Raw genomic sequence first — 122,747 nt, 5'->3', positions numbered from 1 at the left:
TCTTCAAGTATTTTTTTTACGAACACTTTGACCATCACCCATAGTGCAAGTAGCCACCCCTCTGAAAAAATCACATAATTCTAGAAGGTCCTTCCACCAAAAAGATCCTTTGTCAGCTGCAACATGAGGAACCTCGTCATTACTGTAATAAGTCTTCCAGATCAGATTTACCCAAGGTATATTCTTTTTGTTGTAGAACTTGTCCAGATGCTTTAGAAGGAGAGCATTATTATGATTTCTTAGATTCAATACTCCCAAACCACCTTTGTTCCTAGGTCTGCAGATTTTCTTTAAAGCTACCAGAGTTTTTTTTTTCTTATCATTGACACCCGATCCTCTCTGTCCAAATTATTCACTACCCCGAGAGGAAGTTTCAGGGTACACACGGTGTAAGTGGGAAGGGCAGATAGAACAGCCTTGGTGAGTTCTACTTTACCAGAGAAGGCCAAAAAGGTTGAGGTTGCCGTCAGTCTTCTTTCCATCTTGTTTATTAATGGTGCAAAATCCACAATTCTTAGCTTAGTTATGCCTAGAGGGAGCCCAAGGTATGTGAAGGGTAAACTTCCAACTTGACAGCCCAGAACATTAGCTAGGTCTATTGCTTTCTCAGGAGCAGTGTTTAGGGGACAAGGCATGATTTATGGAAGTTAATCTTTAATCCTGTAGACTGTGTAAAATCCTCTAGGTTAGCTTTGAGGCTGAGCAACTCATTCTCTGAAGCCTTCATGATAAGGATAATATCGATTATAGATATGTTGCTTTGTATTTTAAAAAACAACCATATACTCGTTCCACAAAAAGGAAAAGAACAGTCATAAACTGATTAGAGGGTGCCATTCTCAGAGCTACCTGCTATTTGCGAAGCACTGAAAGTTCTTATTACTTGCTATAATTCTGGAAGCCCCTCTTAAAGGTTACACAATGCCAGAAGTGTCAAATTAGGAGACTAATGCAGTTACTAGTTACAATTTGTGCAGCTATACAATAATATACCTTGATGCATGCATATTTACTAATCAGAATGGTGTACCATTTCTGTAGGTTTCACCAAATAAACTTGACCCTAAAAGAAAATCACTATGTGTTGGACAAAGCTATGCTTCTTGCCTCTCTCTCTTCCTCTTCCTCCCCTACAATCCTTTTCCAAAACCAGTGCCTCCTCCATACCTGCTCCATTTGCTCCATTGGCAGTTGCTTTGTCTCTGGCAAGAAGAAGTATACGAAGAGTGTCATCACACACACCCATCCACCAAAGAGGAAGAATGTTCCAAACTTGAGATGGCATAACATTGCGAGGAAGGTCTGGCCAATCACAAATGTCACCAAGAAGATCACAGCAATGACAATACTCTGCCCGGCTGACCTGATCTCCAGTGGGCAAATCTCTGTCGGGACCAAGTAGGTTAGAGGTCCCCAAGACCATGCAAAGCCTGCAACGAACACACACATGATGATCAAGACTAGGTATGCATACTCCTTTTCCATTCCTCCGTGGTCCTTGAACTTTGCAGCTAGGACTGCCCCTACCATGATCTGTGACAAGATCATCTGAATGCCACCTACTAGGAAGAGCTTCCTACGACCAAACCTGTCAACGACAACCATTGCTACAATGTTAGCAACTGTTGCACAGATTCGTGTGACAACCGCTGACATGAGGGATGCGCTCTCCTTGAGCCCGATGGTTCGGAACATGACTGGCGCATAGAAGTTGATGACGTTGATTCCTGTGACCTGGTTAAAGAATGGAACCGAGAGTGCTATGACAAGCTGTGGCCTGTACTTCCTCTTGAATATCTTCCGGAGTGGATGTTGTATTGTCCTCGAGACATTGCTAGCAGAGACCAAATCATCAAGCTCTTTCTGGATTCTAGTTGTGCCACGTAGCCTCTGGAGCAGGATCTTTGCCTCATCAATGTTGCCATCACGTTGGATTATGAAGCTGGGTGTCTCAGGCAGGAATATTGCGCCCATGGTTAGGAATGCAGCTGGCACAGCTGCCAGGGAGAGAGAGATTCTCCAGCCCCATCCATCTGCAATTTTCTCAACTCCGACGTTGATGAGGTTTGCGATGAGGATGCCAATGCTTATGCAGAGCTCAAAGCCATTGTTGATGGCCCCACGGTACTGGGGTGGCGCCATTTCTGATAGGTACAGTGGAATAGACTGCAAAAGGATACATTGCCGTGTCAAGTTATTGTGTAGTATCGCTTTAATTAGTTTCCTAGTTCAATATTTATTTACTCCTGAACAAATTAATATGCTTTGAGGAGGCATGAATGTCCCTTGCAGATTATGAACCTGGAAAGCTCTGATGATATCAAGTGTCTGGGGGCATCTGCATGTTTTGTTTCTTTTTGCAAAAGCAGGTGTGAGCAATATATTTTGGTGAATCCTATATTAATTCTTCCTCTCTTTTTTTCTTCCTTTCTCCTGTGGATATTAATTCTCCACTTTAGCTGTGGGCATATGTAAGTTTAGTCTGATACTTTATTGCTGTCCGGTGTATTGTATCTGATCTTTGCTATAAATTAGGAGTAGTGGAGATATTTTGTTCAATTCAATTCTTCTATTTTATATAAGTACTTCATATATACGAAATCACTCAGGCCACAGGAAGAGTTGAACCTTGACTTAGTGGGCTGTGTTTTCAATGTTAGTGATGCCCATGAAAAGGACTGCCGCTCACTTGACTTTGGCTTGAGATTTTGAAGCATTTTCTTTCTATTTTATTCTTTTCTCCTCCTTCGGGTAATAAATTAAAGGAACCACATGAATATATGGGTAGGTCTGTGCCACTTGCCGATGTTGACAAGGACAGAAGAGACGAAGATGAGCAATTCGCATTGGTTGTGGCTAGCTAATTCACAAGGGATGAGGTACACGTACACCAGTTGAGAAATAAGGAATATGAATTCCACCCATCTAATTTCGAGTATGTATGCGACCTCTTAACTCCTCCGCATTGGTAAAGGAAATTGTTTTAGACAAGGTTTGGGTCAAACATTGGGAATATAAATCATCAATAACTTTTAAGTTGTTGAGTTTACAAATGTGAAAATTATATGAATAGATTTGTCTTGAAAAATACTTTCATAAAAGTTTATGTATATCACTTTTCTATAAATATTTTTTAGAAAAAATAAAAGGTCAAAGTTGTGTTTTGGAGACCGTGTCGCTGTCCTAAACGACTTCCTTTACCAATACGGAGGGAGTATAGCTAGTGTCAAAGTTTATTTGGTGTATTAATTAATGCTGATGTATGTCCCGTCTGGTCGGTGATGTATTATTTGTGTGTGTGTGTGTATCTATAAGTGTGTTTGTGTGTAATGTGTGTGCGTAATGATGAGCGAGAGAATGGAAATGAAAGATAATTGCATTGTGTTACCTGGTTGGTGAAGCCTAGTCCTATGCCGAGCAGGATCCTGTTGAGGAGGAGCATGTAGATGTTGACGGCTGCCCCGCCGAAGACGGAGCCGACGATGAAGACAGTGCCGCCGATGAGAATGGAGGCGCGGCGGCCGAACCTCCTTGTGACGGAGGAGGCGAAGAGCGTGGCGACGAGGCCGGCGACGTAGAGGGAGGAGGTGAAGACGGTGAGGAGCTCGCTGTCGAAACGGCAGTAGTTGCTGACGTTCTTGTCCCCTTTCATCTGGTGATACACGTCCGGGAAGAACTTGCTGAGGAAGGACTCCATGGAGGTAACCCCACCTGGCAGTTTGACACTGACTTGAGCAATAAATAAATAAAAATGGAAACGAAAATCACCTATTCGACTATCAGAGAGAGAGAGAGAGAGAGAGAGAGAGAGATTCATGCATCTACTGCTATGCATAAAGCAGGCATTGAACTGAATTCAGTGAACCGCATGAATTGGGTTCAGTTCATAATTTCCATGGATGAATCCACCCATCCATCCATCTCTGATTTTGGTTGTTGTGCGCTGTTGGTACGATACGACCAATATAATCACAATTAATTAATACTAAATGCATTGCTGCTGGACTGGATCTATCCATGTCTGAAGCTAGTGAGCCCTGCGTTATCCCTTTGCATCTCATCTCCCTCCCCTTGAACAGCACAGCAGAGACTGACAGACTCGTGCTTGCTTAGCTTGCAACCAAGGGATGGAAGAGAAGAGGGGGAGTGAAGGGCAGGCAGTGCAATGCAAGAGGGATGGAAGAAGCAAGCAACCTGAGATTCCGAGGTCATAGCCGAAGAGGATGCCGCCGCTGCCGGCCACGATGCAGGAGAGCACCACGAAGGACGTGACCCGGCCGCTGTAGCCGGCGCCGGCGGGGCCTTCCGCGAAGGCGCCTATGGCCATGCCGTCGGCGTCGGCAGCCGATCTCACTGCAATTCTGTGTCAGACTAGACAGTCAGTGTGTGTGTGTACCAAGATTCAAGAGGATGGATGGAAGTTGGAAGCTGGAAGGATGGATGGATGGATATGGTTTTTCTGAAGCAAGCAAGGGATCCGGGCTGTCTATTTATTGGCGACGCTGCCGTCTGATGGAAAATGGGCAATGCCAATGGTGTGAGACGGATGCCATGTTGGTGATATGCCAAGAGTCCATCATCACAATACGGTTTAAAAGCCAAGAAAATATTGATCTAAAAGGGATTAGGGTTACTAATGGTATATTATGTAGAAGCCCATTAGTACGCCCTATATATACGAGGGAGGGGCTAGGGGGCGAGACCCCTGTGAGCCGTGCCACCTCCTAGCCGCCGCCCCTCCCTCTCTCTCGGCCGCCGCCCATGCCGTGCGTGCGGTGCTAGCACACCGACGCCCGGCGTTTCATCCCCGTACGTGTGGACTCCGTGGAGGCGCTGCTGCGACTGCTGCGCTGATCGGCTGCTGGGATCAAGTACGAGGAGCTCGGTTCGTGGGACGTGATCGACTACTTCCTCTACATCGACGCGCGACTTCTTCCGCTGCGCTGCGCGTCTAGTGGTAACGATCTATAATCTTCTACTCGCAAGTATCTTGGGTATATGTGGTAGTGATGCTAGCGTAATCTACCCGTTTACCTACAGTGGTACCAGAGCCATCTTGCGTAGTTTTTGGTCTGGATCATTAACATATAGGTGATATGTTGTTGTAGTAGATTGGATCTATTACTTTTGCACGGTTTGATTAGATCAATTGGTCATAAGGGGTTAAAACTGGAGCGAGTTGATTGCGCGGCATGTGACAAAAGATTAGTTCGTGTTCTTTCTCTGTTATGCATACGACATGTCCCTACCGGCTGGAATCACCATCAGGGACTAACTGTGTGCATAGTCAGTAGATTGAACCAACAGATCGAGGTCATGTGTAGATACAGTCTTCTCAAGTGCAAAGTTTGCACGGTCAATGTGATTGACCTAGTGAAAATTGAGGCATTATGAATGGCTCGGATTTGAGGTGATGCGATCACTCTGATGAGATTTTCATAGGGATTCCATAGATGCGATCTGTGTAATTCCGTTGCTTTCTCGCTGTAGCGGCTTCCTAAGCGCTACTTTGGTAGAACACGTCGTACGCCTAACTTGTTTTTCCAGGGTGTGATGTGAATGGTATGGCCTCAATGTCATGTGATGATGTATGTGATAATTTGTGCGGCATGCGTGTCGCAAGTTAACACAACCGGATTGAGGTTGCACCATTATTGTATAACGACCTGCATGTCGATTTGTGATGTTTGAATTCTCATGTAATTATTTCACTAGCTATTAGATGTGGTAGCTTAGTATCTTTTCATGGAGGCTTCAATCATGATGGCGATGATGATAACCACAAGACAGAACGGATGGCAATGGAGGTCACCTTGGAGCCATGGCGATGGAGCCCATTGTGATGCAAGAGGCCATACTATTCACAATATAATATGATTATATACCTGTGATGTTTATTTTCCTGTCATACTATTCTTTCATGCTTTTACATATGGTGGATGCTTTAATCATGATAGAATAGCTTCCCTCAGAAAAGGTTGAGTTTTTATGCCTTTTACCAATAGCTGCACCTATAAATTTTGATCGTTGTGTGGTAGGTTTACCAAAGTAGAGTACCCTCAGCTATCACTTTTGTATAGGGTGGATGTCGGACATTCACAAGCATAGTATTGGTTTACTCAGCAAAGCTATCAAAACAGTTTTGGACTTTAAGGCATAGGGTTGGGGCCGGAGCTTTGGATGCCACCCAACAAACAAGAGCCGCATAGAGATGTGATTTAGCAATTTGTTGCTTACCTGTATCACTACTTTTCTAGCCGTGATTCTAAAGCTCACTAGGATTTTAGTGATTATGGATCTTGAACCACTATATGTCATTAGAGGGAAGATGACTTTGATATAGTAGGTTGTCTTTTGTTAAATCAGTTAATGAAAGTCTTTACATAAACTTAGTGCTGAAATCTTGCTTTACTTTAATGTTGTAGATCATGTCTGCCAGTAACAATTCCGCTTTCAATTTGCGTTCTGTTCTTGAGAAAGAAAAGTTGAATGGAACAAACTTTATTGATTGGTACGGCAACCTGAGAATTGTTCTCAGGCAAGAGAAAAAGGAGTATGATCTTGAGCAGCCATATCCTGATGATCTCCCTGACAATGCAACTGCTGCTGATCGCAGAGCTTATGAGAAGCACTGCAATGACTTACTTGATGTCAGCTGTCTGATGCTCACCACCATATCCCCTGATCTGCAGAAGCAGTATGAGCATGCGGATGCTCACACCATGATCGAGGGGCTGCGTGGGATGTTTCATAACCAAGCTAGAACTGAGAGGTTCAATATCTCAAAGTCCTTGTTTGCGTGCAAGCTGCCAGAAGGTAGCCCAGTCAGTTCTCATGTGATCAAAATGATTGGTTACATTGAGACTTTGGACAGACTTGGTTCTGAACTTCACCAAGACTTGGCTACTGATGTTATTCTCCAGTCGCTCCCGGCGAGCTATGAGCCTTTTATCATGAACTTTCAGATGAATGGCTTGGATAAAACATTGAGTGAGTTGCATGGGATGCTAAAGACAGCAGAGGAGAGCATTAAGAAGAATCCCAATCATGTGATGATGATTCAGAAGGGGAACAAAAAGAGGAAGCGTTGGACGCCTCCTAATCCCAAAGGTAAAGGCAAGGAAAAGAGTTCCAGTGGTGAGTCCTCGGGCTCTAAGCTAAAGCCAGCACCTAAGGCCAAATCCGGCCCTACTTCTGAGGATGAATGCTTCCACTGTCATGAAAAGGGACATTGGTCTAGGAACTGCAAGAAGTACTTGGAAGAAAAGAAGAAGAAGGGAAGTGAGACTTCCACTTCAGGTATAAATGTTATAGAAATTAATATTGCATTATCTTCCAGTGAATCATGGGTATTTGATACTGGATCGATGATTCACACTTGCAAATCATTGCAGGGTCTAAGTGAGACCAGAAGATTTGCAAGAGGCGAGTTGGATGTTCGTGTCGGCAATGGCGCAAAGGTTGCGGTGTTGGCGGTCGGCACCTACCACTTGTCTCTACCCTCCGGATTAGTTTTGGAATTAAATAATTGTTATTGCATTTCTGCTTTGAGCAAGAATATCATTTCTTCTTCATGTTTGGAAGAAGTTGATGATTTTAAGATTGTAATAGAGAACAAACGTTATTCTATTTTTTGCAATGGTATTTTTTATGCTCATTGTCCATTGGTGAATGGATTATATGTTCTTGATCTTGAGGATAAATATGTCTGTAACATTAATACTAAGAGGCTTAGACCAAATGATTTGAATCCCACTTTTATTTGGCATTGTCGCTTAGGTCATATAAATGAGAAGCGCATTGAACAACTCCATAAAGATGGATTGTTAAGCTCATTTGATTTTGAATCATTTGACACATGTGAGTCTTGTTTGCTTGGAAAGATGACCAAAGTGCCTTTCACTGGTCATAGTGAGAGGGCGAGTAACTTGTTGGGACTTGTACATACCGATGTATGTAGACCAATGAGCTCAACAGCCAGAGGTGGTTTTCAGTACTTCATTACTTTCACTGATGACTTTAGTAGATATGGCTATATCTACTTAATGAGGCACAAGTCTGAATCGTTTGAAAAGTTCAAAGAATTTCATAATGAAGTACAAAATCAATTAGGCAAGACAATTAAATTTCTGCGATCTGATCGTGGAGGAGAATATTTGAGCCTTGAATTTGGTGATCATTTGAAGCAATGTGGAATTATTCCGCAGCTAACTCCGCCCGGAACGCCTCAATGGAATGGGATATCCGAACAGAGGAACCGAACCTTGTTGGACATGGTTAGGTCCATGATGAGAAGCTGATCTTCCATTGTCATTTTGGAGTTATGCTCTTGAAACTGCTGTGTTCACACTGAATAGGGTTCCAAGTAAGTCTGTTGAGAAGAAACCATATGAGATATGGACTGGGAAGCGTCCCGGATTATCTTTTCTCAAAGTTTGGGGATGTAACACCCTAGGTGTCTGCACAGTAATTAAAAAGGTGTTTGCACAGTAATTGTGTATGTTTGCTATGCATCATGTGCTTGAATTATTTAAAAAGGATCTTTTTGTAATTATGAAAGGTTATATGTGTAATTATGATTTTATGCAAGGTCCTTTATATGGTTATTTATGAATATAGCTTTTGTGGAGGGTGTTTTTGTAAAATTTCAGTGCATTTAATGCATGGTAGCCAATTTTGCTTGTAAGTCTACATTTGAAGTGAAATTGCTTTGAAAAAGGCAAATTTCCTAGAATTCAAATTCCTTTCTATGTTTTTAATTTTAGCTCTTGTATCTTTGGTCAAATAAATTTTTGCACAACATCAAAGTTGTAGATCTTGAAAAGTTGAACAACTTTCATGTTGGGCACTTTTTCATTTGAGCCCTATTTTAAAAGTTATCGCTGGTTTACAGTTTAGTCCCTGGAATTTTTGGAAATTGCAAAATCGCCCTTATCCCCATCTCCCACCTCCCTGCTCTGCTTCTCGCCGCCGTCCACCGACAGCGTCGCCGCCGGCGCCTTCCCGGCCATTCCGGCCATTAATTCGGCGCGCGCTGGCACCCACGCGTCGCGGACGACCTCCTCCACCGCCCTCTAGCCTCGCGCTGGCCCTCTTCTTCCCGTGCCACGCGCCCCGCCGCTTCCAGAGCCGCCCAGGCGGCCGCCACCTCGCTGTCGCCGTGGACAGCCGCGGACAGCTCCCGCCGCACCCTTCTAGCGAGCGCCTGAGTGCTACAAGAACCCCAGGACTCGATTTCGTGCGTTCCTTTGCCCTCTCCTCGCTCTCACACCGCAGAACGCCGCCGCCACCCCGCTCGAAACCCCGGCGAGCTCACCCCCGCCGCGGAGCCGCCTCATCGCCGCTCCTCCGACCGCGCTAACCCCCTAGCGAGCTCCGCTGTGAGCCCGCGCAACTCCCAGGCCACTTCCCCTCGCCCAATCCTCACCGGAGCACCCTCGCCGTCGCTTGCCTCCGCCGCCGAGCCGCCCTGCTCCGTCGAGCCACCGCCTCCGAGCCCCTCCCCGCACCCCAAGACCACCCAGTGGTGCGTCTTGAACCTATGAAGCTCCCACACCCCTCTAACCTCGCCGCCGGTGAGCCCCTCACCGGGAAACGGCCGGTCAAACCCCGCCTCCCCTCTCTGACCCGGCTAGGGACGTCGGTGTTTGAATTTGAAAAACCCCAGGGGGTTATCTGCGTAGTCAGTGACACATATGAATAGTGCCTTAGGGACTTCTTTGCTATGATTTTCAGTGAACTTTGAAATTCAATATCAATTCATAGAAAATTCGTAAAATAGAAAATCTTAATGTTTTGGAATCCTCTTGAAGAGCTATATGCAGTAGAACCATAATATGTTAGGCTTTAGTTGCAAGTTTTTGCTGTAGAATTTAATTTGTGTTACTAGTGCTTAAATATTAGTTGTTTTCATCTTTTTCTTAACTACTGTATAAAGCCATGTCTTGCAGTGAAACTTTTATGATGGTTCACTCTTGTAACACTTGTTTTTCTATAAAAATTTCATGATCAGTTCTTTGGTGTAGCTATTTATTTGATTTAATCTTTGTTTAGTAGACTTTAATTATGGTAAATAGTTTATGTTCATAATAAATCATGAATTTATTTCTGCATTCTCTTTCTGAGTAGCTTAGTTTTTCCAGGAAGTTTGAGCCTCAGTTCATGACTAGAACAGGAGCTAAATTTGAATCTTGCCAAACTGATGTCTGTTTTGTTTATTTTCTCAGAATTAATTCTGTGTAGATAAAATCATGAAAAATTTACAGTAGCTATACCATACCTGTGTAGACCTACTGTTAAATTTGGAGCTCATTTTTTGTTTTAGTTTGACTAGTATAATTCAAACTTGTTCTAGGTGTTGTCTGAATGAATGAATTGTTGTGATTAAATGGCTACATGTCTTGGCATTATTTTTACAGGGTAGCTTAATATGTTCATGTTCTGTTTAGGGTAATTTTTGGTAAATTAATTACTGTTTGTACTTTGAGTTATATGTTTATTTGCAAACATGGAAGTAATTGCTATAGGAATCCATCCCCACTTGTTCATGAAGTTAGTCAACTTCTTTTGTGCTGTTGATCATGATGCCTTGTGTAGTTAAATTTGTTATTTAACTACTCTATAAACGATTGCCCATGTATGTTTTTAATGTTGTTCTTGCATTACATATAGACACGACTGCCTTATCGGACGGGACGTACGAGCTGATCCCTGAATCTGACGGAGGTGATCTCGAAGCTCAAGTAAACACTGCTGAACTAACTGAAGCCCCGGACCAAAGTTTGGAAGAGCCTAGAGCTGAAATAGTTAGCAACTACCGAGAAGGCAAGCCCCGGACATAACCTATATTTCAAATTATTATCATTTACGGTTGTCATTTGCTTATGCATTTACAGTTCTTAGGATTTGAATTGAAACCCTAGATGCATGATCCTAGGAACCTATGTACTGAATACTAGACTTGAGTTCGACTACTTGCTAAGCTTATAGGACCGGTAAAAGTCGAGTGATTGCCTGTCACTCGCGAGTTTTATAGGAATTGATTGTTTACCTTTCTGTTATCAATATAAGGACGACAGACGGGGTTGTGTTCGACATCATGACTTTATGTGAGACCCCGTCTGTATTGATGAACTTGCTAAGGTCGCGGTGTGTGGTAGTGCTGGTTAAGTTTTTGAAAGTACTAGCCACATGCCGTAAATATGGTACGCGGCAAGCCTAGTAGCCGATTGGACCGGGGAGTGGATATACCTTTCACTCTCTCAGTAGGGATAGGTTTTATTGTTATGTTGCACAACACCACGACTTCAAGGGACAAGGTTCGGCCTTGGAGCCCTGTAGTCGGGGAGAGTGACCCTATCCACAAGCCGGAAAGAAAGGTCAATGGTTGTTTGGGAATGACCCGACGGTGTTCCAGACGTGTGTACTAGGTTATCCTTGCAAGGTTGAATTTCGATTCAGAATCGTCCGCCTCTCACGATGAAATGAGACTGCTTGATCTCTTTGCCACACAGAGTAAGAAGAGCAACAATACTTTAATCAATCTTGATGTTTGCTTAGATTTCTACCATGATTGGATAGTAGTTGCTGACATAGAATGGTTAATCAACTAGAATCTTGAAAGCTAAAACTTGAAAGTAAGGACATACTCTTTATTGCTTTTCAGCAAAAGGAAAACCAGAGCCTCACAAAACCTTGCATAGTCTAGTTAAAGTGAGCTACTTATACCCGTTGGCGGTTAAGTCTTGCTGAGTATTAGAATACTCAGCCTTGCTGTTGAAACCCTTTTTCAGGTATGAGTTTTGAGGATCAGATCGCTAGCTTGACCTATCCTTGCTCGTTGCCTCCTGGCTGGTCCGTAGAGTGGGATACGTCTGCGATCGGCAATGACTATGACGAGTGATACCATGCTTGGGCTAGCCTGGTATCCTTTTTGCGACGTGTTGTAGCCGTCGTGTTTTATCTTCCACTGTTTAAACCCTGAAGCTTTACATTTATGGCTTGTATAACTGTTTTACTTAAGTTGGCTTTGTAAATAATGATTTGAACTAGTTTGTAATCACTACTGAACTTGCCTGTGTTGTAAAATTTGTGGTTGTAATATCTCTGGACTCGCCTTCGTGCGAGGTATGCTTGTTCGATCCGAGAATCGGTGGTTGTATCAGGACGTTACCCGACAGACCAAGAATTGTTCCGTTTGAAGTGCGTTTAAGCTAATGTTGCCTTTATGGTGATGGCCTGCGCACTTGAGCCGGGATAATTTAGGCGGTTCTGCCACAGGGGATGTGAGGCTTATGTCAAACGTTTGATGTCAGATAAGCTCACTCCAAAGTCAGACAAATGCTTATTTGTGGGGTATCCTAGGGAAACCAAAGGATATTATTTTTACAATAAGGCGGAAGGCTAAGTGTTTGTCGCTCGCAATGGTGTTTTCTTAGAAAAGGAGTTTCTCTCAAAAGGATTTAGTGGGAGCAAGGTGCAACTTGAAGAAATTCAGGAAACACCCGAAACTGTTTCAGCAACCACTGAACATCCACGGGATGTGCAAGATGTTGCACAACCCGTAGTTGAGGCACCAGCCCCACGAATGTCTATAAGGGTACGTCGCGCTACTGATAAGCTCAACCTCCTTATTACGGAGGAGCACCACGTATTATTGATGGAAAATGATGAGCCCTTGACCTACAAAGAAGCAATGATGGGACCCGACTCCGACAAATGGCTTGAAGCCATGGAATCCGAGTTAAAATCCATGCATGATAATCAAGTTTGGAACTTGGTTGATCAAATTGACAGTGTAAGACCTATCGACTGTAAGTGGATTTTTAAGAAAAAATTAGACATGGATGGAAATGTTCACATCTATAAGGCACGATTGGTGGCGAAAGGTTTCCAACAAATTCAAGGTGTTGACTATGAGGAAACCTTTTCGCCCGTCGCAATGCTAAAGTCTATTCGGATTCTCCTAGCAATTGCCGCATATTATGACTATGAGATATGGCAAATGGATGTCAAAACCGCTTTCCTTAATGGACATCTAAGTGAGGATGTGTATATGACACAGCCTAAAGGTTTTGTCGATCCTAAAAATGCTGGGAAAATATGTAAGCTTCAGAGGTCCATCAATGGATTGAAGCAAGCATCTCGGAGTTGGAATATTCATTTTGATGAAGTAGTCAAAGGGTTTGGCTTCATCAAGAATGAAGATGAGCCTTGTGTTTACAAAAAGGCTAGTGGGAGCGCACTTGTGTTTCTGGTCCTATATGTGGATGACATATTACTGATCGGAAATGATATTCCAATGCTTGAAGCCGTTAAAACCTCATTGAAAAAGAGTTTTTCGATGAAGGATTTAGCAGAGACGGCTTATATTCTGGGTATTAGGATCTATAGAGATAGATCAAAAAGGCTAATTGGATTAAGTCAAGACACGTACATTGACAAGATATTGAATCGGTTCAATATGCAAGATTCCAAGAAAGGTTTCTTGCCAATGTCACATGGCATTACTCTAAGCAAGAGTCAGTGTGCTATGACACCTGATGAGCAAAAGAGGACGAGTACGATTCCTTATGCTTCAGCCATAGGGTCGATCATGTATGCTATGCTTTGCACGCGCCCAGATGTTTCCTTTGCTCTAAGTGTTACGAGCAGGTATCAGTCAGATTTCGATGAAGCTCACTGAACAATTGTAAAGATTATCCTTAAGTACTTGAGAAGAACTAAGGATATGTTCCTAATATTTGGAGGCGAAGATGAGCTCCTTATAAAGGGTTACACCGATGTTAGTTTTCAAACAGACAAAGATGACTCCAAATCGCAATCCGGTTTTGTTTTCTGCCTCAATGGTGGGGCAGTGAGCTGGAAAAGTTCCAAGCAAGATACGGTGGCTGATTCGACGACAGAGGCCGAGTATATTGCAGCTTCCGAAGCTGCAAAAGAAGTTGTTTGGATCAGAAAGTTTGTTTCTGACTTGGGTGTTGTTCCTAGTGCATCCAGTCCAGTGGACCTCTATTGTGATAATAGTGGTGCCGTTGCACTAGCAAAGGAGCCTAGAACAACTAAAAAGTCCAGACATATACTGCGGAAGTATCATCTCATCCGTAACTTTGTTTAGAGAGGTGATGTGAAGGTTTGCAAGGTGCACACGGATTCAAACGTTGCTGATCTGTTGGCGAAGCCTCTCCCACAACCAAAGCATGAGGCGCACATGAGATCTATGGGTATTAGATACTTACATCAGTGATTCTAGTGTGCGTGGGAGATTTTTGTGTCATGAGTATGTTTATGTAATGATAAATAATTGTTATTTGTTCCATGGATGATTATTTTACATTGATTATCAAGTATGTGACTTGTTCGTGAAACTCTTTGTTGACAATGATATGATTCTAAATTATCCCTAGTTTATGTCATTGTGTGGGACAACAACGACGTTGAGACTAGCACATGCATTAATTGATGATCATGTTTCACGGATCATGGATATGGAGATATCGGATTAATGATGTGGACACATGTTGGTGAACATGGTGTTGGATTGACCCACTCCAAGACAATGTTGGGATTGTTATTTTGTATGTGCCATCAGTTGTTCTTGAGTGTTATACCTACTGGATCCTTAGACCTGAGATCGCCATTGTTTCTCACTGTGTGTAGTGGTGCATCTTGGGGCTGCTAAACGCTACTCCGTGACTGGGTAGTTACAAAAGTAACTTACAGGTGTGTCATGAAACATGGAATGTGATGTGAGCGGATCAAGATGGAATTTGCCCCTCCTAGATAACGGGAGAGATATCTCTGGGCCCCTCGAGATAGTTGGATTTGAAAGTGCATGGCCATGCCAAAGTGATTAAAGAGTTAATCATGATGACTAAAGGTTAGTTATGAATAGAATCCACTATTAGATCGAGAGAATGGTCGAGCTATCACAAAGGTGGCACGCACCTCGCTTTGAGCTTGACTGGTATCGTGTGGCAAAGGGATCGGTGTATGAGTATATCTAAGGTTCGGCCGATATGATCTTTATGTGTATTTGTGAGTCACTATGCCCTGCTAGGTGCCGCTATTGACTAGTGATTCGGAAATGATTTCTGATCACGACCACCTACACATGAACCTAACGGGTCATACACTTAAGGGGTTTGGAATGTTGGAAAGCTTGCCTGTATGATTGTCTCTAGTGCAAGTGGGAGATTGTTGGTGATATGCCAAAGAGCCCATCATCACAATACGGTTTAAAAGCCCAAGAGGATATTGATCCAAGAGGGATTAGGATTACTAATGGGCATATTATGTAGAAGCCCATTAGTACGCCCTATATATACGAGGGAGAGGCTAGGGGGGCGAGACCCCTGTGAGCCGTGTCACCTCCTAGCCGCCGCCCCTCCCTCTCTCTCGGCCGCCGCCCATGCCGTGCGTGCGGTGCGTGCACACCGACGCCCGGCGTTTCATCCCCGTACGTGTGGACTCCGTGGAGGCGCTGCTGCGACTGCTGCGCTGATCGGCTGCTGGGATCAAGTACGAGGAGCTCGGTTCGTGGGACGTGATCGACTACTTCCTCTACATCGACGCGCGACTTCTTCCGCTGCGCTGCGCGTCTAGTGGTAACGATCTATGATCTTCTACTCGCAAGTATCTTGGGTATATGCGGTAGTGATGCTAGCGTAGCCTACCCGTTTACCTACAGGCCAGAGCAGCTAGCTATTGGATAGGGACCACACACCCTCCCTAGTCCTTTTCCCCACTGCAAGCCCAACAAGCAATGGTGGCATGAAATCAATACTGCTTGCATGACTGTGCATATGTCCATCTCATTTTCACCACCCCATTGGCATTGATACAAAGTAAAAGTATTTGTGAGCTGGACAGGACAGACCATGCAGCTAAATAAAAAGCAAGCCACACAGAGAAAGGCCAACTTTGTTTGTTAAAAAGAAAAGCAAAAAAATTCTCTTTTACAAAGCAAGCAAAGCAGCAAATTCAGCAAAGAAAGAAAGCCACCAATGATCAGATGGATCCATCAAGTTCAAGCCAGATGTGTGCGTGCTAACCTTGCTTTAGCTTGCCGCTCCACATCTATATGTGTGCATCGATCATGCGCTAGAAGTGTCTGGGATGCATCATGCGTGCAGCTCCAAGCACATAGGTACATTTCAGAGACGCAGACACAAAGCACCGCATTATCACAATGACCTTTTTCCTGCTCCTACCAGTGGCTATATATTCAGAGGATTTCGTTTTCGTTTTCTTCGGTGCCATAGAGCAATCACATCACAAAAACTAAAGATGAAGAAGAAAAGCAGTTGCCATGCATGGGCGATCGGATATGGCTTTCCCACTCCCTCTCCATCTAGAAGGGAGGACACTTTGAGCTACCATACCAAAGATTCCACATCACGCCATGGATCATTCATTCTGGTCTCTTTTTTGCTTTATGCGCTCCCAGCCGTCATCGTCATGCATAGGCAATGATATATGATGTATTCACAGTTGAATGTGCTCCACTTATTACTACTTAACAAAAAACTACCAGTACGTTTTGTGTATTATTCCCTGAACTGCTGCTGGACGGAACAAGAACAAACAAGCCTAGGTCAGAATCATCATGCCTGCTAAGCCCGGAACAGAATGTCAGCTCCAATCCTGCTCAACCAACAAACCAGCTCTCCGACACCGGGGCATACTGTATGCCTGTGGTGCCACTTTTGGTCAGGACCTTGAAGCTGTCCGCGGTGAAGGCCCCTTGCTCATCACCAGGTTTCATAGACACCTTCCTCTCCAGGACAGAGTACGCACAGTACTCCACATCGTAGATCTCCAACCCCATCTCAAAATAGGAGATAGATGCTCCGACACCCTCACCTGCAACCAACAGGTTCCGTTGTAACATGGCCACAACAAGAGCATGATCAAAACTGGATATATATACACAGCTCGGATACTCACCGTGTGTTACTAAGAGTAGGTTTTCATGAGGATACTTGTCAGCAAGTGCCTTGATGACACTTGCATATCTGCTTCTTGCCTCCAAGATGGACTCTTCCCATTTTGGTACCTACAGGCCCAAAAATTGCTTTTGAAGGGTGCTGCCATTGAGCAATATGCTGGATGGATCCCACTACAAAATCAGTTACCCCCGGGTAGATTGGCTCTGCAGAATGGTCAATGGTTCCGGCCGGAAAGATGGCCTCAAGCTCTGGCAAGTCGGGAAACCACTTGCTGACGCCGGGAGCCACCTTGCCAACAATACCGCCCATTGCTTGAGTGTTCATCATCTCAGACAATCCATACTCAATAGACACCTGAAAGATGGGGAAAAGGCAGATTATTACCCTTGAAGATGTGTACAGGGCACCAGTTTCCTGATGGAGTTCGTGCTCTAGTATGTTGCGTGAGTGGTAGCCGCGGTAAGAAACTTTGTTTTTCATCATCCTCTTAATACAATGAAACACAGTTCCCCTGCGTTTTTCGAGAAAAAAAAAGTTTCCTGATGGAGTTGCAGCAGGCATCTCATTGCTGCGAGTGAGCAGGCAAATTCATACATGGGCATGAAATTTGTTTGGATAGGAAGCAGTAACAATGTTTTTTTCTTTTTGAAAGAAGAAGCAGTAACAAGGTGAGTCCTGATGAGATTTGCTTTTGTTCGTGGGATGCACAATGTACCGCGAGGAATCAGCGAGCAAACAGACCTACTACGTACCTTGAGGCGTGAGGTGTCGAGGGGCACATTGGCCGCGTCCTCGATGGCGAGCAGCGCGGCGTCGTCGGGAACGGCGCATAGCGCGGCGACTGCCCGCGCGGCGGTCTGCCGGCATCGCAGGAACGGGGAGACGAGGACCCGGTGGACGGCCCACCCGTCGGCGGCGGCCGCGGCCCTGATGCGCTTGCCGACGGTCCAGGCGCGGAGGAGGCCGGCGTCGGTGAGCGGCGGGTCCCAGGGGCGCGGCTTGTTGGCGGGCCAGATGGGCTCGGCCTGGTCGAGGCGATCGCCGTGGCGCATGACGACGACGCGCTGCATTTCCTCCCGCTGCGGCGGGATTCAGATTGCGGCGGCGGCGGCGGCGGCGGATGGGGTCGGGAGTCGTCGGGGGACGCTCACGCGCGGCAGCAACACACGAAACGCAACGAGGCCAGTAAATCTTTTTTTTTTTAACAACCGGCCCGTGCCCATTTCATGGATAAAGAAGGAGAAAATACAAGTAGATAGTCATGAAAGACTATACATACAGGAAAAAGAAAAAAAACACAGCCAAATGAAACTACAATAATAATAAGGCACGCGACGTCCACCAACAGACACTCTTAAAAAGCCGTCGCCGATCTCCTGCTGTGACCTCGTGTCAATGGAGAACCTAGAGAAGAAGACCGCACAGCACCAAAAGGCCACCGCCATGCGGGACCCATCGCCGAAGTACCGCTACAGAAACCACACTCCACCTGACAGGATGAAAACACCAGATCCGGATCTCTCACAGGCTGCCTCGCAGTCTCGCAAAGGCACAAACGCGCAGGGGCCTCGCCACATCCGCCGCTGGACACCACCTCACTCTCGTCGCCTCGAAGAAACACCGCTCGCGGGGGCCTCGCCACGTCCGCCACAGCATTTCACGTCACAGATCCGTTTCAGAAGTCGCCATCAGGATAGAGGCGGAGTTGCCCTGCTTCCTAGAGCTTCCAAAGAACAGCCATGCCCCAACCGAAGACCGACATCACCATGTTGCTCCACCCGCGCAAAAGACTCCTGCCGCCATGCCAACAAGCCAAGGTAGTCGCTTGTGCCGTCTTCCGACGATGAATCACACCGAAGTAGTCCAGCAGAGCTGAGCCACCCGCCGCAATTTGCTGCAACCCAAGTCATCGCACGATGTCGATGCCGCAAGCGCCGTCGCCTGATGTTGTCCCGCACCGCGCTGACAGCTGCCAAGCAACGCCAGCCGCCATGGTCCGCTGCCAGCAGCCACACCGACGAAGTGAGAAAACCCCTGACCGCCACCAGGGGTGCGGATGCCACCGCGCGAGCTTTGCAACCCCCATGAAGCTCGCCAACCTGCACAAGACCGTGCGACACCACCACCGAAGGGGCCTTCCATGAGCCGTCGTCACCGGGAATGCCAGAGCAGAGTTGGGTCTCAAGAGACGACGCCTCCAAGGAGGGGACGACGCCAGTGATGCTGCCGTCGCTCGTCCAAAGAACTGGACTGAGTTTTCACCCAGAGAACCCGTGCCGCAGGGAAGGAGATCCAAGATGACGCCCCCAATGGGGAAAACGACACCCTAAGACGCCGCCGTCAATGCTGCCAGCAATCCAGGCAAAGACTTTCGCCGAGAGCATCCCATCTGCACCATAGCATGTATCCCACCTAAAACTCCCAGGACCACGACCGTGGAAGACCTTCCGCGGGGGCGGCGCCTACAGACGTGCCTCCTCGCACCTCGCAGACCGCCTTCCTGCCGCCGCTGCCGCATGCGAGTCACCGAGGCCCTCAACGGCCACCGCCGTCTTCACACGCGTCGAAGAAGCCGGCCCTCGCCGCGAGCCGGAGGCGGGCATGAGCCTGGGAACTCCGGCACGCAGTTGGCCACCGCAGACTGCCTGGCCGCCGCTTCCCTGGCGCGTCACCGCAGGCCGCCGCCGTGGCCGCCCACCGCTACCCCGGCCCGTTGAAAGCCGCTGCAGGTCGCCCACGCCAGATCGCCACCGTCGGAAGACGTCATCACCACCGCGCCAGCCGCTGCCGCGTGTGGCGTCCACGCGGCCTCCGCCAGCGCCGCTCGGTGGAAGACCGCCGAGAAGGCAGCGCAACCCAGTCACCCACGCCCATCGCCAAAACGCGCCTCCACTCGCCGGGCAGACCCTCTCCCGTGCCAGCTCCTTCCAACACCCACCTATGGCCGCAGCGCACTGCCCAGGGCGAGGACCCGGCGCTAGAGCCGCCGCCGCAGATCCGCCACCATGGCCGCCGGATCCGGTCGCAGAGACACCGTATCCGGGCATGCCGGCCGCCAGCGCCGCGCATCCCAGACAGACCGCGAGCACCGACCGCGCCTCCCTGCACACGCCGCACTCCCTCTTGCGGCTTCCCTCGCAACTGCGCACAGCTGCTTGTCGCGCCGCGGAGCCAAGCACCCACACTGCGCCCCTCCAGATCCAACAAGTGGGCGACGGATCCGGCCAAGAGGCCACCGGATCCGGCCGAAGCATCGTTGGAGCCGGGCCATGCTGCCGTCGTCGAGCTCGCCGCCCACGCTGCCAAAGCCCGACCGCCGGCGAAGATGGCCCTGCCGCTGCCTTCCTCGAGGCTGCCGGACTTCCGGCGAACCTCTCTGGCAGCGGCAGGAGTGGGGTTGGAAGGGGGCCGGTCCGCCGGCGGCGCGCTGCAGGGAGCCGCCCGAGTCGCCCGTGGGGTGGCGACACGGGGGCTGAGGCAAGAGATAGGCCAGTAAATCTTATACACCTAATTTTTTATAGTTTGGTCTGTTTCATCTAAAGAATTGAATACAATTCTCATCAACTCTAACACACCCACTGTCGGTGTCCCGACCCGGGGGCCCGGATCCCAACTAGTGAATGCTGCGTGTTTTCTCGTCCCAGATGATGATGCAAGAGGCAATCACAGTAACGCACGGTTTATCCTGGTTCCGGCCGCGGGGCCGTACGTCCAGCAAAGGGGGTGTGCGAGGGCACTGTATTATCTTGCACCGGGAGTGCTTGTAGTAGGGGGTACAAGCGAGGCGAGAGAGGGAGAGAAACTCCCAAGTCTTAGCTAGGAGTGGAGTCGGTGGAGATGAGTGCTCAGTAGTCCTTGTGCGTCCTCTTGAGGAGAGAAGCCAGAGAGACCAAGCAGACTAGAGTCCAGACCAGGGAGATCAGCCAGCCCCCGCTAAAGGAAGCCCACCTCCTCCTTTTATAGGTATAAGGAGGGGTGGTGTACACGAGTGGGGCATGGAAGTCGTCGTTTTCCCTTGAATCGCGGGGTTACAGTGGTCGGATACTGTAGGAAGTACACTGTGGGAAGGCGGCGTGCGTCGCTGTTGTCCTGGATTTTGTCCTTCGTCCTGTAGTGTTCCGGCGGTAGTTATGGCGCGGGATGGCTCCGGACCACCTGGTCGGGGCGCAGGCGTGCACACTAGAAGGCCCGGGGGACACGTGGAGGTCCCGGGCCTCTGAGAGGAGGGGGGAGGTCCGGGATCCCACCCGTGTGTGATGCGCCGGACCCCTTCCCCAGTGGGAGGCGAGTCCGGGAGGTCGGCTGGAGCAGTACCGAGCCTGTCTTGTCCCGCGTCGCAGGTCCCAAGGCGCTGCCACAGCGCCCGGGATGGCGGTGTGGTGACCAGAGTCAGCGGATGGGACCCCGATCATATCTACTGTGGGAGTGGCGGCCTGACGCCGCCCGTCCTTTGAGCCGTGGTGGAGTGGCTGGCTTTGAATGCCTTCGTACGGCGAGCGGTTGGGCGGCGGAGCCGTTTGTCCTTTGTGCCGAAAGACGGCCTCGAGCGAGGCGGAGATGAGACACCGCTCGAGGGTAGATCCTCTACCCTCGAGCGAGGCGGAGGTGCGTTGCGTGATTGAGGGACCTTCGAGCGAGGCAGAGAATAAGTTACCCGCTCGAAGCTATATCCGCTACCCTCGAGCGAGGCGGAGATTGATCTTCTGCTCGAGGGTAGCTCCGCTACCCTCGAGCGAGGCGGAGATTGCCCAGCGGACCCGAGAGGGACACTCGAACGAGGCGGAGATTGTTCAGTGGGTTCGAGGGGAATGTGAATGGGCCGCACGCTGGGCTTCTTTGAGTCCTTTCCTTTCTTCCGGACGGGAAGCAGGCCGTGGGCCTTCGTGGGCCCAGTTGCTTTAACAGGTGTTTGTGTTTTTTAAAGCGATCTTAGTACCCCGATTAGGGTGTCCCTAATTGTGGTACTCGACAGTAGCCCCCGAGGCTTTGGTCGAGTCAAGGGATTCGACCAAAGGGTATTTCGGCGATTTCTCCCTTGACGTGATCGGTGACTGCCGTGCCCCCGCCAGGCGCGCCTGGGCGCCGGCCCGGCGGATGTGACAACTCGTCAGACGGGGTAGTGCGCCAGCGGGCAGGGTGCTCGAGGCGCGTGCCCTTTTGTTTGTTTGTTTGAAGGACGAAACATGTCCGCGTGCTGAGGGGGGGCAGGGCGACGGCGGCGCCCGCTGCTTGGCAGCTGGCGCTTTCATCACGCCATCCCGCACGCAGAACCTTGGCTCCCGCGTTCCTGGTCGCCTTGCGGCGCGCTGTTCGAGGGCAGCCGGCCAGAGCCGACGCCGCACCGCTTAGCGTCCAAGGGTTGAGCTCCACTTTATTTCGTTCGGTCGTGTCTCGGTGCGGTGACCGAGGGCATCCTTTATTGGTGGATTGCCGCGCCGTCACGGGTAACACAAGCCTCCGCTCTTCGCCAAGCTTGAAGCTTTGTGCCCGGCGCAGCTATAAATAGGGATCGTGAGGTTCCCTTTCTTCTCCATCCTCCCAGCTCTTTCTTCCAGCGTTGCCCAACTCTTGTAATGTTTCCTTTACCTTTTTGTGACCGGCCTCCAGATGGGGTGGCCTGGCTTTTTTAGGCTTTTGGCGCTAGAGGAATGCTTGCGAGCGGTTGGGGAAGACCGGAGTGGGCGTGCGCTCCATCCCTTAGGTTCAGTGGGATCAGCAGAAGAGCATTGGGCCTGTGGGATCCTGCTTCTGCGATGTCCCCTAGCCTGAAGGGGGGTGGAGACGCCTGACCATGGCGTTCGTGCCAGGTTGGGCGGCTGTTCTTTGCATCGTCCCCCCAGGCGACAAGGTTGCTCTCGGGGAGACGGTGCGGAGGGTGCTGTCCGCCAGCTCGACCCCCCGCATGGTCTTCGGTGGAGGAGACGCTAGAAGAAGGCTTGCGAGGAAAGCATCCCGCTGGACCCGTGTGGTCTGGGGGCTGGTCCTCGCATCCCTAGCAGCCTCGCTGTTGCGTCAGCTAGGGGCCCGGTGCCTTTCTTCGTCGCCCGCTCCTCCCCAAGACAGGGAAAATTGCCACGTAGGTGGCAACGTGTTTGTATCTTTCGATGGCTTCGCGCCGGTAACCGTTTGTAATCTTTATTCGCATTGAGCAATAAAGTCCCCTTTCTCCTCTGCGGGGAGGATTACCGAGGGTATAGGGGTGTACATAGAGTTACGACCCTCGAATATGTGTGAAGTCTCCTTCGCGGGGGCGCGTCAGCGCACCCGCGGGTGTAGCCCCCGAGGCCTTGGAGGAGCGTTTGTGCTCGTCCAAGGGCTACAAACGTTGTCCCACTGCGTAGCTTTACTGGGATGGACGTCCAGCGTCTTTTTCAGCCGGCATCGGCACTTTTTCAGCCGGCCTCGGCATTCTTAGTGCTGGTACAACGACTCGGCGTTCAGCTTAGCCATTAGGGGAGCGTATGTTAATAGCGGAGGGTTTGATTAGACACATGGAGCTTCACAATGGACGGTTGTCGACTTATTCGAGGGTGTGGTTTGTACCGTGGTGTGCGGGGAGCCCCCGAGCCCAGGCCCGTGTGAAGGCGTTCAGGGGAACCCTCGAATTCGATTACGACCCTCGTCGCCCTTCGGCAGGGAGGAGGGGTGAAGCGCACCATGCTACCCATGCCCGGGCTGCGAGCCATGGCTGCTTCTGTGAGCTATTAGCGGGTTGTTCAAGCGGACGTCCGTGCCCCGTTCGATAGGGGTCGGCTCGTGGTCCATGGACACGTCTCATAAAGCGCTCACGAGGGTTCGCTAGGCGGGGCTCGAACCCATTCGGTAGGGTTCGAGGGCCCGATGCTCTCCCTCGATGGGATCCCCCTTCTAGGCACCCTCGACTGGCCCTGAACACTGCGTAGGATGTCTCGAACTCCGCGTTCGAGGGTAGCTTGTACGGCACATCCCTGCAGTCCCTGACTCCGGTGATCTGGGGCGCCTGTCGATCCCCCTGAAGGGCCAGGCTTCGAACCCCTGATCAGTAAGGCCTCGAAATGCGATTCCTTCGAGGGTCAAGAGACCCCATGAAGGAATATTCCGTCATGATCTGAAAACGCGCAGAGTCGCGAGCCACGCGTGTGTGCGGGTCTTCCGCCGGTAGCGGGCGACGTGGCCCGATTTGTGCGGCACGGTGTGAGCGCGCCTTTTCAGGCGACAGCCTCGGGCAGACGAAGCGGCGTGGGAGGCGGCTGACGGATGGGATAGCGCAACAGTCGCGCCGCGCCCGCCGGTTACCGTGCCGCATTTATTGCGGCGTGCGCGCGTGGGGGACTCCGCAGTCGTGGGGCCCATCCGTCAGCGATAGCAAAATCTACCGCATTCAATGCGGTAGATTTAGGCCGTGGCTACGGATGCGCCCGACTAGGTGAATAAATGCGAAGAGAAAGTGGGTGTTTTGGGTTCACCTGGCCATTTGCCTTCATCCTGTTTTGCCTTCTCCGCCTTCGTCGCCTCCTGAACCCATAGCCAAGAGCGAGAAGGAGAAAGGAGAAAGAGAGAGAGAGAGAGAGACTTAGCCATTTCGGAGCCTTCCTTTTCGTACCCCCCTCGACTCTCGGAGATGTCGGACATCCAGGAGCCCTTGCCATGGGGGAAGTCCTCTGCCACTGAGGCGGTGCTAGAGCAGCTGGTCGCCGAGCGGCTGCTGCCGCGGAACCCGGACTTGGGGGCTCCGGCGTGGATTTCCCCGCACCCGGACGAGACCGAGCCGAAACCCCCGCAGGGCTACGTCGTAAGCTTCGTGCGCCTCCACGAACGGGGCTTCGGCGTCCCCGTCAGCAAGTTCATGAGGGCCCTGTGCGAGTACTATGGAGTGGAGCTGCACAACTTCAGCCCCAACTCCATCTCGCAGGCGGCGGTCTTCGTCGCCGTCTGCGAGGGGTACCTCGGCATCGACGTCCACTGGGATCTCTGGATCCACCTGTTCCGCGGCGAGCTCTTCGTCGAAAATGCGCGGAACCAGCCGAGGCGGTTCGTGCGCGCCGGTGGCCTGACGCTCCATGTCCGCCCGAACCGGAGGAACCTTTACATCACAAGCAAGATGACGACAAACAACTCCGGGTGGAGCCGAGGGTGGTTCTACCTTCGAAACTTCAGTGGCACGCTCCCGGCGTTTACCAACAAGGTTCTTCGGGAGCGTCCGGCGAAGTGGGACTGGGGGGTGTCGCCCCCGGCGCAACAAGCCAGGCTCGAGGGCCTCACCGATGCGCTGGCGCGTTTGGCGAGGAAGGGGTTGACAGCGGTGGCCGTCATCGCGAACTTTCACCGGCAGAGGGTGATCCCTCTCGTGGAGAGGGCCCTGCCGATTTACCAGCTCACCCCCGGGAGCAAGGTCGAGGGCTCGAGGACGTCGAGCAAGCTTCTCTCCCACACCAACGCCGCCCGGAGGGCGAAGTACGCGGTGGCGGATTTTCCCCAAGATCCCGCGGATCTTTGGAGGATCAAGATGCGCCCCGAGCCGGGGTATATTTCCCTGGTGAGTTTTGGCTTCGAACTCGTCGTGCATCGTGTAGTTCCCTTTTCCTGACCCCATCTCGGGTGTGTTGTATAGGGGTTGAGGTGCGGCATCTCGAGGCCCCCGGCCCCAGAACAGCGCCTGATCAATCGCCTCCACGCGGAGAAGATGAAGAGGCGGAAGGACGCGGCGGAGGCAAAGGCCGAGAGGAAGAGGAAAAGGAAGGCGGCGCACGACAAAGCGCGCCAGCTCGCTCGGGCGGAGGGGAAGCCGCAGCCCGCCACACCTGAGTCCTCCGAGGGGGGACGGGGAGGGCGCGAGCCCCCCACCGTTCTTCCTGTGGGATGAGGAAGAGGGAGCGACCGTGGCACGAGAGGAGCCAAGGGCCGCAGGGGGGTCGTTGGCGAACCTCTCCCTCGAGGGTGCGGCGCGGGGGTCATCCTCGCCGGCGGCCGGCGAGGAGTCGCCTGCGCCCCAAGTGCTGATCCGTGGCCACGAGGCCGCGGCGGGAGAGGAGTCGTCCTCGCTGGCAGCCTCGAGCCACCGGGCCGACACGAGGGGGGCGGCTTCGGGGCAGTCTTCGAGGGACAGCACGATGCCCCGAGGCCGAAAGACCGCCACGAGGAAGCGGAGTATGAGCGCTCGATCTGGGTAAGTATTTCGGATCTCGTTTTTGTCATGTATTTGGCGGATTTCTCGATCCTGCTCAACTCGCGTCTCTTGATTTCCAGCCCCGGGGCCGTTCCCAAGGATGCAGTGCGGCTTGCCCCGGCCAAGGCTCTCAAGACCGGGGCTCGTAGCACTCCGCACACGGCGCCGCAGCCCCCTCCTGCCGTGGATCTCGAGGCGGCGGCCGCTAGGCTACGGGAGGCCGTGGCCCGGGGAGCCCAGGCAGCGCAACAAGCCCGGGAGAAGAAGGGCGACGCCGGTCAGAACGACGTCAGCCACCGTGGCGCCGAGGCGGCTGCTCAAGCGGCCGACACCGAGGAGACCGGCCAGGGCGATGCCGGTGGCGCCGCCCAAGCGGTCATTGATGTTGAGGCCGGTCAGGGTGACGCAGACAGCGCCGCCCGACCGGACATGGAAGGAGAAACTGGCGGGGGCGCGCAGGAGCGCCCTGCCTGCCAAGCTGCGGAGGAGACCCTCGTCTTCGAGCCCCCGAGGGTCGAGGGCGAGGGCCTCGCAGAGGACATGGCGCAAGAGGCGCCAGAGATAGAAGGAGCCCCCATCTCGGAGCCCACCGAGGCCCGGGACGAGGGTACCGTCGCGATAGTGCCCGTGCCCACGGCGCAGGAGGGCGCAACGGCGGTGGTGGAGCTGCCAGACAGCAGCGAGGAGTACGGGGACTCGATGGATATCGACCCCGCTGCTGCGGCGAGCGCCGCCGTACATATTGCCGAGTTCGCGTCGGCCAGCGCGGGTGTGCTCGAAGCGGGGGCGTCGGAGGGGAGCCACCTCGGGGTTATCGTCCCGTCCGGTGTCCCCTCAGAGTTCCTTCGCAAGGAGCAGGAGGAGGAGGAGGCCTGGAACAAGCAGATGGGCGTTGGGCGCGAGATCTTGCAGGCCCTCGAACGCGCTTATCAGTTTCATCAGAACGCGGATTACCAGGTCAGCCAGGTAAATATTTCCCGCCGAAAATTGATCGGATTTGGTTTTAGTTTTTGCGTGTCTTCACCCACGCCGTCCCCCTTTGCAGCAGCTGAGGGAAATCTCGCACGAGAAGAGCGCCGAGATTAACCGGCTGTACTCCCAGATGAGCCAGCTCGGGCAACACAACGCCGAGCTGGTGCTCAAAAATATCGATGCCAACACAAAAATGGCCGATCTGGGGGCACGTCAGCAGGCGCTGGAGGAGGAACTGGCCCGGGTCACCGATGAGCGGAACGCCCAGAGGGCGGCAGCGGAGCAGAAGGCTCGGGAGGCCGAGGCCCAAGCCACCGAGCTGCAGCGCCTTCGGACAGCGCTCGAGGAAAGAGCTCGGGAGGCTGAGGCGCGGAGCGCCGAGCTGCAACGCCTCAGCGCCACTCTCGAGCAGCAGAAGGCCGAGCTCCTCCACAAAGAGGTGGCCATGGTTGCGCTCGCCGGGACCCTCCAGGAACAGGGTGTGGCCCTCGAAGAGAGGGAGGTGGCCCTCCAGAACATAGGGGCTAGCCTTAATGAAAAAGAAGCCTCCTTGTCCTCGCTCGAGGAGGCCGCCCGTTCCCAGAGGGAGGAGGTGCAGAAGAACATGTCGGGTGAGTACCTTTGATTTTCCGTCGATTCGTTTCTTTTCGTAGCTAATGTTGATTTCCTTTACTCAGAGCTGAGGCAAAAGGTGGCGGACGAGACCGCGGCGAAGGAAGCGGTCCACACCGCGCTCACGGTGGCACAGATGGAGTTTGCTGAGCTGGAGTAGACCGCCGTGAGTGTGTGTCAAGAGCTCGAGGGGGAAGGTGCCGTCTCGGGCAGTTCGGTGATCAGCCACCTGCGCGCGCTAGGCGGCCGGATTGCCGAACACGCCAAGAGTACCTTCCGCTTCGGTGTCCTGCGGGCCCTCGCCGTGGCCTCGACGCATTACCTCATGGATCTCTAGAAGGTGTCGTCGGGGTACGTCGTGCCCGATGATGCTGACGCGGACGCCGCATCGGCCATCATGGATGAAGCCGACGCGGTCGCGGAGGAGTTCGCCACCGTCCTCGCTGAGAAGCTCGAGGCGGACATCCCTCCCATCGCCGAATTCGACGCCCCTGAAGACCCGCAAGGGGGGGATGGTAGCCTGTAGGACAGTTGGGCCTCGAAGCCCATGTAAATAAATTAGTGTTTATGTCATAGTCGCACTTTGTTATCGCATCCTATGAGTATATGAGTATAAGAGATTTTATTTTCATAATTTGAATGCGTGACCCGTCGAGGCCTTGCGTGTTCGAGCCTGTTATTTCTTTACTTTATTTCCGTGTTCTTGTATGCGACTTGGACGAACGTCTGCGAGGGGGTTCGCGTTCATAAGCAACGTAGGCGTAGGGTGGTGAGGGGGGTGCCGTATCCCGGAGGCGTAGGCGGCCCCTCGACTCGGCCGGCCCCGTCCGTAGTTGCTTACGCCTCGCGCCGGTTTTTTCCAAGGATACGAGAAGCTTAGGGTCGAGACGGAAATATTTCGAAAAATATTGGCGACTTTTTTGGGGACGTTCGGGGTCCCCCCCCCCCGTAGTAGCCCCCGAGGGAGGCTCGGCTTTGCCGAGGGTAAAGCCGAGCATACCTCAGCGTCAGCACGCGTCCTAGCCCTCGAGGGCCCGGATGGTTTCCAAAAATAAACCAGTAAAGCGTACTTTATTATATCGGGGAATTGAAGATGCGAGTACAGGCAAATGTACAAAAAACTTGAAATTTCTAGGGATAGAAACGACGTAGCTGTTGTATATTTCAAGCATTGGTGAGGACTTCGCCTTTTTCGTTGGCCAGCTTGTACGTGCCGGGTTTGAGCACCTCGGCGATTATGTACGGTCCTTCCCATGGAGGTGAGAGCTTGTGGCGGCCCTTGTTGTCCTGTCGAAGCCTTAGCACCAAGTCCCCTTCGTTGAGGTCTCGGTGCCGGACCCTCTGCGCTTGATACCTTCGCAAAGACTGCTGGTAGCGCGCAGAGTGGAGGAGCGCCGTGTCTCGAGCCTCGTCCACTTGGTCCAGCGAGTCTTCGTGAACTCGCTGGTTTCGTTGTTCTTGATATGCCTTGAGCCTTGGCGATCCGTATTCCAAGTCGGTGGGGAGGATGGCCTCGGCGCCATAGACGAGGAAGAACGGAGAGAAACCCGTAGCTCTGCTTGGGGTCGTCCTCAGGCTCCAGATGACCGAGGGTAGCTCCGTGAGCCACCTCCGGCCAAACTTGTTCAGCTGGTTGAAGATTCTTGGCTTTAGTCCTTGGAGGATCATGCCGTTGGCACGCTCCACTTGCCCGTTCGTCTGTGGGTGTGCCACAGCCGACCAGTCCACACGTATGTGGAAGCTATCACAGAACGCCAAGAACTTCTTGCCTGTGAACTGGGTGCCGTTGTCGGTGATGATCGAGTTCGGGACCCCGAACCTGAAGACGATGTCAGTGAAGAATTGGACTGCTTGCTCGGATTTGATCTTGCCGATGGGTCGAGCCTCGATCCATTTGGAGAACTTGTCGACCGCTACCAGTAAGTGGGTGAAGCCCCCCGGCGCCTTCTTCAACGGACCGACAAGATCCAGCCCCCACACGGCAAACGGCCACGTGATGGGGATGGTCTGCAGAGCATGGGCCGGAAGATGTGTTTTTCGAGCATAGAACTGGCACCCCTCGCAGGTCCGCACAACGTCAGTGGCGTCGGCGACTGCGGTGGGCCAGTAAAAGCCTTGTCGAAACGCGTTACCCACGAGAGTGCGTGGCGCGGCGTGATGGCCGCAGACGCCGGCATGGATGTCGCGGATCAGCTCCTTGCCCTCGGGGATGGGGATGCATCGTTGCAGGACACCCGAGGGGCTACGCTTGTGTAGCTCATTGTCGATTAGGACGAAGGACTTGGCCCGCCTGGCGAGGCGTCGCGCCTGAGCGTGGTCCGAGGGTAAGATCCCTCGAACTATCCAGTCAAGGTACTGGACGCGCCAGTCTTGCGAAGTGGGGGCCTCGTCAACTTCCATTGCTTCGGCCTCGTCCGCGGAGGTGGTCCCGAGGTCAAAGTCCATGGGCTCGACCCCGTCCGCCGGGGGGTTCCCGCCGGAGGGCCCGGCGGACGAGGGGCTTGGCTCCGTCGGTTGATTGAACTCGACGGAGGGCTTGGAGATGTCGCGAGCGAAGATGTTCGGGGGGACGGTGGTCCGCCCCGAAGCTATCTTGGCCAGTTCGTCGGCGTCCTCGTTATACTTGCGCGGGACATGATTGAGCTCAAGGCCGTCGAACTTGTCCTCGAGGCGGCGTACTGCGTTGCAGTACGCCTCTATCTTCGGGTCGTGACAGCTAGACTCCTTCATGACTTGATCGACGACGAGTTGAGAGTCCCCGCGTATGTCGAGGCGCTTGATGCCAAGTTCGACGGCAATGCGGAGGCCCTCAAGGAGGGCCTCATACTCCGCCATGTTGTTCGAAGCAGGGAAATGCAAGCGGGTCACGTACCGCATGTGTTCTCCGAGGGGTGAGATGAAGAGGAGGCCGGCACCGGCGCCGGTTTTCATCACCGACCCGTCGAAGTACATAGTCCAGCATTCGCCCTGGATTTGCGATGGGGGTAGCTGAGTGTCCGTCCACTCAGCCACGAAGTCAGCCAAGATTTGGGACTTGATTGCCTTGCGAGGGGCGTAAGTGAGTGTTTCTCCCATCAGCTCCACAGACCATTTGTCAATTCTACCCTCGGCTTCCCGGTTGCGAGCTATCTCTCCCAAGGGGAAAGATGAGACCACGGTGACGGGATGAGCCTCGAAGTAGTGGCGCAGCTTGCGCCGAGCCAAAACCACTGCGTAGAGCAGCTTTTGAATCTGTGGATAGCGTGTCTTAGTTTCAGACAACACCTCGCTGATGTAATACACTGGTCGTTGGACGGGCAGAGCATGACCCTCCTCTTGCCTTTCGACCACGATCACCGCGCTGACCACTTGGGTCGTCGCGGCTACGTACAGATAGAGGGGCTCACCGTCCGTAGGCGGTGTGAGAATGGGAGCTCGAGTGAGCGATGCTTTCAGCCTTTCGAGGGCTTCTTGAGCTTCGGGGGTCCACGTGAAGCGCTCAGTTTTCCTTAAGAGTCGGTACAGGGGTAAGCCTTTCTCGCTGAGACGCGAGATAAAACGGCTAAGGGATGGCATCCCATGACCCTCTGTACCCCCTTCAAGTCTCGGATCGGTCCCATCCGAGTGATGGCCGAGACTTTGTCAGGGTTGGGTTCGAAGCCCCGCTGGGAGACAATGAAACCCAAGAGCATGCCTCGAGGCACCCCGAACACGCACTTCTCGAGGTTTAGTTTTACCCATTTGGCTCGTAGGCAATCGAATGCGATCCTGAGGTCAGCAACCAGGTCGTCCGCCTTCCTGGATTTCACAACGATATCGTCGGCATATGCTTCTACGCTGCGCCCGAGATGGTCTCTGAAAACGTGGAGCATACACCGTTGATAGGTGGCTCCGGTGTTTCTGAGGCCAAAGGGCATCGTAACGTAGCAGTACATGCCGAAAGGTGTGATAAAAGAAGTCGCGAGCTGGTCGGACTCTTTCATCTTGATTTGGTGGTGACCGGAGTAAGCATCAAGAAAGGACAAGAGCTCACATCCCGCAGTAGTGTCTACAATCTGATCGATTCGTGGCAAAGGAAAGGGAACCTTCGGACATGTCTTATTTAAACTAGTGTAGTCTACACACATCCTCCAGCTCCCACTCTTTTTCTTCACTAATACTAGATTAGCTAGCCACTCGAGATGGAATACCTCTTTGATGAATCCGGCCGCCAGAAGTTTCTGCAACTCCTCGCCGATCGCCCGGCGCTTGAGCTCGTCGAAGCGTCTTAGGCGCTGCTTCACCGGCTTGGAGTTGGGTCGGACATCAAGAGAGTGCTCGGCGACCTCCCTCGGTATGCCAGGCATGTCCGAGGGGCTCCACGCAAAGATATCTGCGTTGGCGCGGAGGAAATCGACGAGCACCACTCCCTATTTGTCGTCGAGGGTGGCGCTGATCTGCAACACCTTGTCGTCGGAGTGGCTTGGGTCGAGGGGTACTTTCTTGATACCCTCGGCGGGCTCGAAGCTCCCGGCGTGTCGGTGCGTGGAGTCTAAGGCCTCGCTCACCATGTTGTCGAGGGTGGCTGCGAGGGCCTCGTCCTCCGCTTGAGCTTTCGCGCGCTCAACGCACTCAATGTCGCACTCGTAGGCGTGCTCGAACGAAGAGCCAATGGTGATGATGCCCTTTGGACCCGGCATTTTGAGTTTGAGGTAGGTGTAGTTGGGGACGGCCATAAACTTGGCGTAGCAAGGACAACCAAGGATGGCATGATAGGACCCTCGAAATCCCACTACCTCGAAAGTGAGTACCTCCTTGCGGAAGTTGGCTGCTGTGCCGAAGCACACAAGCAGATCGATCTGGCCGAGGGGTTGGACTCGCTTTCCTGGCGCGACGCCGTGAAATGGTGACTTGCTGGGGCGAAGCTTGTCCAGTCCAATCCCCATGAGCTCCAAGGTGGGGGCGTACATGATGTTGAGGCTGCTGCCTCCGTCCATGAGCACCTTGGAGAAGCGGGTGTTGCCGATGATGGGGTCGACAACGAGCGGGTACCGTCCCGGATGCGGGACGTAGTCGGGGTGGTCCTCGCGGCCAAAGGCAATGGTATCCTTCGACCAGTCGAGGTAGGATGGCGTGGCTTTGGTGACGGAGAAGACCTCACGGCGCTCACGCTTGCGCTGCCGAGAAGTCATATTCGTCGTTGCTCCTCCAAAGATGAAGAAGGCGTTCTCCACTGAGGGGAACTCGTCATCTCCACCTTTGTCGCCCGCATCCTTCTTCTTGTCTTCGTCGCGATGTGCGACGCGGTTATAGTACTTTTTGAGCATTTCGCACTGCTCGAGGGTATGGTTGACCGGCCCCTTGTGATAAGGGCACGGTTTCTTAAGCATGTCGTCGAACTGGCCACCACCACCTCGATGGGGGCCTCGAGGACCTTTGCGGTCTGGGGCGGCAGCGAAGGCCTCCTCGGAGTCCTCCGCCCACCCCGACTCACGCTGGTTTGGTGGGACCGGCTTCTTTCCCTTCCTCCCCTGCTTCAAATTCTTGGCGGGGGCGTTGGGCTTGACGCTGCCGCCCTCCGCGGGCGCATCGTCCTTACGCTTGCTCGATTTGTCGTCGAAGATGGCACCAACAGCCTCCTCGCCGGCGGCGAAGTTGGTGGCAGCGTCGAACAGCTCGTTGGTGTTAACGGGTCGGCTTCTCGCGAGCTGATGCACCAGATTCCTGCACGTCGTACCCTCGAGGAAAGCGTTAATGACCTCGACGTGGGTGACGCTGGGGAGCTCGGTGCACTGCTTGGAGAAGCGCCGCACGTAGTCACGCAGGGACTCGCGGGGCTTTTGACGACACCCTTTGAGGTCCCAAGAGTTCCCAGGGCGCACATACGTGCCCTGGAAATTGCCCACGAAGATATGGACTAAATCGGCCCAGTTGTGGATCTGATCCGCAGGCAGGTGCTCGAGCCACGTTCGTGTGGCGTCCGCAAGATGAAGAGGAAGGTTGCGGATGATGACCGCGTCCTCCATCGCGCCGCCTAGCTGGCACGCTAGGCGGTAGTCGTTGAGCCAGACTGCAGGATCAGTCTCGCCCGAGTATTTGACGAGGGTGTTGGGTTGTCGGAAGCGCGGGGGAAAAAGCGCGGTTCGAATCTCCCGGCTGAACACCCGGGTGCCCGGAGGCTCCGGTGACTCTCCCCTGTCGTGCTCGGGGTCGAAGCGTCCACCCCGTCGAGGGGTGTACCTCCTACCATCGATGACGTTGCGGGCATCGCCGTTGCCGGCGTGCCCGCGAGTGTCGCGGATTCGCTCCCTTACGGGAACTCTCCCGTTGCGCTCGTGCACCGAGGGTGCCCTCGCACCGGGCACTACGGCTGCTTTGCCTTTCCCTGCTGGTGGTGTGTGCACAGAAACCTCGCGGTCCTGGTGCGCAGTTCCTCCAGGCCGCTCCGGGGCCCTCGAGCGCATTCGAGACGCAGAACTCTCGGCCTGCTGCACGGCAGCCTGCTCGATGAGCTCCTGTGCCTCGCGGCGCAAGTTGCGGCCTGAAGGCGTCGACGGCTCAGGCATAGCTTGAAGTAGATAGGCCGCAGCGACGAGTTTTTCGCCGGCCGTTTGCAGTTCCGAAGATTTGTCAACGTCGGCGTCGGCCAGGATGCGCTCCCGGGCAACACATCCCGCCGCCTGGGCATGTGTACCGCGCGCGGTACGCTGCTGCTCGAGTGCGGCGCGCAGCTCCTGGGTTTGTTGACGCTGCTCGTCAAGCTTGGCTTGAAGCTCTTTGAGCTGCGTCATCTGGGCTTGTCGCGCCGCCGAGCTTGACGAGGAGGGTGCTGCAGGCGGGTTAGCCGGTTGCTTTGCCCGCGCGTTCGCCCCGGTGTCCCCGTCGTTGCTTGGGGCGTTGTCGTTTTGCTCGTCCGCAAGGTCCACCATGAAGCACTCCCGGGAAGGATCGAAATCCCCCTCGCTGGAGTCTTCGGAGCAGGTGAGGCAGTAGGCCGTCGCCAGCTAGAACGAGCGAAGAGCGTCGGGGTCGTAGACCCCGGAGTAGTCCTCGGCCTCCTCGGCCGCGAAGTTGTTCATGAAGAAGTTGACGTCGTCGGCGATCGAGCTCGCCGTCTCGGGGTAGGATTCGTCGAGGGACGATGCAATGAGGTTGCGGATCGATAGAAGATGATGACCCGGCAGATCCTCATACTCGGTGAGGTTAGTGCTGATTGAAGAGGCGTAAGTGCGAGCGGCAATGTTGCGCATCCCGAAGGGGAAGGGCGAGGGCGAAGTCGAGCCCCCCTGGGAGGCATTAGCGCTGCTGCAGGTGACGGTGCCGGCACAGATGATGCCGAGGCACGTGGTGACGAAACGGTGGCCCCGTTCGCCTCGATGGTGGGTTGCGACACGCCAGCCTCGACCCACGTGGAGGAGTTGTGACGTGCCGTGCGACGACGCTCCGCGTGCGCTTGTCGCGAACGCTGACCCGAGCGCCTATCGCGCCGGGCTGGCGTAGTCGGAGCGATGGGGTTGCGTCTGGGCGAGGGGTTGCAGTGGGAGGCGAGTCCGGGAGGTCGGCGGGAGCAGTACCGAGCCTGTCTTGCCCCGCGTAACAGGTCCCAAGGCGCTGCCACAGCGTCCGGGATGGCGGTGTGGTGACCAGAGTCAGCGGATAGGACCCCGGTCATATCTACTGTGGGAGTGGCGGCCTGACGCCGCCCGTCCTTTGAGCCGTGGTGGAGTGGCAGGCTTTGAATGCCTTCGTACGGCGAGCGGTTGGGCAGCAGAGCCGTTTGTCCTTTGTGCCGAAAGACGGCCTCGAGCGAGGCGGAGATGAGACACCGCTCGAGGGTAGATCCGCTACCCTCGAGCGAGGCGGAGGTGCGTTGCGTGATTGAGGGACCTTCGAGCGAGGCAGAGAATAAGTTACCCGCTCGAAGCTATATCCGCTACCCTCGAGCGAGGCAGAGATTGATCTTCTGCTCGAGGGTAGTTCCGCTACCCTCGAGCGAAGCGGAGATTGCCCAGCGGACCCGAGAGGGACCCTTGAACGAGGCGGAGATTGTTCAGTGGGTTCGAGGGGAATGTGAATGGGCCGCACGCTGGGCTTCTTTGAGTCCTTTCCTTTCTTCCAGACGGGAAGCAGGCCGTGGGCCTTCGTGGGCCCAGTTGCTTTAACAGGTGTTTGTGTTTTTTAAAGCAATCTTAGTACCCCGATTAGGGTGTCCCTAATTGTGGTACTCGACAGTAGCCCCCGAGGCTTTGGTCGAGTCAAGGGATTCGACCAAAGGGTATTTCGGCGATTTCTCCCTTGACGTGATCGGAGACTGCCGTGCCCCCGCCAGGCGCGCCTGGGCGCCGGCCCGGCGGATGTGACAACTCGTCAGACGGGGTAGTGCGCTTGCGGGCAGGGTGCTCGAGGCGCGTGCCCTTTTGTTTGTTTGTTTGAAGGACGAAACGTGTCCGCGTGCTGAGGGGGGGCCAGGGCGACGGCGGCGCCCGCTGCTTGGCAGCTGGCGCTTTCATCACGCCGTCCCGCACGCAGAACCTTGGCTCCCGCGTTCCTGGTCGCCTTGCGGCGTGCGCTCCATCCCTTAGGTTCAGTGGGATCAGCAGAAGAGCATTGGGCCCGTGGGATCCTGCTTCTGCGATGTCCCCTAGCCTGAAGGGGGGTGGAGACGCCGGACCATGGCGTTCGTGCCAGGTTGGGCGGCTGTTCTTTGCATCGTCCCCCCAGGCGACAAGGTTGCTCTCGGGGAGACGGTGCGGAGGGTGCTGTCCGCCAGCTCGACCCCCCGCATGGTCTTCGGTGGAGGAGACGCTAGAAGAAGGCTTGCGAGGAAAGCATCCCGCTGGACCCGTGTGGTCTGGGGGCTGGTCCTCGCATCCCTAGCAGCCTCGCTGTTGCATCAGGTAGGGGCCCGATGCCTTTCTTCGTCGCCCGCTCCTCCCCAAGACAGGGAAAATTGCCACGTAGGTGGCAACATGTTTGTATCTTTCGATGGCTTCGCGCCGGTAACCGTTTGTAATCTTTATTCGCATTGAGCAATAAAGTCCCCTTTCTCCTCTGCGGGGAGGATTACTTTGCGACGAATCTAATGGTGTCAAATTTTTTCAAATATTCGTTCATTTAGTATACTTTGCGAGCATTTGAAGTTAAAAAACGTGCATATAAAAGTATACAAATACAATGTAAAAGTAGTACAAAAGAGGGTTGTAGGGTTCATTTAGACTAAAACATGTTATACAAACATTCATTTAGTATACTTTGCGGTCATTTAAATTTAAACTAAAAAAATTGAATTTGGCCAGTTAGCACTCAAACCGACCGGTTACCACTCAAACCGACTGGTAACCATCAAACCGGATCTGTAAACCGGTCAAACCGGTCGGCTAGCCGATAGGAACCGGTTAAACATGAGTTTTTGGTTTAGATTTTGAATTTAGCTGGTTTTTTTGGTAACCGGTCAAACCGATCTGATTTACCGCTACTGGTGGCCGGCGGTTTTGTCCCACCGGTCGGTAAAAAAAAACCCGCTACTCCTTCCTTTCCCATCTCGATCTTCTTCTCCCCAGATCGTCTTTCTCATCCCTGCTTCCCGCACCACTCCTCCGCCCCCGCGGCCCCCGTCGCCGCGCCACTCCTCCGCTCCAGCCTCCAGGCCCGCACCGCCGCCGCTGGGGACGAGGTCTCCTCGCTCCGCGCGCGCCGAGGGAGGCGCCCAATTTCCCTGCGACAGGAGGGGAGGGGCGTCGGCGTCCCCAAGGAACCCGCAGCTTCACGCGTCGCCGCCGTGGAAGGAGGCAAGTTTGCCCAGCGACGGGAGGGGGGAGCGGGAGCGCTCGCAGCTCACGCCCGTGCGCCTCCCCCACGCTGCACCTAATGCCGCCGCCCGCTTTCCCCTCTAGCCAGAAGGGGCAAGAAGGGGCTGCTGCTGCGCCCGCAGCGCCGGTGCGCTCGCAGCTCCGGTTGGCGATGGGGCTGGTCTGTACGCCGTCGCAAGGGTTGCTCGCGACCATGTCCCCGTCACCCACGCCCACGCCACTGTCGCCGCTGTCCCCGCGCCTGCGGGCAACAAGAGCAGCCACAGCACGCCCAAGCAGCGCGCGGAGGTCTGGAAGCCGCGGTCACACACACCCACGCCACTGTGTAACGTCTACAGCGAAGGCGGGAACGGCACAAGGCGCCATCGACGTGTGACCTGATTAGCTTTTATCATTTTCATTATTGTAACCTGTGGACCCGTGATGTCGGTGTCTGATGCTCGCGCTTATAGGCCGAGCGACTCTGTACCGGGGAGATGATTCATCTTCTTGAGAAACAAGTTGCTGGGACTCAGGGCTAGCCGCCCGTCCCCTCTACCCTCTCTGTGCCATTCTGGATCCTCTCATGCCATGGCGCTCGCCGGCGGCCACGGGTCGTGACAGTTGGTATCAGGTTCAGTCTCTCCTCGGCTGCTTTCGCCTCGTCGTTTCTATCGCCCCAATTCGGTCCGAGCCACCATTCCGGTGACCTCGACCAGCTCCGCCGCGAATTGGTCCGATTCCGGCGCCCACGCCCCGCCCACCGACTCCCAGTCAGCGGCGGCCACCGCAAATCGCCGGTTAGCCGTTCCGGCGCCGTCGACCACCAGTTTTCCACACTGCTTAGGTTGTAATGGGGCGATTTCCTCATCCGTGGTTGGTGCCTGCGACCTGGACGAGCAGGCCACGCGTTGAGAGGCTTCGTCGGCATCATCGGTGGTGACAATGACTCGGGTTTCGTGAACGGGCGCGACATCGAACATCTCGACGTACGCTCGGGGATTCCGGTGAGTGTTTGCTGCAACCCTTCGGCTTGTGCGACTCGATTTGGGCCTCGTGTGGTGTTCGAGGTTAAGTCAAACCGGATCGTAGTCCGCTTGCTTGAGGTGCAGACGCCACGGCTCCCCCTAAGCCCTCCGCTCAAACCCAGATCCTGTTGTCTGCCATGGAGGATCAGGCTACTCTGGATAAGGAACGTTGGGATAGTATCACTGAGAATTTCGATTTGCTTTTTGCTAAGGTAGAGGAAGTCGACCGTATGCAACACAAATTGGAAGCCAAAGTTGACATCTCTGCAACCGTGTTAGATCAGATGATTAAGGATCAGCAGACCCTGGCCAAGCAGCTGGAATCCACCGGCCAAGCTGTGGCACAATTAACCCACCATCAGATGCGTAATGAAGAGGAAATGCAGAGTAGCACTGCTTCGTCTGAAACTTCCACTGTGCCACCCTTCCGACCACGTCGTCCAGGCACTTCTCACACCGCATCGCAGAGTCAAAATCCCTTCGCATCTAGGCGTGAGCCCACGTTTGATCGATCTATTGCTAAAGGCTTTGCCCCCAAAATGAATTTTCCCCGTTTCAATGGCAAGAATCCACGCATCTGGAAGGACAAGTGTCAGGATTACTTCAAGCTCATGAATATACCTGAATCTATGTGGGCCACGACAGCATCCTTGCATATGGATGACAATGCTGAAAAGTGGCTTCAGGTGTACAAATTGAAGCATGGCTTGGGGACATGGAAGGACCTAATCAAGGCAGTAGAACAGAAATTTGGTGCTTATGATTATCAGCACGCTATTGATGAATTGCTTGAGCTCCAGCAGACTGGTACTGTTGATGAATATGTGTCTGAATTCGAAGCACTGCAATATCAGGTAGCTATGCATGACTTGGGGATGGCAGATACCTACTTTGTCTCACAGTTTATCAAGGGGCTCAAACCAGAAATCAGGTATCCAGTACAAGGACAAGTTCCTGGAACCATGGAAAAAACAGTCATGTTGGCCAAAATGCAGCAGACTATCCAAGAGAAGTATAGGAGTGCAGGACCCAAATCAGCTCATTCCACTCGTTATACAACTTCCACTACTCCCAAACCTGAGTACAAATCCACACCTGCCACACCTCAACTGTCCAAAGAGAGGCAACTCAGGGATTACTGCCGTGCCAACAACCTTTGTTTTTACTGCAGGGAGCCATATGATTCTTCCCATGCTGCCAAATGTACCAAGAGGCCTAAGACTCAGGTGAATGCTTTGGTTCTTAATGATCTGGATGTTACCCTCAATGATGAAGTGCTGAAGCAATTGGAAATAGAGGATGCCTTGACAGAGGAATTTTGCACATTATCTCTGAATGCCTTAGCCGGCACTGAACATGGTGAGGCCATGAATTTGAGATCCCTTGTGAAGAACAAAGTCTTTCTCTTATTAGTGGATAGTGGCAGCTCACACTCCTTTGTCAGCTCAGCTTTTCTCCAGAAGGTGGGAATTGTACCAGTCCCTGCGCCACCTAAGCAAGTAAGAGTGGCCAATGGAGACATCTTGATTTCTGACAAACGTGTACCAGGGTTAGAATGGTGGATTCAAGGCTATTCTTTTGTTACTCCTATGAGGGTTTTGGATATGCCTGCCTATGATGCTATTTTGGGATTTGATTGGCTTAGTGCAAACAGTCCTATTACTCACCATTGGGATAACAAGACTATGTCCTTTGAACACAAAGGATTGTCAATCACTTTGCAAGGTGTACAACCTATGGACCTTTCCCTGCAGGAATTACTAATAGATAGATTGCAGAAATGGTTGGTTGGCAATGATGTTTGGGCCTTGGCTGCAGTGACTGTTTGTCCACCAGACTCCCTTACTGAACATATACCTGAACCTGTCCAGGCCATATTGGCTGCTTATCAAGATGTGTTTGCTGAACCTAAGAGTCTTCCTCCAGAGAGACACTATGACCATGCTATTCCTATTTTGCCCAATGATGTTCCTGTCAACTCTAAACCATATAGGTATTCTCCTTTACACAAAGACGAAATTGAGAGGCAAGTTAAAGAGTTACTTGCTGCTGGCCTGATTACACCCAGTACTAGTCCATATGCATCCCCTGTGTTGTTAGTCCAAACAAAGGATGGTAGTTGGCGGTTTTGTGTAGACTATAGAAGGCTTAATGATATTACTATTAAGAATAGATTTTCTATGCCCCTAGTGGATGAAATTTTGGATGAGTTGGCTGGCACTTGTTATTTTTCCAAGCTTGATATGAGGTCTGGGTATCATCAAGTGAGGATGAAGAGGGGGGAGGAGCACAAGACTGCATTCAAAACCCACCATGGCCATTTTGAATTCAGGGTTATGCCTTTTGGCCTCACCAATGCTCCAGCCACATTTCAGTGTATCATGAATGACATACTAAGCCCATTTCTACGGAAGTTTGTGTTGGTATTCTTAGATGACATCTTGGTATACAGTCCTACACTAGAGGATCATGTGCTGCATCTCAAACAAGTACTGTCCAAGCTCAGAGAGCACCAGTTGTTTATGAAGAGGAGCAAATGTTCTTTTGCCCAACATTAGTTAGAGTACCTGGGGCACATTATTTCTGACAAAGGAGTTTCCACAGATCCTACCAAAACAGCTGCTATGCTCAGTTGGCCCACCCCTTCCAATGTCACTGAGTTGAGGGGTTTCCTGGGTTTAACAGGGTACTATAGAAAATTTGTGAAGCACTATGTCTTAATTGCTAAACCACTCACTCAGTTACTCAAGAAGAAGCAATTCTGCTGGTCTTCTGAAGCTCAACATGCTTTTGACAGTCTCAAGCATGCCATGTCCACTACTCCAGTGCTGACACTACCCGATTTCAATATCCCTTTTGTGGTGGAGACTGATGCATCTGAAGTAGGTGTTGGTGCAGTGCTTATGCAGAAAGATCAGCCAGTGGCTTTCCTCAGTAAAGCTCTAGGACCAGCTCATCAAAAACTATTTATCTATGAAAAGGAATTCTTAGCCTTAATTATGGCTGTTGAAAAATGGAGACCCTATCTTCAAAGGCAAGAATTTCTGATTCGTACAGATCATAAGAGTCTCTCCTACCTTTGTGAACAGAATCTCCATTCAGATATGCAAAGAAAGGCTATGACAAGGCTGATGGGATTGTAGTTTAAGGTGGTTTATCGAAAAGGAAAGGAGAATGTGGCAGTAGATGCATTGTCCAGAGTGGGTCACTTGTTATCATTACAAGCTGTTTCCGAAGCCCAGCATATTTGGGTACAGGAGGCCCTTAATTCTTATGCTACAGATCCCAAGGCACAAGCTCTTCTAACTCGACTGACCATTCATAGTCCTGATGAAGAGGGGTACAGTCTGGAACAAGGCCTGATTAAGTACAAATCCAAGGTCTGGATTGCCAGTAACTCAGCCTTGCAAACCAAGTTGATAGCAGCTTTGCATTCCACAGCCATTGGAGGCCATTCCGGGGGTCAGGCCACTTATCACCGTCTGAAGCAACTCTTCCACTGGAAAGGTATGAAAAGTCAAGTCATAGAATATGTCAAGCAATGTCAGATCTATCAACAGGCCAAGCATGAACTGATTCATCCTGCTGGTCTTTTACAACCCTTACCCATCCCTCAAGGGCATGGAGAGATTGGTCCATGGATTTCATTGAGGGTCTTCCTATGTCAGCTGGCAGCAACACTATCCTGGTGGTAGTAGACAGGTTTACTAAATATAGTCATTTTCTTCCTCTCAAGCATCCTTTCACAGCTCAGATTGTTGCTAGGGTCGTTCTGGACAATGTGGTTAAGCTCCATGGTTTCCCAAAAACGATAGTATCGGATCAGGATAAGATTTTCACCAGCACTTTCTGGCGTGCTTTGTTCTCCCTGGTGGACACTAAATTGCAGATGAGTTCGGCGTACCACCCTCAAACTGACGGCCAAACGGAGCGGGTCAATCAATGCTTGGAGATGTACTTGCGTTGTGCAGTCCGTGACATGCCTCAACAGTGGAGATCCTGGCTTTCTTTAGCTGAATTGTGGTACAATTCTACCTATCACTCTACCCTAGGGTGTTCACCTTTCAAGGCTCTTTATGGGTATGAGGCCGAGTTGGGTACTATGCTGCCTGTTCCTACTGATTCCTCATCACCAGCTGCTGAGTTCCTACACCAGCGGGAGACACAACTAGCTACTCTTAAAACTCACTTGGCTGCAGCTCAAAACCGGATGAAACTTCAGGCCGATCGGTCTCGCTCTGACCGGCATTTTCAGGTTGGAGAACGAGTGCTACTGATACTCCAACCATATGTGCAGCAGTCGGTGGTCAGTCATCCCTACCCCAAATTGGCGTATAAGTTCTTTGGTCCTTTTACAATTATTGAGAAGATTGGTGCTATAGCATATCGTCTTAACCTGCCTGCTCACAGTTTAATCCACCCGGTGTTCCATGTTTCACAGCTTAAACCTTTTACTCCTAATTTCGCTCCTGTATACACTGACTTACCTAAGTTAGTGGATCTCAGCATTCAGGACCTGCAGCCGGAACGTGTGCTGGATCGTCGCCTAGTCAAGAAGGGCAACCAGGCTGTGCCACAGGTTCTTGTCAAGTGGAGTCATATGCCCGAAGCTTCTGCTACTTGGGAAGATCTGTACGTCGTCAAGGCGTGTTTTCCTGATGCTGTTGCTTGGGGACAAGCAACTTCTTCGACCGGGGGAGGTGTAACGTCTACAGCGAAGGCGGGAACGGCACAAGGCGCCATCGACGTGTGACCTGATTAGCTTTTATCGTTTTCATTATTGTAACCTGTGGACTCGTGATGTCAGTGTCTGATGCTCGCGCTTATAGGCCGAGCGACTCTGTACCGGGGAGATGATTCATCTTCTTGAGAAACAAGTTGCTGGGACTCAGGGCTAGCCGCCCGTCCCCTCTACCCTCTCTGTGTCATTCTGGATCCTCTCACGCCACGGCACTCCCCGGCGGCCACGGGTCGTGACACACCGGCGCCGCTGAGGTGCTGACCCCCGCACCCGCAGGCAACAAGAGCGGCCACAGCGCGCGGAGGTCTGGAAGCCGTGGCCACTGCTGCACCGACGAAACGACGATCACTGTGCCGCACTTCGACCCGTCGAAGAGGGCGTCATGTCGCCCCTGCGCCTCGGAAGATACATCTCGATCAGCAGCAGCAGCAGCAGCAGCACGCAGCACGCCACTTGTACTCCCTAGCAGCACGCAGCGGACACAGCCTCATGTTCTCGTGAGTCCCGCATTCTTTCATCCTCTTGATGAACATTCTGAATGTCAATGCTTGGCTACTTGCTTGTTTCAGTTCTAATAGTTGCAATTTGATTTGTTTCAGTTTTAAGCACAGCGAAACGCTAGCCATATGATACATATGATTTTGTAGTGAGCTCCATTGATTTCCCTTGCTTATTTGGTTCTGCAGATTATACAACACTTTAACTGCGTCTTTCAGAAATCTACAAGCTGTGAATTATCATGGTTCTTAAAAGTCATATGTCCATACATTAAGAATAGTGATGAAAATTAATGCAGGGATGCAATTAACCTTATGATGAATGCATGGATGAGCAAGGACAAGTTATTATGAACTATGTGCCGTGTTGGCATCAGCCCTGTACATTTATTTATATATGCATGCAGTTAAGTAAATAGCATTCAGTTAAGATTTTTTAATTTATTCCTTCTAATCGATGTTCATGTGTTACCCATTGCTGAGGTAAGAATTTCAGTCATTGGATACGTTAATTGTGCTATACAGTGCAGAAAAGCATGATGGCAGTTTGAAAATTTTGAATGTCTGAATGTAAAGCCATATCGTCCATATTTCTGTAGCAGAAACGAACTATGCACAAACGTCTCAGAATCTGAAACAATTTCTTCGGCTCACTGCATATTAACTAACTGTCTATGCTTCTGCATTTTTTTTCTTTTTCAGGCTACAATGGCTGCCATCACATGCATTATCTAACTGGTTACTTTACAAAATATCATGATTAGTTTTACCTATGACCAAGTGCCTTTCTATATATCTTGCTCTTCCAGTTATGTTTGCTACTTTGTTTTAATTGCCCTGTATTGCTTTCAGACATTGAGGCGCAGGGCTTTGTTCAGATATACCTTACCTCCTCAGGTAATTGCAAAACAATTTGACAGATTTGCACACTCATGCTATCCTAAGGGAACATTTAAATTAAAGAATAAATATTGTGAGGACTCACTGTTCTTGAGAATTGAATATTATATATGTTCATAAGGTGAAAATCCATGAGATGGGGATGCATTCTATATATACTAGGGTTGGTTGTTTGCCTTTTCCTCACACTTAAATTCAGGCAACAAGTAGCAACAGATATGGTTATGGTAGCTTTGTTTCTGCATGTTAACCTGAATATTGTCGTGATTAAGTTGTGGCCCAATTTCGCATGTTCATCATATTATTGTTTTTAGGGTAAAATGACTGAATTTAGGGTGAGAGCTTTCTCGATATGAGATCATTCTCCTATTTTTAAATTTTATATCATGCCCTCTCTTTTTATCAGGCAAGCATAAGCATACAAGGAAACATTGAAGATATTTCTAGGACATTGTTCCAGAACAAGGAATGGAGATATGAAAGAGTACTAGCAAACCTGGTAATGAAGTTAGAGAATCCAAGCTCTTGAATCCTATTTTGTTGTTGTTCCAATAGATTCCAAAACCAGTTCTTGTTAGCAAATTTATAAGCCTTGTGCCAATATGACTTTAATTTTTGGGTAATGGAGAGGCTCGGTTTGTTTTGCAAATATGATAATCATTTCATTTTACTAACCAAAAATATGATGATTGCTTAACAAAATATATCAGTGACAATGCATGAAACATGAAGTCTACTTTTGAAGCAATAGATTTTACTGATTTGAGTACGTGATGTTCAGTTTACTAATGCTAGGATCATTTTTTTTTGTGCTAACGATCGTTAAAAAGTGAAATTTTCATTCAGATATGCAATGCTTTCTGAAACAGATCCAGGCTTGAGTTATCAAATCAAACACTAAAATGTTGATCTGTCAAATTAGTTAATACTTTGTTGTAATTTCTTCAGTGGATATTCAGAGCAGTCAAGGATTCTTGCTTAAACAAAAATTACATACTTTAAGCCGCCTCCAACGTTGTATATGTTTGTTGCTGAATTCCTTGTTCCCTTTTTGAATTGGATTGACACGTCTTCTTTCCAAAGTTTTAGACAGTTACAGACCACAAGATATTGTAGCAAGCAATTCAAACAAAGGCAAGATGTATAATAGATATAAGAGGGATGCATGTTTCCAAACATTTGCCTGTTTAAGGCTTATAAAGATCATGCAATATTTTTTGAGGTCGTGGCAAGGGTTTACAGAATTACAGGCTACGAGGGAATGCCATTTTAAATATACCATGTAAACTATATTATTTACCTTTTCTAAAGTAAGCAAGGTCTGCAAGACCTGGTTAGGTTTGATTGCCTGATGTCCATATATATGAAAAATATATGTTAGGATCAATATACTTTGCTAATCATTCTAATTTTGTCTCTCTGAAAATTGAATAAATTCTTGATTCATGACACTAAAGTTTGTCTGACTCTAATCAATATATGTTATAGTGCAGGATCTTTGGTTCAGAAGTGATAGTCTTGTTTGCAAAATGGTAAAGGAGCACGAACGGCAAGCGGCTACTGCTCTGTGTTCTTTATTATTGGGCAAGCAAGTGGCGAGGTATCCGAGGGCCATCTATGGATCCTCAACATTAATTAGATAATGGTATTTATGTCCAGATGAATGCATTAGTCCAATTTTATTAACAAAAAACTAGTTAGATTATCAAGAAGAAGTGTACAAGTCCTGCATATTTATAGATTGAACTTCTCAGCTTTTTAACACAGTTCTAAGAATCCAGTTGATTATAGTTGTTCACAAGCATGTATGATGGTATATTCTTGGAATTTTTTTTGGCAAAGGATGAGGAGGAAAATTTCTGAGAGAACTAGCTGGTCTGCTTGGTATTTGGTGAAGAATGAACTAAATAACATTAAATCAACTTTAATTAGTGCAATTAGTACAAATTGAAGTAATACATAAATAGAAATATGCAGATGCAAAACCCTGACCTCACAAAAAATCAAGAGCGATCCAAATTCATTTGAAAATACACGTGATCATGATAGAGCTACAAATTTCCAAATATTTATATTAGTTCTATCATGTGAGGTCCACAAAATCTACCTTTAATTTTTCTTAAATATTAACGAGTAGCCAAAATCTCATGCTATTTGTAAATATAATTATTTTTAAAATATGTGATATTTTTAAATATAATTTTCCTTTAAACACGTGCTTGTGGCACGTGCATCTCCACTAGTATTGTTAACAGATGAACCTTAGCTCATCTCTTATGTGAGGTGGACTAAGCCCCTCCGACCACAACTCGATCATATAAATCTCTACAAATTAAATTATGGACACCTATACATATCTGATATTTATAAAACTTTATCCGTAGAAACGCACGGATATAATTGCTAGTTAATAAAATACAAATAAATAAATACTCTAATGATATACCAAATATAAGTCCACATATATTTGTTTTGAGTCAATTGGACTACATAATATTATGGACTAACAACACAAGATTGATACTACTCCATCCGTTTTTATTTATATATACTTTTTGGTTTGGTCCGTTTCATGTTATTGATGGGTGAATCTTAGTCCATTCTGTATGCGAGGTGGACCAGCCCCCTCCGTCCGCAACTCAATCACGTAAATTCCTACAAATTAACGCACGGGCGCTTATAGGAATCGATATTTATACACCTTTATCCATAGCAACGGACAATATATTTGTTTTAAGTTCACATATACCGTACTACTCCCTCCATTTTTATTTTTATATATCATATTAGGTTTATTCTAAGTTAATTTTGGCTAACTTCGATCAAATCTATAGAAAAATAGAGCAACAACTATACTAATCTACGTATGTACGGTTATCATATATTTTCCATGATGGATTCAATAAAATAAATTTAGTATTGCAAATATTATTATTATTTTCTATTAATTTGGTTAAAATTAATTAAATTTAACTTAGAACAAATCTAATATGATATGTAAATAAAAACAGAAAGACTATATTCATTAAGTTTTTTAGCGTGCAACCCCTTTATGTTTTGATAATATATTTTTCTTATAGATGTTTGCTTGTTAAGGAAATTTATGCCTAATGGACAGAGTATATATATGAGGAAGTAGGTGCTAAACTCGTATAAGTGGTCTACATAAGTGGTCTAGCTGGCGTCTATATAAAACAGGGATGCCTTGGTCTGGTCAGGTCTTTCCATGTATTGAACGGATGCATGTCAAACTCTTGCGCTCACAAAAACAGTACCAGAAATGGGGGCAAGAGCAGAAACAGTAACTGTATCACCTTCTTACTAGTGAGCACCATCAACAAAGTGTCTCTTCTCATCATCCAATAACACAAGGACGACAAATTTATTCCTTCAGAGAAACAGACATGAACAGATGCAACATAAACAGCAAACCAGCATACATATCATAACCCTGTTCCCCCCAACCATGCTTCATTCGAGTTGAGGCCAATCCCTAGCCTAGCTATCCGTATCCGGGATGAGCACTATGGACCCAGAGGTCTTCCTGCCCTCCAGATCTGCATGGGCCCGTGCAGCTTCCGACAACGGATAGGTGTGGTTTACGCGAATGCGCAGCACCCCGTTAGCAACATTGGCAAACACCTCGCCCGCAGACTCCAGCAGCTCATCGCGGGTAGCAGTGTAATGCATCAGGCTAGGCCGAGTCAGGAACAGCGACTTGGAAGCCAGGTCGCTCATTGGAATCGGGTCAGGTTTGCCTGAGGACTGCCCAAATGACACAAGGAAGCCGCGGGACGCCAAGCACTCCACAGAAGCCTGCACCACACAGCAAGTCATTTTGGTATCTGTCACGGTGCCTAGAGTTGGGCATTAAAAGTTAAAATCGGAGAACCAGTGCTTCGTAGCACATTGTTGATGAGTTCAACACTCTAGTAACACTAGTGATTGGAAGAAAGAGCACTGCAATCACCTTGTATGTATCCTTTCCAACAGAATCATAGACCACGCTCACACCTTTTCCAGAAGTAATCTCCTTGACTCTTGCCACAACATCTTCCTTTGTGTAAATTATGACATGGTGGCATCCATCCTGGGTCGCCTGAGCCGCTTTCTCTTCATTGGAAACAGTCCCAATGACAGTGGCACCAAGTGCATATGCCCACTGACAAAGGAGTGAGCCAACTCCCCCAGCAGCAGCGTGCACCAGGACAGTGTGGCCACTCTCAACCTGCACATGGCAATCAGGTGGCTGGCTGGACAGGTAAGGTAACTAGCTGTTTTGCTGTGTCAATGTGGCGTAGTACCTTGAACACACGGCGAAGCAAGACATGGGCAGTCATGCCCTTGAGCATGACCGAAGCTGCTTGCTGGTGATCAACTGAAGGCGGCACGGGAACAGCGACGCTGGCTGGAAGGATCTGCTCCTGGGCATAGGATCCCATCGGGTTGCCAGCATAAGCAACAACATCCCCAACTTTTCTACCAGTGAGGCCAGGCCCAACTGCAGTGACAACGCCGACAGCTTCCATGCCTGGAGTATGTTGTTGGTTGATGAATTGAATTGAATTTTGCCAAGAGGAATTTTTTTCAGAAGAGAGGAATCGAATTGATTGGGGAACCTGCCTGGGGTGAAGGGCAGCGCGGGCGCGGCGTAGACCCCCTTCCGGAAATAGACATCGATGAAGTTAACGCCGATGGCGGTGGTCCTGATGCGGATCTCCCCTTCCTTGGGGTCCCCAAGCTCCACCTCCTCCCACCTCATCACCTCGGGGCCGCCGAGCTCATGTACCCTGATGGCTTTGGCCTTCACCATGATGCGGTCGCCGGAGCAGCGGAGGCGACAAGTGGAGGAAGGGGATGGACGGGAACGGGAGGGAGTGGTCACTGCAAGGGAAGGCAGCAGCAGGTGGGGCAGGAGGATGAGTGGCCGCCGCCGGGGGGAGCAAGAAGAGGAGGAAGAAACCCAACAAGTGGCGGTGCGGGTTGTCGTCATCGCCGACGTCTGCCTGCTTCTGATCCTTTTTTTATTCAAGCAAACCTGTATTAAGAATTAAGGAAGCATACAAATACACAACCGCATACAAATATGTCATACAGGAATACGGATGACAGCTGTCCTTCTCTACTAACAGAAAGGGCCCCTAACAAAACAGAAATTACAACCAGGTCCCTAGACCCTAACAGAAAGGGCCCCTAACAAAACAGAAATTACAACCAGGTCCCTAGACCCTTTCTCCCCCACCGTCGGACAACGCCGGCTCTCGCCGTCACCGCCGAACCCGAGCCCGACGAGAACCCATCGCACGAAGGCTTTGACGAACCGCAGAAGACGCTCACCGCCATGGACTGAGGGCAACGCCGAACAAGCGTCGGTCGGGGCCGCACCCCCGAGCTCCCTCAGCCATGGATCCAAGCTCGCCACCGACGACAACCGCCGCCAGGGGAAGCTCGAGCTCGATCCATCCTCCTTGCTACCGCAGCACCCACAGCCTCCTCCGCATCCTGAGAACACGAGGCCGACTGAAGCCGCCGCCACCGAGGGCGACACGCTGCCAGCAACCAACACCCAAGCAAAATCCACCTCGCCGATGTGCCGATGGCAACCATCAGCAAGAGGAACACAAGCCGCAGCGGATCCACCTCCATCATCTCCAACCGACAACAAAAGAAATCGATGGAAAGTGGCCCCCGGCAAAACCTAGCTCCATCGCTAGATGGCGACGAGCAGCATCTAGGTCTAGATATATAAGTATCTAACCTATTCACAACCGCACGGAAACTCCACAGTCCATCTCCCTCATCAACGACCGGCCAGCCGTCGAGGAAGAAGAAGACCAACGGAATCCCCGCCGGAGAACGGCGTCCGCCTCGAAGCCGCCCTCTTTTGCCTCGGGGCACTGTTGGGGGCGCTTCGAGAGGAAGGCAGAAGAAACTAGCTGTCCTTGCTTCTGATCCTATGTATGGGTCTGCCACAGCCACCACAGCCCAAGACATCTGATGGGCCACTTTGCAAAGTGAACGCCCAAGTACACATTTCTATAGATTCAAGTGCGGGCAAACTCTGCGCGCCGAGGAGGGCCGCGTCACCCCCAATTCTTTCTGTCAGTTCGATTCCCATTGCTCATCCCCGCTCGTCCCGTGCTTTATGGCCTCCATCGTTGACGCCTGTGCAAGTCGTCGCTTGGTACGCCTCCTTTGGGTAGCGCCGCTCCCGCCGGCCAGCCGGGCACGCGCGCCCGTTCTTTCGCACCAAGCGTCGTCCTCGCGTTCCTGTGCTTCCATGCATTCCCATGCTGTGCTCCTGTTGGGTCCGCGTCTCCCTTGTGTTCCACTGCTTTGGACAGCAGACGGCTGGTGCCAAAGTCTCCCGTTCCCACCTGTCCCCACTCAAATAGGGAAAAGGTTGTCGCATGTTTCTGTGTGTCCGTGAATTGCACAGGCTCCTCCTTCTTCCTCTTTTTACCTTACTTACCGTGCCTTCCCACCCTCACCCACTCATTCAAGGGTTAATTGGATTTATGCCATTACAATTTTGCAAGTTCAGAGTTATGCCATTATTATTCGTCTATTTCGAAATATGCCATTACTATTTCTCCTCTACCTGGCTCGTACCATTTTCTACGCTTCTGGCAACGTTGGCCCACCTACAGACTGTATTCTATGTGTTGAGCCGATTACATGGCTTTGGCTCAACTGATAAGGCCGAGCCGACCTTACGCAGCCTCGTCCATTCGCTAGCATACGCCAAGCACACGGCCGGCCGCCGCCCTTCGCGTCCGCCGCCGCCTCCACGCCTTCTTCTCCGGCAGTCATCCGCCATGAAGGAAGCTCTGACCTTCTCCACCATGCTCCATACGGCGTCGCTCAGCTTGCTCCTCTTCCGCAGGAAGACGCCGTTCATGGCATCGAATATGGAGGCGGTGCCCTGAGCCTCTTTGAACACGGCCGGGACGGCCGGCGATGGCGAGTCATCCACGACGTAGGTGTACACCTGCAGCATCCCCGGGAGCGTCTCCGCCGCCGCCTGGTCATCATTTAGAGCGGCGTCGGCAACGGTGTCCACAAAATCAAGCATCCTGAGGACACTCGCCTCCGCGAATCGCACGAGTGGGCTGCCTCCTGCTCGCGCTCCGCCACTTTCCCGGTGGTCAGCAGCAGGAAGTACCTGACACCGCCGCCGGAGGCCATCCACTTGATGCGTAGCTCCAGCCGCGTGATGCAAAGCATCTGCACCATGCACCATGGTCTTGAGAGCTTTGATCCAGCTCTCCATCAGATCGAGGAGGGGGGAGGGAGGCGCAGCCATCCTCCAGGTGCTGCCGCACGTGCCTCTGCTTGCTGCTGAGCGCGCCGCCGCTTGCCCGCCGGCCGAGGCTGCCTGCCTCGCGCGAGCCACGCGCACCTGCGCTGCGCGGCGCACGCTCTCCCCTGCGCGCTGTTGAACCGGACCGAGCTGCACATCCACAAAGCGAACAGAGAAGAACAGGGAACAAGCAAACAAAAAATGCCCAAGTTCAAGTCCAAAATACTCTGTCAAATCGCAACGGATCGAAGCGAAACTCGAGCCATAGGTCCGCACCTTCAAGGATTAACAGATCCAAAAAGAAGTTTGCGAAAAGATGCAGTATATCTCTCGAATCAAAAATCGCACCAAAAATACCCTGAAAATCGTAGAAAAAGAAAAACATCAAGAAGAAGAGGATGAACACGAAAAATGTCCAGCTCCGAGAACCAGCTCCCCACAAGGAGCTCCACGGGGCTAGTGACCGGGGCCGAGGCCTCCGCAGTGCGACGACGCCGAACGCTTGGACGAGGCCCTTCATGTAGCCGCCGTGGACCATCTACATCACGATGCCGCGGAGCTCCTCGACTCCATCGAGGCAACCGGAGAAGCACAGGCCGCCGTCGGAGGAGAAGGACATGGACACGAGCGAGCAGCAGGCTGGATTGGACGCCAAGCTAGCGCTTGACGACCAGCAGTAGGTGCGGAGGAGGTGGCTGCGGCGGCGGCGGCCGGCCAGCCGACCGTGTGCTTGGCGTATATGGACGAGGCTGCTAAGCTCGGCTTAGCGTTATCAGTTGAGCCAGAGCTGTGTAATCCTCTCAATACATAGAATACGGTCTGCAGGTGGACCCAACGTCGGGTTGAAGGGAAGTAGTAATGGCATGTTTCAAAATAGACGAATAGTCATGGCAGAACTCTGAACTTACAAAATTGTAAGGGAAAATTGGTCTCATACCATCGAAAGATCGCCATTTCCGCGAAATACCATTAAAAGACCTCCGTTCCATAAAATAGCATCGAAAGAATGCAACGTCACCTGAAAATAGCATTCTGTCACGTTCGGAGCAAACGCTGTCGCCTCCGTCAACCTCCTCCCCCTTCTCCTTTGCTGAGGCGACAGGCAAGCGTGCTGCTCCACCCCGACCCCGCCGCCTCGCCGTTTTGCGCCATCGAGCTTTTCACGGGCGGCGTCCTCCTCCCGCTCCCCATCCTGCCCCCGAAGCCCGCCGGGCCCTCGAGCCACACCCGCCGCCCTGCTCGTCAGCTGCCGCCCGGAGCCATGCCCGCCGGCTGCCCCTGCTTGTGTCGCCGACGTGCTCGCCTGCCCCTGCCGGTGCTCGCTGTGGCTAGGGCATCGGGCGCCGGGGCCCGGCCACGCCATGGGCCCGTCAGATCCTGCGCCAAGGCCGGCCGCCGCCGCATCCGACTGCCCCCGCGCTCGGGCTCGCCGAGGCCGGCGGGCGTCTGTAACATCCCAGTTTTCATCACGATTAAGTGAGAGTGTTGAAATATATAATGCAAACTCCTAGAAGGTTCTATAAAAATAAGAATAAACCATGACATAATTTTGTTCACCATGACAAGGTTCTAGAATGTTACACAAGAATCATAAGAAAACATGAAGCTTGGATATTTTCTTGTCATGGTAAAATTTAGAATTTTCTAGAAATAGATATTTGTAGGGAACTTAGATATTTGTAGGGAACTTACTAGAGTGTGACATGTCTCACTCATCCAAGAGGGTATGGGTGCCTATATAAGGAGGGTGCCACCCCTTGCCATGCCATACTACTCCACTCCATCCCACACACATCCAAGGGCATAGTAGAATTGAGCATAGGTAGAGTGTGCTAGGGTGTGTTTCTTTGTTGCTCCAATAAGGTAAGCGTCTTTATAAGTGTTAGTCTCCCGGTTAAGCTTAGCACTTAGTGTATAAGTTGTGATCCATCGAAGGTTGGCTCTGTCACCCGGGATCACAAAAGGGTCTGGGCTTCATCGAAGGTTGGCTCTGCCACCCGGAAGCCAGCTTCATCTGTTAGTAGGCTCTGCCTCCCGGAACCAAAAGGCGGCTCTGCCGTCAAAAGGACCCGGTACACTAAGTAATTAGAAGCTGACCGACTCTGAAGTGAGTTGGTGTAGATCCTCAACTTAGTAGGCCCACCTCAATTTCCAACAATCACTAAAATAAAACTTATATTGCAATTAAATTAGTAATGTAAAATAATACTAACGTTATATGAGGTATTACATAACTACTAGGCAAACCATTTTACACTCTTGCCTTGCGTTAGTACATTCGCTCCCTCCAGTAACCAGCATACGCATACTTGCACCCGCGACAAATATCATCTTGTCACTTTCCATAGAAGCCTCTTGAGTCACCGTACCACGCCATAACTCACAGTCAACCGATGGCAGCACCTACTCGCTATTACTCACGCCTCGATGGCAACGTACCACGCCATAATTCCCAGACAATCATGGCAGCGCCTACCTCCCTCGCCATAACTTCATCATTCCCTGGAAGCCATAGAGTACCCACACCATTAACCTTGAAATGACCCGTCATGGCAGCACTCGTTCCATTTCGTGGCAGCCGACGCACCCCCTCTGCCGTCCTCACCCGCTCGCGCACGCGCGACAGGCCGGCCCCACGACGGGACCGCGCACTACCGCCGGCACCACGCCGTGCCGCCCACCTCCGCGTCCCCACCTCGCCCACGCCGCTGCAGCGTCCTCGCCGGCTTTGCCGCCTCGACGCTCGCGCCTTTAGCGCTGCCACTGTTCGCGTTGACGACGAGCTGCCGCAGCCCACGCCGTCGCCCATCCCTGCGCGACGCCACTGCTGCTATCCTCGCTTATAAAAGGAGCGAGGCCGTGACGGGCCCCATCATCAGCCCAAGCACACCGAGCCGCTTCACTCCGCTAGCTGAACCACTCCTCACGAGCCCAGCTCACTCAGATGACAGGCAGCTCCCCGACCATTAACTCCACAACACTAATAAAGGCCCAAAACATCCACCAGGCCGTGAGCACTTAATCCAATTCATTCTATTATCGGAATTAAATACCAACCAATACTGTAAACTCAATATCTCCTTCATATCAACTCCTTTTCACGTAACTCTTTTTCCTAAACTCTCCTCAAATCATATACTATATATTCCTCCCATTTTCATCTCCATTTGAGCTTATTTTATAGCTTGCTTGTGTTTGTTTGCCGGTTGTGCCGTTTTCGCCCGTAGATCACAGAGTGACCGAGGAGGAGCCTGCCAAGGAGTACGAAGGCCAGTACCGCGAGCCGGAGCCAGAAGACCCGTACCACGAGCACGAAGCCGCCGTCGCCGACGCGTACGTAAGCGAAGGCAAGTTTCATCGACCCCTACGTGAGCGGTTGCATCCATGTGAGGACGTCTAGTTGTAGCCCTGGTTTAGGATCGATTACATATACCGAAACTTGAGTTATTGAGTGTGCTCATACATGCATATGAGTAGTTATGCATATCCAGAGTTGAGACTAGGATATGAAGGGTTTTGGCAGAGGCTAGGGCAGCTGGGTATGCTGGAGCCGGCGCTACCGTGGTGGTAGACTGGCAGGTGAGTGCTACAGTGGTGGTAGACTCGAGTTGACATGTTAAAGGATTGTTGCTGCCCCGGTAAACCATAAGGACCGAGTTGTTTTGACATCTCACCTAGCTTACTTTAGTACGACCACAGGTTTCGGTATGGGCCGGACTTAGCCTAATCCCATTGGTTAGCCTGACGGTCGCAGGGATGGTTTACGGGTATAGACCATTGGGGTCAGGGCCCGAGGATTTGTGCGGCCGGGCTGGGGCGAGACCACGGCTGGGTGTCAGCTATGTCGGTTGTCTATTCGGGCAGTCGAGCGTGTGGGTACAGTGTACGACCTCTGCACAGTGTATAATCCATTCGAATGGTCTGTGTCCACGGTATGGACAGGCTACGGTGTGGTCCTGATAACTAGTGAGCTACCTACTGTGGGTTGTGTCGGGAAGAGTTGCATACCATTAGTTGCATTGCTAATGCATTGTGCTTATTGTGCGTCGTGCATGTCATTCCCCCCCGTAGGGTGAGGTGGAACTTGCTGAGTACTTTTGTACTCACCCCTGTTGATTTTTCTCCAGAGGATCCTAACTTTGTGCCGGAAGACTACGAGTAGATCGTGTCCGCACCCAAGCTAATCGAGTGGATCCGTGATGGATGAAGAGCTAGTCCTCCATGCCGTCATGCTAGTCGTTATCCTATGGTTGATCTGTGTAGCTCTGTGTTGTCGCTTTATCCCTCGTGTACATGTTGAATAAAGCTCTGTATGACTCTGGACTCCACTTGATGTAACATGTATTATGCCGGAGACTTTATTCGGTAATTAATACATGGTTTAGCCTTGATCTTTGGGTCGGGGTGCTTCACCATCGCGCCCTCTAGTCCCCGTGCCCGGGCTCGTCGAGATGGGTAGTCCTCGCGCTCGGGCTCACCGAGGCCAGCCGCGCCCTACTGCCCTCGCGCCGGGGCTCGCCGAGGCCGGCGGCCGCAGCGTCTTTGCCAGGTAGCCCCGCACCGGTGCTCGCCACCCCTACGCCGTCGTGGGGGAAGCCAGGGAGGAGAAGGGAGGAGCTGGAGGAGGCAGCGGCGGCTCGGGCGCCACCTTCTTGCCCTGTTGCTAGGAGAGGAAAGGAGGGGATGATGGGGCAGCGAGGAGGAAGAAGGAGCTTGTGACGGATGAGTTAGCAGAACACGCGACGGAATTGTAGTTCGGGGTAATGTGGATTCTTTCGGTGCTATTTTACGGAACGGATGTCTTTTAATGGTATTTCGCGGAAATGGCGATCTTTGGATGTTATGAGACCAATTTTCCCAAATTGTAATGGCATGAAGCCCTCATTCCAGCGGTGTGCTGCTCTAGGCCCTCCATTGACGCCAGCGCTCCGTCCGTCCGTCCCTCCCTCCCTCTCCGCCGTGCTCGGTCGCCGCCTTCGTCGCCGGCCGTCGCACCCTCCGCCCAGTGCTTCCCTCCCCCACCGGCGAACTGCTCCTCCAGCTCCTTGAGGCGGAGTGCCGCGCAGGCCGGCCGGCCCCCTCCCCTGCGCGTGCGGCCGGCTTCCTCCACCCCTCCCCTGCCGCGGCAGCCGCGTCCTCTGCCGGCGGCCCGCGCGACACGGCGAAGGTCCGCGCGAGCGCGCGCGGCAGTCTTCCTCCTCCCATCCCCTGCTGCGGCAATCGCATCCTCTGACGGCGGCCCGCGCAACGCGGTGCAGCGGCGGCCCCTGCCGCGGCAGCCACGTCCTCTGCCGGCGGCCCGCGTGATGCGGCGAAGACACGTGCGAGCGCGCGCGGCAGTCTTCTTCCTCCCCTCCCCTGCCGCGGCAATCACGTCCTCTGACGGCGGCCCACGCAACGCGGTGCGGCGGCGGCCCGCGCGCGCGACGTGACGCGGCGGCGTCCTGCTCAAACGCGCGGCGGCGCCAACGTGCGGCGCGGCCGCCGAGCAAGCCGGCGTGCGGGGCGGCGACGAGCAGGCCATTGCGCAGGGCGGCGCGCGGCCAAGGCCATGGAGCAGGGCGACGAGCGGCCATGGCGTAGGGCGCCCCTTCGCCAGGCCGCGGCCGCGCCTTGCTACGCCTCCACCGCATCGCTCCGGAGGCTGGGGGCCATGGCGGGTCCCCGCGCGGGCCCGTGGCTGGCGCATGGTAGAGGCGGCCATGGCAGGTCTACTCCCGTCCGCCTCCCATCTCCCCTCCCCTCCTCCCACTGTCACGCAGCCTGTGTCCCCGTCTCGTCTCACAGGTTCCTCTCCTCTACTCGGCTGCTCTGCTTCTCGCCATGGCGTCCTCGACGGGGAGCTTGGACCGCGGGGGTTTTGCGTTCACGCCCCCGCCCTTCATCACCTCCTTCACCGAGCTCCTCTCCGGCTTCAGGGACATGCTCGGCACCGATCCCAAGCAGCAGGCTGCGGGCCGGGGCACTCTGGCGCGCCGCCCGAGAACTTATCAGCGACATTCGGCGACGGCGAGGCCGAGAACAGGTCGCAGCGGAGCGACGGCGGCGAGGCCGACGCCAAGTGCTGGTAATTGGCTGTGCCTTGATTAGCGTCAAATCACATCTAGCTAAGTGTATTCGACACCAGTATGTGCTTATTACTTACCCGATCTCGGCATTACAATTGTGCAGCCATAATGGAATTGTAATGCATTACTCTATTGGGAAAATTGGGTACATAGCATCGAAAGAAGACAGTTTCCGGAAAATACCATCGAAAGATCTCCGTCAAGAAAAATACCATCAAAAGACAGATTGTTCCCTTGATATAGCATTCTGTCACGCTGCGCTTTAACGTCGTCAACTGCACTCCCTCCTCCTTGCCGTCCTCACCATGCCTGTGCTGCGAAGGGACGCCATGGCGTACATGTGTGCGGACAGTGGCAATCTCATGGCCATCGCGCAGCAGGTGAAACAGCAGCAGCAGAGGCACCATCATCTGCCACCGCCGCCGATGCAGCTCCCCCACGCCAGGCGCCGCCGATGCCTCCGGCCCCGACGCCTCCGCACGGCTAGATCCCGGCTGCCGCACTGCCGTATAGGGGACCCGCCTTTCGCTGACTCCGACCTCGACCGCCTCATCTTCACCACACGGCAACCACCCATCCCAGGCCCCGCCCCGGCTGCGGCCCCCGTCGACGTGGCGGCCCAGCCCAAGGCTGCAACTCCGGCACCGCTTCCCCAGCCTGCCGCCGTGGCCGCACCGGCAGCATGTTCCTCCTCGAGCTCCCTGGACGGCGGACGCATCTAGCTCCTCCAGCCCCTTTGCACCACTCCTCACCCTCACAGCTGCGCTCGCTGCGGCGCTGCTCCCCGGCAACGCCCTCGCCGTGCAGCTGCTTGCCGTCGCCGCGCTGCTCAACACGGACGCCATCAATCGCACTGGCCCAAAAACCGCCGCATACTGGGACCTCGTCCGAGCGCTTCGGCATGACCTCCGGAGTCTCCTGCTCGCCACCGGCGGGTGTCTCCTCGTCCTCGGCGCCGTCGTGGCCGGGTCCACCATCAAGAACGCTGCAGTCGCCGCATTCCCCACCACCTCCGGCGGCGCTCGTAGGTCCACCCGGGCCTCTTCACCAAGGCCGTCCTCGCTGCATCCGGCACCGAGGTCGACCCATCGGCGTCCGCGGCAGGTACACCGCGCAGGTCCACCCGAGCCTCTTCACCACGGCCGTCCTTGTTGGGTCCGGCGCCAAGGTCGTCATCGGCGAGGTGGAGCGTGTGGTGGAGCGGGACGGCCGCGCCGCCGGCGTCGCGATGAAGGGGCGCGACGGCATGGTGGACGCCGACGTCGTGGTGCTCGCGCTTGGCCCGTGGTGCGCGGGCAGCTGGCGGCAGAGGCTGTGGGCGCGGCCGGCCCGCTGGTGGAGCGCGGGAGCAGCCGCGGAGTAGCCGCGGCGGCGCCGGAGGAGTTGGAGCCTGTAGCGAAAATGGCCTCTCGTGCCATATTTCAATATAATGTTTTGGCGATTGATGACACACACCACACTTGGACTAATATGATTGTTAAAGATGACCATTCAGGCTTTTAGGTTCAAGTGATGACAAAGAGAAGATAGGCGTAGCTAGGCCCAAAGGGCCGCCCCCTACTCTATGTTTAAACCTAAACGATTCGTCTCGCGATTTACAGACGAGTTTTGTAATTAATTTTGTGATTACTCTATGTTTAGTACTTCAAATATAGAAAGATCCTCTTTCAAAAACTTTACACCCTACAACTAAATAAGGCCTGAGAATCTTACATGCATGGAGTATTAAACCTAAACGAAATAAAAACTAATTGCATAGTTCGCTTGTAAATTACGAGACGAATCTAATGAACCTAATTAGATCATAATAAGACACTAAATTACTACAGTAATTACTACACTGATGGAGCACAACATTAAATTAAGACGTGCTGTATGCATCGACCTCAGCTTACTGAAGAACGCATACTTTAAAATAGTACTTGCAGCCTAAAGCCCTATGTAATATATGCAGACTAACGACTGTTCCTTTGCTGTGAGTTTAACATATAACCTCGCACTATAATCTTATTTTCCAATCCATTGTAACCACTTTTGAAGCACTAATTTTTATCGCGCGCATGGGCGCGCGCAAAACACTACTAGTGTATGGTACTAGTATGTGCTTTGCATCGGCTTGGTGCCAGTGCCGCGGAGGGACTGGAGTTACCTCGGTTTCCTGAAGAAAATACAAAAGAATTTATAAAAACGGCCACAGATGTTCTGTGTTCACCAAAACGACCGTTTAGTCCATTTAAACATTTTAAATATTTAAATTTTTAAATGTTGTTTAAACAATAAAAGATCACTCGTATCATTAGATCCTAAACGGTGAATTAAACGGTTGGACAGTCTAAATATGTTTAAACCGTTAAAATCCATCTAAATCATCCAAACAGAGTCGAGTTAAATGATCATTCATACCACACACCACACTCAGATGTTTAAAGGAAATTGTCGGTGTCCAGACCCGGCGGTCCGGCACCAACTAGTGATGATGCTGCGTGATCCCTCACCCTAGATGGTTGATGCAAGAGGTAACACAATAACGCACGGGTTTATCCTGGTTCCGGCTGCGGAGCCGTACGTCCAGCAAAGGGGTGTGCGAGTGCACTGTATTATCTTGCACCGGGGTGCTTGTAGTAGAGGGTACAAGCAAGGCGAGAGAGGGAGGGAAGCTCCCATGTCTCTGCTAGATGATTGATGCAAGTGCCAATATCGGAGGGAGTGAGCGAGTGCTCGGTGTAAAAGTGAGACGAGCGGAGTTGGCCTGAGCGTCTGAGCGGGATGAGAACGAAGGCGTTCACCTCCTCCTTTTATAGACACAAGGAGGGGTGAGGTACATGTACGGAGGGGTTAGAAGTCGTCGTCTTCTCCCCGAATCGGGGGTGCGCAGTGGATGTGTACTGTGGAAAGTACACTATGGTGCACTGGAGGGTAAGGCGCTGGGCGTGGCAGTTGTCCTGGACGACGTCCTTGGTCTTGCAGAGATCGCGCCGGCGTCCTCATGGCTCCTGTGAGCGTCGTGGCGGTCGCTGCGGAGAGTACCGTCCTCCAGGCATGGCGTGGCAGAGCGCCGAGGGTCCTCCAGGCGGGGGTCTTGCTCCGGTCAAGGCCCAGGCCGCGTTCGAGGGTTGCGCCCATGCCAATCGAGGGTTATGCAGTGGAGAAGGTACGCGGAGTAGGCAACACAGTGGTGGGAGCAGTGCCGGGCACGTCCGTACAGAGCGTCGCAGGTTCCCACAGTGTCGCTGCAGTGCCGGGGATGGCGGAGCAGTGACCGGAGTTGGCGGACGTGACTTCGGTCACAGCTGCTGCGTGCCATGGTGGTCTGACGCCGTCTGACCCGGGCCCTGCGGTGGAGTGGTTGGCATTTAATGCCTCCGTCCGTCGGGTGGGTGAACGGATGGGTCACTAGTTCCGTCTGCCGAGGGGTGGTCTCAAGCGAGGCGGAGTCGGTCCGCTCTCCCGAGAGTAGGTTCGCTACCCTCTAGCGAGGCGGAGAGGTGGTGTGTTGTCGAGGGTTTGGCGGGGGCCCTCGAGCGAGACGGAGATCGCTCCGCGGATTCGAGGGTGCCCCGGCTGGGCCATACCTCGGAGCTGGGCCGTGGGCCGAGCGCGAACTGGGCCTCTTTGGGTCCTGGAGAGGACTTTGGGTGTTGTTAAGAGAGTTGGAGCCATCAAGTAATTCTTTTTTCACTTCGGATAAGAGGAAGACTGTAGGCCTTGGTTTGTCGCGGTTGTACTGACAAGGTGGTAGGCACTATGGGCCTGATTGCCCAATTCGTGTTTTACGTTCTTGAGGGCGATTTAGTCCTTATATTAGGATGCCCCTAATTATGGTACCCAATAAAAATGAAACCCTTTCATTCATATTGCTTAGCTGCAGGTGGAAATCGTCCATGCACGCTTCCACCACTTGACAGTCAGCCATGGTGGTCTCTGTACCGACCACCAACCGATAAGCCATTCGACATTGCACATCACCACCTAGCCAACACAAAACATCCAAGAACCAGGGGCTCGGGCTACGGTTCTAAGGCATTCTAACAACCATACTGCATGAACCAGAGCCACCAGCAACTAACCTTGTAGTGTCATACAGTACAGTACAATGCTGCTTAGTTACAAGCAGCCTCAACATTTCTCTTTCACACTTGCGGTAACTAACGGAACAGCAGAGGTCTATACAGCACCAACAACACGCCATAAAACAGGTACACTTTGATTTTGTTACCACCACCTTTTTTTTTCTTCCTTTTTTTTTCTTCCTAATTGCTCCTGTACAGCTTATGCAGCACAACCTGTTGGTATCAAAACTTTCGAGTTTCAGCGGATGGCCATCTCAACCTTGCATGTGCTCCTCCCAGAAAAAATAAGTCTAGGCATATCTCAACCTGAAGAATTCCTTGTTACAGCCACCATGGCATACAGTACAACGGCAGCTGACAGCAGCTTTTTTGACGCAAAAACTCTCAGATTGATCTTCACCCTGTGTGATCTCATGAACTTCAGCAAAGCTCGCCCCACTAGCACTATCACTGAACATAGAGCAACAAGAGCAACTCTGGCAGCATCCTTCGGCCCGCCCACTGTGTTCAGATCATTGCGATCAAACCGAATGTAGGTAGCCCTAGCAGCAGCAGGGCTATCATTGGCATCACCACGGTCAAGCCCAAGGGCATCATTCAGCCAGTCAGAAAGGCGGATCAGAATCCTTGCAAGCCAGGCCACTTCGGTCTCTGAGATGGGCCTTTTCATCCACTCACCTCTGTACTTAACATCATCCCATGAACTCTTACCCAAACTGGGATGCTTAGGTGTGAATACTTCCCCACGCGCCTGTTGGTGTTGATAATGTAATTCCTCCAGTGAGGAAGTACTCTCATGAATTCTTCCAATCTGGCCCTGAAAGACCCTTTTCATCTTGGACTTGATAGAATCCAATGTCTGGAGAGCTTGCTGTGCATCACCTGACAGCCGTAGTATCTCTGACTCTGCTCGGATCAGAAGCAGCTTCATAAAATTGAAATTGTGTCAGTATTCAGCTCCACAAAAATGTAAAATAAACACATATACATTACGTATATAAGATTATGTATTCACAAGCAAGCAAAATTAAGGAGGGCTAATGTTTGGAGTTTTTGTTGGCCCAAATGGATCTGATTTCATTCACCAAGGCCCAAAGGGCAGTCTTACATATATAGAGGCCAAGACACCTCTTTAATCCAGACCTACCTAGATGGCCACAGGAGCCCAGAAAATCCTCCATGAGATCCCATCGATGGTCGATATCACCCGGGGAGGAGGGGGGGGGGGGGGGGGCTATACCTAGCCCATCTAGTAATATAGATAGATACATGGACGCACATGTGTGAAACGTGAAACTTATCTAACAGTTTTTTGGGGGTCTGTTTTGTTTAGTGCCCTTGCCTACCCGACCAAATATTGGCCATGTCCCCCAATGATTTGGCCACTGTTTGGTTCTGCTCCAAACTTTGGCCTGCCAAAAAAATTGGCTGTGACCCAAGCATCACAGTTCATTTGCTTGGCGTGGCAAAATTGAGCCCAGGAATTGACTTCGCTGCTTGGGCCTAACTCAAGTGACGTGGCAGTAGAAGATTGGTTGCAATTAATACATATTCTCTTTTTCTCATGCCTTTGAAACGAATACATCTCCCAAATCAAGTGCCATATTTGAGAACTGATTGAACCATTAAATTCATTGCCGTTCAATCTACAATTTAACACCCGTATATATAGGGACCACATGTCATACTCACAATTTTGGCTTGGTCATGAACCAAATGTTACTTCTGAGGTCCATTTTTGGCACTACCCTCGATTTGGCCAGGGCCAAATTTTGTTCCTGCTGCCAGATGTGGTTCACCATGCTGCAGAAATTTGGCCTACAAGTCCTGGCTCCAGACCTTGATGATGAATTTTTTGAGGATTGGTGGGCCAACGCAAGTGAAAGGGTGGCTGGTCAGGTTCAAAAGAGCTTGAACTCCATCATCATTTTGGGAGCCTGGAACTTGTGGAATCACCGCAATCGCTGTGTTTTTTATGGTGCTTCGCCCAGTATCACCAGCATCATTGCGACCACCCTTGAAGATCTGTTTCTGTGGTCTATGGCAGGGGCTAGAGGAGTTTCATACCTCCTCGCCCTGGTGCCTAGTGACACTGGTTGGCCCTGGTTTGGTCTTTCCTTTTTTTCTAGTTTAAGAGACAGTCGACTTGTTTGTACCTAGGGGGGTTACAGCCCCTTTGTATCTGTAACACCCGGGGGATAAAACCCCCACCCCTTTTCTTCTTCTTAATATAATGATGCGCAGTTCTGCGTGTTCGAGAAAAAAAATTTTGTTCGTGCTTGCTAGGTTACACAACCAAACAGCCCCCTTTTTGACATAAACAAGTGATGTTAAATAAACTATCAAAAGATTGAACTTCAGGTTCCTCAAGGTATATTACGCTAACCATAGCTCAGTAACTGATCCAACACCACACTTAAGTTAGACCATGATGGTTTGATCATTCAAGCTTTCACGAGTTCATTCCAAGTAACAAAATTTGCATATTTGAACAGAAGTTCCAGACGTACCAATTATATGACGTACTAAGCCAAAAATTGGAAGCAAGCTTGTCAAACAGATGAAACATGCTAATTATATGGCGTACCTGAAGAAGATTATAAGCACCGTTCTCATCATAACTGAAAAGCCTTAGATCAGAGTTCCAATGCTCATGCAAGAATGACCCATCTGCATCATTTTCTGACAAACCATCCTCCCAGTCCTGATAGAGATGTACAAGTCATATGAATAATTAGGGTGGCAGATCCATGGAATAGTCATTCTAATTAAGTAATTATCAACTTTTTAGCACCATTCAGATGGCAATTGACTAAATAATAATTCAGGCCCTACCTTTAGCTGTTCACGAATTGATGGCACATACTTCAAAACGTCATCTGCAACTAGTTTAGCATGATAAGCAGCATCCACTTTGTGCAGAAGGTCTAATAGCTCTGGAGTGGAACTCAAGACTTCTAATACCTGGATAACCCAAGCAGTCATGTATTGCACACACAGTGATTATAAAGATCATTGGAAATAGATGTCATCATTTATATAACTATCCACCCATTGTTTTACTTGACAAATGCATCTGGCAAGCATTTCATTTATAAAAAAAGACGTATTGTACATAGTTAAACTAAGCATATGGTGATGAATAACATCCCACCAAAGACCCAATAAATTCAAGAGTTCCAAGGCATGTTAGGCACAGCAAGACATCTTTATTACGAATTTATGCATAGAGTTGAATGAAAACTTGAGCGATGCATTTCACAGGTTGCATTGGCTTCAAATGGAAATGGGCACATCAGAAACTAGCAAATTAGAAAGTCCATAGATCACATATAAATTATCCTGCAGCACCAGCTAACACAAAGACTAACCACCCTGGGTGCTACAAATTGATAACTTTTCAATTCCAGTTTGTCCTCATACAACAAAATGTATCTTAAGGCATCCAGAAGATTAACGTTACTAGTAAATAGCCATCAAAATATATGATCTATACTTACAGTTTCGGCCTTTAGGGACAGTAAAGGAACCATGCACGTGTGAGAGGTGCATGTGTCTACCTCCCATGGACTCACCTTCTGCCTCATATACTTTGCTGGAGACATCCAACACTCCACAAGAGTGCACACATAGTACATTACAATGAGCTCATCATACTTCTTAATCATGAACTATTTCTATTGTTTCTGTGGTTGACTGGTTGTTAGTATTCAACTTAACAATCATCAGTAAGCAAGGCACCTAGGAAGCATCAGACACTAAGGAGGTTGCCATAGATATAATACAAGTAACAAAAGCAAAGCCCAGGACTAACCTTGTATACCATTAGGAGCACTGAGGCAACATCAGAATGGATAAACTTGTGTGCAAACCCCACGAAGTGCACAACCATTGAGCTATAGAACAAGTAATTGGAAAGAACATATGTCTTCCACGATGAATTGTATACCATGTTGCACTTTTGCAGCTCCTGGTCCTCCGGTGCTTGCTGCATGCCATACCCATCCAGCTCTTGTTGGGTAACCTTCCATGGCTCCATATATGCCAACCACACAGAGAAGGCTTGGGTTGCATTTTTTATCGCAGCACCAATGGGGCAGCATAGGAATGTTCTTAGTATGAAACGATACAGAGGCCTCTGAATCAACGGATTCCAAAAGCCAGCCTGGGTATCCAAGAGCCCATTCGACACTGGTATTCCTTGAGACGGCCTGGGTGCATCCACATTCTCTAATGCGTGGCCATCGCAGCAGTTGAGGTACATCACAAGCAGCTTCACTGCATCACCCAGGCCTGGTGACGGTGGCCGCTCACTCAACTCGGCACGAGCACGAGAAGGTAACCGCAGGCCCAGGGCATGGCAAGTCTGCACGGGCAGCGGCGAGAAGTCATCCCCGACAAGCCAGAACTGGACAAGAGTGTGAAGCAAGAACTCGGCCCGTGCAAATGACTCGACGCCATCGTTGGCTGTCCGGTGGAGCAGCGTGCCACCCCCGCCCACCCGACCAGGCAGTGTGCGTGTGGGCACGAACTCGCAGAGGTAGGCATAGAGCAGCTTGAGGTATATCGAGCTCTCGGGCTTCTGGCCAGGCTTGCGGATGGCGGTGGTGGCGAGGGTAGAGACCCAGCTCTCGAGGCGGGAGCGGGTCCTGAGGCCTGGATTGGAGGTGGACGCAGATGCGGCCGGGGATGCGGACGAGACGGGGTAGTAAGCGAACCAGAAGAGGTAGTACTCGAAGACGGAGAGGTGGAGGTCGGAGCCGACGCGGGGCGAGAGAAGAGGCGAGGCGGGGTGGGTGGAGGCCGGAGAGGCGAGCGCGTGGCGGAGCCAGTCGGGGAGGCGCTCGTTGGGGAAGACGAAGCGTATGAGGGCGAGGCGGTCCGCTGCGGCGGCGGCGGCGAGGAGCGGGCCGGAGGGGGCGAGGAGGGTGAGGAGGAGGTCGGGCAGCGCGGGGTCGGCGGCGGCGAGGTCGATGAAGGAGGCGGAGGAGGGGGAGGAGACGAAGAGGCGGTAGAGCAGGGAGGGGAAGGCGTCGGCGAAGAAGGCGCGCGGCTGGTCGGCGGCGTGGCGGGTGAGGTAGTCGAGCACTCGGGATGTGGCGGCGGCGGCGGCCGGGGGAGTGGCGGCGTCGAGGACGGCGGCGGCGAGGGAGGACGCGTCAGGTCCGGGGGGCATGGTGGCGGCGAGGTCTAGGGTTTTGGGATTCCGGGGAGCGATTTTTGAATTTCTTTCTTTCTTTCTTGCGATGAGTGAGTTTTCCGGCGGAAATGGCGCTCCGTTCCTCCCCCTTCGAATTCATCGCCGTGCAAGTCACAACGTAACTGGCGCTAAACGACAAGGAAAATCACTGTGTCGATTACGAAATGAACGGCTCTCAAAAGGTGGCAAGTTACCGGAACAGTCTCAGTGACTTTGCTTGAGCAAATCACTGAATCTCAATCCCCGTTCCTCCCCCTTCGAATTCATCGCCGTGCTGTCCGCCGCCCCTCGTGGAGGGGGAACCGGATTAGTTGACGTTGGGGTTGCTGACATTGGGTCACTGCCAGCGGGCCCCAGCGCTAGTGGGCCCCATATGCAGTGGCTCAAAGTCAGCCACCCCAACTGCAGCGGATCTCAATCCCGTGGAGGCCAGGGGACTGGCTCTCTGCCCGGTGGGGTCAGGGTCAGAGAGAGTGACTACTTTTGGGCCGGGTACGGGCACGGCCCATGGCTGGCTGATTCGCCTAAGCAGGCCGAAGCCCCTCGCCCCTGTCCCAACCCTCTTCCCCCTCCCCCCTCCCCCCCCTTCCCCATGGCGCCGACCTCCTACGAGCGCCGCCTACTAGCGGCCGCCGACGCGCAGGGCCAAGGAACCTGCCTCCCCGACCTTGGCGTCACGGCGGACCTCAAGCCGCACCAGCTCGATGGCGTTTCCTGGCTCATCCGCCGCTACCGCCTCGGCGTCAACGTCGTCCTCGGTACGTCCTCTAGAAATTAGAACCCCCCCTCAATATCCTTCCCAGCGCCAATCTCTCATTCGTTCCCTGCCTGCACCGTATCCCTCGCAGGTGATGAGGTGAGCTTTCGTCTGCCCTGCCGACGAGGTGTCCGGTCACGTGCTCGGTGTATATACTTTAATGTGCTTATTAATTAGATAGACCTTGTTCATGTGCCAAATGTTGGGCCTCCTACTCGGCCTAGATGATCCTCCTACATTTGGATAATGTGTTTCTTTTTTCCAACCATACTAGCTCATGTCACTGAATTTTATGGGTCTTCGACCATGGGCAGATGGGGCTTGGCAAGACCCTACAAGCAATTTCTCTACTGAGCCACCTCAAAATCCAGCGTATTGCACCCGGACCATTCCATGTGTACACATCTCCCTCATTTTCTTTTTTCATTCGTCTCCTTAAGAGCTTACCGCGCAGGCTACATGCATTTCTGATTCGGTAAGGTTAACCCCTGCAGTTGTGCTGTGTCCTAAATTCTGTCCTTCCTTGAGGCTCCTGCACTATGTTGGCGATAAGGTGCACCGTCGTGACCTTCGGAGAACCTTGTACCATCATGTGCACAAGGCTTCCACATCATCTCATTCTAACGTATGCTATTGTGTTACAGAATATTTTATTTTGGGTTTCATCCTCAATAGGTGTATGTGTATCCCATCAATATTTGTGACGTCTTTTTTCTTTCTTTCTTCTTCTTTTTTTTTGCATGAAACAGGAATTATCATTTGATGTGCTCTTGACAACATATGACATAGCCTTGATGGATCAAGACTTTCTTTCACAAATTCCCTGGCACTATGCAATTATTGATGAGGCTCAACATCTAAAAAATCCATCCAGTGTAAACAGTCATTTTATTTAGGTAGTTCTTCTTGTAATTCAGGGTTTGACTGGTCATTTCCTGGTAGTGCTGCTTTTGCCACCTAGCAGCTCTTGTACTACTGCACTATAAGCTACATAGGATGTACCTGCCTTCATTTCTGTGCATTATGGGAAGTTTTCAGTTTGATTCAATAGCAAGGAACCTCAGACTTTCAGTACTGTTAGGGAAAAAAACATCTTTACTTTCAAGTGGTGTATTGCCAGAGCATCCATAATGACAAAGGTAAACTTGACACTGCTAAGAACAACTAAAGAATAGTTATGACTTGATGGCGCCAAGTGGAAATATTCATGTTTCACTAGCAATTTCTGGACTAAGGTTCAGCTGTCAAGGTACAACCTGTGTTGAGCTTTTGAGGGCAAGCTACAACCATAAAACTGCTCAAAAATAAACTGCTTGGCATTCAGTTCTTTGCCGATTCCACAGCTAACAAATTATAATTTTTTTATATCCGTTCATCAGCATTTTTCTGAGTTTTATAGCTTAGTTGAGCTTAATGTCCAACGGAGGCCTCCTGAGGCGCCGGTGCATAGTGGGGTTCTAAAGTGGGTCGATAATATAAAGAGAGGTAGAGCCCGACCTAAACTAACTTGGGGGCTTGGGGTGAGTCGGTTAAGAGAGACCTTAAGGAGTGGAATATCTCCAAGGAATTAGTTATGGATAGGAGCGCTTGGAGACTAGCAATCAATGTGCCTGAACCTTGACCTTTGTTTCTGTTTCTGTTTACCCCTATTCCTTCTGTCTTGTGTCTTTTTGTGTTTCTCTTGTCCTTGTTTCTTTTGGGTTTCATCTCTAGCCTACCCCAACTTGCTTGGGACAAAAGGCTATGTTGTTGTTGTTGTATAGGTTAGTTGAGCTTGTAATCCAATTGTTAACTCTATATTTATTATGCGCCTATGGATTATTGTTAATACATGCACCTCCTGAGACATAAATATAAGTGTGCATGTGTCAAATGTTGTACCTTTTTTTCCTTTTCCTTTCAGTTACAATCAATTACAGTATACGTATATTTTGGAACAAACTTCCAAGTTCAACTCAGAAAGTTCTTTGCCAGGTACTGTATAATGTCCTTGAGCAATGTTTCATCATGCCAAGGCGTCTACTACTAACAGGCACTCCTATCCAGAACAACCTTTCTGAACTATGGGCTTTGATGCACTTTTGTTTGCCTTCAATATTTGGAAAGCTAGATGAGTTTCTTTTCACTTTCAAGGAAGCAGGGAACTCGTTAACAGGTATTACTTTCAAATTCTAGAGTGACATAGCATATGTCAATTGCCAGGTATCTTTTTGTTCTGAACAACAGTGCATTTGTGCACTCTTGCTATGATCACTATATGCTGGTTTTTTTTGTTATGCAGTCTATTCTATTGCTTAAATTTGTAGAGTTTTATTCATGCTTCATGTTGTATCGTATGTGTGTAGGTGAATTGCTGTTAGATGTTTAATGTTTTTACCCTTTGGTCTAGTCATTCTCTTAATAGAATGCATAAAACCAGAATGTCCCTTTTCTTACTTGGTTCATTGACAACCCTGTCCATGGCAATCAAAACTGTGCTTTTACAAATGTTTTAATCTGTTCTGGGACGATTTTTCCTACATCAATCGATTATCTTCACCATTTTTTCAATCATTCTTTCTTTCATGTTGGTTGTGTGTTTGTGCTTCTGAGATTTTTTCTTTTTTGGGCTCTGCATTGAAAGTGCTTCTTTTTGGATTTCAGAATCACTGATATCTTGTTTCTGAAACAGATGCCGAAGCTAATAAAGCAAACAGACAATTTGAGATTATTAAACACGTACTCAAAGCATTTATGCTACGCAGGACAAAAGCTTTACTGATCGAGAGTGGAGTTCTGGCGCTGCCTCCACTAACCGAGCTAACTGTGTCTGGTTCTTTGCTTCAAGAGAACATTTCCCCCTTTTGTTGCGCCCTTGTCCTCTTTTATTTTTAATCTGTTTTGTATTGTTTTTACAGGATGGTGCCACTGACAGTTACAAAAGAAGCTTTACATGTCAGTGTTGCGGAAAGAGCTGCAAACACTTCTTTCGTTTACTGGAGGATTGTCTCGCCACCAGTCTTTGCAGAACATTGTAATTGTTTTCCCATGTTGTTACGTCGTCTTGTGAACAAGTATCTTCTGCTTTGCAATAACTTAAATTAAGTATATTTTTTATTTCCTCAATATCACCTGTCCTACGCGAGTTCATTTTCGTTACCTCATTGGTGGTTTGCCACTTGAGTATTTACTAGTGTGCATGTAGCAAAAAGGAAAGTATTTAATTGAGTTGTGAGTCATTTGATACGTCATTGTTCCTACTCCTCTCTGAAGTTTCTTGACGTAGCAAAACATATAAGAGTTTTTATTTTCCAGAGCAAGTATTGGTATTTCTTTAGTTCATATCAGTGTTCCAGAGGTGGTAAAAAGCAACAGCTGAAATGACTTGATTAAATGAGAAACAATAGAGTACAGGATATTTCAGAAGATTGAGAAGGGACACAACTAACTGCGAGCTCCCTCCATCACAACAGCCTTTTAATTTGTTAACTTAAGCTTTTAAAGTTATACCATTTTAACTCTGTCTCACTTTTTAGAGATTATATGTTAGAAGTTTCTAGCAAATTTATTGTTTGTCTCTTGTTTTTTTTCTTCTCTAAACCCTCCACAGGTTATACAGCTGAGGAAAGCTTGCAGTCACCCATATCTGTTCAGTGGCATTGAACCTGAGCCTTATGTGGAAGGGGAGCATTTAGTTCAGGTTAGTCTGCTTCATTATGAATAAAATGCTAAGAGCCTATTTCCATTGTGTCGTACAGTGACTTAACTGAAAATGCAATTGGAGAACTGGGTAAATAGGAAACCCTTTTTTATCCTTTTCTTATTATTAAAAAAATGAACAGGAGCTGGTGAAACCTGGTTAACACTATAGACATTGTGTGGTGTCACCATGTCTCTTATATTTCCACATTTTTCTATTATAAAAAACTAGGAAATTCTAAGTTTCTTATGCAGCTCTTTATTCGTCCCCTTCATGGTCAATTGGTCATATAGTGCTTCTGTGGACAGTGGAAAATAAACTGTGGTCTAGAAGTCTTTCGAAATTTATTTTTAATAATGGCAGCAACACTGCGATCAATTACCACAGAAATAGTAGGTGTACAAGAATCTCAGGTGACAGCATGAGGACACATAACTAAGTAGGGCTACTTAAGCCAGCAGGCTCAAGGGAGGTAAACAGACTTTGGGGGAACTGAAGACATAGTTATTGAATTATTTTATATGGACACCTTTTTCAGGCTAGTGGGAAGCTCATTTTGCTGGATCTTATTCTGAAGAAGCTCCATGGACATCGTGTTTTGCTATTTGCTCAGATGACCCAAACACTGGACATTCTTCAGGTTTTCTTTTTCACAGTCATGTTAATACGATTAGTAACTTATTTCTTAATACTCATGCACACATGTTATTGTAATTTATATTTTGTATTATGATTTCAATAGGATTTCCTGGAGCTGCGCAATTACACTTATGAGCGCCTGGATGGTTCAGTACGTGCTGAGGAGCGGTTTGCAGCAATAAGAAATTTCAGCTCTCAATCCACCAAAGGCCTTATGGGAGATGATAATCAGATTGGAGCTTTTGTTTTCATGATATCAACTAGAGCAGGGGGTGTGGGGCTTAATCTCATTGGTGCTGATACTGTGAGTCTGATTGAACTTGATAACATTGCTAATCTTATGGTTTTGCCAACTAAATCTAGTAGCATTTATTTATTATAAATAAGAATAAAATGCACCTTAGGTCCCTAAACTTGTCCTGCTGTATCAGTTAGGTCCTCAAAGTCTCAAGATGCATATTTGGGTCCGCAAACTGTTTAAAGGGATCCATTCTGGGTCCCAAACGTGCCATGTGAGCTCCCAGCGCCGATGTGGCATGCCACTGCCACGTCACACCTTGTTGGCGAACATATGCAAAAAACACCCATGCATGGTCCCATCTTCTCCCATTTGCTCTTCCCTGCGTTTTCCTCCCTCCCCCTCTCTCTCCCTCTCCATCTCTCTCTCCTGCGCCATGGCCGGCCTAGGTGGCGGCCCCACAGGTGAGGACCCACCACCGGCGAGCGGGCGTCGTCCGATGGTGGTGCAGCGGCGGAGGCAGAGGAGGGGGAGCATGCCACCGCTAATGATGACCATACAACCTTTCTGATTATGTTATCCATGGTCATTGAGAATTCGAGATGATTGGTTGTAGGTTATCTTTTACGAACAAGATTGGAATCCTCAAGCTGACAAACAGGCCCTACAGCGCGCTCACCGTATGGGACAGTTAAATCATGTGCTGTCAATAAATTTGGTGTCCCAGCGTACAATTGAAGAGGTAAAGAGTATGGCTTACTAGTGGAACCCTAATGCTTTATTGATTAAGTTGCTTCTGAAGTTCTGAGTTTCTTATCCTTTTTAATTGACATCAGGTCATAATGCAAAGAGCCGAGAGAAAACTTAAGCTTAGCCACAATATTATTGGAGACGATGCTAGAACTGATTTGAAGGGTGGAGATCTGGGAAATGAAGCTAGTGACATGAGATCAATTATCTTTGGCTTGCACCTGTTCGATCCTGTTGATACAACCATAGAGACAATCAATGAGGACACAACTTCTGACACAATCAATGTGGAGAAACTGGCAAAGTTGAAAACAATGTCTGAAAAGGTTGTAATGATGCGTAGCCATGAACCTTCAGAAAAGGATGAACAATCATTTGAAATCAACCCAAATTTTGCTGATGGCCTTGGAACTGTAATTAGAAGGGCTTCTGATTCTATTAGTGTTGATCTTGGGCTTAATGAAGCTGCATACCTATCCTGGGTTAAGAAGTTCAAAGAGGCTTCGCATTCAATTGAAGATGCCACAGCTCAACATGGAAGGCAAAGAGCAGCGCCAGAAGAAAAGTTCCTGAAACGTGAAGTTAACAAGAAAAAAGTAGAAGAAAAGAGGTTTGTCAAATGGAAAACTTTGGGTACGCGGTGGCGGAGTTCCCCAACGACCCCGAGGATCTTTGGAGGATCAAGATGCACCCCGAGCCGGGGTACATTTCACTGGTGAGTTTCGTTTCCGAATTCGTTATGTCTTGTGCGGCCCCTTTCCTTGCCCCTGACTCTGTCTCGGTTGTATTTTGCAGGGGTTAAAGTGCCACCCCTCGAGGCCTCCGGTCCCGGAGGAACGCCAGATCAACCGCCTGCACGCAGGGAAGTTGAAGAGGCGGAAGGTCGTGGCGGAGGCGAAGGCCGAGAGGAAAAGGAAGAGGAAAGCGAAGCACGATAAGGCGTGCAAGATTGCACTCTCGGAGGGGAAGCCGCGGCCTGCCACGCCCGAGTCCACGGACGAGGAGGAGGAGGCCTCGGATGCCGAGGGCCACCTTCTGGGGGACGACGGGGCGGCGGCGGGCGCGAGCTCCCCGCCCACCTATCAGTGGGACGCCGACGAGGGGGCGTCGGCAGCGCCGGAAGAAATAAGGACCGCGGTGGAGTCGTCGGCGGATCCGTCCCTCGAGGGGGCGGAGCGGGAGTCGTCCCCTCTGGCGGCAGGCGAGGAGACGCCCGCGCCCCAGGTGCTGATTCGTGGCGAGGAGTCTGCGGCGGGCGCGGAGGCGCCCGTGCTGACAGCCTCGAGGCACCAGGCCGACCCGAGGGCGGCGCCCTCGGGACAGTCTTCGAGGGGCGGCGCGGTGCCGCGGGCCTGAAGAAGCGGTACGAGAAAGCGGAGCATGAGCGCTCGATCCGGGTAAGTGGACTTGGACTTTATTTCTGTTGTCTGTTTGGTCGATTTCTCGATCCCGTTGTCCTCAGCTTTTGTTTCTCGATTTCCAGCCCCGGGGCCGTTGCCAAGGATGCGGTCCAGCTCGCCCCGACTAAGGCCCTCAAGACCGGGGCACGCAGTATGCCGCACACGGCGCCGCAGTCCCTGCCTGCCGTGGACCTCGTGGCGGAGGCCGCGAAGCTGCGGGAGGCGATGGCCCGAGGGGCCCAGGCGGCCCAGCAAGCTCGAGCTCAGGAGGAGGAGGGCGACGTCGGCAAGAGCGGTGCTGAAGCAGCCGCTCAGGCTGACGACGTCGAGGAGACCGGCCGGGGCAGTGCGGATGGCGCCGCCCGGCCGGACATCGAAGTTGAGGTCGGTCAGGGCGACGCAGCCAGCGCCGCCCGACCGGTTACAGAAGGAGAAACTGGTGGGGGCGCGCAGGAGCGCCCCTCCGACCATGTGGAGGCGGAGACCCTCGTCCTCGAGCCCCCGAGGGCTGAGGTCGAGAGCGTCGCGGAGGAGACGGCGCTAGGGGCGCCGGGGGTGGGAGGAGCCCTCGTCTTGGAGCCCACCGAGGCCCGGGACGAGGGTATCGTTGCGGTGGTGCCAACGGTGCAAGGGAGCATGGTCTGCAGAACGTGCGCGGGGAGGTGCGTTTTTCGAGCGTAAAATTGGCAACCCTCTCAGGTCCGCACGACGTCGGTGGCGTCGGTGACCGCGGTGGGCCAGTAGAAATCTTGCCGAAACGCGTTACCCACGAGGGTACGTGGCGCGGCATGGTGGCCGCAGACGCCAGCGTGGATGTCGCGGATCAGCTCATTGCCTTCGGGGATGGGAATGCATCGCTGCAGGACTCCCGAGGGACTGCGCTTGTATAGCTCGCTGTCGATTAGAACGAAGGACTTGGCCCGCCTGGCGAGGCGCCGCGCCTGAGCGCGGTTCGAGGGTAGGACCCCTTGAATCATCCACTCAAGGTACTGGGCGCGCCAATCTTGCGAGGTGGGGGCCTCGTCGACTTCTATTGCTTCGGCCTCGTCCGCGGAGGTGGTCCTGAAGTCAATGTCCATGGGTTCTGCCTCGTCCGCCGGGGGGTTCCCGTCGGAGGGCCCGGCGGACGAGGGTCCCGGCTCCGCCGGATCCTTGAATTCGACGGAAGACTTGGTGATGTCGCGAGCGAAGATGTTCGGGGGGATGGTGGTCCGCCCGACGCAATCTTGGCTAGTTCGTCGGCATCCTCGTTGTACTTGCGCGGGACATGATTGAGTTCTAGGCCGTCGAACTTGTCTTCGAGGCGGCGCACTGCATTGCAATATGCCTCCATCTTCGGGTCGTGGCAGCTAGACTCTTTCATTACTTGGTCGATGACGAGTTGAGAGTCTCCGCGCACGTCGAGGCGTTTGATGCCGAGCTCGATGGCGATGCGGAGGCCACTGAGGAGGGCCTCGTACTCCGCCATATTGTTAGACGCAGGGAAATGCAAACATATCATGTACCGCATTATTCTCCGAGGGGTGAGATGAAGAGGAGGCCGGCACCAGCGCCGGTTTTCATCACCGACCCATCGAAGAACATGGTCCAACATTCGGCCTGGATTTGTGGTGGGGGTATCTGAGTGTCCGTCCACTCAACTACGAAGTCAGCCAAGATTTGGGACTTGATCGCTTTGCGGAGGGCGTAGGTGAGAGTTTCTCCCATCAGCTCCACAGACCATTTTGCAATTCTACCCTCGGCTTCCCGGTTGCGGACTATCTCTCCTAAGGGGAAATATGAGATCACGGTGACGGGTGACGGGATGAGCCTCGAAGTAGTGGCGCAGCTTGCGCCGAGCCAAAACCACTGCGTAGAGCAGCTTCTGAATCTGTGGATAGCGTGTCTTAGTTTCAGACAACACCTCACTGACGTAGTACACCGGCTGTTGGACGGACAGAGCATGGCGCTCCTCTTGTATTTCGACAACGACCACCGCGCTGACCACTTGGGTCGTCGCGGCTACGTACAGAAAGAGGGGCTCGCCGTCCGTGGGTGGTGTGAGAATGGGGGCGTGAGTGAGCGATGCCTTCAGCCTGTCGAGGGCTTCTTGGGCTTCGGGGGTCCACGTGAATCGCTCGGTTTTCCTCAAGAGTCGATACAGGGGTAAGCCTTTTTCGCCGAGACGCGAGATGAACCGGTTGAGGGACGCTAGGCATCCCATGACCTCTGTACCCCCTTTAGGTCTCGGATCGGTCCCATCCGAGTGATGGCCGAGACTTTGTCAGGGTTGGGTTCGATGCCCCGCTGGGAGACAATGAAACCCAAGAATGCCTCAGAGGCACCCCGAACACGCACTTCTCGCGGTTGAGTTTTACCCCTTTGGCCCGTAGGCAATCGAATGTGATTCTGAAATCGGCAACCAGGTCGTCCGCCTTCCTAGATTTTATAACGATATCGTCGACATATGCTTCTACGTTGCGCCCGAGATGGTCTCCGAAAACGTGGAGCATACACCGCTGATACGTAGCTCTGGCGTTTCTGAGGCCAAAGGGCATCGTGACGTAGAAGTACATGCCGAAAGGTGTGATAAAAGAAGTCGCGAGCTGGTTGGACTCTTTCATCTTGATTTGATGGTAACCGGAGTAAGCATCAAGAAAAATAAAAGTTCACACCCCGCAGTATAATCTACAATCTGATCAATTCGTGGCAAAGGAAAGGGAACCTTCGGACATGCTTTATTTAAGCTAGTGTAATCTACACACATCCTCCAGTTTCCACTCTTTTTTTCACTAATACAGGATTAGCTAGCCACTCGGGATGGAATACCTCCTTGATGAACCCGGCCGCCTGAAGTTTTTGCAACTCCTCGCCAATCGCCCGGCGCTTGAGCTCGTCGAAGCGTCGCAGGCGTTGCTTCATCGGCTTGGAGTTGGGTCGGATATCAAGGGAGTGCTCGGCGACCTCCCTCGGTATGCCAGGCATATCTGAGGGGCTCCACGCAAAAATGTCTGCGTTGGCGCGGAGAGAGTCGACGAGCACCACTTCCTATTTGCTGTCGAGGGTGGCGCTGATCTGTAACGCCTTGTTGTCGGGGTGGCTCGGGTCAAGGGGCACCTTCTTGATACCCTCGGCGGGCTCGAAGCTTCCCGCGTGTCGGTGCGTGGAGTCCAAGGCCTCGCTTGCCATTTTGTCGAGGTTGGCAGCGAGGGCCTCGTCCTCTGCTTGAGCCTCCGCGTGCTCAACGCACTCGACGTCGCACTCGTAGGCATGCTCGAACGAAGAGCCGACGGTGATGACGCCCTTCGGACCCGACATCTTCAGCTTGAGGTAGGTGTAGTTGGGGATGGCCATGAAATTGGCGTAGCAGGGACGCCCAAGGATGGCATGATAGGATCCCCGAAACCCCACCACCTCAAAGGTGAGTACTTCCTTGCGGAAGTTGGCTGCCGTGCCGAAGCAGACAGGCAGATCGATCCGGCCGATGGGTTGGACTCGCTTCCCCGGCGCAACGCCATGAAATGGCGACTTGCTGGGGCGAAGCTTGTTCAATCCAATCCCCATGAGCTCCAAGGTGTGGGCGTACATGATGTTTAGGCTGCTGCCTCCGTCCATGAACATCTTGGAGAAGCGGGTGTTGCCGATGATAGGGTCGACAACGAGTGGATATCGTCCCGGATGCGGGACGTAGTCAGGGTGATCCTCGCGGCCAAAGGAAATGGTGTCCTTCGACCAGTCGAGGTAGGATGGCGTGGCCTTGGTGATGGAGAAAACTTCCCGGCGCTCACGCTTGCGCTGCCGAGAGGTCATGTTCGTCGTTGGTCCTCCAAAGATGAAGAAGACGTTCTCCACTGGGGGGAACTCGTCATCTCCACCTTTGTCGCCAGCATCCTTCTTTTTATCCTCGTCGCGGTGCGCGACGCGGTTGTAGTACTTCTTGAGCATCTCACACTGCTCGAGGGTGTGATTGACCGAGCCCTTGTGGTACGGACACGGCTTCTTAAGCATGTCATCGAACAGGCCGCCACCGCCTCGAGGGGGGCCTCGAGGTCCTTTGCGGTCCGGGGCGGCAGCGAAGGCCTCCTCGGAGTCCTCTGCCTGCCCCGATCCGCGCTGGTTCGGTGGGACTGGCTTCTTTCCCTTCCTCCCCCCGCTTCTGTTTCTTGGCGGGGGTGTTGGGCTTGACGTTGCTGCCCTCCGCGGGCGCATCGTCCTTGCGCTTGCTCGGCTTATCGTCGAAGATGGCACCAACAGCCTCCTCGCCGGCGGCGTAGTTGGTGGCGGCATCGAACAACTCATTCGTGTTGGCGGGTCGGCTTCTCGCAAGCTCGTGCACCAGGTTCCTGCACGTCGTACCCTCGAGGAAGGCGTTGATGACCTCGACGTGGGTGACGCTAGGGAGCTCGGTGCATTGCTTGGAGAAGCGCCGCACGTAGTCGCGCAGGGACTCGTTGGGCTTCTGGCGACACCCTTTGAGGTCCCAAGAGTTCCCAGGGCGCACGTATGTGCCCTGGAAGTTGCCCACGAAGATCTTGACTAAGTCGGCCCAGTTGTGGATCTGGTCCGCGGGCAAGTGCTCGAGCCACGTTCGTGTGGCATTAGCGCGGTGAAGAGGGAGGTTGCGGATGATGACGGCGTCTTCCGTCGCACTGCCTAGTTGGCACGCTAGGCGGTAATCGTTGAGCCAGACCGCAGGATCGGTCTCGCCCGAGTACTTGACGAGGGTGGTGGGTTGTCGAAAGCGCGGGGGAAAAGAAGCAGTTCGAATCTCCCTGCTGAACACTCGGGTGCCCGGAGGCTCCGGTGACTCACCTCTGTCGTGCTCGGGATCGAAACGTCCACCCGGCGAGGGGTGTACTTCCTGCCGCCGACAATGTAGCGGGCGTCGCCGTCTTCGGCGTGCCCGCGTGAGTCGTGGAGCCGATCCCTCGCGGGAGGCCTTCCGATGCGGTCGTGCACCGAGGGTGCCTTCGCACCGGGCATCACGGCTGCCTTGCCCTTCGCTGCTGGTGGAGTGTGCACCGAAGCCTCGTGGTCCTGGTGCGCAGTCCCACCGGGCTGCTTCGGGGCTTTCAAGCGCATACGAGACGCAGAGCTCTCGGCTTGCTGCACGGCAGCTTGCTCGATGAGCGCCTGTGCCTCGCGGCGCAGGTTGCGGCCCGAAGGTGTTGATGGCTCGGGCATGACTTGGAGTAGGTATGCCGCAGCGATGAGTTTTTCACCGGCCGTTTTCAGTTCTGGAGGTTTGTCGACGTTGTCGTCGGCCAGAATGCGCTCCCGGGCAACGCGCACCGCCGCCTGGGCATGTGCACCACGCGCGGTGCGTTGCTGCTCGAGTGCGGTGCGCAGCTCCTGTGTCTGCCGGCGCTGCTCGTCGAGCTTAGCTTGAAGCTCTTTGAGCTGTGCCAGCTGGGCTTGCCGCGCCGCCGAGCTTGACGAAAAAGGAGCCGCAGGCGACACCACTGGTTGGTTCGCCTGTGCGTCCGCCCCGCCGTCCCCGTCGTCGCCCGGGGCGTTATCGTTTTGCTCGTCCGCAAGGTCGGCCATGAAACACTCCCAGGCAGGATCATAATCCCCCTCGCTGGAGTCCTCAGAGCAGGTGAGGCAATAGGCCGTCGTGAGCTGGAACGAGCGGAATGCGTCGGGGTCGCGGACCCCGGAGTAGTCCTCGGCCTCCTCGGCCGTGAAGTTGTTCATGAAGAAGTTGGCGTGCCGCGCGGCGCCGCTCCGCGCGTGCTTGTCGCGAACGGTGGCCCGAGCGCCTGTTGCGCTGGGCTGGTGAAGTCGGAGTGACGGGGTTGCGTCTGGGCGAGAGGAGCTGCATGAGGTAACCGTTGCCGGTTGCTCTGAACTCGAGACTCCCGAACCAGATCACGAATCCTGCTGGGAGCGGATCCGAGATGCCCAAGGGGTATGGGTTGGATCTGACCGCCATCCCTGGAGATCAAATGGGAACAAAAGAGAAAATGTCACGCAGCGTGCCCCTACCTGGCGTGCCAACTGTCGGCGTCCCGATCCGGGGGTTCGGATCCCAACTAGTAAATGCTGCGTGTTTTCTCGTCCCAGATGTTGATGCAAGAGTCAACACAGTAACGCACGGGTTTATCCTGATTCCGGCCACGAGGTCGTACGTCCAGCAAGAGGGTGTGCGAGGGCACTGTATTATCTTGCACCCGGAGTGCTTGTAGTAGGGGGTACAAGCGATGCGAGAGAGGGAGGGAGGCTCCCAAGTCTCTACTAGAAGAGGAGTCGGTTGTGGTGAGTGCTCAGTGGTGCTGAGAATGTAACGATGATCGCGAGTGTAGGTGACCGTGGTTGCTGATGTCCAGAACGCCCCCCCTAAAGGAAGCCCGCCTCCTCCTTTTATAGTTATATGGAGGGGCGGAGTACATGAGTAGGGGAACGTGAAAGTCGTCGTCTTCCCCCGAATTGCGGGGGTGCAATGGTCGAACACTGTAGAAAGTACACTGTGGGGTATGGCGTCGGGCTTGGCAGTCGTCCGTGGTTTTGCGGAGATTGCGGCGGCGTCCTGCCAACTCAAGCAGGCGGCGTGGTCGTCACTGTAGGTTGTTCAGTCTTTCAGATGTGGCGTTCCGTGGGGCCCTGCGTGCTCCAGCGGTGGCGGGGCACGCAGCGGTCCCGGATCATCCTGGATAAAGTGCTGGGGCGCGCACCAAGGAGGTCCGAGGGTTGCGTGGAGGTCCCGGACCCCTCGAGGGGGGAGGTCCGGGACTCCGGCTGCGTGTGCTGTGTATCCTTCTCGGAGGGGCACGTGGCGTCGCCGGACCCTTTCCCAAGCAGGAGGGTGGTCCGGGGCCATATGTGTGATGAGGTGGAGTCCGGTCGGCCGGAGTTGGCGGAATAGTACGAGAACAGTGCTGAGCGCGTCTCGTCCCGCGTCGCAGTTCTCACAGTGCTGCCACAGTGTCCGGGATGGCGGAGCAGTGACCGGAGTTGGCGGATGGGACTCCGGTCACTGCCACTGTGGGGAATGGCGGTCTGACGCCGTCTGTCCTGAGCACTGTGGAGGAGTGGTTGGCATTCAATGCCTCCGTACGACGGACGGTTGAGCGGCAGAGCCGTTTGTCCCTTGCGCCGAGGGGTGGCCTCGAGCGAGGCGGAGTTGAGCTACCTGCTCGAGGGGGTTCGCTGCCCTCGAGCGAGGCGGAGATGATTTGTCCGCTCGAGGGTAGATTCGCTACCCTCGAGCGAGGCGGAGATGCGGGGCGCAGTCGAGGGTCTCGATGGGAGCCCTCGAGCGAGGCAGAGATTGTTCCGCGGGCCTGAGAGGGGTGCGAATGGGCCGTATGTTGGGCTTCTTTGAGTCATTTACTTTCTTCCAGATTGGAAGGAGGCTGTGGGCTTTCGTGGGCCCAGTTGCCTTAACACGTGTTTGTGTTTTTCAGAGTGATTTTAGTATCACGATTAGGGTGTCCCTAATCGTGGTACCCGACACTTGTCAACCTAGCACACAAAGTTATCTGCATTTCCTCAAAGGGTTCTTTAAATGAACAAGCACAAAAGATGTAATCAGATATCTTGTTCAGAAACTCCTAAGAACCATCACATACAAGCAAATACAAAAGGATATCTATAAGAAACAATAGGATTACATATCACTATGAGGATAATATAATATTCATATTCTAGGAGAATAACATGAACTTGTAAGTTAATGGCTCAATAAGAGCAATCCTAATGAAAGGAACTTCATCATAATGTGTTTTGGAACCAAAAGACAAGAAAATTAGAAAAATAATTAGGTACTGACAGATACAACAGTTGCTGATACTCCTCATGTTCCTAATTAGTTACCAACCCCATTCCTAGTCCAAGGTGGGATTTGGGTTCTGTAATTGGACTATTCCTTTCTTCTTAATACAAAGATACGCAGCTCTCCTGCGTGTTCTAGAAAAAAAAATGAACATGAATGCAAAAATTAAATCCAGTCAGATTCAGGAATCAAAAAGATGAACCATCAGCACAGCCACAGTAAAAAGCAAACAAGACAATAAAATTCAAACTTGAAGGCATCTTTGCCATGGCACGGATAGTGACTCGTCACTACCACAATACCAAGTCAATGCCCACGCCCAGGACCAAATCTTTTTGGTCGTCCTCCGCTTGTGGCTGCAGGCCTGCAGATCTTCCTCCTCAATACCTACAAGAGCTGGTGTGAGGTGAGGAGAAACCCTAGCAGGCAAGGTGATTCTGGCGGAAGCAAAGGTGCTTTAGTCCCCAAGCAGAGGCGGATGTCTTGGCTCGCGAAGGAGGCGCAGCAGATGTGACGACGCAGGGCGGCAGGGGGCGGGGGGGGGGGGGGGGGGTGGATCCACGACAGCGGCAGGGATCTCATTCGTGGCGGACTTGGGGGAGGAGATGCGGGCGGAGGTGGACTAACCTGCGAAGGCGCGGGTGCTGGCATCATGGTGGCGGTCTCGTACGGAGAAATGGTAGCGGAGAGGGAGGTCGCATGGGAGGAGGCGGTGGCGGTCTCGCCCATGCGTCGCGACTCGCGAGCCAAGATATCGCGGCGTCGGGACTCGAGAGCCGAGGGACGGGGAAGCGCTCCCGGCCTCATGCCTCGCGGATTTCTTCCCCGTGGAAAACGCAGGGATGCGGGCTGCAATTCCACGTCTCGCAGGCTACCAAATGTCGCAATAAATTTGCCCGGGGGAGCTTGTCCCGCGGATTTCTCTCCCGGGGAAATCACGGGGAACCCGGCGGGATTTGGGGCTTCCAAACTAGCCCTAAAGGGGATGGAAACTGTGCATGATTTGTCCAGCCCTACATCAGGCTTAGTATAGTGTGGATTTTGGCTGCAGGGTGTTACTGTTACTCCCTATCCATTCATATGCAATAGAAACTTTTTGCATGTCGGCGTGTAGTGTCAAAAGGCCCATCAAACGCTATGGCTGGCTGCATCAAATTCTCCAACTTATGTTTACTAAATCTACAAAATGTCGCCCTCAATTATTTTGTAGATTTATTTTTCAGAATGATCTGCCCTATATGTCTTCATTTCATTTGTATCCCTACTGCAGAAGCCAACTGCACCCAGAGTTTGGATGCACCTTTATGGGTGGCACTAGCTATCGTTCAGTCTTACAATCCGAGACGTAAAGTTCCAAGAAGTGAAATCTCCATGCCGGATTTGGAGCTCTGTTTATCAAAAGCAGCCTTCTCAGCTGCTCAGCATTCTGGTAGTGTTCCCTTTTGATTCCTTGATATCAAATTGTTTAGAAATCTAGATCATATTTTTGTACTATCCAAACACCATCCCAACTCTTCGCCAATTTATGCCAGTTGTCAATATGCTTATTAGATTCAAGTAATATGTACACGCTACACATCCAGTTTGACCTAAATGCCCGTAACCATAGGCGTAGTTTCTTTAAATTTTAAATCATCAAAACATGTTTGTATAACTGCTATAATCACTTCCACTCCTTTGAAGCTATTTCCCTTTTTTCCTTTTGCATTGAACCCAATATGATTTATCTCTTTAGCTACTATCAGGCTCAGTTGTTCATTTCCATTTTTTTTTGTCTGAAGCAATTATCCACATGCCCCGAATTGGTTACCAAGGTGGCTCCCAACGATCAGAATGGTATACCATAGAACGCCTGCTCAGGAAATACTCATCTCTCCATGGAATCGACATTTTCGTGTATGTGATGCCACTTCAGTTTTTCTTTTTGAGTTATCTGTTGATGTACTTGCTGCTAATGAATAACTGGTACCGTTTTCCTTTAACAGGTACTACTTTCAGCGTTCATCCAGGCAACAGACAGATTCTATCTAGCTCAGCTGACGCTTCTGCTGGAAGAAACCCAAGCTAGGTGTAGGGAGACTAGGGATGTTTCTGTAACCCACTAGAAGAATCAGGGAATATTAGCTAGCCGCAAATCTTATCTTTGCCCCTTTTCAATAGTTTAGTAACTTATGAATAGATAAGCCAAATGAATTATGCTTTAGGGTGTTTGCCTCCTTTAGCTAAGACCTATTATATAAGGAAAACAGTTTGCATGCTCTGCCCCCTTTGTTTCTTTGGCATTTTTATTCCTTGTGAAATATTACCGGATTAGATGTGGAGTCAAGCTGCAACATGTGAGTTTGTTTCTTTATTAATTGATGAAGAATTTGAAAAGGTGATCTCTGTGAACTCAATATTCAAGTAAACTCTCTCTGCGTACCTTTTTCTTTTCTGCAAATTTGATCAGTGGGCCATCTGTTTTAGGCATGACAAGATTATCTCAATGGACCCCGAGAACAAGATAAGGAGGTACTTGGTTCGCATTCAGCTTGACTGAAGCTCAGCAGAACATAGGATGATGGGTGGCTCAATGGGTGGTAGGAATATCGGTCTTTATTTCAGTAGAATTTTTACATGACAACTCGATGAGCACACATGCGCATGTATGAACTCTCACATCCAGAATGAAAAAAACCGTGCAGATCAGACGGAGTTCTTGATGGCGGAGCTGTAACCGTCCTGGTCATCGTAGAACGTGGACCACAGCATGACTCCACCGTACTTGGAGGAGCTCTTGAGCGCCGGAAGCACCTGCGACTTGAGGCTCTCCACTGGTATGAAGCCGCTTCCTGCAGCATCTGGTGCAGCCCTCAATGTCGAAGTCGACGCCGTCGAGCACGGCATCGCCAAGGGGCCTCTTGTTGGAGTGGCCGCCCAGGAAGTTGTTCCAGATGTACTGGGCGAGCTGGAAGGCGTCCTGCTGGGAGTTGAGGGAGTAGCCTCCTGCGCAGCCGCCGATGGAGAGCATGACCTTGACACCCTTGGACTGGCAGAAGGTGATGTCGGTGGTGAGGTTGGTGCAGGCGTTGGAGTAGGCTATATAACCCCGATACTTCAACATGACCCCATATCACGTATCCGATACTCCGATACACCTTTGTGCCTTTAACTTTTGCAGAAATTTGACATATCCACATATCCGTATCCTTCCGATACCGATATGCATATCCGTATCCGTGCTGCATAGGGAGTAGGCGTCGCAGTGGCCGAGCTGCGGGGTCGTCTGCCCAGAGCCGAAGCTGCAGAGGAAGGCGATGTTGACAAAGGCGTAGTTGCCGGTGGCGCAGGTCTGGGCCAGGGTGCCCTCGTGGCCGTTCTGGCCCCCAGTAGATGGCAATGCTGCCGCGGCCATGGCTCTTGCAATTGGTAGGGGATGATGCGAGCAAGACGACCATCAAGAGGCAGGCAAGTTTTACTTTGGAGCTGGGGCCGTAAGTTGCCATGGCTCGTTCTTTCTTACTACAGCTTGGTGGAGGGGATTGGGATCGATCGATGCTGCTGCCACCCCAACGTCTGGTCCTCTGGTTGGTTATATAGTCAGAGAGACAGCAGAGAGAGTGGTGCACTGCAGACATGGATGGAAACGTGCCTTGGGGGCCGGTAATAAAGCTTATTTTGTTATTACTAGTATAGTAGTAGTAATATATATAGGCACACCCTCGACTGTACGCCAACGCAGTTTGGGCATCGTCTGTTTCCTTTCCTTCTTGCTACCACCACGGTACGTCGCTGCTTGGTTTCCGTTCCCTCTCTCATGATGATGTTTATTATTAATTAATATATAACTGGATTTATATGCGTGCATTGCTACAGGTGACAAAAAAATAATTCACTCGGAAAAAAAAGAGCTAGTAAGTCTTATTCAGCTCTTTATTTCTATTTCTCTCACTTTCACACAAATGACGGGGAAATGTTACATAAAGTAAACTAATCTCTCCACCATTTTTTGATGATAGTAGTACAATACAAACTTGTACAGAACGGCGAGCAGGTGATAGGAGGAGGCCTGCAATGCAAGCAGGCCCAGCAGAGGCCCATAGGAAAGGAGGAGGCCCAGAGGCATTCCTTCCTTGTCTTCTCAGTCGGAACAAAGGCAGGCAGGCAGGCAGGCAGATCCCTTCCTGATCTGACTGGCTTGCGTTCGCTCTCCCTCGATCTCGGCCATGGCGGAGGACGCCACCAGCAGCCACCCCTCTCGCTACGTCAAGCTCGCCAAGGACCAGGACGCCCCCGCCGAGGACATCCTCCCCGGCGAGCTCAACCAGCCAGTCCACGTCCCCCAGGTCCGCCCGTTCACGATTTCTTCTTCCTCCGATCTGAATCTGATCCCCCTCTCCATCTCCATCCCTCGACCAGCTCGAAGGCCGGAGGTGCAGCGAGTGCGGCCAGGTCCTGCCCGAGAGCTACGAGCCGCCCGCCGACGAGCCCTGGACTACCGGAATCTTCGGATGCACCGACGACCCCGAAACCTGTAATAATAATTTATTAGTTATCTCATCTCTTGCATTGCATTGCATTGCATTGCACTGCAGATTCCAGTCCCAGCACCGTTACACAAAATTTGCACAGTTATCATCATGTGTTGTCTATTGTGTCGATACTTGGCGGCATTCCTTGGATGATGAATGGATCAAAAGTGGGTCCGTAGATTCGTTGATTGATTGACTCATCACTGGTGCATGACTTGTTGCTTCAAGCTCAAGGGGAGGAACCACTTTCTTGTCTCGCCCCTTGCCCTCCATTTCATTACATGTGGGAAATTCTGCTCAGTTTAGTAGCACCAGGCACGCATCATTGGACATTCCTGTTTGCAAAATATTTACAACTGTCAGTCCGAAATATCTGGTTCCTACATTCATCTTTATAACTTGCTTCTTGACTTGTTGGTGTTGACCTTCTCAGCTCATATGCATATTACTTTTGATGGATGCAGTCTCATAGAGTCTATGACTAGAGAAGCATTATCTAGTTCCCGTGCTTCTTTTCAATTCCTTTATATATCTTCTTTCAGGAAGCTTTACCTAGGTTAAACTTCTCTTCCTTTGCCACTCTACTTATTCTTCACTGGACATTTTCTCTGTCTGTCAGTCCGTGTGAAAATACACCATCAATTGAGTGCTCGTATTTGGATAACTGAGCAGTCAAAGGTCAACATATGATTTGTGGCTTTGCCCTTCAGTTCTCTCTACTCCCATGTATATTGGGTGCTATGTCCGGAATGCCTGTTTGAAGGGAAGGTAGCTGGTGAAGCAGTATTTAACTGTAAAATTGTCTGCTTTATTGTGACACTAGGCCGAACTGGACTGTTTTGTCCTTGCGTGCTGTTTGGACGCAACGTGGAGGCACTTAGAGAGGACATCCCCTGGACAACTCCTTGCGTCTGCCATGCTGTGTTTGTTGAAGGAGGGATCACGCTGGCAATTCTGACAGCAATATTTCATGGTGTGGATCCAAGGACATCGTTTCTGATCGGAGAAGGTTTGGTGTTTAGTTGGTGGTTATGTGCTACCTATACTGGCATTTTCCGTCAAGAACTTCAGAGGAAATACCATCTCAAGGTGCAATTTGTTTGCTGCTTCCTTTGTTAAGTTGTGCACATCACATGTTGCACCTGGTCTCTTGTAGTACTTGAATGTCTACTGGTCGTGCACTCCTATAAGATACTACTACTTGGCTGACGATTGTTCTGTTCGTTCCAGAACTCTCCGTGTGACCCATGCATGGTCCACTGCTGCTTGCACTGGTGTGCAAACTGCCAGGAGCATCGCGAGAGGCGGGGTCGGCTTGCAGATAACAGCGCGGTGCCCATGACAGTTGTGAACCCACCTCCAGTACAAGAGATGAGCATGTCAGAGAACCGTGGTCCTGTGGCCGCCCCGGAGAATGGAGCAGCCAATACCGAGCATGGAGCAACAAAGAGCGAGCATGATGACGTTGAGGTCATTCCTCTATAGAAATGCTAGGACGGGTAGCGTGAAACTGATCCGAGTGAGCATATGCTAAATCCATGGTTAATGAACGTGAAGGATGTTGATGATAACAGAGGAGTCTGATCCAGCTATCGGTGTCGTATTCTCTTTGATGTATACTGGACGGGCTAGTTTTACACTTGTTTTACTTTGAGAACCTGCTCATAGTATAGGTTAATCCAAGAACTAGCTGCCTGTGCTGCTCGTGCGTAAGTTTTACTACTTGGAACATCCTAGCATTTTTTTAACAGGAAAAGCATGTGTATCCTCTACTTGTCTGGATCGTCGCAACTTATAGTGCTGGTTCTGGTTGGTTTTTGTCACAACTGGGTGAGCTGGTCGCTGAGCGTGAGCCCTTTAGCTGCCCCACATCCCGGCCGGCAGCTCTCACCGCAGCGACATCCTCCACAACCCACCGCCGCCTTTGATCTTGCCCTTCCTGATCTTCTCCTCGCTCCCACCGTCGGCCCGCTTGCCCGACCGTCCTTCGTCCCGGGTTGGCGGCTCTAACTGCTGTGCCGCCCATTCACAACCTGTGCGGTATTTTGAAAAAAATACCGCGCAGGTTGTGAAGATGTATGTATAGGGGTGATTGGAAGTTGGTTTGAAAAAAAAAATCTTCAAGAAGATGTATGTATAGGGGGTGATTGGAAGGGTGACCAAGCCCCTAGTGTAACGCCCCGATATTTTGCTGGGGTCACCAAGGCCAAATTGGCCACGGCACCGCCGAACGACGCGCGCGTTCCGCGTGTCCCGCGTTGCCGCCGTGCCACCCCTTCCTTCTGCTGCTGCTCGCCCACTGCCATCATTTCCTCCTCCCTCTGCTCGCGAGCGCTCCATGTGCATGCCATGGCTGTTGGTCAGCCCGGTTTCTGCCAGCGCACGCCGCGGGCCGCCTCGCGCGCCGTCCACGACCCACCACGCCAGCGCCGTCGCACGCTACCCGTACCTGTACGCCGGCCGAGCCTGCCTGCGCCATAGCGGCGTCGCCGCCCGTCATGGCCGTGGCCGCCCATCCACGCCAAGCCGCCGCTCGAGCTCGCCCTGCCCTCCACCAACCCCCAAATCCGTTTGATCTCGTCCCAACGAAGCTCCCGGGCCCGGCCATCACCTCCACGCCTCGCCGGAACGCCGCCACAGCGGTACAGCACGGCCGCCGCCCGCCGCCCGCCGTCGAGCCGCCGCCACAGACCACCTCCTCGCGCTCCAAGGCCACCTACAGGTCCGCGTCGATCTCCTCTCGCTCCTCCACCCCTCCTTCGCCGCCAGCAAGCCCTCCCATGGCCGGAATCGCCGTTTTCCTTTCTCCCCTGCTTCAAAATCGCGACCAGGGATCCCACGCAACAATAGACACAAGTGCAGGGGTCTTTTTGCGAAGACTGTGACTCATATGAATAGTGCCACGAAGGACCTTTTTGAAAAACTGGCTGAAACTTCAAAAATTCATAGTAAATAGTAGAAAAATCATAAAATAGTAATTTAAGATGTTTTGGAATCCTTGTGAGTAGATATATGCAGTGGAACCATAATATGATGGGTGTTAGTTTAAAATATTTGCTGTAAAAATAGATTTATGTGTGTTAAGGTTTTAATGCTAGTGTTGCTTCTCTTTTTCATAACTGCAGTTATAGTGCTCTAAATGATATCAAATTTTTATGGTAGGCTATTCTTGTGATGTATGCGTTGTGGTAAAAATTTGAAGTTCATTGAGGGCAGTATGACCGAGTTTTTGATTTAACTTGTTGAATGCTAAGTAAATAGTTTATAAATAATATAAATGTGTAAAAATGGAAAATATGATTCCACTGCCCTTGTATGATGTTATTTTGGCCTAAAAAAAATATAATATGGCCATGTGTTTACAGAAAATATGAAGTTTTACATTTAACTTGCTCTCACACGATTAAGTGCAATAAAGATTTGTCTGTTTTATAATCAATAAAATATAAAACCTGAGCATGTGTAATCTGTGCAGTAGACTATTAGGAGTATTGGTGATCTACTGTGATTTTGGTAGAATTTATTGTGCACTTTACATGTATGATCATATATATATATATGCCTGTCTTATTATCTAAATAAATTAAAAAAGGCTTTAGATAAATTAATTTGGGGTTGAATGCTATGTGTTTCTGGTGATCATAAGTCATGTATGACATGTTAGATGTTTCTCATGCAACTCTTTGTTTAAGCTTGATATTATTTGCATGTTTGCTAAAGCTAGCTCATGGCCTTTATGTTTATTGATGCTCAGTGGTGACCTTGTGTCTGTCTTGCTTGCTCTTTTTGATGCATTGTCTATTGTACCTCTGTGCATTCATATATATGCATTATTGCACCTTATTTAGGTACGATAGATGAACCACGTGAAGGACGTGATATTGGAACCGAACACGAAGACGATGTTTGGTGGACATATCCAGAAGAGGCAAAGAACCAGGAGTACCTTCTTGGACCGGAATACTCGCCAAGCGAGTGTCATTATGATACCTATATATGTATTTATTACTTGTGCATTATGTTTCAGGAGTTGAGTGGAACCCTAGTTGCATGATCCCTAGGTTTTCCTGAGTTATACTAGCATGTATAGGACGATAGAAATGCTATGCTTAATAGTTCTCGATAGAAGTCGAGTGCCTTCTTGCACTCGCGAGATATAGGATATTTAGAAGTCGAGTGATTTCCTGTCACTCGCGAGCTATAGGGAAAAAGTCGAGTAATTTCCTGTTACTCGCGAGATTTATAGTTATCTTTATATTTCAGTATATGAGATATGGAATACAATATGGAATGATTGGAAATTTGAGACCGGACGGGGGAATGATGATGAGATATAGGTATGGCAACAGGACAGGGTTCTGGTGTCTTAGCCTCGTCTGTGTCGATTGAGGACCGTACCGATGTTGGCCCTGCTGATCATGTTTGAATTGTACTAACTGTATGCCGGGAGTAGGAGGTAGTCGAAACCGGTAAGCCTAGTACTACCTCGTTTCGAAAGTACAGAACTTCATCACCACCCCTTAGGGCGAGTCGGGTAGTCGTGGAGAATTGTGATGCATATGTTTACTTTTGGTGGTCTCTCGTTGAGCCCGGCTGACTATATGTAGGTGGGGCGGTTCTGTAGTTCGAGGCGGGAAGGGGAAGGGTTGGTCTGTATGGTCTGACGGGACTAATACGTGCCGTGTTGGTTAGGTCCACCTTGCAAGGTTAAATCAGATCGATTCGCCGTCAGTCGCTCTCGGACATGAGCACCTCGATCTCCGAGTCACATCGTAGTAAGAACATGGAAGGGAATGAAATGATCTATATGGTTGTGCCTAATCAATTGTTTTTCCACACTGATTGGTGTAGAAATGCAAACTGTAGAAAATATGTACTTATTCCTAATTTTGAGCTAAAATATTGAAAGTAAGGACTCATTCTCAATTGCTTTTCCGCAAAACAACCCACAACCAGAAAGCCGTGCATGTCTAGATAGTGGGCTTGGTATACCCATAGTCGGGTAAGTCTTGCTGAGTATTAGTATACTCAGGGTTTGTTGTTTACCCTGTTTCAGGTATAGAAGCTAACCAGGATTCGCATCAGTGGGCTCGATGTGACGTCCTCACGTGTTCATAGTTATCGTTTTGTTTTATTGGTTCTCAATCAAATTTCTTACTCTCAGGTCATATTCTCTTCCGCTGCTGTCATTTATTTTATGTAAATTCTAAATTTAAAACTGTTTTGTAAATATTTATGTTATTATCTATTTTTGTGAAATTATATTATGCTGGTACCGTCTGTGCTCGCCGTCGCGCGAGACTTCTGGTGTGTTTCGATCGGTTTGTGGGTTGGAAAACAGACTGTCAGGTTACACTTAATTAAGCTAATGCGTCTGATGTGTTCAAATGATGATCATTACGCTTAATTAAACCGTTTAACTTGGCGGTTCTGTCACACCTAGCCAGCCTCCGCGGTGCACTCTACCCATGTTTAGTTGCCTATAGAGGCCTCTAAGCCTGAGGCTAGTGTAAAGGCACCCCTCCGGCCTGCATTACTGGAAACGCCAATTCTGTGCGTCTCCAGCTAGTGCAGCCTTCATGGTGCTCTGGCGGGCAGAGTTTTGTGGGCCTAGACAATTCTTCTCACAGTCGGTACTCACTCGCCATGGATGGAGCGCTTCCCGCTGCCGGAGGATCTCACCCGTGCAGCAGGCTCGGCACGACCGCCGGCGCTCCTTGCAGCCGGTGGAGCTCATCCTCGGTCAGCGGCTCTTGCTCGCGCGGCCGGCGAAGCTCGGCCATGCGACCGGTGAGCGGCAACATCGTGGACTAGAACCTCGAGTCCGCGACCGGCAGCGCTGGCCGCGGGGCGTTGGTGTTCATGTAGGCGAGGATGTCGTTGAGGGAGGCGAGCCGCACGGCGAGCTCGGCGCCCTGGGTGTGGAGGATGGCATTCTCGGCGTCGACGGCAAGGAGGCCCTACGTGGTGAGGCCGAACGCGGTGGCGACTGGCGCGTTCTCGCAGCGCAGATGCGTAGCCTACGCGGTGAGGTTGTCCAGGTGGCGCTGCTTGCGCATCCACGAGCGGCGTGCGGTTGGGGAGCATCCGCTTGGTGCGACGCTGCTCCTCCGTGCCCGTGGCGGCGGAGAGGGCAGCGGTCGCCGCGGAGAGTGAGCCTGAGCTGCCGCTCCCGCTCGAGGATGCCATTGGTGCTTCCTTCTGTACAAGAACTGCCTTGCAAGAATAGAGCCGAGTAGCTCCTTGCTCCTTGATTTCTTCTTGTCTTACTTAGAGCAAAGCTAATGAGCGCGTCTGCGAGCGGGCGTCTGGCGTGGTGAACTGGCGCAAAGAGGTGACAGATTCCGCTGCAATTAATGCATAACGGTGAAACGAGCCAGTAACAACTGTGGTAGCCCATCTGGATTGGTCTTCACCGGCTTTGAACGGGCGTGTAGCGAGACGCTCGTCTGTCTTTCTCTTCATTTCACTTGCTTCAATATAGGATTTCGCTCGCATCTCGCTCGTTATTATACTTGCTCTTAGTAGTTAGTACACACTACTAGCAGAGAAATATAATTTCCTCTTTTTGCTGGCCCTCGATTTCCTACTAGAAATACGCATGGCGTTGCCGGTGTGGCCAGTGTGTGGGTTGCTTCCGGTTGACATGGCCTCTTTTTCCCATCTCCTATGGTTAAGCGAGGTAATTATAGGCCCATCGATGAGGGTGTGCAAGGTGGACATTCGCACAGGCACCCAAATAGGTGGGGCCCTCAAAGCCAACAATAAGCATAGGCTGTATGTCCGCCCGACTGCCCATTAGCCACTCAGGCATTTTGAAGTTAGGCATTTTGAAGATCAGGCACCCAAATAGGTTTATGCAGATTTTGCGACATCGCTTGTGTAATATCTCTCACTCTGCATCGAGGACGAGCATATAGTTTTAGTTAAGAGCTGAAATGACTTGGTTTACGTTTAAGATTGCGAGCAAAGATTAGATTTGATCACTGGTGACACCAAAATAATCAAAGTAATGGTATTAACTACAAAGGCACACAATTCTTTGTTACTTAGATTACATAAAATGGAATACCGGTCGAAAGTATGACCTTGATCATGTTATTTATGTTAAGCAGAACATGTTTCCATCAAAATGTAAAAATTATTAAGAACCCATCAATAGATTATAAGACCTGAAAGCAGAACTATGATTAAGTATAGATAACTACTCTTTCAGGCTTATCATTTAATAAGCATTAAAAAATTCAGACTCCTCCTTCATTGACATACTGAACTGCATTTGATTCAGTTAAATAGAGGGACTAATATTCGAAATATAGTTGACAGACTGCTGCCTGTTTGATCGACGCATCGCAGAAGCGTGGCGCTCGCCCCTGCCCCTTTTCATCTTCTACCTTGAGGCAGGGGAGGGGGTGCTGCAGCCAGCGAGCTCGGGGTGGGGGGAGGGGGGCGGGAAGGGGTGGTAGGTGGGCGGAGAGGCCGTCGACGAGGTCGCCGGTGGCTGGGGTGTTGGAGGGCGGCGGCGGCCTTAGTATTCGGGGTTGCTGGGGGGTGGGGCGGCTCCATGGCCACCGGCCATAGAGAAGGGGGTCGGGGGGAGGGGGCGACTGTTGGGATAAGGACAATGCCAAATGCACGACTTAATCCCTTAACTTGTGATGACCATTGAGGAGAACATCTACCAACAGATATGCAGTGGAAGAATAAGAATCACATGCACAATAGACACAGTAATTTACGTGGGAAAACCTCCTCAATGTGAGGAGTAAAAACCCACGGGACCATTCGGTCCACTCCAAGCTTCCACTATAATCAACAAATGGTCACAAGGAGTCTTCTCTAGGACCTCTAGAGGATTACACCAGCAGCAACATGTTGGGATCTCTGCTTTGTAGATGCCCAGACAGGGAGCATGAACAGTAAGAAAGGTTGTAATGAAAGTAAGTGTCGAACTCTCCAATAATGATCAGAAAATTCAACCTTTTACACTGTGAAGAGAGGGGGCTATTTATACCCCTAGCCCTCGGCCTGGTCTTCCTAAATTGCCCCCTCCTAACTCATTTACAGCTCACTCTTAGCCGGTTCCTGGGTAAAATTACAATGTGAGAGGTTTACAAATCCGACCTTCTCACGTATTCGGGAGGTGTACAAATCCGACCTTCTCACATATTCACGTTTTACTCACATGTCTACAACCGACGAAGGTTACAACAACCTTCGGGTACCTCCGGGAGTTTGAGCCATGAAGGTTCCATCATCGAGCAATCAGTCGTCATCTTCGCTCCCGGTGGTGATCTCTTCTCCCGAAGGTCCTGGCCTTCGAGTTTATGCTTCCGGGTAGCCGAATGTCACCTTCGTCTCCCGAAGGTGGTCGCCGAAGGTCTTGCTCTTAGACTTTTTGCTTCCGAGCGGCGGTTTGTTTCCTTCGCCTACCGAAGGTGACCACCGAAGGTCTTGGTCTTTAAGCTTGCGCTTTTGAGTGACCCTTCGTCACCTTCGGGTACGCTTACCCTCCTCTCGTTGGAGCCCTGCAAAAGAGTTAGGGGGCATTTCCGAGGGTGGGAGCTTGACCCGGAGGTCCAATCCCCAACACAACACATTCACCATGATACACTTGGCATCAACAATAACAACAACCACAACTATCTAGCAAGAGGTATGACCACTGTCAACAGAGAAGTCACAGATTATGTCCCCTTCGATAATCAGTTCATATCTCACAAACCACAGCTCCCCTGTGCACAAATTTTAGTAGGAAAGTAGATCTACGAGTCCTCTGACTACTGACCAAATTTCAGCTCAATCGGACACCGTTTGACCACCCAAACAAATCATCTACCGAAACTGCTCTGTTCTGAAACTGCAGTCGCCCGAACTGACAAAACCCCTATCAAATCTGATGCTCTGCTCAACCGATCCTCAAACCCACTAACCAGATCGAAGTACTCTAAGTGTAGAATGAGCTCACCAAGTTTGGCGCAAATCCAAGCACGTTTGAGCCTCCAATCACTGACTTGAAGCAGATCAGTTCACAGCCACCAAATCTGGATAGATTTGCTTCTCATTCTACTTCCTCTCTTCTCTCTAGTTGTGTTGTGTGTGTTCTACTCACCCACTCACCAAAAGTGACGGCCATCACCTGGTAAAGATGTGGGTAGTGATTCTTTGCTTGCCACTAACTCCCACTAAGGAGCAATCTCAACTATTGATCCAAGCACTATCAATGGTGCACAAGCACTTGGGCAAGTGGCTGTCTTCATGTTTTTGCTGGGCTCCAAATCATCCTCATGTGGAGGGATAACCCAACAAAACTCCCCCTCCCGACATCATGGAGGATCTCACTGCCTTCCAGCAGCCATGCCAGCAAGCTGGTAGCAAACATTGAGCTACTCCTTCATTACCACCTTAGTCAACATATCAGCCCCATTGTCATTGGTGTGGACTTTCTCAAGCTGCATTTGCTTAGAATTCAACACATCTCGAATCCAATGATAACGCACATCAATATGCTTTGACCTAGAGTGAAAACTTGCATTCTTACTCAAGTGAATGGCACTTTGGTTGTCATAAAACAGCACATACTTGTCTTGCTCAAACCCAAGTTCATTGACAAACTTTTTCATCCATAATAGCTCTTTGCTTGCCTCTGTCGCTGCAATAAATTCAGCTTCTGTTGTAGACAATGCAACACATTTTGCAACTTGCTTTGCCATGACACAGCTCCCCCTGCATAGGTAATCAAATACCCTGAAGTAGACTTCCTGCTATCAACATCCCCGGCCATGTCTGCATCTGTGTATGCAACTAACACAGGCTCACTACTCCCAAAACAAAGTTTCATATTAGTGCTGCCTCGGAGGTACCTCAAAATTCACTTCACGGCATCCCAATGTGGTCTTCCTGGATTTGATATAAATCTGCTCACAGTACTAACAGCATGAGCAATGTCTGGCCTTGTACACACCATAGCATACATTAGACTTCCAACTGCTAATGCATAAGGAACATGCTGCATTTCCTTCTTCTCATCAATAGAAGGGCACTGCTTGGTGCTTAACTTGAAATGAGCTGCAAGTGGACAGCTCACAGCTTTTGCATTGTCCATCTTGAACTTGCCAAGTACTTTCTCAATATACTTCTCCTGAGACAAGTACAACTTGTTGGAACTTCTGTCTCTCTCAATTCTCATCCCGAGAATTTGCTTTGCTGGCCCCAAGTCTTTCATGGCAAAAGACTTGCTCAACTGTTTCTTCAGCGCTGCAATCTTTGAGACATTCTTGCCAACAATCAAGATATCATCAATATAGAGCAACAAGATGATAAAATTATCACCTGAGAACCTCTGGAAGTATACACAATGGTTTGAGCTACTTCTCTTGTAGCCTCGCTCCCCCATAACTGAGTCAAATTTCAAATACCATTGTCTTGGTGCTTGTTTCAGGCTATAGAGACTCTTCTTCAGTTTGCACACATAGTCTTCTTTGCCTTTCACAAGAAACCCCTCAGACTACTCCATGTAAATCTCTTCCTCCAAATCACCATGAAGGAAGGCTGTCTTCACATCCATTTGCTCAACCTCCAAGTTGAGCCTAGCTACCAAGCCAAGGATCACTCTGATTGATGTCATTTTCACCACCGGAGAAAAGATTTCATCAAAATCAACACCTTTCTTTTGGCTGAATCCTTTCACAACAAGTCTGGCCTTGTACCTTGGATGTGGCATGTGCTCTTCTTGCTTGATTCTTAGACCCACTTGTTTTACAAAGCCTTCTTGCCCTTGGGCAACTTCGCCAACTCATATGTATGATTCTTATGCAAGAAATCCATTTCTTCTTGCATAGCTTTCATCCACTCCTTTCTATGCTCATCTCCCATTGCATCTGCAAAACACTCAGGTTCTGAACCATCAGATAGTAACACCACATACTGATCTGAGGGATACCTAGTGGAAGGAACTCGATCTCTGCTGGATCTTCTGAGTGGAACTGTTGGTGGATCTTCTGGTACTGGTGGATGCTGATCCGGATCATCAATTTCAGCATCAAACTCATGCTGCTGGGGACCAGTTTCATCACCTGTACCATGCACATCATCTTCAGCTTGCTGAGGAACTGGAGCTGCAGGAACTGGGTTTAAATCAACCAATGGTTCTTGCTGAGGAACCTACCTTTGTCTTCACAATATCCTCAATTGTTTGATCTTCAACAAACACAACATCACGGCTTCTCACAACCTTCTTTGCAATTGGATCAAATAGTTTGTATCTAAACTCATCCAATCCATAGCTAAAGAAGATACACTGTCGTGTCTTAGCATCAAGTTTCAACATTTCATCTTGAGGAATATGAATAGGCCTTGCACCCGAACACTTTCAAGTGATCATAAGAGACATCCTTGTTATACCAAACCCTGTTAGGAACATCTCTCTGCAAAGGATAGGACGGTGAGAGATTAATAAGATAAACTGCAGTCATCAAAGCCTCACCCCAATAGCTCTTAGGTAGCTTTGCATGTGACAGCATACACCTCACTCTCTTCACAATTGTCCTATTCATCCTCTCAATAATACCATGTAACTGTGGTGTCTTTGGAGGGATGAATTGGTGCCTAATCCCTTGCTCTTTGCAATATGCATCAAATGGTCCAATATGCTCTCCTCCATTATCAGTGCGAATGCACTTGATCTTCTTCTCAGTTTCTCTCTCAACTGAGGCTTCGAATTGCTTGAACACACCTAGCACTTGATCTTTGGACTTCGAGGGAAAAGCCCAAACTTTCCTGGAGAAATCATCAATAAAAGTGACAAAGTATCTGAATGCACCACCAATTGATCTTACTGACATTTTGCAAACATCTGAATGCACCAAGTCCAGTAACTCTGGCTTCTTGTGAGGAGGTAGACCCTTGAAAGCAACCCTGTGCTGCTTCCCAACTAGACAATCTGCATATTTGTTCAAATATACACCTTTCATCCCTTTCAATAGATTTTTCTTCGCTAGCACGGTCATCCCCTTTGTTGGGGGAGCCACCTTCGGGTTTGGTGCGAAGACCACGAAGCGAAGGCTATGAAGCGAAGTGATTTCGACGAAGGACCCAGAGCAGCAATGCGGCGACCGACCCCTGCCCTGCACGACGGCGAAGGGTAGACCGCGAAGGGGCGAGGACGAAGGGTAACTGAGCGGAGGAAGGGCGACGAACTCGTCCGGCGAAGGCCAGGCTTGAAGTCCCGATTGAAGGCATCCAGCGGCGAAGTACCTGGAGCAAGGCTGAGGCCCACATGTCGGGCCAGCTGAAATCCATTAGGTGTTTGTAAACTTGATGTTACCTAAAAGCCCACAGAATATTCTGTATTTGTAGTAGTTAGAGGGCATTGTGGGAACTTTAGCAAGTGGGTAGGTGAGCCGTTGGGCTATAAATACCCCTCCTATAACTATACAGAGGATTATGGAATACGTAGCAATTAGACTGTTGCTTTGATTTTCGTGCTGACATTTTGGTCTGATTATTTTTCCTAGGCTTCGCCCTTATTGAATCGATCTGTTGTGACTCTCCTTCAGTCTGAAGAGAGTCCTACACCAACAGTTTTGGCGCCCACCCGCGGTTCGTCCTCGACACGACCACATGGCAGCAAAGAAGAAACCAAACCCCAACGCTTCGACCGAAGCCCCTCTTTTGACAAACAACACCCTCGTCCTAACAAACAACAACAACAACAACGAAGGCCATGCCGAAGACATCGAGGTCGAAGACCTTGCTGACGGGGACCTCGAGGTCGATCTCCACGACCTCGGCATCTCCACCGAAGACATACGAGCCATGAAGAGGATTGACGAACGTCTCTCCGAGCGTCTCCGTCAAGTGCAGCAGCAAGAGCGAAGGGGAAGGGGCAAGAGCTCACAGCCAAAGAGCTAGAATAGCAACTCGATAAGTTAAAGGAAGAAGAACTTCGCTGCAAGGCAATGCGGCAGGCCATTCGAGATCGTCTGGTAATGATGACCCAGGTCCGTGCAACAGGTGCCTTAGCCACATAGGCTCCGCCAACAACCCGTTCTCACTGAAGATGAATAGTACTTGGACGAAGAGGAAGGCGAGTACGTGATGCCACATCAGCTTCGACCGCAACAGCTTCGCCCACAACAAGGCCTCGCCACGCCTCTCTCCGTAGAGTTCGAAGAGCTCCCGTGGCCTCCACGCTTCAACCCCACCATTCTCCCGCAGTTCGATGGGGACTCCGACCCAAAAGATTTCCTCCTCAAGTACGAAGCGGCCATCGAAGCATCCGGAGGCAGCGCAGCATGCAAAGTAAAAGGGTTTATCCTCTAGCTAAAGGGCCTCGCTCAACATTGGTACTCCAACCTCCCAGGCGGCCACATCCACATCTGGGACCAGCTACGAAGAGAACTCGCCGCCGCCTTCAGAGTGCCGAATCCTGAAGACGTCAACTCATGTGACTATCACAGCCTGAAGCAAGAAGGATCCACACTGCAAGAATACTTGCACCATCTCGTCAGGCTTCGCGCAAGGGCACCAGATGAAGCGGAGAAGACCATCATCGACGCCGCAATCGCAGGCTTAAGTCTCGGCCCGTGCGAAGAGTACCTTGAGCACCGCAGGCCGAAGATCCTGAACAGGCTCTTCGAGATCATGCAAGAATATTGCATCTCAGACAAAGGAAAGCGACAAAGAATCGAAGAGATGAACGAGAAGAGATCGCACAATCGCGACCGACCGAAGTCACATCAGGCTGAACAAGCGAAGACCCCGAAGGCCGTGAACACGGTCTCCAGTGACAAAGCCCGTGACTCCCGACCTCAGAACAACAGAGGAGGGAGGAGTGACTGAAACAATTCCAATCGGGGTCGAAGGGAAAACTCCGGCCGAAGGCAAAAAGTACCCTACTGCTGCATTCATGGCAGAGATAAAGGCCATTGAACGAGTGAGTGCCCCCTCATCAAGGAAAAGAAAGAAAAATTGGACCGAGCTGCAAAGACCGAACCACCACCGAAGCCCGTCAACTATACCCACAACAACCAGCCGCGAGGCCCGCCACCACAAATTCAGTGGCAGCCTTTGCAACAACCCCACTAGACTTCGGCATATCCCACCCTTTCACCATCCTTCCCAACCTTCCACTACAAACCCACATACACCCTACCAGCCCTTCCAGCACCATTGGCTCCCCAACTCCCACAAATCCAGACCCCTTCGGTGCCACATCACGTGTGGCACCCACAACCCCAGCCACAAGCATCCAACTACCTCCCTCTACCGCCAAAGCTAGAACCTGGTACAATCCTAGAGAGATCCAATGATCCGGTCGGAGGCACGGTGAATGTCATCAATGCCATCTCCGGCGGATCGAATGAGCCAGTACACGAGACGAAGCGTCAGAGGAAAGAATACCTCCGCACCGTTTCGCATGTCTGCGAAGGCAAGCATTTCCGCACTCCCTGGTCCCACGTCCCAATTACCTTCTCCAAAGCTGACCTCAAGCTTCAACACTACCCACATAATGACCCCCTTGTTATCCGTGCAAACATTGGCAGAAATTCTGTACACTTCGCGGGAAATGACGTTGGTCGGATCCTCGTTGACAATGGCAGCTCCGCAGATGTTCTCACTTGGCAATGCTTCGTCAAGATGGGCTTGACAGAAAAAAAAACCTACACAAGTCTCAGTACCCACTTATTGGCTTCGGGGGCAAAAGAATCGAAGCCCTCGGAAAGATAGAGCTGAACGTGACCTTTGACGAAGGCAATACCTAGAGAACAGAGCTCATAATCTTTGATGTAGTAGACATTGCCTACCCCATACAATGCCATCTTCGGCCGCAACAATATCATCAAGTTCGCAGCAGTCATCAACCAAGCTTACTTGTGCATGAAAATCCCGACAGCCGGAGGAGTCATCACGATCCTCGGCAACTAAGAAGAAGCAAGAAGATGCGAAGACAATGCAGCATGCGCCATGAAAAATGTGCATGCAATAGAAGCCGTTAACAATGAAGAGGAAGAAGAGGAAGCGAAGCCACTCAGTCCTGAGCGGCATGACAAAGAAGGGGTTACGCCGGTGGAGTAGACCAAAATAGTTTTGCTCTGCGAAGATGTCCCTGATCGCACAGTAACAATAGGTAGAGGCCTAGAACAAGCTGAAGAGACCAGGTTGATTCAGTTCTTGAGGAACAATCAGGACGTCTTCGCATGGTCATCTTCGGACCTGCGAGGAGTCAGTCGGGAAGTCATGGAGCATGAGCTGAGGGTGGATCCGAAGGTTAAGCCGCGTAAGTAGCGTCTTCGCACAATGTCCGAAGACTGCAAGAAAGCCACACAAAGCAAAGTCCAGAAATTACTCGATGCGGATGTAATCCATGAAGTGCAGTACCCAGAATGGCTGGCCAATGTAGTTATGGTTCCAAAGAAGAACGGAAATTGGAGAATGTGCTTTGACTTCACCACCCTCAACAAGTTCTGCCCAAAGGATGAGTTTCCATTGCCTCGCATCGACACCTTGGTAGATGCGGCGGCAGGGTCGGAGATGCTAAGCATGTTAGATTGCTTTTCCGGCTACCATCAAATCTTCATGAAGAAGTCAGATGAGAAGACCAGTTTTACCACTCATTTCAGCACTTACTGCTATGTAAGAATGCCTGAGGGGCTTCGCAACGCAGGTTGCACATTCAACAGAACCATCGCAGCAGTGCTTGACACGCAGCTGGACAGAAACATTTCTGCATACGTCGAAGATGTCATCGTGCGAAGCAAAAAATGTGAAGACCACATTTCAGACCTTCGGGAGACCTTCGCCAACCTTCATAAACACGGGCTCAAACTGAACCCAGAAAAGTGTGTCTTCGGGGTTAGAAGGGGAAAGCTTTTAGGATGCATGATCATAGAGAGGGGCATCGAGGCAAATTCAATAAAGATCAAAGCCATCAGAAGAATGCGACCACCTTCGACCAAGAAGGAGGTAGAGAAGTTGACAGGTCGTCTGGCTTCGCTAAACAGATTCATCTCGCGGTCCGCAGAAAAATCACTCCCTTTCTTCAAGGTGCTAAAGGGCACATAAAATTTTAAGTAGGGTACTGAGCAAGACAAAGCCTTCGAAGTTCTGAAGAAGTACTTGGAAAACCTCGCAGTAATGACAAGTCCTTCACCTGGAGCAGAGCTCCTGTTATACATCACAACTTCAAGCTCCGCAGTGAGTGCGGCATTAGTTGAAGAGAGAATAGTCGAAGGCTCCTTGAAATAGTTACCAATCTACTTCGTATCCGAAGCTCTAAACGGATCGAAGTTGCTCTACTCTGGAATGGAGAAGATGGCCAATGTAGTGGTAATGGCAGCCAGGAAGCTTCGCCATTATTTCCAGAGTTTCAAGATCAAGATCCCAACATCTTTTCTCCTTCGGGACATGTTTGAGAATAGAGAGGCCTCAGGAAGAATCGGAAAATGGGCAACGCTGTTGGCATCGCACACCATTGATTTTGTCCCACGAAGTGCAATAAAGTCACAAGTCATGGCAGATTTCGTTGCTGACTGGACACCGTCAACACCTTCGCAGAGCCCTCCGGTCATTGAAGCAATCTGGCAGCTAGAATGTGACGGAGCCTATTGCCAGAACGGCTCAGGCATTTCGGCAATCCTCACAACACCTTCAGGGACTCAACTTAAGTATGCAGCAGGGCTGGATTTTCCAGGATACACGAACAATGTTGCTGAATATGAAGGTATGCTCCTAGGCCTTCGCAAGGCACGAGCACTTGGGGCGAGGAGACTGTCCATCAAGTCTGACACCGATCTCATCACCAACCACATTGGTTTGAGACTGTCCATCAAGTCTGACTCCGAACTCATCACCAATCACAGAGCACTCAAACCAAAACTAGCGAAGTATCTGGCAGCTGTCCGCAGCATGAAAAAATATTTTTTGGATTTCAGTGTGCGAAGCTTCCCTAGAATACAAAATGGACATGCAGATGTCTTGGCGAAGGCAGCAGCAGAGAATGATCCATTGCCTCCAGATGTATTCTTCGAAACAATCAGAAGTGGTTCAGTAAACTGCGCCGAAGAGCCAGCAAAGTTTGTCAATGCTATTTCAAGCGAAGACTGGAGGTCGAAAATAATGGCATACCTTCGGGGACATTTCATACAGGAGGACAAGAAAGAGGAAAAACAACTTGCCCTTCGGGCGCGAAGCTACTCCATAGTCAATGACACATTGTATCGAGGGGGTGTCTGTGCACCATTGCTGAAATGTATCTCGCAAGTCGAAGGCAGGCAGTTGCTGCAAGAAATTCACGCAGGAATGTGCTCTTCGCACATCGGAACGAGGGCTCTAGTGGGAAAAGCTTTCCGCGAAGGGTTCTACTAGCCTTCGGCCGTGACGGATGCACACGAAATCGTGCGCACGTGCCCAAATTATCAGAAGCACGCCCACTATAGCAAGTTCCCACCAGAAGAAGTTCATCTAATACCCCCGGTCTGGCCCATCGTGCGATAGGGTATCGACATAGTGGGCCCCCTCCCAACAGCTCCGGGAAACTTCAAGTACGCAGTAGTCGTAGTAGAGTACTTCTCAAAGTGGATCGAAGCCAAGGCACTTCGCGACATCACGGCCGGTACTTTGCAGAAATGTTTCTGGCAGAACATCATATGCCGCTTAGGCGTACCCAAAGAAGTAACAGTCAACAATAGCAAGCAGTTTGACTATACCATTGGTTTGAGACTGTCCATCAAGTCAAATGGGGCAGTCGAAAGAGCGAACGGTATCATCTTTGTCGGAATCAAGAAGAACATCACAGAACAACCAAAGAGCAAGTGGGTTGACAAACTACCAAAAGTAATATGGTCTCATAAGACGACAGAATCGAGAGCAACAAATTCACTCCTTTCAAGCTTCTCTATGGCGAAGAAGCAATGACTCCAGAAGAACTTCGTCATGGGTCATACAGAACCGAAGCACCGGACGAGGACATCAAACCAACGATCGACACGATCGAAGCCATCAAAACACAAGCGGCAATCAACCTCGGCAGGTACCAGGAGGAAACCTGAAGGTGGCGCAATAAGAAGGTGAGGCCTCAGGAAATTAGAGAGGGCAACCTCGTACTTCGTCGCATCCCGAAGAGCAAGCAACAAGGTAAAATGCACGCAAGTGGGAAGGACCTTTCCTGGTCACTTCGATGGCAAGGCCTGAAGCTTGCAGGCTTCGCACGCTTGAAGGAGTCGAAGATCTGTACTCCTGGAACAAAGACATGCTTCAGCGCTACTATGTTTAGTCTCTCACAGCTTACCTTTTTGTAAAAAATTGTAATATTATTCAGTAAGTTTGAACAATGTATTCAAGGGTTCGTACTCTTTTCCTCACAGGGGGAGCCTTCATGCAATCGCTGTGATTGCTGGAGGTGTGAGGTTTTTAATGAGGCGGCAACCCCATGTAACCCCTTGTGAAATATAAACAAGGTCCCCACAGAAAGCTAGCCTTTGAGAAGGCACCGAAGCATCTATCCCCCTTCGTCATAGAGAATGGGGGGAGTCATCGGTGAGTTGTGCGTGGTTAACACTTCTAGAAATGAGCCCAGGGCTCGCGGAGCTGTACGGCCCGTAACACCCTTGGGCCTCAGTTCTTATTTTTTTTCCAGTCGAAAAGACCTTCCACGCAAAGCGCCGAAGGCATTAAAAGTCCCTCCGCGCCAAAGCGCCGAGGGCATGGAAAGTCCTATCGTACGAAAGCCGAAGGCCCTGGGTTTGCCTAAACGTGCTAAAGAGCCGAAGGCCCCCAACAAATAAAAGTCCCTTCAGGCCAAAGCGCTGAGGGCATCGAAAGTCCTATTGCGCAAAAGCCAAAGGCTAGGTCCACCTAAACGAGCAAAAGTACCAAAGGTCCCCCTACGAAAGCCCTTCGGAACATAGTTCCCAAGGCACTTACAATTTAACCAACAAGTATAGCGTGCCCCACTCCTCCAAGAACGCAAAACGGGGGCGGGGGGGGGGGGGGGGGTGCTTCGCGAACAAACATGTTGCGTGCTTGCAGTCATGTGTCTCCCCAAGAAACAAAGGGGGGGGTGGCGCTTCGCAAAATAATACAAGTCCTGTCCAATCAAATGTCCCTCCAAGTACGCAGAAAGGGGGGGTGGCGCTTCGCGAACAAAGTGCATCATCGAAGGGACAAAAGAGCCATGTCGGCTTCGAAAATAATAAAAAACACAAGGGGGGCTTCGCAAAGTCGAAGAACCACATACGCGAATCGAAAAGTATCACCCTCCAAACACAACAAAGGGGGGGGGGTGGCGCTTCGCTTACAAAGTCAATATTGTCCTCGAAGGGATTCACTTTCCGATCGAACAACAAAATTTGACATTTACACAATTATATTTACAAAAAGGGGCTTCACCCATCAAATTAATTACACAGTCACACTCGACATTTCCTCTTTGAAAATAGTGCATTCCACATCTTCGATGACCGTGCGGACCGCACGATCAATTATCTCTTCGGCCGTCTTCCGCAGATATGCTTCAAATTCCGGGCCTGAAAACGAGCGAAGCCCGTCATGAGTCTCATTCGGACATAATGTCTCCTTGCAGACGATATGCAAAACATCCAATGTCAGAGACTTCATCGACAGGCTCCGGTTTAGGTTCAAGTAGACCCCTCGCAGGCGTGTAAGGGTGCTCCGTATCTAAAATATGCTTCATCTCATGATGAAGCGACCAATCAGCAAGAATCTTCACTTGTGTTTTCGGGTCACGTGAAAACTCAGCCCAAAATTGTTTGGACTTCGCGTTACCACTATCATATCTTCGTTCCAAATGCTCCAACCATTCCGCAAACGAACCCCAGGGATGCTCATAATGATACTTAGCCCAGGCCTGACCAACAACATGAAAAGAACCAAATTGCATCCATAAAGGCAGGGTACCTTCGGTGATCCGCACAGATTCCAGCGTAGGGTCCTGCACAGACACCGAAGGTATTAGTTTCTTACAAAGACATTGTTTTTGTCAAAATAGTTACAACCAAAAATCATTGCTCCGTGGCATTTACATCATCTGCGGAGGGAGCGCCAAGTCCACCATCGCCCCCAGCAGTCGCTGCAGCGCCACTTGCCGAAGTACCCTGAAGATTCCCAGCATTGGCAGGTCCGAGGAAGGCGCGTGCGAAGGCTTCGGCATTGTCTTGAAGCTGTAAAAGAAACCAAAATCAATAACAAAACAAAATAAAATGACCCTTCCCAAAAAGACTGCAAACAAACCTGTTTCCGAAGTTGCTCCGCTTTGCCCCGAACGAGGTCCCTCCCGCATGTCTTGAAAAAACTTGCAGTAAAATTCTTGGCAATATTCTTGGGAAGAGGGGAAGAGCTTCGGGGCAGACTTCGTCTGGCGAAGGCCATTCAAAGGTTGAGTCACGCATTGAGCGCAGTTGGGCCTTCGTCACAGCAGCTTCGGCACCACAACCTTCAGGAAGCAACTTGCAGATGGCAGCGCTAAGGGATCGCACTGCCACCGCAGCACTTAGGTCGCCCATCACACAATTGCCAGAGGTGGCCATGGAGACACAGGCGCGAAGCTAGTGAAACAGCTCAGATATAGAAATAGAGTTGGCTGTTGGAGAGAGATCGGGGGGTGACATGCCCATCGTCTCAAGGAAGGCAACAATATCACGTTGCAGAGGCTCAGCACCGTCACGAACAGCTTCGCGGTAGGCATTAACCGCCTACGAAGCAGCCTGCTCCCGACACTCGGCATCCTTCAGCTCTCAAGCCTTCGCTTCAAGCGACTGGCGAAGCCTGGCTGCCTCAGCTTTGGCGGCCTTGGCTTCGCGGAGGGCGGCTTGCAGCTCCGTCTCCGCACTGGCACACGAAGTAGACAGCTCGGCTTCAACAGCAGCTTTCTCTTCCTCCAGACTACGGACTTTCTGCTCCAGACTAATGATGCGCAAAGGTTGGTCACATTCTGCACTCAAGAGTCGGCTGGCACACCTCGCTGCAACAAAAGACTTCAGCGCGAGGTCTTCGGCACAGCGAAGAGAGTTCTCAGCCCGGTCAGCATGAGCCTTCGCTCCATGAGCACAAAGCAGAATTAGTCACCCACTTCGGCCAAATAGTCCCGCTCATGTTGCCCGCTCTCGAAACGAGTTTTCCCAACAACCTGGCCACCAATTAGCTTCGCAATCTCCGAAGGGTTAGACTGACTCATTAAATATCCGCTACTGTCTGAGGAGTCTGAGTCATCTAAACTATCCTCGGCAGCAATCTGCTTCCCCTTCGCAGCCGTGCCAGAATCCACAACGTTAACATTCTTCTCGTCCTCCTCGCCTGAAGAGGACGAAGCCGTCTTCTCGGTACCCTTCTCAACTTCCGCAGCCGAGTCAGCTGCATCTCGAGTTTTCGGAGCGACTTCATCATCACTTTCCGGTTCCGGCTCGCTGAATTGAAGCCAGAATGCAGGTACCGCGCGCACCGGTGCCACGTTAACCGAAGCAGCGGGGCTTCGTGCTGCCGTCGCACTGTCCCCGCTCGACTCCACCTTCTCTTCAGAATCCCCCTTACTACGAAGAGGGGACTGGGTGAGGACAGCTTCAAGGAGACAGGAACATTTCTTGGGATGCGCCCCGCCACCTTCGCCCCTGTGTTTCCTCTTCTCCAAGGCCCCGGTCTTACCACCAGCTTTGGAAGTCTTCTTTCGCCCGGCTCCGGCCGCTACCGCAGGCTCTCCCTTCGCCTTTTTCCTCTCTTCGGCCTCAGCCAGTCGAGTGTCAGTGGCATGCCGGGGGGCCTCGATCTCGAAGAAGGCGAACACCCGATTTTTCTGAGTGCCACCCAGCTTGGACTCGAGCAGAGTCCGTTCTTTCGCAGCCTCGGCCCCGATAGCTTCGTCCGCAAGAATTTCTATAGCGATGGGATCAACACCTGCGCAAAAAACACGAAAGATGTTGAGAAGTTGAGCATAAGAAGACCTCCCACACGCCTCTCCTTTCCCGCCCACGAAGTTATGGACCACCCTTCGTGAATGGGAAAACATTTGCAAGCGATGTACTCCTCTACAATGTCTCGTGTCGAAAAGACCTTGGACACCTCGCGGAGCATCGCCACGTGAGCCTTCGCTTCCTCCATCCCTTCATCGACTTCCACGGACGAAGGTTGTTCCCGGAGCGGTCCAAACTCTTTCACCACTAGAGGGTGGGTTCGCGTGGCTTCGTTGAGGGGGGCCTTGTGGTAGAACCACATTGATGTCCACTCCCCCCACCTGTTGCGATAGGCAACGACTGGGCTCGGAACGCTGGTGTGGAAAGCGAAGGTGTACACACCGAGTTGAGGCTCCGCCTCCAAAGCTACAGCCTCTTCGCTCGTCTTCACAAACACTGTCTTCGGCTGGAAGTGGCACCTGAAGAGGCGAGCGAAGCCAGTGGCAGTAGGCATCAGCTTACAGGTCTTTGTCAGCCACATGTACAGGTTTAGCCAAACAAAGGCTGTCGGCGTCATCTGATGAGTGTAGACGTCGAAGAGCTTGAAAATTTCCACCACCACCGGATCCAGCGGGAAGCGAAGGCCCGCAATAAAGAAGTCTCGGAAGACTACGACTTCATCAGGGTGAGGCATCGCTTCAATCTCACCGTCCGGAGGAGGCCGCGTGAGGCCTGCTCCGAGAACACCTCGCTTCTCCAGGTCTTCGATCATGCCTTGAGTCATGTAGCTTTTTCCGAGGACCTTTGTTGGAGGAAAACGAGCTCTGTCGCGGGGCACCATGTCCTCCGAAGAATCCGTCGCGCCCGAAGTTAGAAGCCGCAGCGAGTCACTCAACCAGCACCTCGCGAATAGGTTGGCGAGCAGGAGCAAACAAAAAGGAAGGGGCTGGGGGCTAAGGCGTAGGGGACGAGAGCTCTGACCCCCCCGGCGGTCAGTTTATATACTACCGGCCCCCCGGCCCACGGCGCTTGGGAGGGCACCCCAGCAGCATAGAATGTCGATTTTGCCCTCGAACCACGCAGAAGGAATCCGAAGAGCCGCGGGGGGTAGCGGCGTCTTTTGCCAAAAACCCTATTCCCGTCTTTTTTCCAATTTTAATATTTATTATTCTTATCAATTTTGTGGAAGGGACAAAAGCATTACCTAACTTCTCCAACAGGCTTCTCTTTCTTTTGTTATGACTCCACGAATAATCAGGCCGTCCTCGCGCCCTCGCACGCCCGAAGGGTGGCGCTTCAGGTTGTGTTTCACGCGCCGAATGGTCGAACCTTCGGGCGCCCCAAGGAGCACCCGAAGTATCGAGGGGCTACTGTTGGGGGAGCCACCTTTGGGTTCGGTGCGAAGACCACGAAGCGAAGGCCTTGAAGCAAAGTGATTTCGACGGACCCAAAGCAGCAATTTGGCGACCGACCCCTACCCTGCACGACGGCAATGGGTAGACCGCGAAGGGGCGAGGACGAAGGGTAACTGAGCGGAGGAAGGGCGACGGACTCGTCCGGTGAAGGCCAGGCCCGAAGTCCCGATCGAAGGCATCCAGCAGCGAAGTACCTGGAGCAAGACTGAGGCCCACATGTCGGGCCAGCTGTAATCCATTAGGTGTTTGTAAACTTGATGTTACCTTAAAGCCCACGGAATGTTATGTATTTGTGGCAGTTAGAGGGCATAGTGGGAATTTTAGCAAGTGGGTAGGTGAACCGTTGGGCTATAAATACCCCTCCTGTAACTGTACAGAGGATTATGGAATACGGAGCAATTAGACCATTGCTTTGATTTTTGTGCCGTCATTTTGATCTGATTATTTTTCCTGGGCTTCGCCCTTATTGAATCGAGCTGTTGTGACTCTCCTTCAGTCCGAAGAGAGTCCTACACCAACACCCTTCTCACTCATATGCCCAAGTCTCTTGTGCCATAAAACACAAGGGTCTTCTTTCTCTAATGCATTGATAGAAACACTAGAGAGGTTAGCAGAAACATGGTACAAAAGTGAAATTCTGTTACCTTTTGCGACTACCATGCTGCCCTTGGTGAGCTTATACTGTCCATCTCCAAATTTGTTAGAATACCCATCAGCATCAAGCAATCCAACTGAAAATATGTTGAGTCGAAGTGTCTCAACAAGCCTCACAGACTTGAGGACCAGTTTGGTACCATTAGCAATCTCTAAGTGCACATCTCCCTTTCCAATGATGGCTGCCCTATCATTGTTGCCCATCTTCACAATACCAAAATCACCTGCTGTGTAGTTTGTGAAGTACTCTCTATGAGATGTAGCATGTATGGTAGCACCGCTATCCGGTATCCAAATCATCTCATCACTATTTACATGGTTGATGGCTGCATCTTCAGAAGCTACAGTGATCTTCTGCTCAATAGTGGAACAAGAACAACCCTCATTACCTTCATTTTCAGCGTCAATGACAATCATCATCTCATCAACTGCAGAAGTAATGCGGCCAGCATCACTGTCACTATCACTATCATACTTCTGAGCTTCCTTCTTTTTCTTACCTTTTTCTTTTTTCCATTTGCGGCACTGCCACTTCTTGTGTCCCTTCTCATGGCAGTGGTAACACACCACCTCACTTTTACCTCTTGACTTGCTTCTACTTTCAGCTGCATATTTCCTCGGCCCTCGGCTCATACTCCTCCCCCGTGACTCGGTGACTAGCACCTCGGAATGAGAAGAGCTACTTCTCTTTTCAGCAATCCTTCTGGCTTCTTCATTTAGTACCTTGGTCTTGACAAGGTTCCAAGTAACAACATCATTAGGGGCTTGTTGACGCGAGATGATCACACACCAAGCCCAAGAGCCCCGTACGCCAAGCACGGACTGCACTTGATTTGAACTAAGGCGTGCCAGTCAATTTGACCTGTAAATTGACAAGGAAACAACAAACAATCAAATTCAAGAGTGTATCAGCTGGATTTTCGAATCACTCTTACGCGGGGTATCGGCAAGGCCCTGCCGATATAGAAAACGACAAAAGATCGGGTATGATGAGCATGTAATAAAAGCGATATACTACAGATCGGCAATGAGCTGTCGATGCCGATAAGTAACTAGACGGCTAGATCTAAAGCTGACATGTGCCGGGTAACAATGTACAAACCCACGAATGTATGGATCTGGACAAAGCTAAGCTTATGATTCAATCTAATCAGCTTTACAAGGTTTATCGTGATAAACAAGGAGCTTACAGCCGATTAAACGAGAAAACAGCGATGCACCCGAGATCAAAGCTTAGACAAATTCGGTAAATTTTGAATAGATCTGAACGAAGCGACAGTGATGCGCCCGGAAGCTAAAGCTCAGATTTACTCGGTAAACGAAAACTTACCAGCAAACCAAGTCGCTCGAATGTGAGACGTCTTTGATCAGCTCGAAAGAACTCGTCGAAAAGAAAAAATGATGGCGAAGTCGCCGACGAGAAAGTAAATTGCAAGTAGTAAAGTTTGTTTGTTTGGATGTGTATCAATCTTTACAATAGCCGGGAGGTTCATATTTATACCCCATGCTAACACAATCCTAGCCGATCACGGCAAGACACGATTCTATTCTAGGGAATAAAAACTACTTCTAAAAATAAGATAACTCTTGCCAAATCAAAACCAAAATATCTGGTCAACTTCCTTCTCTTCGATCAGCAAGACCTTTGACCGTGGCACACGATCTCTGTTGGCGTTTCTTATTCCCGATTAGAATAGATATTCTGCAAGTGCACAGAACCACCGCTGTAGCACTTCACCTTGGAGTATTCTAGGGTATCGTATTTTTCCTCAGGGAAGCACTATGGTAAAGAGTATCGTAAATCGATTGACAACAGTACTAGCTTTATCAACTGGCTGACTAGACGGGGGTAAGCCAGATAGGTAGTGAGATAAGATAATTAGCCAGGCAATGACCGAGTGACACATGGAGACTCTAAACCTTAGAGAGGTAGCAGCTAGGAGGACAACGAGCGAGATCAGACACCTAGCACGTCGGCTAGGGAAGCCCCTAGACAACTAGCACGACCCTCGGCTCTCCGAAAGGTGTTTCTCTATCTTCTCTGCTCCTTGGTGTCGTCTCCCGAATGACTTGATGCATGAGCCTCGGGGAGGGGGCTTTAAATAGCCCCAAGAAACCCTAGGTCGAAGGGGAGGCCGAGGCGCCCTAGAAAGGCCCAAGGCCGGTTGGCTTAATGGGCCCAGGCCGGCCGGCCTGGCCCATTCCTTCGCCGCCTCGCGTTCTCCTTTCTCCCCAAGTCTTCTGGAGTCTTCTGGAGTTTATCCCTTTCACCATTGCACCCCATTTGACGTCGTTATCTTCGAGATATCTTTGAGGGAAAGGATAGGACGGTGAATCCTTCCTTAAATCTCTATTTGCTTTGCTTAGCCCCGAAGTATCTTGATCTCATCTTGTGGGCTTTGTCCTTTGGGCTTCATTGGAGGGTGGATGTGCATGAACGAGCTTCTAGTCATCATGGCTTTTGGTCCTTTGTTTGGGCTTTGGCCTTCGTCTTTCCGCGCGATCATGGGCCTCATCATTTCATGCTCTAAAATTGGCCAAAAACTTGCAAAAACGAAGTGCCTCCAAAATATATGTGCAAATGTGAAAACGACCAATAATTGGGCCGAGGTTAGGATGGTTAGTGATTTTGATTTTAAATTCATGCCATTATCAAAGTTAAACAGGGGATAAAATGGGTACTTAAGGAGCGCCAACATTCCCCCCATGCTTAAACCTTGCTCGTCCTCGAGTAAGCCTTTGATAAAAATCGGTGTTGCCTTTCGGTGTCCAATCCCTGCACTTGATCATACACGAGAAAACACAATGCTCCCAAAAATATTTTGCAGTTAATAATTCAAGTTGTAACCAGCTTTTTCAATGTGGAAGGTACATACAAATTAAATGCTTCCCCACAATTATTAAGGACATGCTCTCAAAATTAAACAAGTCTCAGAATTAAGAAAGTAAGTTCCATAAGTAATGCTAAACCAAGATCAATAATTTAAACCTTATTGCAATTTGCTCATGGAAACTCTCAGCTCATCTTGTCTCTCAAACTTGCTAGAACTTTCTCCTTTCTTTCTCTCATATGTATGTGTGTGGCTTTATTTGGAGCTCTAGAAAGGTTAGTCCTAACAAAAAATATTATAATCAAGATATTATCAAAACAAGAAATACTTCTTATGGGTTTACCGAGACTCGTCAAAAAGACCATTGGAAAATAATTTCTATGTGGAGAAGGAGAGAATGGAACACACACTTTAGATGGTGGACATGTGCAAATGGCAATGGTTGATCCCAAGGCACAGCTGAAGTCCTTGTTATCGAATTGCACATGGTTGGAATAATTGAGTATAGAATAATCTTCAAAGTACCTGGAGTTTAATGAAGCTAAAGGAACCGAGGAGCTTTTCATCATCATTTTTTTTCTTTCTTTTCGCTCCTCAGAACCGTTGGCAACACAATGCACTTACTCCACCTCCCCTCCATGCTTGAACGTTTGCTTGTCCTCAAGCAATGAAGTGATGATAACCTGATGGAGTGAGTGCACAAAACTTGTATCAATTCTCTGTACTCAACTTTGGAATTCAAGGGGGCATCTCATCGTAAAATATTGAAGCCAACAGAGGAGGAAAAGGGCCAGGCCGGCCGACCTAGGGGTGTTGGGCCGGCCGGCCTACTGCCTGTAGGCCTCCACTTCTTCGGATTTTTCTGCTGCGAACTCTTTGATGCTTCCCAAGCTTATGTTTTACTGAAATTTTCTCTTGATTGCACTGTTTTGCCGTCGAAATAATAATACATACTCAATATATAGGTTGTGGTCAAGGAGGTGTTTCACAAAAAGATGTTTTTGTTTAAGGGTGGATATCCAGCGAGGTTTGCGATGTTCCCAGGGTAGAAACTCACAATGCATGGATAGAATGGCTAGCAAAATAGAGGTACACAAAAATACGGAATGGTCAGCTTCTTAGTCATGTACCAAAGAAGATAAATCTTGAATTAATTCAACTGAAAATAAATCTTGCTCTATGGTTTGTCATGATATAACATTTAGGCTTTTAGAAGGGTATAGCAATTTCAAAAGGTATCATTGACAAGGTTAGCTCAAAATTAAATCCAAATTAAATTTTCCTTGACAAGCTTAAGTAAGAGAGCAAGAATAAAAAGATATGGGTCTTAATTTATCATAACCTCCACAAAAGAATTAGCTGGCATTTAATTAATTTTTCAGATCATGTTAGAGAGAGCATTAGTTTAAACATGCATAAACCAAGCACAAGAAAGTAGACAAGACGGCAACGATCATAATATTTTAACATGGCACAAACTTTCTATCATCATTACTAACCATAACATTAAAGTGTGGGTGATGCATTTATTTATCATGTTGATGAAAGCGAAAGAAAGCAAATTGCACACATGCTAAAAAATAAAACAAAAAATTGCTATGCACACACAAGCTTGCACACATGCCGAAAATAAATGAAAAGAAATAGAAAAATCCAAACCACACATGGGAGCATTTTATTCATGGTCTTGTCGTCGATCACTCTCCTTGATTGCCTCTTGCGTTGTATCCTTGGTCATAATATTGTTGAAATGCTCCTCCATCAAATTGTTCTGGTGGCGCTAGGCCTAGAAGTCCCATTTGATATGCAATTCCCGTGGTTCCATCTTCTAGTTGGCTTGTGTGCCTCCGTATGACGTCTATGTCTTCCATGTTTCTTTTTGCATAGGCACCCATGATTCTCATTCCTTGTTCCGGTTGAGGGAGGTCAAAAAATTGTGCTCCAAATGATGGGTTGGGCATCTCTCCTTGGTATGATGGGGTGGGTAGCCATAGTTGCTAAATGGTGGGGGCGCCGGGTACGCCGGTGGAGGCACCGCCACACCATGCCCCCATGCTTGATCTTGGTTTCCTTCCCATTGACTCGTCCATCCTTGCGGGTGTCCTTGTCCACTTGATGCACCTTGAAATTCGTTCCACCAATAAGTGGAACTTGGTGGTGGAAGCTTTACCTCCAAATTTTCTTGTTGTGCCGATGCCGATGTTCCTTCAATCAACTTTCCTCTTTTTGTTTTCTTCACCTTTGCTCCAATATTTTGAACTCGCCAATCGGTCCTTCCCCTTGTGAATAATTTTAGCCTTTGATCGGGGAGGGAAATATCTGTGGCGGAACCACCCAAACTAACTGGGCCCGGGTGCACTGATCTTTGTTGCTAGGCAACTCTGACCCAAATCGGCACGCACCGGTAGTTCCTCCAGTGAAGCCTCGATTAAAGCCATGCTATTCCAGGATCAGCAGACAACACTCACACGAAGGTGAGCCCAGAGATTACAACACAGAACATTTCATACATCTCAGAGTTTGCAGCGGAAAAGAAATTTATTACAAACCATGTTCAGAGAAGCGAAAGTACTACCGAGTTCCTTCTACTCAAATTATTTAAGTCTCATTGTTCAGCGGAATTAGTAAAAGATAACTAGCGAAAGGAAGTGACGTATCGATAAAGCCCATACGAAACACGTCACTCAGCGGGGGGTGGTCAGCACCAGCTAAAGGACCATCCCACTCAACAGACCAGCCCGGAGGCAAAGTACACGGCCAAGTAAGACTCGCGAACAGATCTTCAAAGTTAGTACCTGAAAAACAGTGCCACAAGCAAGGCTGAGTATACTAATACTCAGCAAGACTGACCCGTCACCGGATATAACATAGTCCGATAACTAGACATGCAAGGCTTTAGGGTTGGTGGGGTTGTTTTGCCAAAAGTGCCACTAAATGCTGATCCTTATTTTCAGATTTTATTTAGCCATCTTCCAGTTGGATTAACCATTCTAAGTTTGAATCTAACTCTACACAAACATGGTAGAGCAACCATTTAATCAACCAGCAGTATTATCATCATCATGTTCCACTTGTTACTCTGTGTGACCGAAAACATTAAGCAATCTCATGCCGTGAGAGGCGGACAATTTTGAATCGAATTTCAACCTGGCCAGGGGAACCTAGACCACACGCATGGGGATCGACTTCGCTCCCGCCAACGCTACTTTTCCCCTTTCTTTCCAGTCCGTGGATCCGGAACACCCTCCCCGACTACAGAGTCCGACCACTCTGTACCCGTACATCGCGACAAAAATATAAACCCTACTTCTACCAGGAGGGTGCGAGATCGTTCCACTCGCCGGTCCAATCAGGTACTTAAGCTTACCGATTACATATTTCTCGGTATGTGGCTAGTACTTTCAAACGCCTAATGAAATGAGCCACACACCGCGACCTTAGCCATTTTTTACTACACCAGCGGGGTATCACAACTACACAACCCCGCCCGTTGTCCTTACATTTCAACAGGAATTAAAGTCAGTACAATTCCTATTTGCTCGCGAGAGGCAGGAAACCACTCGACTTCTACCGTACCTAATTAGCATGGCAACTAGTCGATAAAAGATCCGGTAACAAACATAGGTTCCTAGGGATCATGCATCTAGGGTTTTCGATCAATGCCTAGAAAACTTAAATGCAGAAAACAAATATTACGATACATTAATAAAGAGATAGTTGAATGATAATTCGGAAAAAATAGTGGGATTATGCTCCGGGGCTTGCCTTCTTGGGCACTGTCAGGCAGAAAAGCCTCTGGGGCTTGGCCCAGGTCTTGAGACAAGTTAGCACAATTCAAATTGACCTCTTGATCCACACGAGAGTCCGCGGGCACCAATTCGTACTCACCGTCCGCGAGATTGGCCGCTTCTATATGCAACGCCAGATTATGAGTTATTCATGAATAACGATTTCTTTCCTTCACGATAAAGTTGTAGTTCAACAAAGTTAATTTAGTGATGATTTCACATTTCATTTCATGGGCAGTTGTTTATAGAGTAGTAACCACAATTATGTTTCTTCATGAATGAGTGGGGGTTTTCGTTTTCGTTTTCAAATTCAACACATAGCATGCTTTCATTATTTCGTAACAACAAAACTACTAATGAGCTATTGACGAAAAACTAAAGTAATACAGATCCAAACTTAAACATTCATGGAATAAATTTCAGCATCTAACCATAAAGCAAAAGCTATAACTATTCATGCAAGTGGATTACTCTAGTTGCTTCATCTTTTTGTATAGAACGTTTAATATGGGTTCTGGTGCTACAAGTTTTACGAGAGCAACTTCGTAGCATATACTCAGCACTGAAATTTTTCCAGATTTTATACACTTATACAACAGGGGTGACAAAAAGAACAAAAACAGTAAGTCATTTACAAAGATTAAATCTAAAGAAAGTTTTACTAGGTATATGGTTCTCAAATTTTTACCAGAGCCTACAAATTAGATAAACATACACCAGAAAAATTATCGAGCTTTATAACCACCAGATAAATTAGTTATGCATTTAATTAACATGAATTAGCATAAATTCCTCAAGGTGCATTTAATCAGTAATGCACATGAAATTTTTATTATAGATAGAAAATAACCTAAAAAAGATCATGTACAAAATTCAAGATCATTTATGGTGTGGATTACTCAGAACAAAAATAGTAAATCTAGCCCAAAGATGCTAAGCATGATTATTCACCAAAGCAAAACTCAGTAACTGCAGCTCAAAATTTTTAGACAGGAACACAGAGATAAAAATAGACTTCAGAAATAAATATAGATTTTTCTAAGCATAAGAACTATATATGAAGAATTAAGTTGATTAAACAAGCATAAATCATGGTATATAGCAAATGAACTCTAATAAACCTGAAATTTATGGCTAACAATATTTCAGTTGTAAATGTATGCAGTAAAAATTCCAGAGCAAGTTCATGTGCATATTTTCTAGTATTAAATCGAGAAAGCTAACAACAGATTAGAGAATCTTGATTGTTCCAATATGATAACTATTTTGGTTGGGTGTCATCTTGTTACTGTGATCTTAATATTCCATTAGTGATAATATATCCAAAAATCAAGGTCACTTGCTGAGTAGAACTTCATGAACATGCATAAGGTGGTTTTCTTATTCTTTTTCCCAGATTAAGTTCGGTTGAGTTTCTGCAGATGTGACTGTTACAAAATTTGTAGATTTTGTTACAAGGATTCCAGATCAGTTGAGTTTACATTTTTCCAATTTTTCTGTGATTTGTTTCGCATTTTAGAAGTTCACTGGTATACACTGGAATACTTGCAGAAACACCCTTGAACGAAAAAAAGAATTTACAACCGGGTCCTTCGCCGGCCTTCTCCGCCGCCGCAGCTCGCCCGGTGGTGTTCTGCTAGGCAGGGCTTACCGGGGCTGCAACGGGGAGGCGCGTGGGAGAGTAGGGACCGAGGAACACCTACCCTGGTCGACGTTCGAGTGTTTGGTGCACGGATTCGAGCTCGTCGGCGTCAATGGCGGGGCGGTTGTTCGGTCCGCCGGCGCTGGAGGTGAAGGAGGGCTCGGGGTAGGGGAACAGGGCGCGCACGAGCACCGCGTGAGCTGGAGGATGCGCCTGGGGTAGCTGTAGTGCTCGGACTTCTTCTGGGCTGGCCGGTCCGCGGTGAGCTTGAGCTCGCCGGCGGCGGCGTAGAAGAGGAACGGCGTCGGAAGGAGGTTTGGGTTTGATTCCGCGCGCGTGTAGCTTAACTAGGAGGTGGTGAAGCTGCTGCGGTGGTCGGATGGGACAATGTAGGGCTGAGTTAGCCGGTCCGCGCGAGCTGGATCTCGGCGGCCATGGCGGAGCGGTGGGAGGAGAAAGAAGGAGGAGAAGGCGCGCGACGGTGGAGCTCTGGGGGTTCTTATAGGCCAAGGAGCTCCTGGGCGAGGGATGTAGCGACCGGGGGCGGTCGATTTGGCCCTGGGCGACTCGACGGCGAGCGGGCGGAGGAGGCAGCGGCGCTGCGCCTGGCGGGGGTGTCGTGGTGGCTCGGGGAGGCGTCTGGGACGCATGTGCGCGTGAGGAGGTGCCAAGAGGCGGGCCAGGTGGCGCTGGGAGACTTCCCGGGTCCATTTGGCCGCGGGCGCGTGGTGGACGAAGTCCACCGGCGGCGTACGGCGGGCGGCGGGCGAAACAGAGCCAGCCTGGAGAGAGAGAGATAGAGATAGGGGCTCTTTTGCGATTTCTGAAAATTCCAAGGACCTCTCGGTAATCTAAAAATATCTCCTATTTAGAGGGCTCAAAAGAAAAAGTGTTGAATACCAATTTTGCATAACTTTTCAAGATCTACAACTTTCGTGTTATGAAAATTTTCATTTGAAACTCACATTTTGAACTATTTATCCATTTGCAAATTTGCAAAAAAAGGACTTTAGTTTTAATTAGTTTTTGACTTGATTTTGGCTGAAGTTCAATTGAGCACATGTCAATTGAAGTACCTCTCATGAGCCAACTAAAATTTTGTGCACATTTTTGAATTAAATTTTGAGTAGCTTTTCACTCCTTTTTCTTTCTCCTTTAATTTCTTTTGTATGATTTGTCTTTTATTTGACCCTTTCTCTTTGAATTAATTTCCCAATTTTTTCTTTTTAGTTTAACTAAGGTACATTGATTGTATTTAAATGTACTGACACCTGAAGTGTCACAGCCTACCCCCCTTAAAAAGAATCTCGTCCCGAGATTGGATGATTGAATTGAGGTAGGGAAAATGATATACCTGAGGTGGAGCTAAGAAAACACGGATAATGTCGATTAAGATAATCTTCCGTCTCCCAGGTGGCTTCTTCTTCCGTGTGATGAGACCACTGAATTTTATACATTTTTACCACTTTTCGACGAGTACCTCTCTCTTTTTGATCCAGAATTCTGAGTGGATATTCGGTATATGAGAGATCGGGCTCCACTAAAATTTCTTGTTGATCAATGATTTCTATAGGAACTCGAACACATTTCTTGAGTTGGGATATGTGGAAAACATTATGGACGGCGGCGAGCCGTGAAGGAAGTCGCAAACGATAAGCCACGGGTCCACATTCTTCAATGATTTCATATGGCCCGACATAGCGAGGTGCTAGCTTACCCTTGACTCCGAAACGTTGAACGCCTCGAGTTGGGGACACTCGTAAATAGACGTGGTCGCCAACCATGAACTTCAAAGGATCCCTTCTTTTATCAAAATAACTCTTTTGCCGAGACTGGGCTGCACGGAGATTTGCTTGTACTATTTTTACTTTCTCCTCAGCCTCGACCACTAATTCGGGTCCAAATATTTGACGTTCCCCGGTCTGGGACCAACTCAAAGGAGTTCGACACCGTCGACCATACAAGACCTCGAATGGTGCCATCTTCAGACTGGCCTGGTAGCTGTTGTTATAAGAAAACTCAGCCAAGGATAAACATTTGTCCCAGTTCTTGTCACAGTGGATGACACATGCTCGAAGCATATCCTCAAGAATTTGATTCACCCTTTCGGTCTGTCCGTCCGTCTGTGGATGGTAAGCTGAGCTTCGAATTAATTTGGTTCCGAGAGCTTCTTGGAGTTGCTCCCAAAACCTTGCCACAAACTGAGGACCACGATCCGAGATAATTGTCTTGGGTATACCGTGTAGACAGACTATCCGATCGATATAGATTTCAGCATATTTCTTGGCTCGATATTCAGTATGCACTGGAATAAAATGAGCGGTCTTTGTGAGCCTATCAACAATGACCCAAATGGAATCATGATGCTGAGAAGTATTTGGTAAGCCCACTATGAAGTCCATGCTGATATCTTCCCATTTCCAAGACGGAATTGGCAGCGGTTGGAGAGTTCCAGCAACCTTCAAGTGACTAGCTTTCACTCTCTGACAGGTGTCACACTCTGCGACATATTTGGCAATCTTCTCTTCATGCGAGTCCACCAAAATTTTTGTTTTAGATCTTGGTACATCTTGGTGCTACCCGGGTGAATGGAGAATTTAGAGAGATGTGCTTCGTCCAGGATTTGTTTCCGCAGCTCATGATTTTTGGGAATGACTAGTCGATCCACGAACCACAAAATTCCTTTATGGTCCACTCGAAAACACTTGTATTTATTTTCACCTTCTGCTACTTGCTGCTTGATGATACCAACACTTTTGTCATATAATTGTGCCATGATGACCTTGTCATAAAGTGTCGGTTCCACCGAAATATGATTCAAAGAGCCCTGAGGAATGATTTCCAATTTCAGCTTTTGCATTTCAGCACACAATGTGTCATTATATGACTCCACTGAAAGGCAATTGCAGTGAACCTTACGACTGAGCGCATCGGCTACCACATTAGCCTTGCCCGGATGATAATGAACTTCCAGGTCATAATCTTTGATTAATTCCAGCCATCTTCGTTGCCTCATATTCAGCTCACTTTGAGTGAAAATGTATTTGAGACTCTTATGGTCGGTATAAATATTGCAATGAGTGCCCATAAGATAATGTCTCCAAAGCTTGAGAGCATGAATAACTGCGGCTAGCTCAAGATCATGAGTGGGATAATTTAGCTCGTGTGGCCGAAGAGCTCGGGAAGCATATGCTATAACCCGATTGTCTTGCATCAGAACACAACCAAGACCAGTACCTGAAGCATCACAATATACATCGTAGGATTTATTGTTGTCAGGTTGAGCCAAGACTGGTGCTGTGGTTAGATGTGCTCTCAATGTATGGAATGCTGCGTCACACTTCGCATCCCATTTAAACTTGACATCCTTCCTTAGTAGTTCTGTCATAGGTTTAGCAATTCTGGAGAAGTCCGGAATAAATCTGCGGTAATACCCCGCTAAGCCGAGAAAACTGCGGATCTGATGGACTGAAGTAGGAGGTTTCCAGTCCATCACTTCTTGGACTTTGCTGGGATCAACTGAGATACCTTCACTGGATATAGTGCGACCCAGAAAC

The 122,747-nt window shown here is 50.4% G+C and overlaps 9 protein-coding genes and 2 pseudogenes across 22 annotated transcripts; 4 read left to right on the top strand and 7 right to left on the bottom strand.

Annotated features, from left to right (window-relative positions):
- Positions 1-846: 846 nt before the first annotated feature.
- LOC120692284 (hexose carrier protein HEX6-like) lies at positions 847-4,467 on the bottom strand. 2 transcript variants are annotated; one of them, XM_039975554.1, is made up of 3 exons: positions 4,195-4,467; positions 3,389-3,711; positions 847-2,166 (listed from the first exon to the last, which is right to left on the bottom strand). In XM_039975554.1, exons 1-3 carry the CDS (start codon positions 4,325-4,327, stop codon positions 1,078-1,080), a joined length of 1,545 nt encoding a protein of 514 aa, XP_039831488.1. In that variant the 5' UTR covers positions 4,328-4,467; the 3' UTR covers positions 847-1,077. The 2 variants fall into 2 exon arrangements, with proteins under 2 accessions (XP_039831488.1, XP_039831489.1); XM_039975555.1 differs by having other exon boundaries at positions 3,389-3,725; positions 4,195-4,462.
- An 11,921-nt stretch (positions 4,468-16,388) lies between these two features.
- Positions 16,389-18,174, bottom strand: LOC120692287. The gene is made up of 4 exons (XM_039975558.1): positions 17,702-18,174; positions 17,136-17,303; positions 16,948-17,056; positions 16,389-16,863 (listed from the first exon to the last, which is right to left on the bottom strand). The coding sequence occupies exons 1-4, from the start codon at positions 18,017-18,019 to the stop codon at positions 16,649-16,651; spliced, it is 810 nt and encodes a 269-aa protein (XP_039831492.1). The 5' UTR covers positions 18,020-18,174; the 3' UTR covers positions 16,389-16,648.
- Positions 18,175-36,308: 18,134 nt separating this feature from the next.
- On the top strand, positions 36,309-37,529 carry LOC120689461 (early nodulin-20-like). The gene is made up of 2 exons (XM_039971723.1): positions 36,309-36,365; positions 37,197-37,529. Exons 1-2 carry the CDS (start codon positions 36,309-36,311, stop codon positions 37,527-37,529), a joined length of 390 nt encoding a protein of 129 aa, XP_039827657.1.
- Positions 37,530-38,589: 1,060 nt separating this feature from the next.
- Positions 38,590-46,458, top strand: LOC120689460. Its single transcript, XM_039971722.1, has 3 exons — positions 38,590-44,587; positions 44,997-45,089; positions 46,084-46,458. Exon 1 carries the CDS (start codon positions 38,590-38,592, stop codon positions 41,008-41,010), a length of 2,421 nt encoding a protein of 806 aa, XP_039827656.1. The 3' UTR covers positions 41,011-44,587; positions 44,997-45,089; positions 46,084-46,458.
- A 1,427-nt stretch (positions 46,459-47,885) lies between these two features.
- On the bottom strand, positions 47,886-49,619 carry LOC120692285 (quinone oxidoreductase-like). Its single transcript, XM_039975556.1, has 4 exons — positions 49,214-49,619; positions 48,895-49,121; positions 48,561-48,818; positions 47,886-48,406 (listed from the first exon to the last, which is right to left on the bottom strand). Exons 1-4 carry the CDS (start codon positions 49,581-49,583, stop codon positions 48,089-48,091), a joined length of 1,173 nt encoding a protein of 390 aa, XP_039831490.1. The 5' UTR covers positions 49,584-49,619; the 3' UTR covers positions 47,886-48,088.
- Positions 49,620-50,867: 1,248 nt separating this feature from the next.
- LOC120692290 lies at positions 50,868-52,674 on the bottom strand. Its single transcript, XM_039975560.1, has 2 exons — positions 52,170-52,674; positions 50,868-52,043 (listed from the first exon to the last, which is right to left on the bottom strand). Exon 2 carries the CDS (start codon positions 51,894-51,896, stop codon positions 51,249-51,251), a length of 648 nt encoding a protein of 215 aa, XP_039831494.1. The 5' UTR covers positions 51,897-52,043; positions 52,170-52,674; the 3' UTR covers positions 50,868-51,248.
- A 9,242-nt stretch (positions 52,675-61,916) lies between these two features.
- LOC120690604 lies at positions 61,917-67,318 on the bottom strand. The gene is made up of 4 exons (XM_039973315.1): positions 65,846-67,318; positions 64,867-64,995; positions 64,619-64,735; positions 61,917-62,956 (listed from the first exon to the last, which is right to left on the bottom strand). The coding sequence occupies exons 1-4, from the start codon at positions 67,205-67,207 to the stop codon at positions 62,333-62,335; spliced, it is 2,232 nt and encodes a 743-aa protein (XP_039829249.1). The 5' UTR covers positions 67,208-67,318; the 3' UTR covers positions 61,917-62,332.
- Positions 67,319-67,791: 473 nt separating this feature from the next.
- Positions 67,792-84,838, top strand: LOC120692615 (probable helicase CHR10). Of its 13 annotated transcripts, XM_039975985.1 has the most exons (17): positions 67,792-67,989; positions 68,080-68,087; positions 68,303-68,385; positions 68,483-68,613; positions 68,738-68,884; positions 69,963-70,143; positions 70,660-70,795; positions 70,886-71,001; positions 71,578-71,667; positions 72,206-72,307; positions 72,410-72,610; positions 73,161-73,286; positions 73,381-74,009; positions 74,090-74,691; positions 74,778-83,876; positions 84,229-84,343; positions 84,433-84,838. In XM_039975985.1, exons 8-14 carry the CDS (start codon positions 70,921-70,923, stop codon positions 74,094-74,096), a joined length of 1,236 nt encoding a protein of 411 aa, XP_039831919.1. In that variant the 5' UTR covers positions 67,792-67,989; positions 68,080-68,087; positions 68,303-68,385; positions 68,483-68,613; positions 68,738-68,884; positions 69,963-70,143; positions 70,660-70,795; positions 70,886-70,920; the 3' UTR covers positions 74,097-74,691; positions 74,778-83,876; positions 84,229-84,343; positions 84,433-84,838. The 13 variants fall into 13 exon arrangements, with proteins under 13 accessions (XP_039831919.1, XP_039831917.1, XP_039831920.1 ...); XM_039975983.1 differs by having other exon boundaries at positions 68,738-70,143; positions 70,660-71,001; positions 83,718-83,876; XM_039975986.1 differs by having other exon boundaries at positions 68,303-68,613; positions 68,738-68,863; positions 70,660-71,001; positions 83,718-83,876.
- A 186-nt stretch (positions 84,839-85,024) lies between these two features.
- LOC120692617 lies at positions 85,025-86,084 on the bottom strand (annotated as a pseudogene).
- Positions 86,085-86,566: 482 nt separating this feature from the next.
- LOC120692616 (cell number regulator 6) lies at positions 86,567-88,730 on the top strand. Its single transcript, XM_039975998.1, has 4 exons — positions 86,567-86,772; positions 86,846-86,960; positions 87,782-88,047; positions 88,189-88,730. Exons 1-4 carry the CDS (start codon positions 86,653-86,655, stop codon positions 88,441-88,443), a joined length of 756 nt encoding a protein of 251 aa, XP_039831932.1. The 5' UTR covers positions 86,567-86,652; the 3' UTR covers positions 88,444-88,730.
- Positions 88,731-92,768: 4,038 nt separating this feature from the next.
- On the bottom strand, positions 92,769-93,147 carry LOC120689459 (annotated as a pseudogene).
- Positions 93,148-122,747: the final 29,600 nt, after the last annotated feature.

Source organism: Panicum virgatum, chromosome 9N (assembly GCF_016808335.1).
Source record: "Panicum virgatum strain AP13 chromosome 9N, P.virgatum_v5, whole genome shotgun sequence".
In the NCBI taxonomy this organism is placed as follows: domain Eukaryota; kingdom Viridiplantae; phylum Streptophyta; class Magnoliopsida; order Poales; family Poaceae; genus Panicum; species Panicum virgatum.
Note: the sequence above shows the minus strand (reverse complement) of the source record. Positions and strands in the feature narration are given on the sequence as shown.

Coding starts and splice junctions, on each gene's coding strand:
- LOC120692290 (XM_039975560.1), bottom strand. CDS start 51,896: ATGGCTGCGCCTCCCTCCCCCCTCCTCGATCTGATGGAGAGCTGGATC.
- LOC120692287 (XM_039975558.1), bottom strand. CDS start 18,019: ATGCAGCGCGTCGTCGTCATGCGCCACGGCGATCGCCTCGACCAGGCC. Junction 17,304..17,701: donor TCGACACCTCACGCCTCAAG/GTACGTAGTAGG, acceptor CCCATCTTTCAG/GTGTCTATTGAGTATGGATT. Junction 17,057..17,135: donor CAGAGCCAATCTACCCGGGG/GTAACTGATTTT, acceptor TTGGGCCTGTAG/GTACCAAAATGGGAAGAGTC.
- LOC120690604 (XM_039973315.1), bottom strand. CDS start 67,207: ATGCCCCCCGGACCTGACGCGTCCTCCCTCGCCGCCGCCGTCCTCGAC. Junction 64,996..65,845: donor TGCTCCTAATGGTATACAAG/GTTAGTCCTGGG, acceptor TGGGTTATCCAG/GTATTAGAAGTCTTGAGTTC. Junction 62,957..64,618: donor GTGCTTATAATCTTCTTCAG/GTACGCCATATA, acceptor AATTTTATGAAG/CTGCTTCTGATCCGAGCAGA.
- LOC120692616 (XM_039975998.1), top strand. CDS start 86,653: ATGGCGGAGGACGCCACCAGCAGCCACCCCTCTCGCTACGTCAAGCTC. Junction 86,773..86,845: donor AGCCAGTCCACGTCCCCCAG/GTCCGCCCGTTC, acceptor TCCCTCGACCAG/CTCGAAGGCCGGAGGTGCAG. Junction 88,048..88,188: donor AGAGGAAATACCATCTCAAG/GTGCAATTTGTT, acceptor TGTTCGTTCCAG/AACTCTCCGTGTGACCCATG.
- LOC120692285 (XM_039975556.1), bottom strand. CDS start 49,583: ATGACGACAACCCGCACCGCCACTTGTTGGGTTTCTTCCTCCTCTTCT. Junction 49,122..49,213: donor CGCGCTGCCCTTCACCCCAG/GCAGGTTCCCCA, acceptor AACATACTCCAG/GCATGGAAGCTGTCGGCGTT. Junction 48,407..48,560: donor TTGGAAAGGATACATACAAG/GTGATTGCAGTG, acceptor TGTGTGGTGCAG/GCTTCTGTGGAGTGCTTGGC.
- LOC120689460 (XM_039971722.1), top strand. CDS start 38,590: ATGGAGGATCAGGCTACTCTGGATAAGGAACGTTGGGATAGTATCACT.
- LOC120692284 (XM_039975554.1), bottom strand. CDS start 4,327: ATGGCCATAGGCGCCTTCGCGGAAGGCCCCGCCGGCGCCGGCTACAGC. Junction 3,712..4,194: donor CTATGACCTCGGAATCTCAG/GTTGCTTGCTTC, acceptor TCAAACTGCCAG/GTGGGGTTACCTCCATGGAG. Junction 2,167..3,388: donor GACTAGGCTTCACCAACCAG/GTAACACAATGC, acceptor ATCCTTTTGCAG/TCTATTCCACTGTACCTATC.
- LOC120689461 (XM_039971723.1), top strand. CDS start 36,309: ATGGCGTTCGTGCCAGGTTGGGCGGCTGTTCTTTGCATCGTCCCCCCA. Junction 36,366..37,196: donor TCGTCCCCCCAGGCGACAAG/GTTGCTCTCGGG, acceptor TCTTCTCCCCAG/ATCGTCTTTCTCATCCCTGC.
- LOC120692615 (XM_039975995.1), top strand. CDS start 70,921: ATGTCAGTGTTGCGGAAAGAGCTGCAAACACTTCTTTCGTTTACTGGA. Junction 71,002..71,577: donor ACCAGTCTTTGCAGAACATT/GTAATTGTTTTC, acceptor AACCCTCCACAG/GTTATACAGCTGAGGAAAGC. Junction 72,611..73,160: donor ATCTCATTGGTGCTGATACT/GTGAGTCTGATT, acceptor GATTGGTTGTAG/GTTATCTTTTACGAACAAGA.